This window comes from Nuphar pumila, chromosome 9 (genome assembly GCF_984573655.1).
Source record: "Nuphar pumila chromosome 9, dmNupPumi1.hap1.1, whole genome shotgun sequence".
Lineage (NCBI taxonomy): Eukaryota > Viridiplantae > Streptophyta > Magnoliopsida > Nymphaeales > Nymphaeaceae > Nuphar > Nuphar pumila.
In genome coordinates this window covers 118,024,068-118,168,246 of record NC_143257.1, presented here as the reverse complement: position 1 = coordinate 118,168,246, position 144,179 = coordinate 118,024,068, and the positions used below count along the sequence as shown (strand labels likewise).

At 38.3% G+C, this 144,179-nt stretch overlaps 4 protein-coding genes and 1 pseudogene across 7 annotated transcripts; 2 read left to right on the top strand and 3 right to left on the bottom strand.

Annotated features, from left to right (window-relative positions):
• Window positions 1-8,562: 8,562 nt before the first annotated feature.
• On the bottom strand, window positions 8,563-9,468 carry LOC149829042 (AT-hook motif nuclear-localized protein 23 pseudogene; annotated as a pseudogene).
• A 74,193-nt stretch (window positions 9,469-83,661) lies between these two features.
• On the bottom strand, window positions 83,662-89,944 carry LOC149829041 (subtilisin-like protease). 3 transcript variants are annotated; one of them, XM_090017091.1, is made up of 5 exons: window positions 89,798-89,944; window positions 89,473-89,715; window positions 89,194-89,268; window positions 88,946-89,019; window positions 83,662-83,929 (listed from the first exon to the last, which is right to left on the bottom strand). In XM_090017091.1, the coding sequence occupies exons 2-4, from the start codon at window positions 89,635-89,637 to the stop codon at window positions 88,966-88,968; spliced, it is 294 nt and encodes a 97-aa protein (XP_089873217.1). In that variant the 5' UTR covers window positions 89,638-89,715; window positions 89,798-89,944; the 3' UTR covers window positions 83,662-83,929; window positions 88,946-88,965. The 3 variants fall into 3 exon arrangements, with proteins under 3 accessions (XP_089873217.1, XP_089873218.1, XP_089873219.1); XM_090017092.1 differs by having other exon boundaries at window positions 89,473-89,650; XM_090017093.1 differs by having other exon boundaries at window positions 83,662-83,926; window positions 89,473-89,944.
• Window positions 89,945-94,428: 4,484 nt separating this feature from the next.
• On the bottom strand, window positions 94,429-105,294 carry LOC149829040 (thioredoxin reductase NTRB-like). The gene is made up of 2 exons (XM_090017874.1): window positions 104,307-105,294; window positions 94,429-94,742 (listed from the first exon to the last, which is right to left on the bottom strand). Exons 1-2 carry the CDS (start codon window positions 105,286-105,288, stop codon window positions 94,672-94,674), a joined length of 1,053 nt encoding a protein of 350 aa, XP_089874000.1. The 5' UTR covers window positions 105,289-105,294; the 3' UTR covers window positions 94,429-94,671.
• Window positions 105,295-125,245: 19,951 nt separating this feature from the next.
• LOC149829039 (pentatricopeptide repeat-containing protein At2g03880, mitochondrial-like) lies at window positions 125,246-126,665 on the top strand. Its single transcript, XM_090017088.1, is given in 2 exon segments — window positions 125,246-126,246; window positions 126,248-126,665. Coding segments are annotated over 2 exon segments (1,419 nt in total).
• Window positions 126,666-128,083: 1,418 nt separating this feature from the next.
• LOC149829038 (uncharacterized) lies at window positions 128,084-134,352 on the top strand. Of its 2 annotated transcripts, none has more exons than XM_090017087.1 (4): window positions 128,084-129,006; window positions 129,453-129,590; window positions 133,626-133,865; window positions 134,012-134,352. In XM_090017087.1, the coding sequence occupies exons 1-4, from the start codon at window positions 128,149-128,151 to the stop codon at window positions 134,123-134,125; spliced, it is 1,350 nt and encodes a 449-aa protein (XP_089873213.1). In that variant the 5' UTR covers window positions 128,084-128,148; the 3' UTR covers window positions 134,126-134,352. The 2 variants fall into 2 exon arrangements, with proteins under 2 accessions (XP_089873213.1, XP_089873212.1); XM_090017086.1 differs by having other exon boundaries at window positions 128,108-129,006; window positions 133,617-133,865.
• Window positions 134,353-144,179: the final 9,827 nt, after the last annotated feature.

Sequence of the window (144,179 nt, the reverse complement as noted above, 5' to 3'; positions counted from 1 at the left end):
AATAGGCATGAAATCTGGTGTTTTTTCCGAGATTGATGGAATTCCATTTATTCTTGGCAAATAAAAAAGTTTGGTTGCTAGTGCAAGTAGTAAAATGTCAAATAAGAAACTTGATTCATGTAATATGACATTGAGATCAACAAGTTATGTATTTTATATTTAAGAATATTTGAGCTATTGTAATATAATGTTAACTATTTATGCTTCCATTGATTTATTAGCCATAACCTAGCAGAATTATTCAACTTTACTCTTTTGAGTTGTTTTAAGTTGGCTTGTGTGCAGGACATCTATAATTGATGATGTAAAGTTTTTTCAAGCCGTCAACTTGGAGTTTGCACCAATTGTCATGTAGTGGAACTTATGTTCATTAACCTGAAATGAAGGTCAAGTGTGAGTCCGACTTTGAATCCACTGTTCAAGGTCTAATTAGGTTTGATTCATGTAGTTAGCGGATCTGACCTGCTTATCTATCAGAATTGCATGTTATCAACCTATATTGGTAATGTAATTCAAATTAGCTGATTTGCATTTGAGCCATTGTTTAATGTGTTGGTTGTGTTTTTATTCAAATATAAGAATTCATTGAGAGTTGTTGGATGCTTGGTGGATTGGTTATCCTTTGTGCTTTTGCATTTTTGGTCTTCAGTGTAAGATGTTCTTGGTCTTCATTGTGTCCTCCGGACATGCTCAAAACTTTGTGATGTGGGTTATCTTTCTATTTTCATTCAGTTGTTTTTTTATACACATCTTTATTTCCTGGCTCAATAATTCATTATATCACCATGCAGGAATCTTCAGGGCTAAGGGAATTTTTAGTGTTGCATCCTTTGCCCCCCCTATCACTTGTAAGTTTTGGTGCTTGGTTTTAAAATTACTATATATGTTTCCTGTATAATCATGGTCTTTTGGATTTTTGGATAGGATCCAACCAAGATGTGACCCATATTAACATGGGCACGTCAAGGGACAACATGGGAGATGCCTATCAGTTTTGAGAGTTATAGGATGAGGTATCATGACAATCCATAGTCCATGCATGCCCATTATGAACCTCCTACCAGATTTCACTATAAATAGGAGACCCATGGTAGTCTGATGAGAACTACAAACATGAAACCGATTCTCTCGCTCTATTTGAGGTTCTAGAGTCCTGCTCACCTCTCGACATTATGGCATGGGCTCATTGAGAACGTCGATAACCCACCTCCACTGAAGCATTGTCTGGTTCGACAATGCCCCCTTACGATAAATGCTTTTCCATGATCTATTTCAGTTAACATTGGGTTATGGACCCACCATACTTTTGTTGCACATGTTTCGGGGCTAGGTGCGCCGACGTCCATGTGGTGCTCACCAAGAGGGTCGACCTTGTTTCTGCTGCTGTGTACTGTGTATTAGCAGTGTAGAGACCCACAAGGGTCGACCCCTATTTCCTGGGGGTCGACTCTTGCTGAGACCAGGCTTTGATCCTTGAGTGTCAGAGCTGACTCTTGCCTAACAAGAGTCGATCTCAGAACTTTGTGAGTCGACTCCTGGTTCTAAAAGTGTCGACTCCTGTGTATTAAATGTTGGATTCTTCGATATTTGGCTAATTTTTCTTAATGAACAATGTTCTGTGAATCTTCTTGTTGAAAAGCCTTCATATGGTTAATTCTCTTTTTCTTAAAGGAGTCGACCCTTGAGTTGTTTTGTGTTAACTCTTTTTCTTAAAAAAGTTGACCCTTGAATTGTTTTGTGTCAACTCTTTTTCTGAAAAGAGTCAGCCCTTGAGTTTGTTTTATTTCAAGTCTTTTTCTGAAAACAATCGACCCTTGAGGTTTTTTGTGTCAACTCTTTTTCTGAAAAGAGCCGACCCTTGAGTTGTTTTGTGTCAACTATTTTTCTATAAGGTGTCAAGCCTTAGTTGTTTTGTGTGAACTCTTTTTTTGAAAAGAGTTGACCCTTGTATGTTTGTGAGTCAACTCTTTTGAACAAGAGTCGAGTCTTCAAATGTGAGAGTCGACTCCTATGTTTGGTAAATCAACTCTTATGAGCAAGAGTCAACACCGGGATTGTGTGTGTCAACTCCTGAGTTGAGAGAGTAAACTCCTTTGTTGCAATAACAACTCTTGTGACCCTAATTGCAGGTTTTTTGGTGAATTGAGTCGGGTAAAGAAAGTTTAGCATTTGATTTAGGTATGAATAATTGTGTGAATTTAGTTCTTACTATATTTTTCAAAATACCTTGTTGGTTTCTAAATATGAGTGTATTAACTGAACACAAAAGTACGTATGCTTAATGAAATGAGACGTTACTTTGGTAGTATACATAAAGCTGTTGTGGCTCATGTTGGAGCTTGAGGTTCAAAGAACCTGACTGATAACTATGGGATGTGATATTCATATTACAAGGCAAGTAAGGCATGCTATTAGCTCTGTAATGAGCTTGGGGTTATGAATAACCTCTATGAGTGTAAAGACATACATATTGAGCATGCACACCTAAATAATTGATGATTCACTTTCATAGACGAGATGATTGGATGGTTCAAGGCACCAAAGCAAACAAATGAGTTATGATCATTTGCCACCTTGGATAGGGTAGGTGATACACACATGATAGGTCCATCTATCTTCTTGATATTTTAAGTGAGCAAGTTATCTCTGTTAGTCGTTAGTCACTCGAAGGTTAGGAGGTCGGGGCTATCAATATGTCCTACGTGATACATCTCCTACTACTATAATTAGTACATGATTATTATGATTATTATCTTTTAGTGCCAAGTGAGAACCACCTCCTTGCCACGGGCTACCCACTTGGACTCATAGCATAATAAACACTCAAAGTATTTTGTTTTGTTACAATAGTTATGTGTTTCTGACATCCTCAAGGGAGCCTTCAATCAAAGAGAAACAAAGACCTTACTAGTTACACAATTTTGTATTGAAAACATGCCTAAAACATATCAGATAGATAAGTACATATGTTGCATGGTTTCAATTTCATATCTACTGATCATTTTCATAAATATCTGAAATGTGATATAATGTATGTTTTAATATTATATAATTCCTTACAATTTTGGTGTATATACCTATTAGGGAATATAGGTGAGGAACAATGTGCTGAACAGGCTAGGATGTGAGGCATGGATGTTGAACCAACACTTTTAAGTTGTTTTGTTGATATTTTGTTCAAGTGTTAAACTTTTTAACCATGGATTGTATAAACCTCTCAACTCTTTTATTTTGAAATGACAGCTGCTTTCTTAGAAATGTCCTTGTTTTATTTACATTATTCTGATTTGTTTGAAAACCGAAAGAAGTTGAGATTCAGAATCAAATCCTCGTTAGATCTGGATTCAAGCCCCATGAGAAATTTGGATCCAGACCTACGGGCTTCACACCATACCTGCAATCCGTTCAAGGCTTGCTAACTTAGGCCAAGCAAACAATTTTAGCTGTGCTTCAGTCCTCGTTTTAGAGTGATAAAGAAAATTTTAAATTTTTTCTTAATTTTTTTTTTAATCATTAGGTCATTCTCTGGTCAACTTGATTGAGCATTATGGAGGACAGGACATAACCCTAGCCTAGCACGGTGTCCCACAAGGTCCACGTTTGAAAACCTATGTAACTGTATTTTGTGATTAGAAATTCAAAGGCTGCCTTCACCATACCAATGAAAATCAGGAACTTTCAAGTTTCACAAATTCTATTGAAGGAAATCCAGAAAACTCTGGTTTTCATTGTCCTTACTCTCAGAATCTGCCTGTGGAGGTTTGTGTGTCGCTGAAGGTCTAAAAAATTCTTGGATCTTTATATTTTCCTATCTTTTGCTTTTGAATTCTGGCTTTTCAGTGGCATCCAAATGAAAACGTGATTTCTTGCTTCCAATGTTTGAAGGCCTGCCAAGGCGTCATCACTACTACTAATTCACTGTTAATGGATTCACTAAACCTACTTCTCCCATAGTATAAACAAAAGAAATGTTGGTATGAAACCTTTTTCTTTTTCTTTTTGGGCTAGGGCAAGGGATTTACTAAACCTAGTGTAATAAGTTTTTCCTTTTTTAGACCAGGTTGCTTAATGGGCCCACCCCTAGTGAGGACATGACACCCTTACGTCCCCCATCAAAGAAAATTTAGCAAACTCCTACCTAACAAAATTTAATGATATCAAGACATTTGAGACATCAAAGAAAATAAGAAGACTTTTAAGCAACTAATGTGACTCAATGAGTTGCAATTAATAAAAATCAGAGATACATATTTTTATGAGTTGCAATACTTTTTTAAATCCACATTCGATGGACCAAAGACTGCTTTTTGGAAGCCTAAACATATTCAATGTTGAACTTAACTTGCCAGTTACATTTTTCCTAATTGAAAAAAGTGTAGGATGATAAGGCAATTTAAAAGGAAGCCTAAATATATGGTCCATTAAACAATATGTTCATTTTACTGGCCCATGTATTTATAAAAGCTGATACCAAGAGTGACAATTTTAGATCACCAAGCACTAAAGCTAACATGAAATTGATTATATATAAATGGGTAGGTGCGAAATTGATACGTGCTAAATGGGGGTTTTCTGACCTTCAGGTGTTTTTTGCACTTCTGACACTATAAATGTGTTAGACATGGTTGATTTACGAGGATTCCACACCTGGATCATGTGTTTTCGGTAAAAAAAATGATATTTAGAGTCTCGATAATTTACAAAAATTTTGAACCGTTGTTTTTTTTTAACCTTATAAAAACCCACTCATGTTTGAACACTTCAAGAGCTGATCCTTATAAAATCAAGTAAATAGATCACATCTGTATGCTCAAAATTTAAAAATAAAATGAAAAAACCATGAAAAACTCATTTAGCATGTATCATTTAGCACCTATAATTAATTTGCACTTACCCATTACTATATATATATATATATATATATATATATATATATATATATATATATATATATATATATATATATATATATATATATATATAGAGAGAGAGAGAGAGAGAGAGAGAGGTGGTTTTGTACCACTGTACAGTAGTACACACTCTTAAAAAAAATTGAGATAAAATAAAAAATAGTTACAATTATTAATAAAAATCTATTTTATATGGACAAATCAAACTATCTAGTGCAGTCTTTCTCAACCTCAACCGAAAGTTCTTAAACATTATCTAATGACAATATATAAGACTGGTGCGATAATTTGAAGTTCATAACAATGTATACATTTTATTTATGACAAAATAAATCAAAATACAAAAGTACCGACTAAAATTTTAAATGGCATTGCGTTGAGGTTGGGAATCAGGGCTGGGCTAGGACTGGGCTTTTAAATAATAAAAAAATTTAACTGGGCCGGGAGACAGCAGCCCAGTCCTGCCCCCCCACCCCCACCCCCCAGCTCGGCCTTTGTATATATATATACAGGCAGGTGCTAAATAAGTTTTTTTAGGGTTTTTTTGTTCTATTTTTTAAATTTTGACTCTACGGATGTGATCAATATACTTGATTTTATAGGGATCAGCTCTTGAAGTATTTTATTCCCACACATAAGTGGGTTTTCATAAAGTTTGAAAAATCAACGGTCCAAAATCTTTGTATATTTTTTAGACTCCAAATATCATTTTTTTCAGGTGTACATTCTTCGTAAATTGATCATGCCCAATACATTTATAAGGTTGAAACTGAAAAAAAAAACAAAGGGCAAAAACCCATTTAGCACCTGCCCATCTCTTTATATATATATATATATATATATATATATATATATCTTTTTGAAATCTGTGGTGGTATAATGATTCTTCCTACGTGACAACTGCACACCAATTGAAGCAGGTGTCAAGTCCCCAAACGTTTACTGGGCTTTCTTCATCAGCAAGCTCTGCAACAATAGTTTTTAAGGGCAGAAGAAATGGCTCCTTGAAAATTGAGCAGCAAATTACCAGCTTTTTCTATGCTTTTACGTGCACAGGTAATATAAAATAAGATGCAAGAACAAGGAAAGGGATGGGAAGTAGAGACAGAAATCGGTGGAAATCTGGAAAGATCAAGATGACAGCCTGTTGTCTTTCTATCCATCATCAGTTCTCGTCATTACGTCATGATGCATTGATGCAACAGTAATTGTTACAATCATGGTGTGTATATATACATATCTACACCCACAAACTAGAAATCATATTTGCATCTACTCGATCAGACCTTACAGATGTATTCACCATAGTCTTATTTGATAAGAACCATGCCTCAGTTTTTTTGACATGAAAATAAGATTTTTTAAATCACTAAATTTTGATACATTGAAAGTTAGTTGATTTTCAAAGGTCTTAAAAAAACCATATGTATATGTATGCTATAATCACATGATCCAAAACTTGTTTTCTACTAAATAATGGGTATAAAACAATCATCAGAAAAAATTCAGGAAATTTAAAAATCTAAAGCTTCTATTAGATGAAAGTAGATACTACAGGAACACCCCTATTGATGCTTAATGAGTTTTTCTGCTCTTTCGGTGGGCTTTCCTACTCTTCCGTTGATGTTTTTTTGGCAGTTCTGACCCCATAAATGTCTTGGGCATAGTCGATTTACAAAGAATCCACATCTCGATCATGTGTTTTCGATAAAAAAAAAATGATATTTGACGCCTCAAAAATTTACAAAGCTTTTGGACCGTTGATTTTTTCGAACCTTATAAAATCTCATCCATGTGCCGGAATTGAACACTTCAAGAGTTGATCCCTATAAAATCAAGTACATAGATCATATCTGTATGGTCAGAATTTAAAAATAAAACAAAAAAACCTGAAAAACACATTTAACACATATCATTACCCACTCAACTCTCTCTCTCTCTCTCTCTCTCTCTCTCTCTCTCTCTCTCTATATATATATATATATATATATATATATATATATATATATATATATATATATATATATATATATATATATAACATTCTATGCTACCTATATAATAGAATAGGCAGACTCGAAAGCTTTATGCAGCACCATAGCTAACTTTCATCAACCATGGTTAACAAACAAAACCTCACATTCAGGAAAAACAAGAAGAAAGAAGTTTCAGTAACACAGTTCTCTTTTCCTCATAATAGCTGCTATCAACTGTTTCCTTTGTTTTGTGTTTCCCCACATCATCTATGATGATTTGATAAAGTTGGGGTTTTCTCGTCATTGGAGTTAAAGTTTCTTTTCAGAACTTCGGAGTACCCATATTCCTTTTTTCCCAAAAAAGTGCATGCTAAGGTGGGTACGCAGGTAAATTTTTGCAGTCTGATGGGGGCAAGGGTTTATTTTGGAAAATGACAAGGGAACTTTCTTCTGCCTGTGTAACGTTCGTACTGGAAATAGATGAGGACCAGAGACAATAGATCCTGCTCATCTTTTATTTCACTTGTCAGGGTACCATCACCACCACGAAAAACATGGGCCTCTACAGGACACTGAATCTGTACTTGGGTACTTTCCTCACCTCAGTCGCAACAACAACAAAGACATGAAAACATGGGATATGGTTATTTCATAAATATAAGAGGGTCTACTAGTTCAGTCCCTATTGCCATCTTATATCTATGAAAAAAGTATCAAAGAAGGTAAAAACTTACTGTTGAAACTTGAAAAATATATAGTAAGAGAGAGAGAGAGAGAGAGAGAGAGAGCTTTGTTAGAAAACTATAAAAAGAAATTACTTGGCTTCTTTTATTATTGTTCTTAATATTTTATTTCAACTTCTGCCGCCATCAGGATTCAGGTCTGATTTGTGTACTTCAAATAGGAGTATATGCAAATACTCGAAACATTTCTTTCAACTACATTGACAAGCACAGGGCCCTTTAATAGATTGAGAGGAAAAATATGCGTAAAGCTTCAAACAGGTTCTGGTCATAAAAACTTAATCGAGACCAAGTTATGTGTTGGAAGAGTAATGGCTTAAAAGACCAAGAAACAAAGGATGAATAGAAATTCAAAAACACCATACAATGTCGAAATGAAGACATCAAACAGAACGAGGCTACTCTACTTCCCACACAAAAGATTAAAAGCTCAAAAAAGAAAAAGAAGAAAAAGAGGGTTTCATTATTCACATACATCTATATAAACATCCCTATAACCTAAGACTCTTCTTAAGACATGGAATGGTCACTCCCATATACTGAAATTCACAGTGCAATAGATAACTTATTTTTCCCTTTCAAACCTCTTCCATGTAATGGGAACCATTGCTGAGACCATAGCACACTAGTACATAGACTTTCCTCATTTGGGGACAATTGTACACAACCACCACCTAAAAATACTACAATAATCAAAACAAGATCAAATAACAATCTACAACAGAAATACACGTAATTGTTAATTACCTGCCTCTTGACATCCTTTTTTCCACATTTCCTCCTCTCCATCCCTAATTCCTTCCTCATTTCATCCGCTTCCAACGTTAGAGAGAGAGAGAGAGAGAGAGAGAGAGAGAGAGAGAGAGAGAGAGAGGGTAGGTTGGTCTTCATTCACATCCATACAGATAGATCATAGTGCGACATTCTTACTCTTCAGTAAGGTGGCCTTGCAGCAGCAGCAGCGGCAGCGGTGGGCCAAGGGTAGGCCTCCGCTGGAAACTGGCAGTTCACCATGCTGGCCGGCAGGTTATAGAACGACAGCGCCGATATATCCGGGATATGTCCCGGCCCTCCAGAAACTCCGGCTATCCCCGGTGACTGAGACCCCGCGGCCTGCAGCATCTTCGACGACGATGCCCGCTCCTTGTCCTCCTCCTCGTTGATCGGCAGCCGCTCGTACGCCACGTTCATGAACGACGCGGCCATGAGGATGACGGGGCCGGCGGCCACGAGTGCGCCGGCGACTATCCCGCCGACCACCTGGCCCTGCCCCCCGGCGAGGAAGATGGTGAGCCCCGTCGATCCCGGTGGCGCCGGCGGCGGCAGGAAGGAGCCGGAGAGCGAAAGAATCTCGAAGTGGCCATGGAGCGTGACCACCGCCCCGGCCGCCACCGGCTGCCGGAGCATGACGTTTGAGACCGATCCGGCGCCGCTGAGCACGCAGACCCCGCGCTGCCGCCGGCGCGCGTACGCCGCCACCGCGTCGGCCACGTCCGCACCCGCCGCGATCTCCAGGACGTGAGACCGCAGCGCGTTGGCGCTTTCCCTGGTGATGATGATGGGCGGCTTCAGCTTGTTCTTCGTACCCGGCGGCCTCCCCCTTGGCCTCCGGCCCGTCACCTCCCCTCCTCCTCCTCCTCCGACCGTCGTGGTGGTGGTGGCCGTTTCCGGCGAGTGCTTCTCGTCGTCGTTCGCAGCTTCTTCGGCGGCGGCGGCGTCTCGGTCGCGCTTGCGGGTGCTGCCGGCGTCGAGGGACTCGGGGAGCTGGAGGTGCAAGCCGGGGCGGAGGAGGAGGTGGTGGGCGAAGGGAGAGGAGGTTCCGGGATCGATCCCCGCCATGGCGGCCACATCAAGCCGTCTCTCCCACCACTTGCTTGCCAGCTCTACTACCTCTCCGATGTCGGCCTCGCGCCGAACGAAGATTAAGGCGGGTAAGGATTAATCGAAGGGCAGAAGGCGGAATTGGATCAGAGGAGTGGTGGGGGGGAAAGACCCACAAATCGATTTCTGGTATACCACCATGGAAATCCCACACCGATTTGAGATGAACTCTCTTATCCAAACCAAAACCCTTTTAGCAGCACATGAGAGGTAGGGTAGTGAGGTGCAAGTTTTCTCCTTTTAGAGAGAGAGGGGGGGGGGGGGGGGAGTGGTGATGAATGATAAGAAGTGTTGTTTCTATCTTTTAGCTTTTAGAAAGAGAGGGGGGGATGTATGATCAGAAGCGTTTGCTGTTCATCTTTTAGAGAGAGAGAGAGAGGTGAGCGTGTGTGATAATAAGTGTTGTGTTAGACTCTTAGAAAGAGAGAGACGAAGAAAATAAAAAAAGCTTATTATTGTATTATAGCATTATACTTCTCAATATAATAATGTATGACTATAATAAAATATGAAAATTTCCTATTCTTCTATATGATTATACGAAGTGGGCAATAAATATGGTTATGATTATTTAACAATAAAATGAAACAGTGGATGGCAAATTTGCAAGGGAGCTTCATGTAAAATGAAACAGTAAAATGAACATGGTTTTATGCTTCGTTATTACAGTGCAGTGATCAAACAACAACAACTACGCCTTCATCCCAAAACAATTGGGGTCAGCGATATGAACCAAAAAAGAAATTCATTTTGGGTCTTCCACATGAATCCTTTTCCTCCAATCATTTCTATCCAACGCCATGTCCTCGGTGAGGTTCAAAGCATTCATATCCTTTCCTATCATCTCCATCCAAGTCTTCCTATGCCTACCCCGACCTCTTTTAACTAATATATTTTCCCATTTCTCCAACCTTCTAACTGGAGCATCATTAGGCCTTCGCCGAATATGTCCAAACCACCGTAAACGATTCTCTCGCATCTTATTTTCAATGGGTGCAACACCTACCTTCTTACGTATCTCTTCGTTCCGAATCTTATCTTTTATTGTATTTCCACACATCCATCTAAGCATCCGCATCTCAGCTACACTCATTTTTTAAATATGATGTCTCTTGGCAGCCCAACATTCCGTACCATATAGTAAAGCGGGTCTAATAGTCGTCCTATAAAACTTTCCCTTCAACCGCAATGGCATTCTACGATCGCACAGCACTCCAGTAGCACTTTTCCATTTCATCCACCCAACCTTTATCCTATGATTTACATCTCCATCAATTTCTCCATACTTTTGAATGATGGATCCCAAATATTTGAAATAATCATTCACCGGTATATCTTGCTCACCAAGCTTCACTACACTCCCATCACTACTTCGTTGCTTACTAAACCGACATTTCATATTACAGTGCAGTGATCAGTTAATGTAAATACAATCCAACAGCTATGCAAAATAATGTAGTGAAATCATGGAAATGTGTGGGTGTGTCTACGGGTCAGGTATGACCCGATTCTTACCTGTACTGGATCGGGTAGAGTCAGGGTTTGGTAAAAAAGAAAAGTGTTGTATGCTTTATGAAATTTCATACAAAACTCGGGTCCGACTTGAGTCCTTATTAAGATTCATATTTTTTTTATGTAAAATGTATAAAAAGTTGGTATTTTTAGCAGGTTTGCTTCATGTTTGTTTCGTGTTACCTTTATAAGATTTGAGTATGGTTTTGCCTTTGGTAGGTCTGGTTGGACCTGGCTTTATAGACCTGGTACAGTATCTCAGAGTCAGGTCCAGTCTGGCTAATTTGTTTTTCTTGTTTCATATCTTTTTGCTTTTTTTTTCCACAACTCCAAAACATGAAAATGACATAATTTTGTGATCAAATCTATGGGGAAATGGTAGAAACAAGTTTTTCCATAAGCATATTATAATTTTGCAACAAATAAAAATGAGAAGAAATAAGGGAAAGATATTGGACCCTTGTTTTGACAGCAACAAAACAAATTCTTTAGAATAATCTCCTCCTAATAATAATAATAATAACATCAATAAATTTATTGTTGTTATTATTATATTATTATATTATTTGTTATTCTCATTATTTTTATAACAATGTTATTGACAAAGTTTACATACTAGTGATTATAAAAAAAAATTGCGCACTAGCATATCTTCTGAGACGAGCTGATAGAGAAGAGCACTTTTTTTTTGTGAGAAGGGAGAAGATCACTGTTTCCAGCCATCTCCAATATTTTCAAAGGATGTGAGGATACCAAGAAAAGTAAGTATTAAGGCGGTAAATTTTATATTATTGTACATATTTCATATACTTATATATACCAATATGTCCCCTGAAACCAGATTTTCCCTCCTTATATTTTCTCGATAATGAGATTTTGTGACTATGATTTATGAGCTGCATTTTTCTTGGATGGAAAAAGCTGGGGTTAGGCAGACCCCTACCAGTTATACAACCATATAGTACAATTGAGATTCAAACTTGCAACGTCCCAAACACAAAAAGTGTGCTCTTGTCGGTATGGGTGTCAACGGGCCTGCCTGGTTTACTCGGACCGACCTGAACCAAACCCTATAGAGTCAGGGCATAGTGATTAGGGATGTCAACAGGCCTGGTTTACCGGACCCGATAAGAACTGAACCCTATAGGGTCAGGTATGGTGATAAATAAGAAGACCCGATTAAGATCCGGGTCCGGACCCGAAGGTCCAATTACATGGACCTGGGTATAGTTGTGAAATTTTATACCAGGCCCGCACTCGACCCGAGTTCCGATTAAGACCTGAAAATTTTCAATGTAAAAATGATAAAAACATATGGTTTTACAGGGTATGGTCCAGGTTTGGTTTATGTTGTCCTTATTGGGTCCGGGTATGGTTTTTCTTATAGTGGACCCGATTAGACTTAGGTCTGAACCAGATACTATATAAAAAAATCTGGTCCATTCCACTGTATCCAAACTAAACCCGACCTATTGACACCCCTAATGGTGATAAATAATAAGACTCGGGTCCAGACCTGAAGGTCAGATTAATACATAGACCCGGGTATAGTTTGTGAAATTTTACTGGACCTAGACCCGACCCAAGTTCCGATTAAGACCCACAAATTTTTAATATAAAATGCTAAAAAATATGGTTTTACTGGGTATGGTTCATGTAGTTCTTATCAGGTCTAGGTATGTTTTTTCTTATAGTGAACCTGATTAGACTTGAGTGTGGACCTAATACCATACTCAAAAATCTGGTCCAAGTCTGGTTCCACTGGGTCCGAACCAGTTGACACCTCCCTTTTGGTAAGTACCATATATGATAGGAGGCAAATTTAGCCTCACACTTACACATGAGGCACCCTCTTTCTTTTCTTTTTCTTTTTCTTTTTCTACAGAGAAATAGGGGTGGCAATTTCTGACACGATCCGCCAACCCGCTTCTTAGCCGGGTTCGGGTTTGGCTTAAATGGGTTTATGTCGTAAACGGGTCGACCCGCCTAACCCGTTTATTAAACGGGCCAGGTTCGTGTTAGGGGTATGCCAACCCGCTAACCCGTTTAACCCGTATATTATGTATTTGCTTCCCTCTCCCTCCTTCCTCTTCATCTCGGCCTCCCATCGATGGCCTCCGCCTCATCCTCTCCTAATCTCTCCTCCCTCTTTGCCTTCGTCTCTAGAAACCCTAAGTCACCATCGCCCAGGTCGCGCTATGCATCGCTCCCGACTGGGAAGCGCCTTGGGGCCTTAGGCCCTCATCGGGCCTCCGTCTGATGGAGCGGGCGCGGGATCGGCTCTGCCTCTGCAATGAATGTGTTTGTTTCCGAGCAGCAGGGTGATGAGCCGTCGTCTGTCGCCGGTGACGGTCGGAAGTGGATTCCAGTGGTTCCGCTTGCAGCGCTGCCCAAGGGGGAGAGGAGGATCATCATCCAAAACGGGGAGACAATCATGTTCTTGTGGTACAAGGATGAGATCTTCGCGATTGAGAATCGGTCGCCAGCCGAGGGTGCCTACAATGAGCAAGGATCTCCTCAATGCAAAGCTCACGCAGGTTTTTTACCCGTTTACCCGAACCCAACCCGCCAACTTGTTCGTCAACCTGTTTACCCGACCCGACCCGTTTATTAAACGGGTTAACCGTGTCGTGTCGGGTTACCCATTTAATAAATGGGTCGGGTTCGTGTTTGCCACAGCCGACCCGTTTAATAAACGGGTCGGGTTCATGTTGAGGTGTGCTGACCCGCCAACCCGACCCGATTGCCACCCCTACAGAGAAAGAGAAAGATGGGGTTAGTCAAACCCCCTACTAGTTATACAATCATACCATTTGGGGTTTGTACTTGCAACATCCCAAAACAAGGTGACGTTCACTAACTGCTCCTGCTAGACAAGAGCCCCTGTTGGTTATACATAAGGCACCTATTAGCAAAAGATACCCCATTTTTTGCACCCCATCTAGCGTGTTAATTCTGCCAAGTAAAAGCACCCAACCAATAAACCTAGGTTGAGGAGAAGGGCCATGACTTCATAATGTAAAGAAAGATGATTCAAAAAATATTAAAATGACAAGTCCACATGTTAAGATGGATCTTAGCCCACACATTGAGGTGAATCTTCATACTGAAAATATGAATCTCAATAAAGACTCCTATCCGGATTACTCTTGTATAATGCAATTAAAGAAAAATACTTTTTATCCAAAAAAAAGACCCGTAAAGATAAAGTTTGTAATCACAAGTCTGATTGTAACTGGTTCTCCTTGTATCTAGAGAAACCCAAAAATTGTGTAACTCTTGAGTTCATCAATAAGAATAAGAGAGAGATTTTTTGGGGGGCATGAATATATATATATATATATATATATATATATATATATATATAGAGAGAGAGAGAGAGAGAGAGAGAGAGAGAGAGAGACCATAGTGGACTTAGGTTATATCTTGACTGAACCATTTTAAAATTTGATTTTTTGTGTGTGCTTGTGAGTTTTTTCTAGGATCCACGATTTTACATGGTATCAGAGCCTATTGGCTCTAACGAGTTGGTATGTTTAAGCTTTGTCTTTTCCTTAGCTGACGATGATTGTGTCAAGCTCATGCTTCCTGGTTCTCAATCCAACCATTCAATAAAAATGTTCTTCTCGTTGGTACCCATGAAATTGGATCAAAACAATTATTTGTTATGGCACTTTCAAATAGAGACTGTTATGTACAATCAGAATCTCATCAAGTATGTAGATGGATCACTCCTAACGCCATGCCAATATATTATAGAAGGTAAATAACTCAAAAATAATCTTGAATCGCTACTTGAAAGTGGGCAGATCAATGAACATTGAGTTGGATCAAAGCCACTATTGTTGAAGCCATTTGAGGAAGATTATTCAAATTTTCTTTGCTCAAAATGCATGGATTGCATTAGAATAATCCTATGTGTCTCACTCAGTCCTCATAATCATCCAGTGAAAATGTAACCTTCAAAATATTAAGGAGGATAAGAGCATGTTAGAATATCTGAATCATGTCAAATTTCTTGTAGACTCTCTTTGTGTTGTTGAAGAACCAGTTTCTGATGTATATCTGATTTAGTATTCTAAATGGCTTAACTAAAGAATATGAGAGTTTCATCACCACTATTACCACATATACTCTCAACAAGCTCCCAAGTTTTAGTAAAATTTGTATTTTTACTAAATCAAGAAAAAAGGCTCCAATTATTGAATCTTAAGCCTCATCAACAAGTTGAAACATCTACGAGTGCCTTCTTTTCTCAAAGAGGTTGTGATCGAGACCATGGTGGTTGTGGCGGCCATAGAAGAGAAGTTGTCTGTTTTAACCCCTTCTTCTAAAACTATCAAAACACTAGTACTCAAGAGAATCATGGTTAGTAAAAGAACACTCAATGTGATGGTAGGGACAATTAGGTGGTGTGTCAGTTTTATAGATGCAAGAACCACATGGCATAAACGTGTTATGATATTCCGAAAGCTTTCTCAGTTATGACTTTAAACAATATATAGGACAACTCATTATACCTATGGGAGTCACTCATCACATGGCCATAGATGATCAGGGCATGGTAAACAAGTCTAAATATCATGAACATGATAGAGTTTTTGTTGGCAATGGTGCAAATCTACCTAATGCAAACACAAGTATTGTTTTCTTAAATCAGTTTACTCTGATGTTTTTACCATAAAAAAAATCTATTGTCAGTTGCTAGGTTCACTTATGATAATAATTGTACTTTTAAATTCAATACTCAGATTTTATGTTAAAAGAAAGGAATGAGACTTCTCTTAAAAAGGCCGAGTAAAGGTGAATTGTACCCATAACCAAGTCAACCATTAGGTAGGAAGGAGAATCATGGAGTTGCCGTAGGAAAAACAAATTTTGCATATGTCTCTTGCAAGTTTTCTAAAGTCATGTGGCATTGTTGTTTGAGGCATTAATTTTAGAACTTTAAATTTTCTTGAATATAATAAGTTGATATCATGTGATAAACAAAAATCATGTGGTGATGGTGATTATTTATGCTTTAGTTGTATTGTGAACAAGATTCATAAACTCCTTTTTTAAAATGCTAAATTTTTTGCTAGTTCACTTCTTAAAGTTGCGCATGATGACCTGTGGAGCCCACTGGTCATCTTTTTCGTGATAATGATATTCTTATTACTTACTTATGGTTGACACTCATTCACACTTTTATGATTTTTTTTTATCAAAAAATCAAATGCTTTATCATGTTTTGAAATTTTCAAAGCCATAGTTGAGAATCAGATTTAAAGAAAAATTAAAAATTTTCATAGTGATAGAGTTTGTGAATATGTCAATGATGTTTTTCTTGAATTTTTAAACAAACATGGGATAAAAAGATGTCTCGCTTTTTCGCGCACACCTCAACAAAATATTGTTGTTGAACATAAACATAGGCATGTTCGTGAGATAGGGATGCATATTTTGGTTCATGCATTTTTAGATGTTAAATTTTATGTTGATGCTTTTTGAACTACTATCTATTTGATTAATCAGCTCCCAAGATCAAATCTGGGTGACAAGTCCTCATATGAGTTACTATTAAAATGTGTTCCAGGGTGTGAGCATCTTAAAATCTTTGGATGCACATGTTATTTGTACTTGAAACCTTATGTTAACTCAAAATTATCACCTAGATCCAAATCATGTGTGTTTATTGGATATTGTTTACATTACAAAGGTTATATCTATTATGATCTTGCTATAAGAAAAGTTTTTATTTTTAGGCATATTATATTTTATGAATCCAATTTTTGTTTGTTGAAAAAAATAATGTTATGTGGTTGACAACGAAACTGTCTTTTTGATACAAAATCCTGAACAAATCTAAATACTTGAAACATCCTCATTTGCCACCCTACTTGTTTGTATGATAATTAGTTTCAGTCATGTTCTCCCATAAGAACTTGAACACCAAATCCAAAACCTTGAAAATATTAACTCTAACTTAAATTCATCATTTTCATCAGTAGAGTCTCTCGAATCTAGCCTGATACCTAATCCTGAACCGTTTGAACCAATCCCTGAGGATTACCATACTAGTCACTCTCATTAGGATTCAACACATGGTAACAAGGTCTCAAGATGACATGTTAAATCTGAGATTATTCCTTGCTATAAAGTATCCCATTTATATATGACTTTTGACCGAAGTTCTACAAGAAGAAAAGGAAACTCATAACCTTAGTCAACCCATTCTAGATCCAAAATGCCATAACACTATGAAAGATGAAATCAGGGATCTACACAAAAACCAAAATGGCAACACACCATTCTTGTTCCTCCCACTAATGTCCATAATCTAGTTAAATGTCAATAGATATACAAAATAAAAGATCATGTTGATGAAATCATTGTCAGATATGAAACTCGATTGGTTGCCAAATGGTACAATCAACATGAATGTGTCAAATTATTTTGAAACATTTAGCTCTATCATTAAACCTACATCCATAAAAACTATTCTTTCTATTATAATAATTTGTGGTTGCCAGATTTGTCAGCTAGATGTTAATAATGCATTCTTGTATGATTTTCTAAAAGAAGAAGTGTACATAAACCAACCTCCAGGTTTTGAAGATAGGCAATACCCTGACTACGTATGCAAACTTAGTCGAGCCCTATTTAGCTTAAAACAAACTCCGCGTGCATGGTTTGAAAGATTGAATGTATATTTAGAGAAACTAAATTTTGTAGAGTCCTGTGTTGATTCTTCTTTGTTTATTCACCATGAGCTTGGTATAAATACGTATATTTTAATATACATGGATGACATAATTGTAACATGAAGCGCTCACCAGGAGGTCAGAAACATTATTCATGCCTTCGGTTGAAAATTTTCAATTGAAGACCTAAGCCCTTTTCACTATTTCTTGGGCATTGAAGTTGTCCAGGACACATCAAAGGTTTGTTGGACATAGAGAAAATATATTACATATCTCTTGATTAAGTCAGACATGATATAATGCAAAAATATTGTCATTCATGCAATAATTAATGTTTCTCTTTCAAGATTTTTGGATAATTATTAGAAAATTCAACTCAGTATAGAAGTATTGTGAAAGCTTTACAGTATGCAACGTTTACCCACCCAGACATAGCCTTTGTCGTAAACAATGCTTGTCAATTTATGCATGAGCCCATGCAAGATCATCGGACACACGTCAAACATGTTTTAAGATATCTCAAGGGAACTCTCAACTATGGTTTACATATTAAGCAATCCAAGCAGGTTGCCTAGATGATCGAAAGTCCACCGATGGATAACTTACCTTTTTTGGACTTAATATGTTGTCTTAAAGTTTTTCCAAACAACATACTGTCACTCGATCAAGTATAGAAGGTGAATACATGCCCATTGTCGGGGCAGCCTCATAACTAATATGGCTTAAACATGCAACTCTTGAAGGATTTGGGTTTTAACTCTTCATAAGTCCCAGTACTCTGATGTGATATTTTGTGTGTTATTTATCTAGTGACCAATTTTGGGTTTCATGCCAGAAAAAACACATAGAGATTGACTATCACTTTGTTAAAGAAAAGGTTACTCACGATGATGTTGAAGTTCAGTTCATCACATCCGAAAATAAGATAACATACATTCTCACTAAGACACTACTTGGACCAAAATTTCAATATTTTTAGAAACAAGCTAAATCTCAGAGAGATTAGTTTGATGTGGTGTGTGATGAAAGATCAAATCCAGAACATGTTGAAATGAATCCTCACCAGACAAGTCCACATGTTAAGATGAATCCCAACCCACATGATTGCACTAAACAAGGACTCCTCTTGCACAAGACAATTGAAGAAAAAAATGATTCCTCTTCCAAGAAGAAGAAAACATGCAAAGAAAAAGTTTGTAATCACAAGGAGTCTAATGGTAATTGGGGCTCTTTTGTATGTGGACAAACCCCAAAAAAGTATCTCTTGAGTTCATCAATAAAAAGAGAGAAACCCTATCTCTAGGGCATGAAAGTGACCATAGTAGACATAGGTCATATATTGACCGAATCACTTTAAAATTCAGCTTTTCATGTGTGTGTGCTTGTGTGGTAGTGAGTTTTTCTTGGGTTCCACTATTTTACACCTAGGGCATCCAGAGGCAGCTAGCTAAAACAAACCTGGCTTCCAGCTGGCCGCAGAGCATGATGCAGTCGAGAAACAACCATCACCCTTAATAGATCAAGAGATGGATTCATTTATCACTTCATCAATTATGAACTAAACGAAGAAATCGAAGGCCTTCACGAAACCCTTTCAAATATGAGAACCGTGCTTCCAAGAGGAGTTCCTAGCCCATGTAGAAGGAGGGCATGCAACCTATGCTTTGCTTTGAGAAAGGATGATCAGGGTGAATAAGTCGTTGCCAAGCGCCACCACCATTTGCACAGCAAAGCTATGTTAAGCTTAGAAAGGACACAAATACCAGCCCACCCCTATCAGTTGGTGAGGCAACAATCTTTCAATTAACGAGGGATTTTGAAGGGTTAGAATCATTCCAAAGAAAGCATCAGAAGAGCTTCTTAATTCTTGTCTCAAATTTCTTCTGCATGTGAAATAAAGAGACAGCAAACACATGGGCAGACCACTAAGCACATGCTGTATAAGAGTGGTCCTTCCTGGTATCGAGAGGTACAACCCATCCCAAGATTCAGTGATCTTCTGCTCAAGAGTGGTCAGTAACTACTGCATCTCTCCTACTTAACCTTATTAAGTGAATAACTAGTCACTCATATTATTGAGTACAGGCACGACCGATCCATTATCATATCAAACTTTTCGTCTAGGAACGATATTCCTTCGAGTTCGAGGGATAAAAAAATAAAAGTATTAATCCTTGTTGAGACGATGCTCCCATCTTATTGATATTTCATTTCTACCGAGTTAAACCAATGGGTTCGAATGAATCAACCTATGGATTCTATACTATATTAATTACATAGGAATTACAAAATTCCTTTCCAGCACATTAACAATTTGAAGGCCTATGTACTCCATCGCGAATCCAGAATTGCGACACCCGAATAAATTTTCAGCAAACTGAATTTGCAAGTCAGAAGCATTTAGCATAGCAAGCTTATGATGTTTCAAAAGAACTCAACTTAGATGACAATCGGAAAGCGGCCCGACCTTGCCCGTGATTTTGTTGGGTCAGGTTTAAACCCTGCTCTGGTCGGTCCTTTTTCCAAAAACTAGTCCTAGGCTCGACCTGTTTCGGTCCGGCAAAGGGCCGCCCGGCCCATTGTCCAGCCCTAAGTTGTGCAGTGCATTCTTTATTTTAATTGTATTTACCACGAATAAAAAGCCTTCAGGACCTTTAAAACTATCAATTCAGTGTAGAATCAATTAGTATGATCATTTGCCTGATGATAATCTTTGATCCTCTGAAAGGTTATTGAATGTCAAAGGTCAATTCATTTACTTGATGGCACTCAAAGTTGCAGGAATCAATAGGCCCCTTAACTGGTTTTGTTTGAGGCCACTATACCACTAAATCATCGGGTGCATTAGAAAGAGGGCTAGCTTGAACCTCCATCCTGGTGAAGACATGCTCTAATAGAACAGTTCTCCAAAACATAAATTTGTGCCTAGTATTGAGGCTTATAGAAAGAAGGCCAAAAATCATCATACCATAATTAGAAATGAGTAAAAAGGGCCTCACCACTGTAAATACCCATTGAGAATGTAAAATTTGCATATAAACAATGAATATTAGTAAGTATAAAGCAATATTTTGAGTACTTTTATCGAAGTTTTTCTTGTGTGAGAACTAAAGCTTCCTTTTCTATCAAATTGCATCGACTCCGACCATCTTACTGATTGAGCAATTACCTTCAAATCCAAACATCTTTCACATGAATTATCTCAGCAAAATACATAATTGCATCTCCCACAAATATATACATCATTTTTGGTGAAATTGGGATAGTTTCTTCTACTTGTTCTATAATCTGTTTAATTGGCCTGCTGCTTTTCTCTAGACTCTTTCATGTTTGCTTTGGTCACAGGTGAGAAAGTCGAAGCATGAGAAAGTAGAAGCTGAATTGTTGGTCACAGGGTCAATCTTGTGATCAACTTTTACAAGATTCAAGGCAAAAAAAAAACAATCACAACTTGTACTTTTTCATATTCCACCAACTTTGAGAAAGTAGTGTTGCAAACATGCCTGAGTGTGAACTTTCTTTTTGAAATTTTTAAATGGCAAATTTTTAATCAAATCAAACTCACTGGATCTTACACCCAAAGCTATTTTATGCTAGAATGAGTTAATGTCTGTTCATGTTTCAAAAGAACAAAATAGATAACATTTGTTCAGTTTTTTTTTCTTTAAGATAGAACAAAATTTTTAAATGGCAAATTTTGGTTAGTTTCTCTATCATCTTTTAATATTTTAATGCATTACGGGGCTCATAGTACAAAAACAAATTATATTTCATGTGGTTTCAGCGTCTTTGGTGGGGTTTCACTTGTTGGGATTAAAAAAATATGCAGATGACAGAGAGAGAGAGGTAGTGGTGGTGACGTTTATGGTTCTTTGATCTGAAACATATTTTATTAGTAATGGGATAGTAGCGCATAACCTAAACCTCTCCCACTAAATGCTCCATTTGCTGTTAAAAAGTGTAATTGAAAGGATGTCCCCAAATCATTGACATCCTTCCCTTTGTTGCCTTTTCACCATCTTCATTTTGCTCATATATGGATCCTTACCTCCCTTTCATCATCATTATGACTCCCTATCTTTTATATATATATATATATATATATATATATATATATATATATATATATATATATATATAAAGTAATGCGTTCCTTAGATCTGGTTATGCTCCTTCAAAATCATAGTTTTAAGTATTTTTTTTGCACGTCTATCACAGTAGATGTGGTTTATAGGTTTTGTTTAGTAGGAACAGGCTTTTGGATTGTCGGAATCTGACCTGTATACAGGTTTTTTTGGTGATATAAAATCAATGGCTATGAAGATTTCAGTTTTTCTCGGCTCATAAAAACATGTATTTTCATAAAAAAAACATGATCCAAGAGTCGATTCTCACTAAATCGATCATGCTAAACACATCTAATGGTTCAGATCTTACTACGTAGATTCTTATATATATATATATATATATATATATATATATATAGAGAGAGAGAGAGAGAGAGAGAGAGAGAGAGAGAGAGAGAGAGAGAGAGAGAGAGAGAGAAGTGAACATATTAGGCCCCATTTCTTGTTCTGCCCTATAGGTTTTAAGTGTTTTATGATAGATCTGAACCGTTAGATGTGTTTAGCATGCTCTATTTAGTGAAAATTGACTCCTGGATTATGTAAAAATGCATTTTTATGAGCCAAAAAATTGATGCCTTCGTAGCCATTGATTTTGGATCACTGAAAGAACTTGTATATAGGCCAGATTCGAGTAATCTAAAAGCTGATTCTCATTAAAAAAAACCTATAGATCACATCTATGGTGTTAGATGTGAGAAAAATACCAAAAAAACTATAATTTTGAAGGGACAGAATGGGGCAGAACGAGAAAGTGAGCAGAGCCGATGCATTAGTCTCTCTCTCTCTCTCTCTCTCTCTCTCTCTCTCTCTCTCTCTCTCTCTATATATATATATATATATATATATATATATATATATATATATATATATATATATATATATAGTGTGTGTGTAGACAAAGATGTAAATGGTTCCGATTTGAGTGAGATGTAACCAAATACCAGATCTGACCAATTGGACACTACAACAAAGCAGTAGATTAGCGACGACCACATTCCGTCGCTAATCCGTCGCTACCCACGTTAGCGACGGATTAGCGACAACGAGGCGACGGTATGCTTACGTCGTGAATATTTCGACGCTAACTGGCGACGGAATTATTCTGTCGCCAGGTCCGTCGCTAATTGCGACGGACTAACGAGCATTATATTCCGTCGCCAATCCGCCGGTACTAAACGGCGACCACGGCTTGGCGACGAATTTACTTCCGTCGCTATGCCGTCGCTAGATTAATATGAATAGCGACGGATAGTTCCGTCGCTAATCAGTCACAAACACGAAAAAAAATTAAAAAAAAATTAATTGAAAATTAAATACCGAGAACTTTACAATTTATATTTCCTGTACAATTTATATTTCCTGTAAATAAAAAACAAGCCACACAAAAAATTTCATAAAACAAGAATATCTACAACAATTAATCGTTCCACCTTAAAATTAACAAGTTTAATTATTTACAATTCAACAATTACAATTAGGAAACATAAAAAAATAGAACTTCTTCAACACAGTTCTCTAATCATCGCCAAGATTTTGTGCGTCTTCTTGTTCATTGTCTTTATCTGTCCCTTCAGCTCCACTACGCTGATTATCGCTAGCAGCCTACACAAGAAAAGAACAGTCAGTATTGATAAACAAAATATAATGAAATAAATTACACACTATATGTGATTCTATCATGTGCTCATGTGTGATCTAAGGCAATAAAAAAACTCTATATGTGATTCTATCATGCTCATATGTGCTCTAAGGCAGACAAAAAGTTATATATATATGTGATTCTATCATGCTCATATGTGTGCTAAGGCAGTCAAAAAATTGAATATGTGATTATAGCATGTTCATATGTGTTCTAAGGCATCTAGAAAAACTCTATATGTGATTCTACCATGCTCAGATGTGCTTTAAGGCAGGCAAAAAACTATATATGTGATTCGATCATGCTCGTATGTGTGCTAAGGCAGTCAAAAAATTGAATATGTGATTATAGCATGCTCATATGTGCTCTAAGGCAGGCAAAGCAAAAAAATTTATATGTGATTCTATCATAAATGATATATGTTCTAAGGTAGTCAAAAAACTGAATATGTGATTATAAGATTATGTGTTCTTAGGCAGTCAAAAAACTGAATATGTGATTATAGCATGCTCATATGTGCTCTAAGGCAGGCAAAAAAATTTTATATGTGATTATAGCATGCTCATATGTGCTCTAAGGCAGGCAAAAAAACTCTATATGTGATTATAGCATGCTCATATGTGTGCTAAGGCAATCAAAAAACTGAATATGTGATTATAATATGCTCATATGTGTTCTTAGGCAGTCAAAAAACTGAATATGTGATTATAGCATGCTCATATGTGTTCTAATGCAGTCAAAAAAACTTTATATGTGATTCTATTATGCTCATATGTGTTCTTAGGCAGGCAAAAAAACTTTATATGTGATTATAGCATGCTCATATGTGCTCTATGGCAATAAAAAAACTCTATATGTTATTATAGCATGCTCATATGTGCTCTAAGGCAATAAAAAAACTCTATATGTGATTATAACATGCTCATATGTGTTCTTAGGCAGGCAAAAAGTTATATATGTGATTCGATTATGCTCATATGTGTTCTAAGGCAGACAAAAAACTGAATATGTGATTATACCTGAGAGGGACCTGGAATCGAAGATGCCCTTTCCTGAACAGCGGCCTTGATCTCATTTCGGAGAAAGGGGGCGACGGTGTATTGGAAGTAGTTATTCAGTGATTCATTAACGATCTGGCGTACATCATCACCGGAAAGAATAGTCGGCTGCTTGGAGCTTATGTCGGTGCAAGAAGTCGGTGAGCCGTAACTGGAAGAACCAATAACTGGTGAAGTGTTCATATTACTCCCAAACCCGAACACGCGACCTTTTTTGGGTTCACCTGCTGCAGTCACCCATGCTGTAGGATCAAATGATGGATGCTGAGTAGCGTCATCGCCATATCGCTCTACCATCTGTTGCTCATATGCCTCCTACAAAATAATGTTTAAAGTATTCATTAATAATTAATGATAACATTATGATAACTTGCATATATATTGCAATGATTATTAATAGAATTAATACATACCGTTGTCGTTCTCGCCTTCTCTGATACAAAGACTCCCGTGGTCTTCCGTTTATGTGTTTCAACAAACACATCCTTATATGGTACACTGCCTCCTTTTTCTGCTTCCTGCGAAGTTAAATAACAAAAGATTTAGTACACAAGTTTGCAACAATACTTATAAAATTAATATTATATATTAATGAGTTACCATTTTCTTCAGGTGGCTCCCAAATGTCCTAGATCCACCTGTGTGTAGATGGGCTTCGGGCATCTTCGATCGATTTTGTGCAGCCTTCGCAGAGCGATTTCTAAATGCATCTCCCGCCCACTTATCGCACATTTCATCCCAGTAATCTCTCCTGATAGTAATAGGACCATGGCCCTTCCACAGTAATGGATCATCTACTACGCCAGATGCTTTTTTTGCTGCAGTCTTCATATTGTGCAGCATGTCTGCAAATCGATTGGCAGCCACCTTCTGTCACACCTTCCTTGCATCATTTTCTTCCACCGTAGTTGCGAAGCAATTCGAAGCCTACAAATATTTTCAGAAAGTTAGTAGACATTACTTAAATAAATTAAATATGAAACACATTAACTATGAGGAACAACTGTATACCATGAATGAGGACCACAATCTGTCTAACACCTCCTTTGGGTACTCTTTCCATTGAGCAACTGGTCCTGGTAGATGTTGAAGAAGTGAATTCCTAATCTCCCGTACTACTTCTTGTGGCTCAAACCTCGTGCTGCACATGAATTGTTACACAGTAAATATCAATATAAAATATTTAAAAGATATGCAATAATTGAAAACAAAATACTTACGGTCGATTATCGATATACACTATTCGAATGAGTCTTCTTGTGCCAGTCTGAGAAGACCCTGTTTCCTGTGTTGGCTCTTGACTTGTGTGATCAACTGGTGTAGGTGGGTCGTGTACAGGCGCAACATCATCTGTAAAAAAATACATTAGAAATTCTCAGAATGCGCATTTGAACTAATCAAGCATCCAATTAGTTATATGATATACCTATCACAGGAGCCCGTGAAAATGAAGGCTGAGCCTGGCTAATACTGGATGAGCGACCACTATAACCTCCACGAACCATATTCTAACAAATAACATATGTCATACAATACATTCAAATAATTTACATCAAGTATTACAATGTATTCAAGTCATTCACATCAAGCATTGCAATGCATTCAAATCATTCACATCAAGTATTACAATGCATTCAAATAATTCAAATCATTCACATCAAGTATTGCAATAATTCAAATCATTCGTTGCATAAATTATAATACATTCAAATAATTGAAATCATTCACATCAAGTATTACAATGCATTTGAATCATTCGTATCAAGTATTACAATACATTCAAATAAAATTTTTAATCATTCACACCAAGTATTGCAATACAACTCACATCAAATACTGCAATGCATTTAAATAGAGGTTTGTAGTATAAGATTTTGCTCACTAGCTTGAGAATTCTTTCTCGTCACTAGTTTGACTTTCTTCTTCTTCTTCTTCTTCTTCTTCTTCATTGTTTGCCCATCCACTTGGTACATCATTTGGATCACATTCCTCTATGAATGTTTCATCGGCCAATGGAGATATGACATGCATATCATGCGCAACATCGTGACCATAAGCGAAGTCATAGACATCATCTGATTGATAGTAATCGTTGTCTTCAGCTAACTCATCTTCCTGTAACTGATCATACTCAGGGTATAGTTTGGATTTCACCTTGCAAACTGCCCACCATTCATTTCTATCTGACTTTTTTATACTCGGATATGAAGTATAATAAACTTGTTGAGCTTGCGAGGCTAATATGAATGGTTCATATGTTCCAAACCTGGATTTATGATTCACCTCCACAATGCCTGAAGCTTTGTCGAGTCTTGTTGTAGTTGGATCAAACCAATGACACTTGAATATCGTAACCCTGTTATTCATGCCTAAGTAAGTCAACTCCATTATTTCCTCTATAACACCGTAGTAATCATGTTCATTTTCACCGTAGCTGCTACCCTTGACACACACGTCACTATTTATCGTTGATTTGTTTATACCGTAGTCTTTTGTATGGAATCGATAACCATTTACGATATACCCGTTGTAGCATTGCACAACTTTGGTAGGACCATTTTCTAAATCACATATTCCTTGATCTTTAACATCACCATGGCGAACCTACGCACAGACATAAACAATGATTGTGATCACGATCAATTAAGTAACTTAGTGTTGTTCTTACATCACTAGAACTCATAGCAGAACCCAGTTCTGTTCCTGCGGCATCAAATATCAAATTCGTATATGGATTATCGTGCACCACATTCACATGTGCATCAAAATCGTTTCTAAATTCTTCTCCATGAAACGTCCAGTTCTGATAATCACTCACAAAACCCTTCCTGTATAGGTGATGTCTAACGCCATGAGGTTCTACAAATCGATTATTCTTACAAATCTTGCAGGGACACCTAATCCGACCTGTGGGATCTACTGTACTGACACTTGCCGTTGCAAATTCAATAAAACTGTCAACACCATCCATATATTCATGCGATAACTCATTGTCCACTATCCTACGGTACATCCATTCACGGTTTGCAGTCATTTTGTCGTATGATGTTACGAATAGTATCCTAACCAGTTAAAAGAGAACCATCAGAATGCTATGATGAAGAAAATATCAAATTTATCATGCAATATATGATGTCATACAATCACAAGAATTATGATGCATGCATTGATAACTTAATATTTTCATGTGCAAACTATTCATGACACGATACGTTCATTTGAAGCATGCTTTCAGTATACAATTTCACATGGAAGACATAATCAAATTGAAAGTAACTACATGTAAGCATGGATACAATCACATCAAACATTGCAATACATCGAAATAATTCATATCAAACAAATGTCAAACATGTACCTGCAGCAAACACACTTCAATATCCCACTAACTAATACCATGCCTAGCATGGACTCCGTACTCCAAAAATAAGAACACTTCCTTATTCATACATTAAAATCATGCTCAGCATGATCTCCGAACTCCAACAAAGCAGTCCTAGATATCAACAACTAAGTGAGTGTGTGAACAATAAAGTGTTACATTCAATAAATTAAATAACATGTGATGCGCTTGCATCACTTACTCACCACGGGTATTTACCCGATTTGCATTGTTTTTGTCACTTACTTACCACGGGTGGCGGGGGACATGCGAGTTCCGTTGAGAAATCTGCAAAAAACACTGTGTTAAAATGAATATTGAAGCTAATTAGGGAAACACAAACACTTATGCAATGCAAAAAACAACTAAACTGATGATGATATATCTAATGATGAAATGCGATGAAATAAAGTGTGCAAGTAATGTACCGCAATGAATATTGAAGCTAATTAGGGAAACACAAACACTTATGCAAAGGAAGCAAAAAGACTAAACAGAACTTTTACAAGAATGAAAAACTAAAAGATTAACAAAAATTAGCAGAACAAGAAATGCAAACAAGGAATTATCTAAACATGAAATGCAATGATGAAAAGCAAACACAGAAAAATGAAACAAGAAAATAACGAGAAAAACACAATTGGAAATTGAAATACAGGAAAACAGAAAAATGAACTTGTAAAAAAATTCAGGAAAATAAAATTTGAATGAAATAGACATAAAAAAATCAGATAAAAGCATGAAACATAAAACTGGACAAACAGAATTTTGAATGAAAGAAAAGAATAGAAGGGTGTTTGCAAATCAGATTGGGCCTGACAGTTATATGTATATATATACATATCAATAGAAATGACCTGCAGCAAACACACTCCGACAATTTCCCCAACTTCCACCAAACACCACAATTACCAAGAAGATATACTTCAAATATTCAGATTCCAGTTCGCACAAACAATCAACAAGACGCGGTTCAATATACAATCAGAAGATGAGAAGCACACAGTTGGATAATGGTGAAGATTCAGCTGGGTTATGCACTGAGTAACTGACCCAGAAAATGTTCACAGCAAGGCAAACAGAGATGAAGTGCTGCTAGCTGATGCAGCTCAGCTGGGCATCCACACAAGCCCACCAGGTTGGTTTAAGCTGCGATGAGCGGCAGCATGCCAAAGACAGGATGGGTTGTGCTGCTAACAAACTCAGCAGATCGGAGGCAAACACAACCGACGTTGGACTGCGAACACAAGCGAACGGCCAATAGGGGAAAACGCTAACAGCGTTTTCTCTGCTGTCCCACGGATTTTCAAAAGACACTCACAGCACTATCACAACTCAGAACATTCTATATCCAACGACTCAAACAAATTTTATCCAAACGCCTCACAACGGTGGACGGTTGGCGAGCGGTGGACGGCTGGCGAGCGGTGGATGGGGAGCGGCGGCTGGCGAGTGGCGGCGGCCGGGCGGTGGCGAGAGCCGACGGGCGGCGGGAGGGAGAGGGCGGCGGGCGGGAGCAAGACAGCGAAACAGGAAAAAGAGAAAGAGGGATGGGATTAGGGATTTACGCGACATTTAGCGACAGCTTAGCGACGGAATTATTCTGTCGCTAAGCCGTCGTAAATCAAAATACCAAAAAAGCGACGGAATATAGTCTGTCGCTAATCCGTCGCTAATTAGCGACGGATTAGCGACGACAGAGTTCCCTCTCTAAATCCATCGCTAAAATGGTGTTCTTGTAATAAGAATTAGCGACAAAAAAATGCAGTCGCTACTTAGCGATGGATTAGCGATAAAAGTTGTTTCCTCGCTAATCCGTCGTGAATTAGCGACAGATTTTTTCTCTAGCTAATCTGTCGCTAATTCGCGACGGAAAAAATCCGTCGCTAATTAACAATTTTCTTGTAGTGGGATATTGGCTAAAGATTCATATGTTGAAAAGCTCATACCAAATCTGGTTTGTTTACATACCAGATTTAAATATCCAGAAAATTCAGATTTTTTTGTTGAATTTTGTAGTAAAAAATCAAAACTGTATATGCATCTGATTATAATAGAATATGGTTTGGATTACCTAATCTGAATAAGCAAAATCTCGGTCAGATAGCAGATAAAATCTGATTCATTGATGTCCCTATTTCTGGATCTTTACTTTCTTCTTTCTTCTTTCTTCTTTCTTCTTTCATTATCACTAAGAACCTCTCTCTCCCATAAAGGGAAGGCCTTCTATTTTTTATTGAGGTAGGAACAATAAAAAACATCAAATCATCCTAATATGAGGCTTACATGGAATGCCTCGCCTGACTCATGGTTCATAGGCCTCATCCTATATAAAACTACTTGTTGAACAAGTTAAAAACATTTCTATTTTTGCATCTAATCATTTGATTGATGTTTCTTAGTGTTTGAAAATCAAAGTACGATTTAACTTGTCTTTTAAATTGAACTAAGGTTTGAAGGGGAAGTAGGAAATTAAAAGATGAAATGGTATTTTTTTCAATAATATCCTCACCATGGTAGACATAGCAATCTTATAATTTATAATAATATCCAACTTTTATTTTATATTTGCAACCACATATTCTGATAAAAGAGAGAATGTTTTAACTTAATGTTAGGGTTTATGTTCTTTAGTCAACTTAATTGATTAATTTGATGATGTAGTTGAACCAATCTATACTATAATATAGCATAAACATTGTACATCCATTTGGCTGAATAGAAATTTATTTCAACATTTTAGAGACTATAACTCAGGATATACTTTGATGGTTATATAATAATCATTCATTAAATTATTTCAGTTAAGTCCTTCACACTAATCAAAAGCTTGCAATATACCAATTTTATCATGTACATGTTTCTTTTTTTTAGGAAAAAAAATTATTAAGTAATCATGTGCATGTTTTTTAAATACAAAATTAATATACTTGATGAGATAATTTAACAATTAATATAATTTCTTGATTTTTTTTTGTAAATCTAACCTTATATGTGATTACATTGTTTGTTTAGTAGAAAACATGCTTTGGATCATGTAATTATGCCATGTAGATTGGTTTTCTAAGTGCTTAAAAAATCATCTCAAGCATGTTTGCAATGCACTGTGATTCATGGATTTTCTCTAGATTTGTGATTGTAAATCACAGCCACAACACAGGTTAGTGAAACATGAGAAAAGTAAAGTGGTGATTGTGATTGCTAGTTGTGATTGTTTTTGCCTTGAATCTTATGAAAGTTCGGCATAAGATTGACCTTGTGACTAATAATCACAGCTTTTGCCAACCGGCTTGTTTGGTAGGATTAGCTAGCACGTCACCTTGTATTGGGAAGTTGCAAGTTCAAATCCCACCGGTATCGTTGTATAACTGGTAAGGGTCTGCCAAACTCTAGCTTGCCTTTCAAAAAATAAAATAAAATAAAATAATCACAGCTTCTCCTTTCCCAACTGTGATTGTTTATCCCCACGTGATCAAAGAATATTCCTGGAAAAAATATGTTTTCACATTGAAATGACACTATTCAAGATGCAATCTCTAACAAATAAACCATACTGAATGCACCTATAATGTCAGATTTACTAGGCGAAGCTTGCACCTATAACTTTGTACTGGATAATATGATACAGTAGACAGTAGAAGATACACACGGTACACTAGATTTTTACACCAGAAAATCTGCAAAAAAGATGGTGCTGAGAAGACTATTGCATTGAAAGTTGCAACCATATCCCATGGAAAACCGAGAATGGTACTTGGAGTTGGAAAACTGTGACCAAATGCAATATCCTATATCATGAGTTTCATCCTCATTGTAAGAAAGGTACAAGTATTTGGAGTCAAAGGCTCTGTTTGGCAGCCGGTGTTGTGAGGGAGATGAGAAGGTATTTGTCAATTACATCCTCACAAGGATTTAGTTGAAATTGTGAGATGAGCGGCCAAATCCCCTCACATGCTCCCCACTGAATCTCCATTTCCCCTCCCCATCTCTTTCACAAATCTGGCTCTCAAAATAGAGCTTTCTTGTCAAAATTCTTTTTCTATAGTTTTAGTTAAGGAGATTTGTTTTCTTGTCAAACAGACACTATTTCTGCAAACATGTGCTAGAGCTAAAATTGTTTATTGAGTTGTCCTCAGTTGATTATTAGACTCTAAGGTATCATATTGTCACATTGTCATGTTATTAAAAATAACACCTTGAGATGTGCACACATAATCAATTATAGAGAGCAACACAAAATAAACTAATTACATTATTAAAAGTCCAAATCATGAATATAAAATTTCCCCCAAGTTTATATTGTACTAATTACATAACTTTGTTTTTTTTAGAGTAAAGAATAAAGAATTTAATTAAAACAAATTTAAGTACAAGGCTGAGGATGAGATATCCTCAAAGTTGATGCACTACAAGAATAATGTCAATTAGCGACGGAAATTTACGACGGCAATAATCCGTCGCAATTTTGCAACGGATTAGTGAGAGAAAATTAGTCGTCCCTAAAATTGAAATTAGTTGCGGGATTTGCGACGGAACAATTCCGTCGCAAAATCCATCGCTAATTAGTGACGAATTTAATTTCGTCATAAACTATATCACAACTTAGCGACAGATTTTTTTCGTCACTAATTAGCATCGGTGTTGGCGATAGAATTATTCTGTCGTGAATCCGTCGCTAATTTTCGATGTAAAATGCTCATCTAGGACACGAAATTAACTCTGCTCTCTCTCTCGCGTTGCTCGCCCCAGCCACCTCCCGCTCTTCGGTGACCGCCCCGACCACCTTTCGCTCAATGGCGATCGCCCTGGCCATCTCTGCACCCGCTCTTCTGCCGACCGCCCCCGCGCTGCTCTCTGACGACTGCCCCAGCCATCTCCACCCCCGCGCTGCTCTCCAGCGACCGCCCCGACTATCTCTGCCCCCGCTCTTTCGCCAACCGCCCCCGCGCTGCTCGCCATCTTCGCCCCCGCTCTCCGGCGACCCACCGACAACTCCGTTCGAAAACCACACCGGCCACCTCCCGTTCTCCTCCCTCGGTGGTTCCCCCTCTGTCGCCCGTTTCCCTTGGGTGAGCCCTCTCTCCCCCTCGTCGTATTCTGGCCACCCAATGCCCTCAGTCTGAACTGGATGAGCGTAAATGGTTTTGCCTTGATCCCTTCAGAGTTGTTTGTTGGTTCATTTTTCATCTTTTTTGATATATTTTTCTTATTGGGTTTCCATCTTTTCAGGTTTTCTTGTGCTTGGAGATCGTGAATGTGTGGATTTGGTTGTGATTTGCTTTGATCAGTTACGGGTTCTGATCGGTGTTAATTTCATTTTTCTTTGCGTATGTTTTTTTGTTCGTTCTTATTTCTGGCTTAGATCTGTTGCAGATAATGGTTTTAATCTAATTTTCCCTGTATTTTGCTTGTTTTGCCATTTTGTTTTTTTTTTTTGGATGAATCTGTTGTTTCTCCTCTCTAGCATTCCTGGCTTCTTTGCTTAATTTTCTTATTTATTCATAATTTGCCTAGATCTGTTGAAATTTAGGGTTTTAATCCATTTTTGTGTGCATTTTGCTTGTTTTGTCCTTTGTTTTGGGCCCAATGCATATTGTTCTTAGTAGTTCCTCTTATCTGTAATCTTTTCCATGCTTTTTTGGTAGTCACTCTCAATGATGAACAATTGTTTCTTGTTGTGGTTGGATTTGAAAAGATCTGATGCACTGTAATTGGCAAACGTAGGTTAGAGTTCACAAATTCCACTTTACAGAGTTTGGATTATCTAACGAATCCGTGAAGTGGTCACTTTCTGTCCCTTTGTGACTGTTAATCTCTAATCAAAATCATCTAGTCTTCTCAGCGTTTTGCTTTTTATTTAAGAGCATGTTTTTTACATGTTTGCTTTCGTTGAGTTGTTAGAGACAATTAATCTGATGGCACCTTTTTTATTATGAATTTTTCTATCGTTGGTAGTTAGACTTCTATTAGTTGTACCACACTGACAAAGGCAATATAGGTTCTTTTTGTGCATTTCTCACACAATTATGACTTTTCTTCAAAAATGATTCAAATATGTTTAGTATCACATCAAAGGTAGGGATCATGTATAACATGTTTAAACATAAAACCCTTGGCGTGAGTATGCTTATGTGAGTTATGAATGAAGCAAGAAATAGTGTGGCACTTTGAAGCACTCAATGTTCTTTTTGAGGGCTTGATCGAGTTGGTCAAGTTGACCAATCATGTTTATTTGACAATTGACATAATTGACTTTTTATATTGTATTGTTTTGTATATTTGTGTTTTGCAGGTACGTTGCTGAACTAATTGCGTGATGCTTAGTGCTAAGCATTACATGTGGCTAAAAAATGCAATGCAAAAAGAAATAAAAAAAAAATGCAAAGGCAAAAGCAATACAAATCGGGTAAATACCCGTGGTGAGTAAGTAATGCAAGCGCATCACAGGTTATTTAATTTCTTAGATGCAACACTTTTATGTTCACATACTCACTTAGTTGTGGATATCTAGGACTGCTTTGATGGAGTTCAGAAATCATGCTGAGCATGATTTTAATGTATGAAAATAGAAGTGTTCTTATTTTTGAAGTTTAGATTTCATACTAGTCATGGTAGTAGTTAGCGGGATATTGGAGTGTGTTTGCTGCAAGTACATGTTTGACATTGTTTTGATATGAATGATTTGAATATATTGCAATGTTTGATATGATTGTATTCATGCTTGCATGAAGTTACTTTCAATTTGATTATGACTTTTATGTGAAATTGTATCATGAAAACATGTTTCAAATCAATGTATCATGTTATAATGAGTTTGCACATGAAAATGAATGATAAGTTATCAATACTTCAAACATGCTTCAAATGAATGGTTTTGCACATGAAAATATTGAGTTATCAATGCATGCATCATAGTTCGTGTGATTGTATGATTATATATATATATGTGTGTGTGTGTGTGTGTGTGTGTGCGATATATTAAATCATTACATCTACCACGAATGCATGATAAATTTGATATTTTCTTCATCATAGCATTCTGATGATTCTCTTTTAACTGGTTAAGATAATATCTGTAACATCATACGAAAAAATAACTGCAAACCATGAATAGATGTACCGTAGGATAGTTGACAATGAGGTATCACTTGAATATATGGATGTATTGATAGCTTTATTGAATTTACAACGGCAAGTGTCAGTACAGTGGATCTCACATGTCAGATTAGGTACCCCTGCAAGATTTGTAAGAACAATCGATTTATAGAACCTCATGGCATTAGACATCACCTATACGGGAAGGGTTTTAGGAGTGATTATCAAAATTGGACGTTTCATGGTGAAGAATTTAAGAACAATTTTGACGCACGGGTGGATGTGGTGCACGATAATTCATATGTGAATTTGATATTTGATGTCGCAGGACCAGAACTGGGTTCTGCTATGGGTCCTAGTGATGTACCAATTGGGGTAGAGGAAGAAGCATCAAACGATGCAGCTAGTAGATTTTATAATTTACTTAGAGATGCTGATGAGCCACTTTGGAATGGTTGCGAGAGTCACACTATCTTGTCTGAAGTTCTTCAACTACTAAATCTGAAGTCCGAGTTTAATTTGAGTCAATCATGTTTTGACCGTCTATACTCTATTGTGAAGAGTATGTTGCCCAAAGATGAAAAATTGCCACAAAATTTTTATCGTGCGAAGGTTATGGTCAACGCTCTAGGTATGAGGTATTAAAAGATAGATGTTTGTCCAAATCACTGCATGTTGTATTTCAAAGATCAGAAAAATAGCAGATCATGCCCGTCATGTGGGCATCCTCGGTTCAAGCCAAAGACAAGAGGCAATAGTAGCACGAGGTCAAAAGAAGTGTCATACAAGTCGCTCTGCTACTTTCCTTTCACTCTTAGATTTCAACGATTGTATATGTCTTTGAGGATAACTAAACACATGAGATAGCATGCAAATAAAGTTCGACATGATGAAGACAAAATCATGCATCCTGTTGACACGGAAGCTTGGAAGCACTTTGATCATACTCATCAGACCTTCGCAATGGAAGTAAGAAATGTTAGGCTCAATTTATGTACAGATGGATTTATTCTATTTGGGGGTAGATCAACTCCATACTCATGTTGGCCAGTATTTGTAACCCCATACAACCTTCCTCCAAGCTTGTGTATGAAGCGTCAAAATATTTTCTTGTCTCTATTTATCCCTAGTCCGACCTATCTGGGCCAAAATCTTGATGTATATTTAAGGTCATTGATTGATGAACTGAAAGTGTTGTGAGATAACGGTGTTCTCACATACGATGCCCACAAAAAACAAAACTTCAATATGAAGGTTGTTGTTCTATGGACAATTAGTGACTTCCCTGCATATGGTATGTTATCTGGTTGGAGCACACATGGGAGGTTGGCATGTCCATACTGCATGGAGGATACAAAATCTTTTAGATTGGCGCATGGAAGGAAGTCGTACTGGTTTGATTGTCAACGTCAATTTCTACCCAACGACCATTCATTCCGACGACAAAGGAATGTGTTTCGAGCAGGCACAACTGAAATGAAAGGTTCACCCACAAGGTTGTCTGGCATAGAGATTTTAAGAAGATTCAATACTGTTCATATGGACTGACAGATGCCCGTAGCCTGACACCCTTCCTTGGATTTGAGAAGGATCACAATTGGACAAAGAAATCTATATTTTGGGACTACCATATTGGCCTACCTTATTGATACGACATAATTTGGATGTGATGCATGTGAAAAAAAATATGTTTGATAATGTGTTCAATATGGTAATGAATGTGAAAGGGAAAACGAAGGATAATCCAAAGGCCCGTATGGATTTAAAAGTAATATGTAAAAGACCAGAATTGGAACTCAAATAGTACAATGGCAAAGTACTGAAACCAAAGGCAAGGTACGTGCTTGGACCAGATCAAGTAAAGCAGGTATATCAATGGTTGAGACAGTTGAGATTTTCAGATGGATACGTCTCTAACATTGTTCAGGCTATGAAGATAGACGAGGGACAATTATATGGGTTGAAGAGCCATGATTGTCATGTCATTATGCAACGGTTGATACCCCTAGCATTCCATGATATGTTAGACAAACCTATATGGGGGGTATTGTTCGAGTTGAGTAGATTTTTTAGAACATTGTGTGCATCGAAAGTCATAGTATCTGAGGTAAAAAATCTCAAAGATTCTGTCGTCACTACTATTTGTCAGCTAGAGAAGATATTTTTGCCAGCATTTTTCGATGTTATGGAACATGTCATCATACATTTGCCACATGAACTAAGGGGTGGTGGTCCTGTGCAATATCGGTGGATGTACCCATTTGAAAGGTATATATTTTTTTATATTTTTCTCTTCAATGCTATTGAAAAATTTATTGTAATCCGAGATGTATATTATTGACAGATACATGTTTGACCTAAAAAAAAAAGGTTCGGAATAAAGCAAGAGTAGAGGGCTCTATTTGTGAGGCATACACTTTAGAAGAGATTTTAAATTTCTCATCTATATACTTTGAACCTCATATTTCAACATGTTACACATGCCCACCTCGTAATGATGATGGAGAACAATTTACTGTAGCTGACAAACTGTCGATATTTCAACCACTTGGGCATACCTTTGGTAGTTGTCAGTCAAGACTCTTGGAAGATCGAGAGCAAGACACAACACAAATCTATATCCTTTTTAATTGTTCAGCAATTGACCCATACATTGAGTAAGTATACTTAATATGTAACACTAAGTTTTATACATGCGTACATAGTTCGGTAATATAAGTATTTGTTAAGTGCAGACGATTTGATCTGGAGTTGCGAAGAGAACTTCCACATCTCACTAATGCAGAAGTACAGAAAGAACGTGAAAATAAGTTTGTGACATGATTGAAAAAGTTGGTAAGGATGATGACATACATTCTTTTTATGTAAACAATAATAAGTTACTTAATTGATCGTGATCACATTCATTGTTTATACTTGTAGGTTCGCCATGGTGATGTTAAAGATCAAGGAATATATGATTTACAAAATGGTCTGACTAAAGTTGTGCAATGTTACAACGGTTACATTGTAAATGGTTATCGATTCCATACAAAAGACTATGGTGTAAACAAGTCAACGATGAATAGTAGCATATGCGTCAAGGGTAGCAGCTACAGTGAAAATGAACATGACTACTACAGTGTTATAGAAGAAATAATGGAGTTGACTTACTTAGGCATAAATAATAGGATAACTTTATTCAAGTGTCATTGGTTTGATCTCGTAGCAACAAGAGTCGACAAAGCCTCAGGCATTGTGGAGGTGAATCATAAATCAAGGTTTGGAACATATAAATCATTCATATTAGCCTCACAAGCTCAACAAGTTTACTATACTTTATATCTGAATATAAGGAGGTCAGATAGAAATGAATGATGGGCAGTTTGCAAGGTGAAGTCTAAACTATACCCCGAGTATGATCAGTTACAGGAAGACAATTTAACTGAAAAGAGTGATTACTATCAATTAGATGATATGTATGACTTCTCTTATGGTTATGATGTCATGCATGGTATGCATGTCATATCTCTATTGGTCGATGGCACTTGCATGGAAGAATGTGATCCAAATGTTATACCAAGTGGATGGGTACCCAATGAAGAAGAAGAAGAAGATGACGAAGAGGAGGAGGAGGAAGAAAAAGAATATGAAAGTCAAACAAGTGATGAGGAAGAATTCTCGAGCTAGTGAAATACATCTTGTAATACATACCTCTATTTGATGTGAATGATTTGAATGTATTGCAATGACTTGAATGATTTGAATGTATTGCAATGTTTGAATGTATTGCATGAAGTTAATTTTGATTTGATTATGTATCTTCGATAGGTATAGAGTTATGATTTGAATGTATTGAAATGTATTGCAATGACTTGAATGATTTGAATGTATTGTAATGTTTGAATGTATTACATAAAGTTAATTTCGAATTTGATTATGTATCTTCGATAGGTATAGAGTTATGATTTGAATGTATTGTAATGACTTGAATGATTTGAATGTATTGCAATGTCTGAATGTCTTGCATGAAGTTATTTTCAATTTAATTATGTATCCATGATGATATAGAGTTGTGTAACTGATCAAATTATATTACAAGTTAATGATAAGTTATTCATGATTAGCAAGTGATGTCATATCTTATGTTTTAATGTATTGCAATATTTGATGTGAATGATTTGAATGTATTGCAATGACTCCAATGATTTGAAGGTATTGCAATGTTTGAATGTATTGTATGAAGTTATTTTTTATTTGATTATATATCTTTGATAGATATAGAATTATGATTTGAATGTATTGAAATGTATTGCAATGACTTGAATGATTTGAATATATTGCAATGTTTGAATTTCTTGCATGAAGTTATTTTCGATTTGATTATGTATCCATGATAATATATAGTTGTGTAACTGATCAAATTGTATTGCAAGTTAAGGATAAATTATCCATGATTAGCAAGTGATGTCATGTCTTATGTTTTAATATATTACAATATTTGATGTGAATGATTTGAATGTATTGAAATGTATTACAATGATTTGAATGATTTGAAGGTATTGCATGACGTTTTTTATTTGTTAGAATATGATTCATGGAGGTTACAATGGTCGAGCACCCAGTGGTAGCCAGTCTCAGCCTTCATCTTTACGGGCTACTTCGATAGGTATATCATTTAACTAATTGTATACTTGATTAGTTTAAATGTGCATTGTATGAATTTCTAACTCATTTTTCTATAGATGATGCTTTGCCTGCACATGACCCACCTACACCAGTTATTCATACAAGTCACGAGACAATGCTGAATGCAGGGTCTTCTCAGTCTGACACACGATGACTCATTCAAATAGTGTATATCAATAATCGATCGTAAGTATTTCATTTTCACTTATCCTATACTTAACTTATAAATATTGTATATTGATAGTTAATGTGTACCGATTCATATGCAGTGCGAGGTTCGAGCCACAAGAGGTAATATGAGAGATTAGGCATTCACTAGTTCAACATCTACCAAGACCGATCGCTCAATGAAAAGAGTACCCGAAGGAGGTGTTGGACAGATTGTGGTCCTCATTCATGGTATACAATCGTTTCTCATAGTTAATGTGTTTCATATTTAATTTTTTTATTATAGTCATGTTTACTAACTTTCTGAAATTATTTATAGGCTTTGAATCGCTTCGCGACTACGATGGAGGAGCAGGACAGGATGAAGGTGTGGCAGATGGTGACTGTCAGTCGATTTGCAGATATGCTGCACAATATGAAGACTGCAACAAGAAAAGCATCTGGCGGGATAAATGATCCACTGCAGTGGAAGGGCCATGACCCTCCTACTATCAGGTTAGGTGTTTGGGATGCAATGTGTGACAAGTGAGCGGGGCACGAATTTTGAAACCGCTCAGCGAAGGCTGCACAGAACCAAGTGAAGATGCCTGATGCCCATCTACACACAGGTGGATCTAAGACTTTTGAGAGCTACCTGAAGAAAATGGTAACTCATCAATATATATATTGTAAATTTTATAAGTATTGTTGCATACCTGTTAAATAATTTTTTATCATTTAACTTCGCAGGAAGCAGAAAAAAGAGGCATTGTGTCATATAAGGATGTGTTTGTTGAAACACATAAATATAAGACCACAGAAGAGTTCGTATCAGAGAAGGCGAGAACGACAACAGTATGTATTTATTGTATTAATAAATATTATAATATACAAGTTATCATAAACATTGTAATTCTTAATTATTAATTCACATTGTAATCATTATTTTGTAGGAGTCATACGAGCAACAGATGGTAGTGCGATATGGCGATCACTCCACTCAACATCCGCCTTTTGATCCTGCAGCATGGGTGACTGCAAAAAGGTGAACCCAAAAATGGTCGTGTGTTCGGGTTTAAGAGTAATATAAACACCTCACCAGTCATTGCCTCCTCTAGTCACGGCTCTCAGACTTCTCCCGTCAGTATCAGCTCCAAGCATCTGACTGACCCACCTAATTCTTGGGATGGTGTCCGTCAGCTTGTTAAGCACACAATGTGTGACTATTTACATGAAACAATTTTCGACGTTGTCCGTAATGAGTTGTGCAGCTTTTTTCGGGACAGGGGAACTTCGTCTGTAGGTGCCTCTCAGGTATGAAAGTTTCATGCGATTTGTTTCATGTTGTTAGATTTCAAGCTAGTATATGCATGATTAGAACACATATTTGCATGATTTAATCATTATGAATTTTTTATGTCAGCCTTAGAACGCATCTGAATTCTGTTAATATCCTTCACTTTATTGCTAGCTAGATTATGTGTAATTCATTCATGTTACTTTGATTGCCTTAACTTAGGTGTATTGCATATAATTTATTTAATTATATTTTTTTTATCAATATTAACCTTTCTTTTCTCTTGTAGGATGCTGGAGATAATCAATGTAGAGAAGCTAAAGGGGCAAATCGAGACAATGAAGAAGATGACGCACAGAACCTTGGCGATGATTAGATTCATGTGTTGAATTTGTTGTGCCTTCTTCTTGTTTCAAAAGAAACTCTTTGTAAATGTTCACTTGTAAATAATTAGAACTTGGCGAGGATTATAGTGGATCGATAAATTGTTTTAGTTGCTTTGTATATGTATTTTTATGTGTACTTTTTTTTTTATACACAGGAAATATAAATTATATCACGAGAATTTTTTTCTCGATATTTATGTTTTAAACAAATTTTTTTATTTTTTTTATTGTTTGCGACAGATTAGTGACAGATATTATCCGTAGCTATTTAGTATCAACGTCTAATTTAGCGATGGATTAGGGACGATTATTTATCTATCGCAAAAGTGAATCGGCCAATGTTTTGCGATGGATTTTAATATGTTGCTAATTCTGTCGCTACAATAGCGACAGATTAAAATCCGTCGCCAAATCAAATCTCCGCACATTAACGACGACCTTGCGACGAATCATGGCATTCGCTAATTCATCATAAATTAACGATGAAACTTGCAAGAGATAGTTTTCGTCGCTAATTAACGACTAAAATTTTGCGATGAAAGTTATCTATCGCTAAATTGTTTAGTAACGAATTAGCGACAGATTAACCACGGATTAAGGTCATCGCTAATCCACAGATTTCTTGTAGTGATGAGATGAGATACGAATTTACAAAGCTAATAGATATACGAATTACATAACTTTGTTATTAGATTGTGATGCAGGGGTAGAGAGATACATAATGGAGTCCATGTCATTAGATCATTTGAGATAAATTTTATTTTAGTTTGGACATTTTTTATTTGGGTTATTATAATAAATATTAGATCTTAGTAATGGATTCATATATCTTTTTAGTAGTGTAGTAGAATTAAGATTTGCTTCATTAATCTGTGTTTATCAAGTATGGTAACTTGAGTCTATTAGGATTAAAATTCTTCTCCTATAAATATAGGGAAGATCTAAGTCTATAATACATTACAATTGAGAGTTATTTTCAGTATTTTATTATTTTAATTTTCAGTTAAATTTCTTGCAATTTGCTTACTTTCTAATATTTTTCTCATATTTTTTTGTTTTTTCTTGATTCTATGAGTAGCAACAGCATAACATAATTTTTCTCGTAAATCAGACCCTCTCAAGTTTATTACAAGGTTGTATCCAAGCTAAAGTTTAGAGAAATCGTGAAAACACACCTGAGGAGTTTAGAATCTGATGCAGAAAGGAATAAACTATATGATGAGTTAAAACAAAGATCGGACTCAATGCAACATAACATAGCATTTATGAGGAATATGCTTCCCCAAAAAATTATCGAATTAATTCGAAAACCGGCAGCAAAGTCGATATCACCACCACCGGCAAAGCCATCATCGAAAGGAGGGGCAACCCTCTCATTACTTCACATCAACTGAAAAACCATACCACTGCCATCGACGTTGCTGGCAGGCGAGTTAGGGACTGCTCGTTGACTAGAACATGACCAACAAATTTCTGTCGACCTCCCCTACTGGGCAGCACCCTTGGTCGGTCACTAGCCACCAATCTCTCTGGGTCATGCCCACCAACATTGTCTGCTCCTTCCTCTTGTTCCCTGGAGTCGTTCTCCTCCACCAGCCACCATCTGCTGATTGGACCTGATCGACCAACATCCCTTCTGCTGGCGATTGCAGGCCAACAGGGATCCTCCACATTGGCGGCAAGAACAATGAACGGTGAACTGCAGTTCACCGTCCCTCCCATCAACAAGCCCAACCAAGTTGGTGTCAGCAAGGAAGGGCAAGCCACCCCCTCTTCCTTCCTTTTTTTTTGGTAGGGAAGGGCCAACCCACTGATGGATTGCCATCCGGTGGCCACCTGCCTGGCATAGCAGGCCAGCGGGTAGGGATGGCAGTGGGGCGGGGCGGGGCGGGGGACAAGGTTTCCACCCCCGCCCCGCCTCTAAAATGTAACCTTCATCCCCCGTCCACCCCTGTGACGGGGGAGACTTTGGACCTCCACCCCCGCCCCGTCTCAACATTCTAATCCCCGTCCCCGCCCCGTCCCCGTCTCGTCCCCGTCCCCGCCCCGCCCCCCGTCCCCGTCCTCGTCCCCGTCTCGTCCCCGCCCCGCCCTTGTGAGCAATAGTCACACCTACCCTCGTCTGACTTCTTCTCAAAAGGGCTCAATGAAACAGTTGCAATAGGGCAAAGAGGGCGAACGCGCAGAGCGTTTAAATCATCAAAGCAGGAAAGGAAAAAAAAAAAGAGGGAGGAGATGGCACCACAGAGGAGGCTCACGGCAGTGGCAGAGATGGAAGGAGGGAGAGATGGTGTCGGCCAACGGTGGTCGGTGTCGGCAAACGGTGGTCGGCGACGGCCCGGCTCCAACGATAATGCAGATGAGATGGGGTGGTCGGTGTCGGCAAACGGTGGTCGGCGACGGCCCGGCTCCAATGATAATGCAGATGAGATGGGGAAGGGGAAGAGGCGACGGCCCGGCTCGACGGCTCCAGGGTTAGGGAGTTAGGGTTAGTAAACATTAAGCGAAAAATATAAAGGGCCGGGACGGGGATGGGGCGGGGCTGGGACGGGGATGGGGCAGGGGCGGGGCTGGGACGGGGATGGGGCAGGGGCGGGGCGGGGATGGGGCGGGGCGGGGCCGGGACGGGGATGGGGCGGGGCGGGGCGGGGGTGGGGCGGGGCAGGGGGACGTGCCAGTCCATCCCCGCCTCCATCCCCGCACGGGGATGAATTTTAACCTTCATCCCCGCCTCCATCCCCGTTTTCTGCCCTCCATCCCCGGTCCAAACGGGGCGGGGCCCCGCTTTCCCCCGGTCCACTGCCATCCCTACCAGCGGGAGCCACCCTTGCTAGCGTCGACCCCTCCCTACCGTTTGATAGCTTAGGCAATGGGGGAGGTTAGGGTAAAGCTTATCCATCCATCTTGCTCCTCTCTGTCAGTCCCTTGCCTCCCTTTTGATCCCCAACATCTAGTCGACGAACCACTGTCGATCATCCATGACTGAAGGCAACCCACCCCAGCACTGGGTGCCCCCTTTTCTTCTTGTCCTCCTTACTCGACCGACAGATATCCCACCGGCCAGTGGCAGCTGGGCGGTTTAGAGATTTACACTGGTTTAGACCATATACCTGGTTAGAGGATGTGCACTTCGGCTCGGTCATTTAGACTCCAGTTTGTTCTTCAGTTGACTGGATTCTTTCAAGTTTTTTGGTCTAGAACATGTTTTAAACCAACATTTGGAGCGTGAAATGACAGAGCCAGAGATCCAAAGCCTCTATTCACGGACTTCTTCACATGGAATCAAGCTTACACCGGAACCATTTGATCCATTTGACCCATATCAATATAAGAATCCAAAAAACTATAGTTGGTTTGAAAAGAATGTTCTTGGTCTTATCATTTGGGACCACATCCAGGAACAACAATATATCCAGTTCCATATTGTGGGCCATAACTCACAAGGTGGAGCAAAGTTATGATAGATCAAGACTTGAGAGCAAGTCTTCTCCAATCCGAGGAGAATGATGTAGGAGCGGAGCGATGTATATATATTCGACTTCACTTTCTTGGATCATTTGATATCTAAATTATTTTAGTTTGAATATTTTATTATTTTGGTCATTGCAATAGATGTTAGATGTTAATAATTGATTTATATATCGTTTTAGTAGTTTAGCAAAAATTAGGATTTAATTACTTTCCTAATCGGTGTTTATCAAGTATGATAGTTTGAGCCGACTAGGATTAGACTTTTTTTCTTATAAATATATAGAATATCTAGGATTACACTACAGTACAGTTGAGAGTTATTTTCAGTATTTTTATTATTTTAATTTTCAATTAAATTTTCTGTAATTTTTCTTGCTTTCTAGTTATTTTTCGTATTTTCTTATATTTTCTGGATTTTCCTTAGTAAAAATAGTGTAACTTATAGATTTTCTAGTAAATCAGGCCTTCCCGGTTTAGATCAGATTGTTAAGTGTAAAATAACTTGTATGGGCTCAAGAATAAAAAAGATATTGAAATGTTTAATTCAAGAAGATGCTTTAATAATCGTGCAGACCAAAACAATCATTGTTCTCATTTCTTGATAGCCAATTATTTTAAGTGATGGGAAGCACGCTTGGTCTTTACTCTGCAATAAAGTGTAAATAAGTGGAGCTAAATAAACTAGTCCATGAGAGTTAGAGTCCACAATAATTTCATAACAAAGGCTAAATGACCATTAATTAAATCATCATGATGTTCTATCATTATCATAAAAGAAATGAAAAAACCCGGTCGTTGATGTCCTCCTGTTTAAGGGAGAGGGTTCAGAGTTCAGAGTAGGGATGGCAGTGGACCGGGGGAAAGCGGGGCCCCGCCCCGTTTGGACCGGGGATGAAGGGTATGAAACGGGGATGGAGGCGGGGACGAAGGTTAAAATCCATCCCCGTCCAAGGATGGAGGCGGGGATGGACGTGCACTTTTCCCCGCCCCGCCCCGTCCCCGCCACGATCCCCGCCTCAACCCCGCCCTGAACACTTTTCCCCGCAATATCCCCGCCCCGCCCCGCCTCATCCCCGTTTGAACCGGGGATGGAGGACATGAAACGGGGATGAAGGCGGGGATGGAGGATAAAATTCATCCCCGCCTGGGATGGAGGCGGGGGTGGAGGATAAAATCTTGAGGCGGGGCGGGGGTGGAGACCTTGTCCCCCACCCCACTGCCATCCCTAGTTCAGAGGGCTTAGACATCTTGAGTTTTTTTTTTTTTCCTTCCATGAAGGACCGAAAGCCACCCTCAGGATCAGAGACATAGTCGTGCTGGCTAAGCCTGCTGTGCTGACCGTCACTATCTCGATAGGTGTAAACCCAAGGCGCACCCCCCTGCCTCTAGGGAGTCACACAGCTTCGGCTGGGCAAGGGTTTATCCTTCAAGGGGCTGACACTCATGGGAATGGAACTTTGACCACCCACCTAGTGGCCGAGGCCCTCTCCACCACACCAAAACCCTTGGGGTTTAGACATCTCGAGGTTGAACCACTAAAGAGTGTAGTCATGACTTCACTAGGAGTGTGATTGTGGGGACAATTTAGCTTATGGGGTTTGCCACCTAAAGTGGGCCTCATGTGACTCGATCTTGAGTGAATTCTTCGAAAAAAAATAAGAAATGAAAAATACTTCAAAATGGATTTGCATAATGAAATTTTGGCTAATATACCTATAACAAACCCTAGTCGGTAGGGATAAGAAGGCACTAACTTGCAATGTCACTTTTTCTTAGTTTTCACTCACATTTGACTTATCTAAAAATGTCCAGTTCTCTTGCTTATATTCATTCATGTCTTGATTTAACAATTTAAAGAACTTCATGCATCACTTTGGTTTAATAATTTTAAAAAGAGCAGGAGAATCTTCTAATAATTAGTTATGGTTGTTCAACAATGTCATGTTTTATGTTTCTTAGAATTTTTTTATGATGCTTTCAGATTCCCAAACTCCTGGTCATCTTTGAGTAGAAAGAAACTAATAATGTTTTTGCATGATGGCTTGCTACGATATTATCCCAGTGACGTTTTTTTTTTTCTTAATCTTTACTTGAGAGCACGACAACCATGGGGGTAGGCTGAAACTTCAAATGCTTAACACTGTTCAAAATTTGAACTTTTCAATCCTACTCATGGCAAAGCATGCAACAGGCAGATTTTTTTTTTTTTTTTAACTCTATTGTATTGTTGCATGTCTTAAATTTATTGCATTCAAATGAAGATGATCATTTCAATAGTTCTTTTGACTTTTTGCCTAATCTCAACTATTTTTGTTATATACATTATTTTCAATATGCATTACATCCAAATTATAGCATAACAAATTATGTTTCATTATGACAACTCAAAAAAAGATACTTTTTTTCTTTTATTGATATGGTAAGTCCTTAACTTCGCATCCTAACTCGTTTTCAATGAAACTAGTCATGTTCTCCAATTGCAGACATGGTAAAAGCATTTGGCATTTCACTATTGTCATCGAAAGAGTGTTTGTTACCCTAAAATCTGGGGATAATAGGCGAAAATCTACTATGTAAAGATCGAGTCTGAACACAGTTGGGTCTTGGTAAAACCCCCTCTATAGCTTTCCTCTCTCCTGGGGTACATGATACATCCAATTGCTTCAATTAATATGAAGGATACCCTCATGTCATAGGTTTCCATCCTCGGCAATCTCATGACAACTGAAGATTTTTTGTTATGTTGGTTGGGAGACTAGGGATGCAAATGGATCAGATCCGAACAGTTAAATACATAAGGAGATGGATCCGATACAGCCAAAAAAATTGTGAAATCTTCATCCTGGATGTGACCCGTTTGCACCGAGAAGAAATACTTCAATTTATGCTTGTGTGGTAGTTCCCTTATCTACTATTTCTAATGAAAAATTGCATAATAATAATAGCGTCCGGCAGATCAGCGAGGTGGCATGCCATGTGGTAAACGGAGTTCTGTGTCAAGCGGAGTTCTATGTCAAGCTGAAGGCCCAATATCGAATCCTTCTGCCACATGGGGCGGCTGTGGTTTTGGTAGGGGTCCCCCTAATCCCAGCTAGCCTTTAAAAATAATAATAATAATAGTATGGTGTAGGGGTGGCAATCGGGTCAGGTTGGTGGGTTGGCGGGTGGGTCAGCATACCTCAACACGAACCCGACCCATTTATTAACCGGGTAACCTGACACAACCCGGTTAACCCGTTTAATAAACGGGTTGGGTCGGGTAAATGGGTTGGTGGGTTAGCGGGCGGGTTGGCGGGTCGGGTAAATGGGTTGGCGGGTTAGCGGGCGGGTTGGCGGGTCGGGTAAATGGGTTGGCGGGTCGGGTTCGGTTTAACGGGTTGACCCGCCCGCCTAACCCGTTTATTAAATGGGTCAGACGGGTTGGCGGGTTGGCATACCCCTAACACGAACCTGACCCGTTTAATAAACGGGTTAGGCAGGTCGACCCGTTTATGACACGAACCCGTTTAAGCCAAACCCCAACCCGCCTAAGAGGCGGGTCGTGTCAGGTTTTGCCACCCCTAGTATGGTGTCTTTTTGTGCATGTCCACTTGACATAGACTTTCGGAGCTCGCTGGCTAGGGAGGCAGAGCCGCCGGAAGTATTATTTCTATGACATTGAAGCATAATTTTCACACAGGCTCATTGAAACATGATTTATTACATAAAAGAGAAAAAAAGAGATAAAGTTGTATAGATAGATCACAACATATTTCTCATATTTGAAACCATAAAGAAGGAATTTTGAGGGTTTAGACCCAAGGGGTTTGGCGTAGTGGGATGGAGCCTAGACCGTTTGACGGGCAGTCTAGGTTCAAATAGGTGAGCTTGGCGACTCTCTGGGGTTGAGGGGGTAAGCCCTCGGAGTTTTCTGCTGACAGGACAGTGACCAAAAGTTAGGCAGCAGTCTGAGCCAACGTGGCTAGGTCTCTAGGTCTGGAGCGGTTCCTCCCAGAAAAAAAAAATTGAGGCTATTATAACATTTAATTTGTATTTTTAAATTTTATCAAGGTTTTTTTAAAAAAAAAAACTACAGTCGAGTCTATTTTTTAATTCCCAAGAGATTCTTTTTGGAGAATATCCGTAGGACAACTCTTGAAAGCCAGGTGGACAGTAGAAAATTAGGTGATCCAAATGGGTCATGGCGGGACATGCTGACATGGACACTGCCAGGTGAGGATATTATTTATTTTTTTCAATAATATTAATATTTTTATTGATTTTTTTAATAAAATACATTATTAAATATCAAACAAAAGAATCATTTTTCATTGACTTAAAAATTAAAAAAATGTATGTGCTTGTGCCTTACTAGGGGTGGGCATCGGGCTGGCCCGAGCCGGTTTAGAGCTCGGCCTGCCGGGCTTTAAGTGCGACCTGACTTGTTTACTAACGGGTTGAGTTTTGACCCAATTTTTAACGGGCTCAGGTTTGAAGAGCAGCCCATGGCTTGGCCCATTGGGCCAATATGAAGCAGGCCGGATCCAGCCAGGCCCAAATCCATTTGTAAATAGTAATAATTAACAATTTCTCATGCACTCAATTAATTATTTTTTTAATTTTCATAAAATTAATTAACTAATTAAGTAAAATAGCAATAGTTGTCAAGTTACTATGCAATAGTTAATTTTTTTAATTCTTATATTGTTAAAAAAATAATAAATAACTCAGGCCAATCACACCAGCCCAGTAGCCCACAGGCCGGCCCAAGTCCGGTCCATATATATAACGAACTGGGTTTCGGCCTGGGCCTAAAACCTTGGCCCATGGCGGGCCAGGTCGGCTTGGCCCACCAGGCCGCTCAGCCTGTATGTAGTCCACCCCTTAGCCCTAGTTTTGCAAAAAAAAAAAAAATTGAACTTGCGCATCAAACCCATGTCAATGTTAGGTCATATCCATGTCTTTGTGACTTAGATTTAGACCTGACCCTAACCATTGGTGTCTCCCATGGACTACTTAGTCTCAACCAAGTGAGATTGCAATCCCACGATCCCATAAACACATTGGTTTAGTAAGGCAAGAAACAGGTTGCTATGTGTTGAGTATTGAACCAACAAAATAATAACCAGGTTAATTTAACAGACAATTACAAGATTTAGTTAAGACCCCAGACTTAGATGTATAGTAAACCCGATTAATTAGTGGGTGATGCTCATTCCATGTCTAGTCCAAATCTTTCAAGCCTATGTCAATTGAGTCAGGCTTAGATATACCTAAACCAAACCCAAACCCGGCCAAAATGCAGCCCATATCCTTGTTGGATAAAAAAATGATGCATGACCATCGACTTGTACAGTTTTAATCCATAAATGGGCCGGATATCATACCAGAACCGAGATACATTTTAGTAAATCCTTGACAAAAACAATTTGGCATCATTAAAATTGACACAAATAATTGATCTAAAAGCAATGCTTTCGGTACATTCCAAAAATAACCAACATAAATAGCCTAAAAAAGGAGTTTAGACGAGCCAAGATTAGGGGTGGCAATCGTGTCGGGTTGGCGGGTCGACCCGACGGGTTGGCGGGTCAGCATACCTCAACCCGAACCTGACCCGTTTATTAAACGGGTCGGATGTGGCAAACACGAACCCGACCCGTTTAATAAACGGGTAACCCGACACGACCCGCCAACCCATTTAATAAATGGGTTGGGTCGGGTAAACGGGTTCTCAGGTTCGCGGGTCGGGTTGGCAGGTCGACGGGTTGGCGGGTTGACGGGTTGGCGGGTTGGCGGGTTGGCGGGTTGACCCACCCGCCTAACCCGTTTATTAAACAGGTCAGCCGGGTTGGTGGGTTGACATACCCCCAACCCGAACCCGACCTGTTTAATAAACGGGTTACGCGGGTCGACCCGTTTATTAAACGGGTTGGCTTAAGCCCAACCCGAACTCGCCTAAGAGGCGGGTTGGCGGGTCGGGTCAGGTTTTGCCACCCCTAGCCAAGATGCAGTGTTGTGTGTTCGGGGCCGAACATCCTGGGGGCACTTTATAGGGGAAGTCACTACGTGGCTCCCTCTAATTGGGCAGAACACCTATGAGTGAAAGTGATCTGCCACGAGTCCGATCGTATCCTGGCAGCATTCCACCAGCAAAAAGGAGATGTGGTTGTACGATGGGGCAGACAACAACGATGCACAACGAACCAAGCCGGCTCGATTAAGCTAGTCCTGGAGCTCGTCCATGTCTTAAATGAGTCGAGCTTTTACATGACTTTGAAATTCGGATGAGCAAACGAGCTGGCCTAGATTGGCCAGGAGATTGTCTATGCCTTAAATGAGCTGAGCTTGTACATGGCTCTTAAGCTCAGACGAGCAAAAGAGCTAGATCGGCCTACTGAGCTCAATAAGGCTTTGTAGCCATTTACAGGCATTTTGAACCTGCCCCTTTACCCCCTTTATGAAGACTCTAGGGTTTTAAGTTTCTCCTCCGCCTCTCTCTGATGCCCCTTTGCCTTGCCTCGACGGACCTCCCCTCACCTCGCCCTGACAGCCGACGCCCCTCCTGACAGTCGCCCACTAGACAACATTCATCGTCTGGCCAGCAACACCACTAACATCAGCGACCTCCTTGTTGGTGCACAGTACATGAAGGTCCTCTCTCTCTGCCCTGAAACATCTCTCTCTGCCTTGAAACATTGTCGTTCGACTTTTTACGGTTTCTCTGTCATGGATGGCGATGTGGGACCCGAAAAAATTAAGCTAATTTTTGTTTTTTGAAATAGAGCACACAACAGAACATCAAAAATATTTTAACTATTTAAAAAAAAAAACTTTAGAAAAGAATTTATCAAGCATCAAAAGGAAGAGAAGAGTCACGGTCTCTTGACAAAATTTACATTAAAACAAAAAATTTGAACAGAGCACTCTCAGGAAGAGAAGAGTCCACGATCCAACTCCAGGTATACTTCAGTTCACTACATATGTCACCGCTACACCCGCCTACTTGTGGGTACTTGAAAAAGAGAAATTATGCAAAAGTGAGACAAACCACACGTCTCAGCAGAAAACATGACCACCCACTTTGCGGCAGAGAACATAAGTATGTTACCAAGTCAAACTAGACTCCAGCAAAGTTAAAGGCTCAACACGAGTCTCAAACCCTGACACCCTGCAGGATTTAACTCAAAATGACCTCTAACTCGAGAGGTACCCAACAAGCACAAACTATGATGCATGCATATTGTTTTCTTCTTTTCTATTTAAGTTCATATTTTGCATTCTATCATTGCACACAACAATTAATTTAGGTTTCAATAGAATAATTACCTCCATGAGGGTACCACCCTCTCGAGCCGCTATAGGCTCGCCGATATACGTGGGGTGCATATTCAACCAAGAGTGATTTACATATTTTATTTTAAACCCCACAATGACTCAGTTTTGCTAGCACCAAGGTATAGAATCTTTCGTCAAAGAGTTTTTTCTCTTAGAAAAAGGTCGTAGTGCACTATAGCTAACATACATAGTTGGACCTCCACTACAAGAAGTTCTCTTCCCCTTAAGCCATCATGGAGAGGGAGTGGGCCCTACAATAGTAACCTGCCACCACCTGTTGAAAAGGAATCTGTCGACGACTCAGCATAATCCTACGGGATTGGTGCAAGCTCGCTCTCAAGGCAAGTAAAAAGTCACTCAAGGTGACAAGTTACCTCATCTTTCAAGGCGTAACCAAGATCTATGTAACTTGTTCATGTTAAATTAAAAATTCATTATTAAATTTTTAGTTATTAATATACCCTTCAGGAACTCAGGACCTTTCCCAATAAGTCATATCGAAAACTCTAATGTAAGAGAAAAATAAATAAATTATTGATCGAAACTAATGCAATCACCTCATTGCACTCTCAACAAGACCTTATTGCACGTGACAATAGACTCTAATTTGAGAAAATATATTTTCTGAGGTCCAACTTGCGAGAAAAAATAGAAAAACTTTGTAAACCTCAAGTTTACGAAGCCCAAGACTTTATATGTGACCTACTAGGGGCCACGTATACGAAGCTTTAACAAAAACCATTGTGCACCTCGCAATAACTACTTACCTTAACTAGGTTTGCTTCATAATATATATATATATATATATATATATATATATATATATATATATATATATATATATATATATATATATATATATATATATATATATATATATATATATATATATATATCAAATTGATGACATTGGTTTATTTCTTATCTATGAATAGGGCAAAAAAATTTTATTTTTCTAAGGCATTACATGATTAAATACATACACATCAAATGGACAGATTGTTCTTTATATCCACAAGGCTGAATATATAAATCTAATTGCAGAAATTTGCAGTCATAACAAGCACATACATGTATTCAACTACAACAGAAAATTTTATTTTCAAACGCGTACTAGGCTGCAATAGGGTTGAATGCATACTTGTATATATTTTTCATTCAGCAGGGCTAACTACTTATACATTTTTATGACAGGATTTCCAAGCAAGCATGACATATTTCAATTAGAAAACAAAAATTTATTTGTGTCCTAAAACAAAAAGATTTTTCACATTCATAATTAGGACTGTAATACTCGTGGGTTTTAAGAAAAAATATTTTGGATCCAACCCGGATTCGGGTAACAGACCCCCCCCCCCTCGTGGTCTACTTAAACCCCCCACAAGGGGGTTTCTTTTAACGAAAACGAGAACCCCCTTACCTAGGGGTGGCAATCGGGTTGGGTTGGCGGGTCAGCATACCTCAACACGAACATGATCTGTTTATTAAACGGGTCGGATGTGGCAAACACGAACACGACCCATTTATTAAATGGGTAACCCGACATGACACGGTTAACCTGTTTAATAAACGGGTCGGGTCGACACGACCCGATTACACGACACGATGACCCGTTTATTAAACGGGTTGCGCCCTGCTTCGATAAAAAAGGAGACAAAACAACGGGTTCGATTCTCATGGGTATTGCTCCTACATGCAAGCCAATGGAGTGTACAACATGCTGAGTTTGCGCCACAGGTCTCCGTGCAGTGCAGTTTCTTTCGGGTCATAAATACAAAAAAAGTCGGTCACTGATTCTACCTACCACCTGGTATGGTGGAAGCAGAACTCACTATTCTACCCCTATCTGGAACATAGATAGACCGTTGGATTATTCAATATATGGGGGCAGGATTAGGGTGTGAGTTTGACAATAGAGTTGATCCTGCAAACCCTTCTTCTTCCTTCACTCTTCTTCCGCTTCATCTTCTTCCTCCAATGAGAGGCCGACGTCCATCATCTTTACCACCTACACTAGGGCCAACTATGCCTTCGACATCTTCACCATCCCCATTTTGCTCCCTGACTTCTCCCCAAATCCCAACCAAGAGTTTCAGGCTACCGACGGCAGATCTGTCAACTACAACGGCTTCTTCTACGATGACTCCCTCCTCTACGTCTCTGAGCGCAATGGGTCTCCCGAAATCTACCTCTCCAGGGAGTCCATTGATGCCTCCCTGAAGGGCCGAAGGTCCGCCATGAAGGCGGTTCTTGGCGGGTTTCCGGTCATACCCACGCCGGAAAATGGCCAGGTTTCGATGAAGGACCAACCTTGTGTCGTCGGAGATCGCCTGATCTACATTTTGACGGAAACTCTCGAAACGAGATGGTTGACCCCAGACTCGGTTGACGGGTTATATATATATATATATATATATATATATATATATATATATATATATATATATATATATATATATATATATATAAATGGGTTGCGGGTTGACGGGTTCGTGTAAACGGGTTGACCGGCCTGCCTAACACATTTATTAAATAGGTCAAACGGGTTGGCGGGTTGGCATACCTCTAACACGAATACAACCCGTTTAATAAATGGGTTAGGCGGGTCGACCCGTTTACGACACGAACCCGTTTAAGTCAAACCCTAACCCGGCTAAGAAGCGGGTTGGCGGGTAGGGTTAGATTTTGCCACCTTTACCCTTACCTCTCCCCGACCCTTCCCTACTCACCCCAAGTCCACCCGACACTGGACCTCTTGTCGGTGCACGACCCCCCTTCATCTTCTTCTTCCTTTCACCAGAGCGCACGAAGCCACTGCCCCCCCCCCCCCCCTCAGGTATGAATCTCCCTCTCTCGTCCTTCCCCATTTTGCTATAAAGGTAACCCTCACCACCACCTTCTCTCCTTCCTCCCTCGAGTTGGGCTTGCCCGCTCCCCCTTCTTCTCTGATTTCGTCTGGCCACCCGCCTGTCCACCTCTCTCCTCCTTTCTGTGTAAGCACAATGGCCGAACGACCACTATCACCACCCTCTTCCCTGTGAGAATGCAGTGGCTGGACCAGCCCAGGTCTAGCCAATAGACCACCTGCTTACCCACCTTCTCCCCTCTTCTCTGTTTTTAAAAGGGCACTCATCTGCCACCACCTTCCTCCAGCTTCTTTGTTGCCGACAGCACCATCGGCTTCGCTTGAGCTGGTGACTCCTTGTCCTTCCTCAGTTTTGCTTTTGCAGAACCCCCTACCAAACACCTCCTTGCCCTTCTTCTTTTCTTTTGTTGAACCCAAGTGGCCAGAGGCCACCCCTGCCACCTCCCTGCAACGCCACACCCTCCTGCCTTCTCCCTCTTTGGTTTCCTATCAAACTGAGGAGGCAGTCTGTTCCACTGATGCTGCCCTCCTCGGCCTGCCTGTCACCCTGTCGGACGGAGCAGAGGACCATCATCGCTCCCTCTCTGTGTGTGTGTTTTCAGACAAGCATCACATTGTCGCTCCCTTGTAGCCCCCTCGCCCTCCTTTGTTGAAGGACCAAGCAGAGCTCAGTCCTGTCGCAAGATTGGGACCAGGACAGGCTCGGCCTGACCACTGAGCCCACCCCCTCCTGTTGGTCGCGTAGCCAACCGAGCGAAGCTCGACTAGAACCGAGATCAGCTCGGTCTCCTCTTTCAGACCGAGCCATCTCAGTTAGCAAACTAAGCCTGGCTCAGTTGAGCTTTACCCCCCCCCCCCCCCCCCCCCGCCTCTTGTAGCGAGCCTGCCTCGATCTGGTCGGCTTAAACTGGGTTTGGGTTTGACCCCTACGATACAATCATCATCACGATAAGGTTTTAATATTATCCTTTATGCAGCGCACGTAATCTTTTTAGCGCTCTACGTCGGCACAACAGACATGGCACGCTTACCAAGGCACAAGACCTTAAAAAACTATGCTCGAAATCGTCAGTGAGTCCAACCATCTTCAAGGTAGGAGAAAGTTGCATACGAGGACAAATGACAAAATATTTTTAACATATATGTATATATGTATATATGTATATATGTATATATATACATATATATGCTTTTAACTCAAGGACAGAGTTTTGTGTATTCTTGTCCATTTAAAATTATGTTATTTGCTTTGTCAGTGTGCTATTATGTGCATAGGTTATTGCTTACGCAATTTATTTAGCCAATGTATAGTTTCGTACATTATGCATTGCTTACGCAATTTATTTAGTCGATGCACGGTTTTATACATCGTGCATTGCTTACGTAATTTATTTAGTTGATGTACAGTTTCATACATTGTGCATTGCTTACGCAATTTATTTAACCGATGTACGGTTTTGTACATCATGCATTGCTTATGTAATTTATTTAGCTCGATGTGTGGTTTCGCACATCGGGCCTTGCTTCATGTCATTTACTTTGCCGCTGTGCTACAATGTACAAAGGCTTATGCTTTATTGCATATGTATTTTATATACATATATGTATGACTTTATAAGGTACGTGTACTCCTGCCTACTTCAGATTATGCGTATATTTAAAAACGCAGATTTGTGCATCCTCGCCAAATCTCTATTTTTAAAAGGTTTTCACATGCGAGATTTCAAAGCTGGTAATATTCGTTGTCTCGAAAAGCAAAAACAAGTATTTGGCGTTTGCATATTCGCAACCGAGTCTTTCCCTCAAACCTGCATAACGAAAAGGCTTCGACTATGTAGCCCTAAATGATACGTACATTTAGTTCTTTATTTTGGTATCTGAAATGACTCGAATATTCTTTGATCTAAATCACGGAACATTGAAATTTTTAAATAATGTTGGGGTTTCTTTCTAAGAAACTGATATCCCTCTCATCATAGTAGTACTATCAGACATGTATGGCATGTTAGTACAGAGATGATTAGATGAGAGGTTTATGGTGATCTCGTAGCATAAAAATACACAATGATTAAAGAAAAATCACATAAATGGTGATGATCGCCTTCACACGTAAGATGCTCGATTTGGTTTGAAAGACCAGAGCATGTAGAATGGGTCATCAATTAAAATAGAACCTGACATATTTATTTGTCTCTTTGGTTCCGTCAAGAGAGAGGATGGGATGTTACAAAAACTTCAATGAACAGGTTGTTAACAACTACGCTCCTCAAGTAGCAATGACTCGGTGTCTCCGATCATCGGAGTTAGAGAACTGGGCTACCAAAAATTATCATATTAAAAAGACTTAAGACTTAAAAATTATCAAGAATTTGGGCCAAAACCAAATTTTTCTAGTTGTGATAATCTTGACCATAGGATTTCTAGATGAGATGAATTAAAGAGACTTACAGACCATGCATGCTAACAATGTGGGTCATTATGTCAAAGTACAATCACACATTTGACCCTTCTTATTGAATTTGGTTTCACCCATTAGATGCTTCTTTGCATTTAGAGTTCATTTAGATCCAGAACGCTTTTAACGATCCTTGAATTCAGAACCTTGCTCCCACTACAAGAAAAATGCCAAATAGTGATGGACTTTTGTGATGGATTTTTTTCATCGCAAATTTACGACGGATTAGCAAGAGAAAACCATCCGTCGCTAAGTTCGTAAATATTTATGAAATTAGCAACGAAAAAATTTCCGTTGCCAACTCCATCACTACTTAGCGACAGATTAGCGATGAAAATTTTATGTCGCAAAACCCATCGCACTTAGCGACGGAATACCTCCGTCGCTAGTTTACGACAGAAATATTCCGTCGCTAAATGTCGCTATAAAATCTCGTTGATTAGCGATGGAAAATTTTCGTCGCTAACTGTCGCTAACTGTCGATGTAAAACGCTCTAGGGCACGAAATTGATTTTTTTTTTGACTCACCCACGCCGCTCTCTCTCTCTCTCTCTCTCTCTCTCTCACCTGTGCTGCTTTCCGTCCTCTCTCCGGCTACCACCCCACCCTCTCTTCGGCTACCGGCGACCGCCCCCCTCACGCTCTCCGGCTATCGCCCTGTCCCTCTCTCCGGCTACCGGCGACCGCCCCCCTCACGCTCTCCGGCTACCGCCCTATCCCTCTCTCTAGCTACCGCCCCCTCCCTCTCTCTGGCTACCGGCGACCGCCCCTCTTTCGGTCTCTGGTGACAGCCCCCCCCCCCCCCCCCTCTTTGGATGCTCGCTATCCGGCGATGGCCCCAGTCACCTCCCGCTCTCCCTCTTTCACCTCCCGCTCTACAGCGACGGGCCCCAAACACTACGACATCGGGATTTCAGGTAAACGATCTTCCGATTTCACGATTTCTAGATGTTGATATTGTTCTTGAAAATTTTTGTGTTTCGTTTGTTTGTTCTGATGCAGAAATCGTGCTTTTAGTTTCTCTTGCTTCTCTAGCTGAATCTTTCAGTCGCGTTCTTGTTCTTGTTTTTGTTTTTTCTTCTTCTTTTTTATTTAGAAAGCTTCGTCGAACGAGTAAGCTTCTGATTCTGGTTCTGGAAGTTTCAGACTACTTAGTTCGTTTAATTAGAGAAATCGAGAGTTCTAGTTTCCAATTTTCTAGAATTTTTTACTAGAGCAATTGTGTTTTTTATTTTCTTTGTGGTTGTGGTTCTTACGTTTATTTTTGTCTAAGAAATTGAATAAATCCTTTCAATTTCGTGAACATATATAACAAGGTTGTTTCTTGTTCTTGAGTCTGAAAATTTTTCCAGGCTGTCGCCCTAAGTTTTCTTCTTCTTGCTTTTGTAGTAGTATCTGGAAATTCATAGCACCAATCGATTTTTTAGGGAATACGAGATTTTTGTTTTCTACCAATATTTATCTCAGATTTATAGATTATTGTTAATTCTGTTGCGGAGGACATGATTTTGAGATCCTCTTTCTTTTATTCGATATTTTGACATTTCATTATGGATGTAAATGATATATTGGCATTTCTGTATAGATATGAACTGTTTTGGTTAAATATGCTTTATTGGAAAATATTCAGAGTATACATTTTGATAATCTTTTTTGTTTTAGGTTTTAGCATTGCTTCAGTATTATTTTCTCCCAGAATTCTTTGATGTTGTTCTTAATACTTGTATATTGGAGTTAGATGCAATTTTCTAGATGTTCTTGGACCTGGTCGTTTTAGTTATTTTTCTGTTCATTGTCTTATGAGTGAAATATGCCACATTTCTTTTCTACTGTCACTATTTGATGAAATCATTTTCTGTTTGATTATTGGAAATCTGGTGAATATTGATTTGATTAAGCTACATTTTTTGTCTGAATGAATCTGAATATTAAATGAATTTTATTATGATTTACTGAATTTCAATATTTGAATGAAATTGAATTTCATTGCAATGCTTTTACTGTTTGTTACTGATTTTATTTATGTTTTTTACTATTTTTTGTTGAATAGTAACTGAAGTTTCATTACATTTTTTTTACTGTGTTAACTAAGTTCCATTGCATATTTTTACTATTTATTTTACTGATTTTTACTTGTGTTTTACTAAGTGTTTTACTGATTTTTTATGTTTGGATTGAATATTAGTGTTAGTGTTAGTTTATTACTTCGTTAGTTGTTTAGTTAAATAGATTAGTTAGTTGTTAATATAGCAATTAGTTAATTGTTAAGTGAAATAATTAGCATTGTTGTAGAAAAAAAAAACATGATTTATATATATATTCGCCTCCCTGTTAATTTTTTCGCCACATCCTCCTTGTATTGTTTTGTATATATATTCTTTGCAGGTACGTTGCTGAGCAAATTGCGCGATGCTTATTGCTAAGCATCGCATGCTGTAAAATCTTCAATGCAAAAAGAAATAAGAAAAAAATTGAAAGGCAAAAGTAATTCAAATCTGGTAAATACCTGTGGTGAGTAAGTGATGCAAGCGCATCACATGTTATTTAATTTTTTGGATGCAACACTTTTCTGTTCACACACTCACTTAGTTATTGATATCTAGTACTGTTTTGATAGAGTTTATAGAGATCATGCTGAGCATGATTTTAATGTATGTGAATAGAAGTGTTCTTATTTTTGGAATACGGATTCCATGCTAGGCATGTTAGTAGTTAACGGGATATTGGAGTGTATTTTCTACAGGTGCATGTTTGACTTTTTTTATATGAATGATTTGGATTTATTGCAATGTTTGATGTGATTGTATCCATGCTTGCATGTAGTTACTTTCAATTTGATTATGACTTCTATGTGAAATTGTATAATGAAAGCATGCTTAATTGATTAGCATTCTGATGATTCTCTTTTAATTGGTTAGAATACTATTCGTAACATCATACGACAAAATGACAGCAAACCGTGAATGGATGTACCGTAGGATAGTTAACAATGAGGTATCGCATGAATATATGGATGGTGTTGAAAGTTTTATTGAATTTGCAATGGCAAGTGTCAGTACAGTGGATCCCACAGGTTGGATTAGGTGTCCCTGCAAGATTTGTAAGAACAATCGATTTGTAGAACCTCATGGCGTTAGACATCACCTATACAGGAAGGGTTTTGTGAGTTATTATCGGAAGTGGACCTTTCATGGTGAAGAATTTAGGAATAATTTTGATGCATGAGTGGATGTGGTACACGATAATCCATATAGGGATTTGATATTTGATGCCGCATGAATAAAACTGGGTTCTGCTATGGGTCCTAATGATGTAACAATTGGGGTAGAGAAAGAAGAACCAAATGATGCAGCTAGTAGATTTTATGATTTACTTAGAGATGCTAATGAGCCACTTTGGAATAGTTGTGAGAGTCACACTATCTTATTTGTAGTTCTTCAACTTCTGAATTTGAAGTTCGAGTATAATTTGAGTCAATCATGTTTTGACTGTTTATGCATGATAGTGAAGAGTATATTGCCCAAAAATGAGAAATTGTCACAAAATTTCTATCGTGCGAAGGTTATGGTCAACGCTTTAGGTATGGGGTATCAAAAGATAGATGCTTGTCCAAATCACTGCATGTTGTATTTCAAGGATCTGAAAAATAGCATATCATGCCCGTCATGTGGGCATCCTCGGTTCAAGCCAAAGACAAGAGGTAATGGTAGCACGAGATCAAAAGAAGTTTCATACAAGTCGCTTTGCTACTTTCCTATCACTCATAAATTGCAACGATTGTATATGTCTTCAAGGACAGCTAAACACATGAGATGGCATGCAAATAAAGTTCGACATGATGAAGACAAGATCACGCATCCTGTTGATGCGAAAGCTTGAAAGCACTTTGATCATACTCATGAGAACTTCGCAATGGAAGTGAGAAATGTTAGACTCGGTCTATGTAGAGATGGATTTAATCTATTTGGGGGTAGATCAACTCCATACTCATGTTGGCCAGTATTTGTAACTCCATATAACCTTCTACCAAGCTTGTGTATGAAGCGTGAGAATCTTTTCTTGTCTCTATTGATCCCTGGTCCGACCTCACATGGCCAAAATCTTGATGTATATTTAAGACCATTGATTGATGAACTAAAAGTACTATGGGATGACGGTCTTATCATGTACGATGCCCACAAAAAATAAAATTTCAATATGAAGGTCACTGTTCTATGGACAATCAGTGACTTCCCTGCATATGGTATATTATCTGGTTAAAGCACACATGAAAGGTTGGCATGTCCGTACTGCATGGAGGACACAAAATCATTTAGATTGACGTATGGAAGGAAGTCGTGCTGGTTTGAGTGTCATCGTCAATTTCTATCCAGCGACCATCCATTTTGAAGACAAAAGAATGTGTTTCGAGCATACACAACTGAAATGAAAGGTCCACCGACAAGATTGTCTGGCATAGAGATTTTAAGAAGATTGCGATACTTTCCAGATGTATTAACAGATGCCCGTAGTCCGACGCCCTTCCTTGGATTTGGGAAGGATCATAATTGGACAAAGAAATCTATATTTTGGGAACTACCATATTGGCCGACCTTATTGATACGACATAATTTAGATGTGATGCATGTGGAGAAAAATGTGTTTGATAATGTGTTCAATACAGTAATGAATGTTAAAGGAAAAACGAAGGATAATCCGAAGACCCGTATGGATTTAAAAGTAATATATAAAAGACCAGAATTGAAACTCAAAGAGTATAATGGCAAAGTACTGAAACCAAACGCAAGATAAGTGCTTTGACCTGATCAAATAAAGCAGGTATGTCAATGGTTGAGACAATTGAGATTTTCATATGGATACGACTCTAACATTGCTCGGGCTGTGAAGATCGATGATGGACAGTTATATGGGTTGAAGAGCCATGATTGTCATATCTTTATGCAACGATTAATACCCCTAGCATTCCATGATATGTTAGACAAACCTATATGGGGGGTATTATCTGAGTTGAGTAGATTTTTTAGAACATTGTGCGTATCGAAAGTCGTAGTATCTGAGGTAAAAAATCTCAAGGATTCTGTCGTCACTACTATTTGTCAGCTAAAGAAGATATTTCTGCCAAAATTTTTTGATGTTATGGAACATTTGATCATACATTTGCCATATGAACTAAGGGTTGGTGATTCTGTGCAATATCGGTAGATCTACCCATTTGAAAGGTATATTTTTTCTTATATTTTTCTCTTCAATAACAGATATTTCAAATTTGAGATATATATTTTTTACAGATGCATGTTTGACCTCAAAACAAAGGTTCAGAATAAAGCAAGAGTAGAAGGCGCTATTTGTGAGGCGTATACTTTAGAAGAGATTTCAAATTTCTCATCTATGTACTTTGAACCTCATATTCCAACATGTTACACATGCCCACCTCGTAACGATGATGGAGAACAATTTACTGTAGCTGATAAACTGTTGATATTTCAACCACTTGGGTATGCATTTGGTAGTTGTCGATCAAGACTCTTGGCAGATCGAGAGCAGGACGCAGCATAAATCTATATTCTTTTTAATTGCTCAGCGATCGACCCCATACATCGAGTAAGTACATGTAGACGCAACACAAATCTAAATCTTTTTATATTCTAGACGTGCATACATGGTTCGGTAATATAAGTATTTGTTAAGTGCAGACGATTTGATCTGGAGTTGCAAAGAGAAGTTTCACATCTCACTGATGCAGAAGTGCAAAAAGAACGTGAAACTAAGTTTGTGGAGTGGTTGAAAGAGTTGGTAAGGACGATGACATAAATTGTCTACGTGTAAACAACACTAAGTTACTTAATTGGTTGTGATCACAATCACTGTTTATGTTTGTAGGTTTGTCGTGGTGATGTTAAAGATCAAGAAATATGTGATTTACAAAATGGTCCGACCAAAGTTGTGCAATGTGACAACGGGTACATCGTAAATAGTTACTGATTTCATACAAAAGACTATGGTATAAACAAATCAACGATGAATAGTGGCATGTGTGTCAAGGGCAGCAGCTACGGTGAAAATGAACATGATTACTATGATGTTATAGAGGAAATAATGGAGTTGACTTACTTAGGCATAAATAATATGGTAACTTTATTCAAGTGTCATTGGTTTGATCCAACTGCAACAAGAGTTGACAAAGCCTCAGGCATTGTGGAGGTGAATCATAAATCAAGGTTTGGAACATATGAACCATTTATATTAGCCTCGCAAGCTCAACAAGTTTATTATACTTCATATCCGAGTACAAAAAAGTCAGATAAAAGTGAATGGTGGGCAGTTTGCAAGGTGAAGTCCAAACTATACCCTGAGTATGATCAGTTACAGGAAGACAAGTTAACTGAATATAGTGATTACTATCAATCAGATGATATCTATGACTTCTCTTATGGTCACGATGTCGCGCATGATATGCATGTCATATCTCCATTGATCGATACTCCATCCATGGAAGAATGTGATCCAAATGATATACCAAGTGGATGGGCAAACAATGAAAAAGAAGAAGAAGAAGATGAAGATGAAGAAGAGGAGGAAGAAGAAGAATATGAAAGTCAAACAAGTGATGAGGAAGAATTCTTGAGCTAGTGAGCAAAATCTTGTAATACAAACCTCTATTGAATGTATTCCAATGTTTGAATGTTATACAAAATCATTTTGTATTCTTTGATTATGTATCTTCGATACGTATCGAGTTATGATTTGAATGTATTGTAACGTATTTGAATGATTTGAATGTATTGCAATACTTGATGTGAATGATTTCAAATTATTTGAATGTATTGAAATGTATTGCAATGATGTGAATGATTAGAAGGTATTCTAATGTTTGAATGTATTGCATTACATTTTTTATTCTTTGATTATGTATCTTCGATATGTATATAGTTATGATTTAAATGTATTGTAACGTGTTTGAATGATTTCAATGTATTGCAATACTTGATGTGAATGATTTCAAATTATTTGAATGTATTGCATGACATTTTTTATTTGTTAGAATATGGTTCGTGGAGGTTACAGTGGTCGTTCATCCAGTGGTAGCCAGTCACAGCCTTCATCTTCATGGGGTGCTTTGATAGGTATATCTTTTAACTAATTGTATACTTGATTAGTTTAAATGCGTATTCTGAGAATTTCTAACGCATTTTTCTACAGATGATGTTTCGCCTATACATGACCCACCTACACCAGTTGTTCATACAAGTCACGAGCCAACGCAGGATGCAAGGTCTTCTCAGTCTGACGCAAGAAGACTCATTCAAATAGTGTATATCGATAATCGACCATAAGTATTTCATTATCACTTATTACTTATCTTATAAATATTGTATATTGATAGTTAATGTGTACCAATTCATGTGCAGCACGCGCTTCGAGCCACAACAAGTAATACGAGATATTAAGAATTCACTACTTCAATATCTACCAGGAGCAGTCGCTCAATGAAAAGAGTACCCGAAGGGGGTGTTGGACAGATTGTGGTCCTCATTCATGGTATACAATCGTTTCTTATAGTTAATGTGTTTCATATTTAATTTTTTGTTATAATCATGTCTACTAACTTTCTGAAAATATTTGTAGGCTTCGAATCGCTTCGCGACTACGGTGGAGGAACAGGATGCAAGAAAGGTTTGGCAGAAGGTGGCTGTCAATCGATTTGCAAACATGCTGCACAATATGAAGACTGCAGCAAGAAAAACATCTGGCGAGATAAATGTTCCACTGCAATGGAAGGGCCATGGACCTCCTACTATTAGGTCAGATGTTTAGGATGCAATGTGCAACAAGTGGGCGGGGCATGAATTTTGAAACCACTCAGCGAAGGCTGCACAAAACCGAGCAAAAATGCCTGATACCTATCTACACACAGGTGGATCTAGGATTTTTGGGAGCCACCTGAAGAAAATGATAACTCATCAATATATATATTGTCAATTTTATAAGTATTGTTGCAAACCTGTTAAATAATTCTTTTATCATTTAACTTCATATGAAGTAGAAAAAGGAGGCATTATGACATACAAGGTTGTGTTTGTTAAAACACATAAACGTAAGACCACGGGAGAGTTTGTATCAGAGAAGGCGAGAACGACAATGGTATGTATTTATTGTATTAATAATCATTATAATATACAAGTTATCATGAATATTATAATTCTTAATTATTATGTCATACTGTAATTATTACTTTGTAGGAGTCATATGAGCAACAGATGGTAGAGCGATATGGCGATGACTCCACTCAGCATCCACCTTTTGATCCTGCAGCATGGGTGACTGCAATAGGTGAACCCAAAAAGGGTTGTGTGTTCGGGTTTGGGAGTAATATGAACATCTCACCAGTCATTGCTTTCTCCAGTCATGGCTCACAGAGTTCTCCCATTAGCATCAGTTTCAAGCATCCGACTGACCCGCCTAATTCTTGGGATGGTGTACGCCAGCTCGTTAAGGACACAATGCGTGACTACTTACATGAAGCAATTTCCGACGTTGTCCGTAATAAGTTAAGCAGTTTTTTTCAGAACAGGGGAACTTCGTCTGCAGGTGAATCTCAGGTATGAAAGTTTTATGTTATATATTGTATGTCGTTAGATTTCATGTCACTTTGATTGTCTTAACTTAGGTGCATTGCATATAATTTATTTCAATATATTTTGTTTATCAATACTAACTTTTCCTTTCTTGTGTAGGTTGTTGGCGCTAATCAGCGTAGTGGAGCTGAAGGCACAGATCAAGACAATGAAGAAGAGGACGCACAGAATCTTGGCGATGATTAGATTCATGTGTTGCATTTGGTGTACCTTCTTTTTGTTTAAAAAATTTAAATGTTCAAATATAAATAATTATAACTTGTAAATTTTGTAGTGGATCGATTAATTGTTTTAGTTTCCTTTTATATGTGTTTTGACAGAAAATATAAATTGTACAGGAAATACAAATTATATTACGAGAAATTTTTTCTCGATATTTATGTTTTAAACATTTTTTTTATTTTTTTTCCTTTTTTGCGACGGATTAGCAACGGAAATATCTGTCGCTATTTGGTACCGGCATGCAATTTAGCGACGGATTTTAATTAGTCACTATTTACTAGCTGGTCATTGTTTTTGCGACGGATCTTAATTCGTCGCTGGGTTCATCGCTATATTAGTGACGACATTAGCGACGGATAGTAAGCCATCGCAAAACCAAAATCTTCGTATAGTAACGTCGACTTTGTGACGGAACTTGTCGTTCGCTAATTCATCGCAAATTAGTGACGAAACTGGCAACAAATAGTTTTAGTCGCTAATTAGCGACTATAATTTTTGCGATGAAAGCCATCCGTCGTTACTCTGACGCTAATCCGTCGCTAAACATGTTAGCGACGGATTAGCAACGGAGTATGGTCGTCGCTAATTCACTGATTTCTTGTAGTGTCCATACCAACTCCATCTAGTTTGCTCTACAAATTAGGGCGCAAACAGATCCAATTCGGGTTCATCTAGTTTGCTCTACAAATTAGGGCGCAAACAGATCCAATTCGGGTCCATCTAGTTTGTTCTACAAATTAGGGTGCAAACAGATCCGATTCGGGCTGGATCTTGTCAGATCTGGATTTGAATCTAAATCTGAAATGCAATCAGGATCTGGATCCAAATCAGATCCAAGGAGGTTAGATTGAAATCTGAGTCTGAAATACTTGTGGTAATAATGGACCCAAAAAATAGAACAAAACAAACTATTTACATGTAAAAAACAATGCATTCATGTTAGATTTTGATTCAAATCAATTCCATATCCAACTTAAAATGTTGATCCAAGTATGACCCGAATATGATCAAACAGATCCAAATCCACATACAGATTTTACTTAAAAGATCCATATCCAAAAAACATGTTGGACTCGGGTCAGATATCCAAACATAACATATCCGATTTCAGCCCTATTCCCAATTATGGATGCTAAATAGGCCACATTTAATTTTAGTGTATTCAATTACTAAATCATACATGATACAAATATATATAACTAGTTTAAACTCAAATTGAAGTATCCTTACCAAATCCTCACAATAGTATAGTAATGTCATTTCCACCAAGCCCATGATCCAGCAAATAAATGGCAGATAAAATTATGAATGGATTTAACCACTTCTATTATGTTGATACTAATCAATGCTTTGAAACCATGGTGCTTATCTCATCTAAAAATGATGATATTATCCAAGTGTTGATTTATAGTAAATCAATCATGCTAAACACATCTGTACCGCCAGCATTTTGAAAAAAACACTAAAAAAATTTCATTGGAGGATTCAGAGGATTTTCATTGGGGAGGCTCTCTCTCTCTCTCTCTCTCTCTCTCTCTCTCTCTCTCTCTCTCTATATATATATATATATATATATATATATATATATATATATATATATATATATATATATATATATATATATATATATATATGCAAGCTGGGATTAGGCAGACCCCAACTAGTTACACAACATACCAATGGGTTTTGAACTTTTAACGTTCCAACACATGGTGACATGCGCTAACAGCTCCTACCAAACAAGCAGACCCTATAAATATGATTTATAAGCATTATTTAATAGAAATTTTGTATCATGTGATTATGTCACACATATAAGTTTTTTAAGTCCTTTAAAAATCAATGGCTCACAATGTATCAAAATTTCATGACTTCAAAACTCCTATTTTTATGTCAAAAATATTATTTGAAGCATAATTCCTATGAAATAAACTATGTTGAGTGTTTGAAAAGATACAACTTACAACTATAATTTCTAGTATGTGAGAGTAGGTGTTGTCGAAGCACCTTAGCATTACTCATATAATTTCTTGGGAACTAATGGGAATTTGTTCTTGGATATCAATGAGCTTTCGGTTTACCTGACATATTGCTAGCTAGCATCAAATCTTAAGAGATTGTGACTATACATTTGGTTTGAGTGTGCACACTGATGCAGAGCATCTAGAGACAGAAGCGGATTTGGATTTTAATCCAAATATCCAAACCCATTCCGGACATCGCTACCCAAGGCGATCCACACGCTCGCAGGACATCCGTGGTCCTAGTGGATCTCCCAGTTAGTCGATGCTCATCGTGATCCTTTTATTGATTTGATTCCATTACGGAATCATATTTTTGGATATTGTTTCATCAATAGTTATTTCATGTAAATTTTTTTATTTTTTTTAAGAGCCGGATTCTACGGATCCGGATAGTTCTGGTACCCTGTAGGATCTTTTTGTGGTACTAGAGGGTGTATGGGGTCCAAGGGTAGTTTTTATTTTTTTTGCAAATTCGCTTCTCTCGTGGTGTTGGTACAGGATCCAATTCACAGCCTATTTGGATCCGGATCTTGATCCGTCTTCATGAGGGGGGTCCTAGGTGGCACCACTTTAGTGTGGTCCATCTTGGACCTCATTTGAATTCATGTTGACCAGCCCAAAGTCAAAAATGGATTGTTGGTGAAGTTATTAGCATTTGACAAAATTTAGGCTTGCACACTCGTTTTAGGTGCAAAGCTTGGGAAGGCCCAAGGTCTCTTTATTGTGGCTCTTCCCAAGCAACCTAAGCCTTTAACTAGGGAGGTCAACCAAGGGGTTAGGGGTCTTCTTCATTTTCGAAATTGGTAGTGTGGCTGGTTCTAGAGTGAGAAAAATCAAGTTTTTTGTGTGGTTGGTGCTTAAGAAAAGCTTTTGAGTGTGAATGTTTGGTGGAAGGTTGCTTGGAGAAGGTGAAACCTTGTATCACCTTGTGAGTGTGGAAGTGGAACTCATGGGTGGTTTCATTTATTGAGGCTGATCTAAACTTTCATTCGTGCTTCATTTGTGGCGTCGGTTGCTTCCCAACGACGGCCATTCCAACTACAAACCGGATAATAGCGGGTTCTTCATTTTGTTTGTTTACTTTGATCATATGAAACTTGTGTTGATCATTTCATCTTGCTGAAAGTGTGACTAGTCCATTGACTCTTTTAAATGCATGATTAGATCATTTTTATGTTAAAAATCGGATTGCTCAATCAAGTTAATTCCCGAAATATTCAGTGTGATTTGGAACTCATTATTATAACAAATTTCATAAAATCGCTGTCTCGGTTCGTCAGAGACACCTTCAAAGAAATGGTCGTATCGGTCTTAATACTGATATGATTTGGACGTTCTTTAGCTTTCCGGAAAGCTAAGAAGATTGTCTCCAACTTTGTAGTTGACACTATTTTATGATTCGGTAGTTTGAGGCCCTAAAAATTGCTGTCAAAGTCTCAGACTGATAGTGACCCACTGTGATTAATTTGGTTCAGAACACTTCTAGTAGTGTTCGGTATTTTGTTGTTATCTGAAGATTCGCTCCATGAAAATTAAAAAAAATTTATTCTGTGAAAAGCTCAAACCGAATCCTACAACTTTGATGTTTGGAAATTTTATTGAATCATTGTATTTATATTCCAAAAATATCAATTTCTGCTGTCATTGAATACTTGAAGTTTAATTCCTGTAATAATATTTTTATATCATTTTGGATATTCAAAAATTCGTAGAGGATTGTAGAGACATCAAAAAATTACGTTATTTATTGTTCTGGAAAGGTATGTAACTAAACTTCGTTTTGTCAGTTATGAGTTTTTGGAAACTCCAACGTTTACTGGTCCAAAAATCCCATCGAACAGATTGTTGTCGAAATCGCCAGTCTGTGTTATACTTGAATAGCAGTCCTGGTTCTGAGTCCGTGGAACGGACGTTCCTACTCCGAATCTGATGTTTCTGGATCCGTTGGAAAGCTGTGCAAATTGTGCACAACTTTCATTTGGACCGCCTTTGTCGAAACAGAGTGCATAGGTCATAAAAATATATTTTCCAGAGTTTTGTTCGGACTCTACATCGTATAAGCTTCCGCGTGCGTTTGGATCCTGGATCGTGGATCGATGTGTACTGAGACCACACTGTAGCATTGCATCATTTTGGTATCAGAGCGAGGGTTGTTGGATTTTTCAATCCGACACGATTCTCGGTGTTGTGGGGAGTTCAAAAAAAAAAAAGGTACCAATAACCATGGCGGGTCGAATGGGCGGTCGAGGTCAAAATAATTTTAATAGGAGAAACGATGATCGTGACCACCGATATGAGGTGCGAGATCTGCAAAGACAATTGGTCGAGGCTAATCGTCGAGTTGAAGATTTAACTCATCAAATGGCCGAGAATGTTAGATTTAACGATCGGCGTGAAGAAAGAAGTTTGCACAGTTCTCGAGAAAATCGAAAAACCCAATCGTATGATTCTGATGATGACTTCGAGTCACACCAACGAAGTCCAGAGAGAAGAGATAACCTACAACCTAGGAGTTCTCATTGGGATTCAAGCTTACGTTTTGATATCCCATAATTCAAGGGAACTGGAACTCCCGAAGAATTCCTGGATTGGATTAGTGAAGTTCGCAAAATCCTTGAGTTTAAGGAGGTACCCGAAGATCGTCGTGTGGAATTAATATCCCTCAAATTAAAAGATCGAGTTGCAGCTTGGTGGCGTCAGCTCAAGCAGACACGCAGACATCAGGGTCGAACCCCGATTGAGCGATGGGAGCAAATGGAGCAGAAGCTTTGTGCTCAGTTCTTGTCGTTAAACTATCATCGCGAGCTATATCAGAAATACCAAAGTCTAAAACAAGAAACCAGATCGGTGGATCAATACACCGAAGAATTTCATGATCTCGTGTCACAGAACGACATCCGTGAGAGTGAAGAACAATTAGTTTCGAAGAACTTCCAATTACAAGATATGTTGAATTTCGTAGAGTGCTGGACTGTGTCTGAAGCACATCAAAAGGCACGTCAATGGGAGAGGTCCACTCAGAGAAAGACCTTGGTTAAGCCTAGTCTTGTGACTAGACCCATAGTGTGGGCTCCTACGGTCCCCAGTGCGAAAGTTGTCCCACCCTACTGTCACCCCAATGCTTCAAACTCACCTAGGGTTGCGAGCCAGAATGGCCCGATAGGAAACCAGACTAGAACCTCTAGTTTGAGCACTCCCATCAAGTGCTATACTTATGGAAAATCTGGTCATAAGTCCATTGAATGTCGTGGCAAAGCCCTATTGGTTGAAGGAATTCATGAGGAAGAAGATGTCCAATTCAATCATGAGTTCAATCCCATTTATGATCCGGAAGTTGAATCATTTGAAGAGGAACCAGAAGAAGAGTTTGTGGATGAGGATGTATTGCTACCTGATCGAGGTGAAGCACTCATTACGAGGCGAGTTTGTTTAGCCCCGAGACAATAAAAGAGTGATCGATAGCTAAGAACTCACATCTTTGAGTCTGCCTGTACCACCAATGGGAAAGTGTGTCGGTTTATCATAGATTCAGGTTGTTGTGAGAACGTTATTTCTGTAGAAGTCAGGACTAAGCTAGGTTTGAGTTGCAAGACTCATCTCCATCTGTATCAGATGTCCTGGCTCCAAAAGAGCGTTGATGTTTGTGTCGACCGGCAATGCTTGGTCAAATTTTTGATTAAAAACATCCATTTTGATCAAGTATGGTGTGATGTGCTCCCCATGGATGCTAGTCATATCATACTCGAAAAACCATGGCAGTATGATCGTTCTGTTATTCATAATGGTCGATCTAATTCATATTCGTTCACCTTCGAAGGGCGAAAGATTCATTTGAAGTCATCCAAGGATCTACCACCTTTATCTTCATCTTCATCATCTGCTTCATCTTCTCGTACTCCAGTTTCCACTCAAATTTCCCACCCCACTTCATCCAAACCTGCTCCTTCAAAAGTTAAACTTTCAAGTGCTTTTATTGCTAGGCACGAGCTCCAAGAGGCTTTGAGTCAATCTAGCATGTGCTACTTCTTGTTCTCTATTGATTCTGATTCATCGCATGGTGAGTCAAAGTCTGACACCATGGATCCTAAAGTCACGCCCCTTTTAGAGAAATTTCATGAAGTCTTTTCCGATGAGTTATCGGACGGATTACCCCCTCTGCGGGAAGTCCAGCATCATATCGATTTACACCCTGGCACAGTATTGCCACATGCCCCATATTATCGCATGAGTCCTACGGAGTATGAAGAGCTTCGTAGACAGGTTGAAGAATTGCTGACTAAGGGTCACATTCGTGAAAGTCTTAGTCCATGTGTGGTTTCTGCTCTTCTTGTTCCCAAGAAGAATGGAACGTGGCAGATGTGCATTGATAGTCGAGCTATCAATAAGATAACCATCAAGTATAGGTTTCCCATTCCGAGATTGGATGATCTGTTGGACCAATTAATTGGTTCAAAGATATTTTCTAAGTTAGATTTGCGTAGCGGATATCATCAAATACGAGTTAAGCCTGAAGATGAATGGAAAACCGCGTTCAAGACTCGTGATGGTCTCTATGAATGGCTCGTAATGCCATTTGTTCTATCCAATTCTCCATCTACCTTCATGAGAATCATGAATCAAATTTTTTGACCTTACATCGGCAAAGTTTTGGTCGTTTATTTCGATGATATTCTCATATATAGTCGAATTGAACCTGAACATCTAGAACACTTACGTTTAGTGTTCGATATCCTCAGAAAGGAATAATTTTATGCATTTATCGATAAGTGTGTCTTTTGGGCTACTGAAGTTTTATTCCTTGGTTACGTGGTCTCGACGATAGGTATATCTGTTGACCCTTCAAAAGTCGAGTCGATTCGAGATTGGCCTGTGCCAAACTCCATTACTGTCGTGCGTAGCTTTCATGGGTTAGCTTCCTTCTATAGGAGGTTCATTCTGCATTTTAGCAGCATTGTTGCTCCGTTGACCGACTGTATCAAAGGCAAGACCTTTCAATGGAATCCAAAAGCTCAACAATCATTTGAGCGTTTGAAATCCTATCTTTGTTCGACGTCAGTGTTAGTTTTGCCTAATTTCGATCTTGCTTTCGAGTTGTCATGTGACGCATCTGGTATAGGTATAGGTGTTGTGTTGAGTCAAGAAGGTAAACATGTGACTTATTTTAGTAAGAAACTGAATGAAGCCAAATTGAAGTATAGTACCTATGATAAGGAATTCTATGCTATCGTCAGAGCATTAATGCACTGGAGGCATTATTTGGTGCATCAAGAATTTATTCTCCATACTGACCATGAGACTCTCAAATACATCAATGGTCAGCATAAGTTGAAGGCCCGTAGAGCCAAATGGGTCGAATATCTGCAAGAATTTACATTCGTGCTGAAGCATAAGGCAGGAAAGGATAATGTTGTCGTTGATGCCTTAAGTAGGAAAACCATTCTTCTGTTTACCGTGAAATCATCTGTTTGGGGTTTTAAGGAATTCGCGTCATTATATGAGTCAGCTAGTTATTTCTCAAAAATTATTAATGAAGTGAATAGTCAACCTCATGACAATTTCTCATTGGTTGATGGATTTTTATTTAAAGGTAATTTACTTTGTATCCCAGACTCTTCCCTGAGGCAACGTTTGATTTCTGAGATACATAATGAAGGACATTTTGGTTGAGACAAGACAATGCATTTAGTGTCTTCAACATATTTCTGACCCCACATGCGAAAGAAAGTGAATAGATTCGTGGAAAAATGTCATACATGTCATATCGCGAAAAGAAATATCACTAATGCTGGGTTATATTTGCCGTTGCCTATTCCTGAGAAACCTTGGCAAGATATAACCATGGATTTTGTGTTAGGGTTACCTAAGACCTCTCATGGTCTTGATTCTGTCTTTGTGGTCGTCGATCGATACACAAAAATGGCTCGATTCATTTCGTGTAGAAAAACCATAGATGCATCTCATATTGCGGATTTGTTTTTCAAAGAAATCTATAAATTGCATGGTATTCCGAAAACTATCACTTCTGATAGAGATGTTAAATTTGTAGGTCATTTTTGGCGTCAATTATGGAAAAAGTTAAGAACCAATCTACAATTTAGCACTGTACATCATCCTCAGACCGACGGTCAAACTGAAGTTGTTAATCGAACTTTAGGAAATTTGTTGCGAGCTTTAATTAATGCTAAACCTATGTCATGGACTCAAATAATTGCACAAGCTGAATTTGCTTTTAATAAGTCTGTAAATCGTTCTACTGGATTTAGCCCTTTTACTGTTTTGTATGGTTTTAATTCATGTTCTCCTGTTGACTTAGCTCCTATTCCTGTTGTTGGTCTTGTTTTAAATTCTGTTCAAGATCGTGTTTCTTTGTTGCAAGATATTCATGAACAGGTATATTTCAATCTTCAAGACAACATCAGTAAGTATAAAGCAAGCTATGATAAGAAGCATCGACAGGTATTGTTTGAACTTGGACATCTGGTATGGGTTACTCTTACTAAAGAACGTTTACCTCCTGAGTTACATGGTAAGTTGGCGCCTAAGCGCATTGGTCCTTGTGCAGTTACTGACATCATTAATTCTAATGCTTACAGGGTTCAGTTGCCACCTCAATTCAAAACTTTGAATGTGTTCAACGTCAAACACTTGGAGTGGTACCATAGTGATGCTGAAGACGAAGAGTCGACTTCGAGGATGAAGCCTTTTCAATCTGGGGGGATGATGCAGAGCATCTAGAGACAGAAGCAGATTTGGATCCTAATCCAAATATCCAGACCCGTTCTAGACATCGCTACCCAAGGCGATCCACACACTTGCAGGACATTTGTGGTCCTAGTGGATCTCCCAGTTAGTCGATGCTCATCGTGATCCTTTTATTGCTTTGATTTCATTACAGAATTATATTTTTGGATATTGTTTCATCAATAGTTATTTCATGTAATTTTTTTATTTTTTTTTAGGAGCCGGATTCTACGAATCTGGATAGTTCTGGTACCCTGTAGGATCTTTTTATGGTACTAGAGGGTGTATGGGGTCCAAGGGTACTTTTTATTTTTTTTGCAAATTCGCTTCTCTCTTGAAGTTGGTGGGTCTTCTTTATTTTCGAAATTGGTAGTGTGGCTGGTTCTAGAGTGAGAAAAATCAAGTTTTTTGTGTGGTTGGTGCTTGAGAAAAGCTTTTGAGTGTGGATGTTTGGTGGAAGGTTGCTTGGAGAAGAAGGTGAAACCATGTATCACCTTGTGAGTGTGGAAGTGAAACTCGTGGGTGGTTTCATTCATTGAGGCTGATCTAAACTTCCGTTCGTGGTTCATTTGTGGTATCGGTTGCTTCCCAACGATGGCCATTCTAACTACAAACCGGATAATAGCGGGTTCTTCATTTTGTTTGTTTACTTTGATCATATGAAACTTGTGTTGATCGTTTCATCTTGCTGAAAGTGTGACTAGTTCATTGACTCTTTTAAATGCATGATTAGATCATTTTTATGTTAAAAATCGAATTGCTCAATCAAGTTAATTCCCGGAATATTCAATGTGATTTGGAACTCGTTATTATAACAAATTTCGTAAAATCGTTGTCTCGGTTCGTCAGAGACACCTTCAAAGAAATGGTCGTATCGGTCTCAATACTAATCCGATTTGAACGTTCTTTAGCTTTCAAGAAAGATAAGAAAATTGTCTCCAACTTTGTAGTTGAGATTATTTCATGATTCAGTAGTTTAAGGCCCTGAAAATTGCTGTCAAAGTCTCGAACTGACAGTGACCCACTGTGATTAATTTAGTTCAGAACACTCCTAGTAGTGTTCGGTATTTTGCCGTTATTTGAAGATTCGCTTCATGAAAATTAGAAATTTTTTATTCTGTGAAAAGCTCAGACCGAATCCTACAACTTTGATGTTTGAAGATTTTATTGAATCATTGTATTTATATTTCAAAAATATCAATTTCTGCTGTCATCGAAGACTTGAAGTTTAATTCCTGCAATAATATTTTTATATCATTTCGGATATTCAAAAATTCATAGAGGATTGTAGAGACATCAAAAAATTGCGTTATTTAGTGTTCTGGAAATGTCTGAAACTAAACTTCGTTTCGTCAGTTGTGAGTTTTTGGAAACTTCAACGTTTACTGGTCCAAAAATCTCATCGAACAGACTGTTGTCAAAATCGTCAGTCTGTGTTATACTTGAATAGCATTCCTGGTTCTGAGTCCGTGGAACAGACGTTCCTACTCCGAATATGGTGTTTCGGGATCCATTGGAAAGCTGTGCAAATCGTGCACAACTTTTATTTGGACCGACTCTGTCGAAACAGAGTGCACAGGTCCCAAAAATCTATTTTTCAGAGTTCTGTTCGGACTCTACATCGTATAAGCTTCCGCGTGCGTTTGGATCCTGGATCGTGGATCGGTGTGTACCGAGTCCACACCGTAGCATTGCATCACACACTCAATGAGACGAAAGGGTCAGCACCTTCTCCCCAGACCCGTTGCCACTCTGGCGACCCGGGTGGGTGTATTATCTTTTTTCCGGGCTTGAAATATTAAAATTCCAAACCAAATCAGGTTGTTTACCCGATCAAAATAGTTGGGTGGTCCAATTTTGGAAACAATCTAGATCCTTTCAAGTACACCTTTTCTTCATAAAAAAAAATTATTAAGCAGAAAAAGTTGAATGCACTGATAAGAAAAACAGTGATAACACTGATAAAACGCGACGCTCCATAAACCTTTTAAAGAAAAGAATTTAAAGTTGATCAATTCTCTTACTCACAAGAGCAACAATCTATGTCACAGGGACACGCCATTTTGGTGGCATGTCCCCCATGACACGCTTGAACATGCGGACACTAACACTAATATGTACGGCCAATAATTTAATATTATTTTAATATTATTTTAATATTATTTTAATATTTAAATATTATTTCAATAAAATTTACATTTTTGTAATATTAAAAAATCAAATTTTAATTTTTTATTGATTAAAAATTTTAAAACTTTCATGCCCTGGTGTCCTATTGTTAAAAAAAAAAAGCAAACTTTCATGTCGAATCCGCATCACACATCCTTGTGTCCACGTGCCTTTGCGACTTAGCGAACAATTAATCAATTACTTAGAGATTTACTTTTTGTTTGGTATCAATTTTGATTTGAAGTCATATGAATCAAAATCACAAGAGGTCTAATGAGAAAGCAATTTTCATTTGCAAAGGCAAATCAGAATCGGTTTTTCAGGGTTCATTTTCAGATGTTTGGTTTTCTATACCAATGAGATTTATTTTCTCACAAAAATTCTCATTTGCATGAGAATCTGAATCTCATGAGAGATCACCAAACATGCCTAATTCTCTACTTTCTCCCAAGTCTAGGTTGCTTCTACAAGCTTGATAGGTGGCAAAAGACTTCAGACCCAGAAAATGAGCTTGAATATGGTAAGGCCGGGACTAACCTAAAAGGGTTAAAGTTGCTAAAATAGTTTGTATATACAAATGACTTTCATTTTTAACCCAACAGAATATGACATGTGCATAGACTTTCCCGGCGATGCAAAAACTAACGGTTGTAAATGCATTCATTTTTTCTTACTCAAAATAATATATTTTTTCATTAAAAAAATACATGATGCAAAGGGTTAAACCACATGCTAAATAGGTTTTTCGGGCTTTTTCATTTTATTTTTAAATTCTGCCCATACAGATGTGAGCTATGTACTTGATTTTATAGGGATCAGCTCTTGAAGCCTTTGATTCCAACACATGAGTAAGTTTTTATAAAGTTTGAAAAATCAACTGTCTAAAATCTTTGTAAATTTTTTAGGCTCCAAACATCATTTTTTTCATAGAAAACACATAATCCAGGTATTGATTCTTATGCCCAACACATTTATAGGGCCCAAACTGCATAAAAAGCACCAGAGAAGCCGAAAAACTCATTTAACACCAAATGGATTTAGCACGGACCCATTACTATATATATATACATGAGTCACTAGAATGAGAACTGAAAATATGAGAACTAATGTGTTAACCACAATTTTCATGAATTTTTTATTCTTTTCTCTTGAATCTAACTGTGCAATGCAATCTACATGCTTGGTTTTATAAGAACACACTCTTGAATCATCCGATTTTGATGCATAAATAAGATTTGTTTAAGGCTTTAAAATCAATGGCTCATATTCTTCATAAATATTCAAGCATTCAAAAATCATATTTTTTCATGAAAAATACACAATCCAATGGTTGATTCCTAGCAAATTCATCATGCCAAGCACATCCACATGGTTGGATTTGCAAAAAGAGTGTTTAAAATGCCCATATTTTTGGTTCTTATATTTTGGTTCTCATATTCTAGTGATTTGATATATATATATATGATCACTAGAATATGTTAACTAAAAATATGTGAACCTAGAAGCGAAAGAGACGTGTGGGAGGAAACTATCGATGGCCACCATGCAGGGGTGGATGCCCAATGAGTATTGTCAGCAATTGGGAAGAGTGTGAACTAGGCATTTTTGACACATTTTTTGCAAATCCAACCTAGCAAATGCATTCGATATGGTGCATTTGCTAGGAATCGACTGTTAGATCATGTATTTTTTATAAAAATATGTGGATTTTTTATGCTTCAAATTGATTTTCAAGCCTTAAAAGATCTTACTTATGCATCATAATCGAATGATCTAAGAGTTTATTTCTATAAAATCAAGCATCTAGATTACATCTTTGGTGAAATTTAAGAAAAAAGTGATAAAAAAAATCATAAAAAATCTCTATTCATACTCCAATTCACATATTTTCAGTTAACATATTCTAGTGGCTATATATATATATATATATATATATATATATATATGTGTGTGTGTGTGTGTGTGTGTGTAAGTTTTCATCCAAACCGACCTATGGATGGATTAAGCATGATCAAAATAGTGGAACCAGCTTTTGGATCATGTTTTTTAAATGAAAAAACATGATTTTATGACCTGAGAAAGTATCCTACATTGTAAGCCATAAATTTTTTAAACCTTATAAAATCCTACCTACATGTCATAATCAAACATTCAAAAACCGATCCATTGGCACTAAGTGAAACATGTAGATCATGTCTGTCAGATTAGTTTTATGAAAATTAACAGAAAAAAAAGGATGTTTGTGGGTCATGGCCAATTGACAAATATGTTAATTAAAAATATGTGAACATGATTGTGAATTAGGCATTTTCAATGCTTTTTTTCAGCAAATGTATTCAGCACCATCAATTTGTTAGTAATCAACTGTTGGGTCGTGTATTTTCAATGAAAAAAATATGATTTTTAAATGCTTGAATATTTACAAAAATTCTGAGTTGTTCATTTTCAAGCCTTAAAATATCTTACTTGGGCTTCATGATAGGATAATTCAAGAGCAAGTTCCTATAAAACCAAGTATGTATATCACATTCATACATACAAAATTTAAGAAAAAAACTCATGAAAATCTCAGTTGATATTGCAGTTCATAGATTTTCAGTTAACATATTTCAGTGATATATATATATATATATAGAGAGAGAGAGAGAGAGAGAAAGAGAGAGAGAGAGAGAGATTGGTGTGGGTCTAGATAATCGGCTAGTTTAATCATAAATGCATTAAAAACATGAGGCCAGCCCATCACGGTTGCAGGGTTTCTGACTTCCCAAGTTCTGACAAACGTAGCGGTTTTTTCATGGGTGAATGCTGTGCAACCAATGTTGTCAGTATCGGCATGTATCGGACCATGGGTATCGATAGAAAATCGATTAACCTGAATCAGCTATTTTTTAATAAATATAAAAAACACTTAAAATTAAATTTTTGATATTTTAAATATTGTATTAATATTATTTTAATGGTTTTTATTGATACAAAATTCTTTTTATTAGTTTGTAACTGATTCAGATTCACTTGACAACTATTCAGGTGAATCGGCCAAACGTTTCAAGACCCAACATCCCTAGATAAAACACGCAAGCCAATTTTGATACTCTTCCATGTATTTTTCTAGTCTAGTTTAAACCTTTGGGATGCAGTTCTAGGACACCAAAGACCTCCACTCAGATTATCCATTACGAGTCTGTATTCTCTTTTTTTACTATATAATTAGTTTGGAAAATATTTAACATGGAATTGGAATCGAGATGGAGATTCTTTTCAATTATTTGATATTTGATGACAAATCAATTCTAACACTGTATACTAAATGTTAGAGAGCTGCCTCAAATTTTTGTTAAGGAAAGAAACAAGCAGCTCATCTAAATGAGATTAGCAGACCTATTACATTTAAAATCTTCAAGCCCAAACTAAATCAGAAACTTGTTGGTGCACCCAACTACAATTGCGTCCAGCAGGCATTTAGTATCTTGATGTTCCAACGAATGTTGTCAGTATCGGTCCTGAATCGTTTGGTCAATGATTCAGGTGAATCTGCCGATACCGATTCTCAAGTGAATTGTTCTGAATCAGCTAAAAAATAATTAAACAATATTTTGTGTCAATCAGAACGTGACACTTGTTAAAACCATTAAAATAATATTCAAAATTAATTTTAAGCATTTTTTACATTTATTAAAAAATAACCAATTCAGGTTAGTATCGGTATCAATTTTCTGCCCATACAGGCCGATACTGACAACATTAGTTCCAACTACTCGAACAGAAGCATCTTTTCATGGCTTCCTCAATTGTTTTGCCATGGTAACACAATAATTATTTCAAAGCAACAGGAACCTCATCAACAAACGCTTAGGTCAAATGGCTTTATGATAGAATCACAACCACTGTTTATGCATGTGTGTGTGTGTGTGTCGCTGTGTCCCTTTGTTTCCTTATATTGTATTTCTTTTTTTGTTTTTTTTTCTCCCCTTTGTTTCCTTATATTGTATTTCTTTTTTTGTTTTTTTTCTCGGATGGAAGTAGTATGGAACCATCTATGAAAACAGCCACAAGTAAACAAAGCCATGAGAAACACGAGTGCAAAGCACAAGCATCGCCAAGTGTGGCCCCCTTTTGTTCTAATGAGAATAAAAAAACAATCAACCTCTCTTAACAATGTGTTTAACTTATTGGGAGGTCAAAACTATAGAAAAATTGAGCCATATACCCTTAATTTGAGTAGATTCCAAGAATAAATTTTTAAAAGTTTCAGGACAGATGACCATTGACAGGTCCCATAACTCCAGTCATTGCAATTCTAATAGCTCCAAAATTTTGGATAAGGTTTCTGCATTTCCAAACTACACATTGTGCTATTTATACTTTCAGGAAGCATTCATCAGCAATTCATCATAAACGACATTATGGACATTAATCAAACACATCTCTCTTGTTGAGGGCTGCCATGACCAAAACCAGTTTTCTACATTATACCTCACTATCTACATCCTGCAACAATTGTCTTCCAATTTCTTCTAACAGTCCGTTCACCTCATCTTATTGGAAGTTAGGTTATATCTTGTCACATATCATTCAGGTAACTAAATGCTCCCCAGATACTCCACAGTTGATATTTTGTCTTCTTTTAAAAGAAAGGACAGTGTGGACTACCACTAGAGCAGATTGAATAGCCATTTTCAGTGTAGCAACTAACAATTTCTTTAATGCATCCCCACCTATACAATATCCCCATGCCACGCCCATGAGCTCCATATGGCTTTTTAAATGACTTTTGAGCAGTTCTTTTTTTTAAAGAAAATCAACAGTTGTGGAGGTACTTGCTTCGAAATAAGTATCACTCGAGATAAAACCTTAATAAGAATATCATATTCAATTTTAACTAAGTTTTATTAACATTGCCCAACTATAAACAATTTCATCTGATTTCAGTGGCAACATTTTTCTAATTGTCAAGCTACAGCTTCTTAGCTTCATGTCTCTCTATTCAATAAAAGTTTTTAGAGTAATCATTAAAAGCAGAGTGACAACTTTTGACAATTTCAAGGTTACAAGTAAATATAGGGTAAAACTGATTGGATGAGAGCAACGTGACAAGCATAAAGACAACTTCTATCTCAGTTCTTGTAGATGACTTCAATTTTTTTGTTTCTTTTAATAATAATAATAATCACCTCAAACATCTATGTTCCTAGCTTGTTAGTAAATGAAAAGTACTTGAAACAAGACAAATAAAATAAATTTCCTTAACAAACAATATAAAGGATGAACCAATAAGGAGAAGGAAAAAATGACATAAATCGGAATAACATAGTGAGTAAAAGGATAAAAGTTACACATATACTAAATGTACACTATACACTAACATTGGCACTAGCAGGTTGGCACAGACCCCCTCACTTTGGATAGCATACAAAAGCATGGATATCGTCTTTCGTTTGTGCTTTTTTTATGCGATATTTTGAATTGGTTACTCATCTCTCCGTAAATGTGAGTGTAGGATAGAAGAGCTATGGAAATGAAAAGCCTTCTAAGTTCTAAGGAAGGAGAGTGCAAGAAGAGGAAGCTTCCATCTTGTTCATTTCATCCTTTAGACATTAATCTAGCTTTACATCCCTTGATGATTCTATTTGATTTGGTCTTTGTTTTATATACCCACTTGCAACTAAATGGCTTTGTTTACTTGGAGTAGAACAAGGTCTCCATCTACCATCCTCTCCAAAACAAAAGGGTCCTCTTCTACTAGTTGCCATACTAGTTTTGTGGGTTCTTCTACATACAACTATGGATCAAAATAAGAATGAACAAGAGCAATCCTTTGCAAAAGAAAGCTATATAAGAAAAAAAAACATGCTGACAGAGCTATCAATCTAGAATTATGACATACTTTAGATTACTGTAGAACACCATATGCCAAGTGTTCAAGATTGGGATTTATATTATAGCATCATTTGTAATCTCTTGAGCATGTTTTTCATAATGAAACCAAAAATTTGCACTTCTCCATTAAAATCATCAACTTGCTTAGGGGAATGGGTATGTAAACCCAACCCATGATTATCATTGTGCTGAATTAAACAATAAAATGTTCGATGTTCACAAACAATAATATGTCTAGATATTCTAACTTTCTTAACATTAAAATCATAAAAAAAAATCCCTTTAAGGCTAGCAAAAGCTTGAATCTTTTTAGAAATTTTGAGTGGATATAGGTGCAAAAACAACAAAACATATCAAACAACCATGAACATCTGTGTGAAGAATATCCACATATATCATGTATGATAATCAATAAAAGTTACAAGATAACGAGATCCTTCTTGTGATACAAATAAGAAGACCCTCCTTTTGTCAGAAATAAAATAGTATTAAATGACACAATTGTATATAATGAAAAGGTTGGGCATTATGACATTGTGCAAGTCTACAACTAATGGCAACTTCAGCACCATCTTGTTGAGGAAGATCATATACTTTGCAATATGTCCAATTCCAGACAAGCATTCAAAGCAAAATTGAGCCTGCTGTAGCAGTTGAACAAGTTGGTGCGGTATGAGCAGATGACGTCCAAAAAAATCAAAGAAATAGAGATCACCAATTTCATTGCCCAATCTTATTCCTCTTCATGTTACCATCAACAATGAACCTCCAATTCGGGTTAGACGTAAAAGTATTGGAACCAACTTTTGTATCAGTCCATATAAACTCATGTATGATTATAATTAAGGTGTTTACGGGATTACAATCAGTTAGTGTACACCATTCACTATGAAAAGTCATAAAAAACCCTATTAACCAAGAAGACAGAAAAATAAAGTTAACATAGCAATCAAACTAGATGAAGAACAACATGAGAGGGCAGATGTGGCAAAGACTTCAACATAGCAATCAAACTAAAAGAGGAAAAACACGAGGTAGATGTCATGTGGCAACAAACTCCAATTTTAATTGACCCCAGGCTAACAAACAAGTAACTCCACTTGAGACACTAGAGAAAGTAGTAATTGAACAAGCAGTATCCAAAGATGCTAAGGAAGGAGAATTAATTACCTGCTCACCACTTTTCCACCACCTTCAGAGGTTCCACTGATAGAAGCATCACCTATCCAGTTTTTTCCTTTATTCAAACAATTATGTGCCCAATTCTTTGCAATAAAGGCATCCTTTTAATGCCATGCAAATCTATGCTCATAACATTATTAGTGGCAACTTCTATTATTCTGTCTGAACTCAAAAGATTTTATTCTTCTATCATAAGCTCTATCAAGACTTAACATATGAAGTTAATGTAAAATAATGAAGACTGGCAGTGCTCACAATGTCAGAATCACTCTTAATGTACAATTGTGTGCGAACTGACATATTTGACCTATGTTACCGCGACATGGCACTTTAGCCGCCGTGTACCCGTGTCGACAAGCATCGACACGGGTGTGGGTACCAGGTGCACCCGAACCTCAGGAAAAAAACCTCTCCTGAAACCCTCGACTCTCTCTCTCTCTCTCTCTCTCTCTCTCTCTCTCTCTCTCTCTCTCTCTCTCTCTTTGTTCCCGATCGTGGATCCTCTCGAACTCCGCCGGAAGGAAGGAAGGAAGGGAAGCCCCGCTCCGCCATGCCGGCGTCACGCCTCGCCACACTGCATCGAAAAACCCCAGCTGTTGCGGACGACGCGAGCATCCTCCCAGCCATTTTCCGCTTTCCTGACGGCTAGCCCTCGCCAAAAAAAAAAACCTAGTTTTTCACTCGAGTGAACCACCTCCTCCTCCCCCTCTTTTGAACTAAAATGACTAATTTTCACGCAACGAAAACTGACGGCCGGATTTCTCGCTCGAACAACAAAGAGGGATCCCCGCCATCCAGATCTCTCTCTCTCTCTCTCTCTCTCTCTCTCTCTCTCTCTCTCTCTCTCTCTCTCTCTCTCTCTCTCTCTCATGCGACGTTTGGCGGGTGGGACTGAGTACGTGTCCTGTTACTTATAAGATGGGAAAGCCTACAAATTGCCCCCACTAACTTTAGAAAATTACTGAAGTGGCAGCAACTTTTTTTCTATGGAGCCCTACCTCGTATGGAGAGAGAGAGAGAGAGTTACCTACTACCTACCTCGTATGGAGTCCTCCTTTTTTGTATCTAGATCGATAGAGAGAGGCAGTGGGAATGGGGTTAAATAACCCCTTCCCTTTTATAATTTTTCAAACACACACACATTTTTAAAACACCCTTTCATTTAAAAAAAATCATTTTACCCCTTCCTTTTTATTTTACCCCTTCTTCCTCTTTTACATTTAAAATGCTATTATTATTTTTTATTTAAAAATATTATTATATATAGCCGTGTCCCCATATCCACATTTTTCGAACTTGTTGTGTCGTACACTCTGTACCTATACCCAGGTGACATTATTTGACATTTTTATACTAAGATATTGAAGTGCTCCCACCATGCCAGTTGCAGACATGATAATGTGGAGACAGAGATGAATATGTGTGTGTGTAGGTGTGCATGCACAAAATGTGTTGTGAGGTTGGGGAGGGGGGAAGAAGTGGAAATTAGACATTGAAGAATGAATAGGACTGAGTGCACCTGAATGTTTCTTTATTTTTTAATGAACTGCATGCTATCATAAGCTAGAGGTACACATAGACAAACTAGGAGTGTGTAGTCGCAGGAATCAATATGACGTGACCTAAACAAATTCTGATAGTTGCAGAGTGTTTCAAGTCAGCAGAAAGATCATGCTACTAAGCGTAGTCTAAAATTTTCCCAATAAGCTAAATGTCAAAATGAAAGAGAAGTGGATTGCAGAAAATTGATGGTACAGGTAGAAATATGGAAAGGGGCAGGGCACAAATTTCACGAGAAGCATGGAAACAAAAGCAAAACTCAATTTTTTTCATGCAAGCAGGGAAAATTTGTCAGAATGGGGCCAAATTCTCTTGCATCATGGATGGCACCAAAGAAGTGATGGAACCACGCTTGTACATTGAAATGATACTAAATTCAGGAGAACAGATTTGTAGATATGAAAATTTCTTAGGTCAGATGATTGATATTTTGAAGATTGGGCACCATAAGATATTCTTGGTGCTTTGTGGAACTCTTTGTAAGAGGTGGGTCATGGTGGAGATGATCAGTAAAAGCCTTTGCTGTTGTAGCTTGAAAAAAATAACCATAATTTTAAAGATAAATGTTCTTTGTTAGAAATTACTCATGCAGGAGGCATCAAGCTTTGCAAATCATGTATGTCTCAATGAGGTTCTCTGTTGTTTGTGACATCTTAAGATTCAGAACAACCTAACAACGGAACCAACGCAGCTCCCTTCCCCATTATTCTTGCACTTTCCTTCCTTAGAACTTAGAAGCCTTCTCATTTCCATAGCTCGTCTATCCTAAACTCACATTTATAGAGAGATGAGAAACCAATTCAAAATATCGCATACAAAAAAGCACAAACACAAGGTGATATCCATGCTTTTGTATATCGTCCAAAGTGATGGGTTTGTGCCAACCAGCTAGTACCAATGTTAGTGTATAGTGTATATTTAGTGTAACTTGTTATTCTTTTACTCACTATGTTATTAAGATTTATGTCATTTTTTTCTTCTCCTTATTGGTACATCTTTTATATTGTTTGTTAAGAAACTGTATGTTATTTGTCTTGTTTCAAGTCCTTTTCATTTACTAGCAAGCTAGGAAAATAGATGTTTGAGGTGATTATTATTATTAAAAGAAACAAAAAGAAAATTAAGTCATCTACAAGAGTGGAGATAGAAGTTTTGACTTGAATGTTTGTCATGTTGCTCTCATCCAATCAATTTTACCTTATATTTACATGTTATGGTTGTTAACCTTGAAATTGCCAAAAGTTGTCACTCATCTTTTAAGGATTTCTCTATAAACTTCTATTGAATAGAGAGAGATGAAACTAAGAAGCTACAATTTGTCAATTAGAAAAATATGGACACTGAAATCAAAGGGAAATTTTGTTTATGGTTGGGTGATGTTAATAAAACATAGTTAGTGAAAACTGAATATGATATTCTTATTAAGGTTTTATCTCGAGTGATACCTATTTCAAAACGAGTACCTTCACAACTGTTGACTTTCTTTTCAAAAAAAGAAGTAAATGCACAAAAGTCATTCAGAAAGTCATATGGAGCTCATAGGCCTGGCATGGGATAGTGTACGGATGGGGATGCATTAAAGAAATTGTTAGCTGCTAGACTAGCAATGGGTGTTCAAGCTGCTTTAGTGGTAGTCCATGATGTCCTTTCTTTCAAAAGAAGACAAAATACCAACTTTGGAGTATTAGAGAAGGTTTAGGCAAATATAAATCTTGGGTGCATTTAGTTACCTAAATGATATCTGAAACAAGATATAGCTTTAACTTTCAATATAGATGAGGTGATTGGACTGTTAGAAGAAATTGGAAGACAGTCGTTATAGGATGCAGATAGAGAGGTGTAATGTAAAAAACTTGATTTAGTCATGGCAGCCCTCAACAAGAGGGATGTTTTTGCTTTGTCTTGCTGTCAATAACAGGTTACTCACTCAAGATCATCCGGAACATTTTTTAATAAACTTTCCTAACAGATGATAACCATGATATATCTATAAGTATGAAGATTGAATCACCATACATTCTTTGAACAGAAAAGTTGCTGCTAATATTTGGAAAAAGGTTGTGTCCTGCAATGGGATCGTCAGATCTCCTTGGTCTTCTATAAAGAAGGAACAGAGCCATCATTTTACATTCAGCCAGTATCTTTGAATGACAACTTGTTGGTAGATGATTTTCTATAAATGCATTTGGAAATCTTGGATTATTACGAATATGGTTTATCATGATGCGCTAAACTACCTGGTTCAAGAGTGTGGTTCCTGAAGTTATGTTCATCTCTTTGGAGGGGAATTTCAAGCAGATCAATCGGGATGTAAAAGATAAACTTCACCCTGTTGGTTTTGGGATTACTGGAGGTCCAATCATCAGCATCTGGAAACCACTCAAAATATACCAGAGCAAATTTAGATGGATACCCTAATTCACAAAGAATGGACAAAATTTGCTTTTTCAGAAAGGAGCTTGAGTGGTAATATTCTTATGGCCAGACTGTATACATGGACAACAGAGGGTAGATTCTCAGAGGTCGATGAACCCGGTAATGTTTTCTGGTTCTTCCAGTGACTTAATGCAGTAGAGTTCCTGGTTCACCATTTTGGCCTCAATTTTCATTTTTATTTGCCCTCCCATGTGTTATTTTCTTATCCTAATTGCATAACGTGTTTCATGATTCTAAAAGAATAGGGACCTTGTTCATTGGAAGGATCAACCTCCTGCACAGGAGGTTCCTTTTAATGATTGAACTCAATGTTGCAAATTTGCAATCATTTTGATAATTAATGAATTCGCGGCTAACCCACCAGCCTGATAACTTGGAACAGGAAAAACAAGGAAATAAAAAACAAAAAAGGATCTTAAACACACAAAAGTTCAATATCAAGAGGTATAACAAGAGACACCCACTAGAAAAATAAGACTCACATTTCTAGGCCGAAAACAAGCTAATCCTTCAGATTCTCCGTTTTTATCCCTTTCCCTTTCATCAATCCGGTTTCCTGATTGCCATCCAACCAAGAACAGTCAAATCTAACACCCCAAAATCCGAAACCAGAAAAAATCTTCTTGCCATCCAACCAAGAACAGTCAATTCTGCTAACACCCCCACAATCCGAAACCGGAGAAAATATTCTAACCAGCAAAAAAATTACATGATTCTTTTGAGAAATTACCTGAGGATCCGGAATGGGTTTTCTCTTCTCTACATATCGATGAGGATCAGAAGCGGAAGCAAGAGCAACACGAGCCTATAATCCATTTAACCAAGAAGATGTATATATATATATATATATATATATATATATATATATATATATATATATATATATATATATATATATATATATATATATATATATATATATATATATATATATATATATATATATATATATATATAGAGAGAGAGAGAGAGAGAGAGAGAGAGAGAGAGAGAGAGATTTTCGCTTTACCTCTTGATCTTTCTTGAGATCTCTCTCAGGCTTCACCCAAAAGAAGTAGGCAAGCGTGAAAGCAACGGCCCAGGAGGCGAGGTTGCTGCCTCCTTTCAGTCCCCCCATTGAGTTGCCGATGAAAGAGCGTACATTCCCAAGACTCCTCCTCCAATCGCTCCCCATCTTTCCCTTCCTTCTATTACACAACAAAGATTGGTTGTACCATCAATTTTTGGGAAGGATTGTGATGGGGAGTTTCTACTGATTCATACAAAGAATGAAGAATTGAGAAAACTGCGAGGTAGGAGACTGGGAAAACGATGGGTGGTAGTGGAAAAAATACCAAAATCTTTAGGAGGAAAGGAGGAAGAAAGAATAACCCCCACGGAAGATTCAAATCTTCGGCTGATGGGAGGACACTGCGGCTACAGCAATGGCGGTGCGGAGAGTTCCCCCAATTATGCCCAGCGGAGACTTCCCAAGAGTAGCTGCAAGCCTGCAACGTGTCTACAGAACGGTCACAACACAAATATCGTTCTTCTCAAAATATCGTCGAGGAATAATCTCACGATATTTTAAAAATATCTAGTATTTCTTGAAAACCCTCCGCCATTTATCGGTATTTATTAATTTTAAATTATTTATAAAATGTATTGTATAATATAAATAAATATATATATATAGTATTTCTTGAAAAAACTCCGCCATTTATCGGTATTTATTAATTGTAAATTATTTATAAAATATATTGTATAATATAAATAAATGCATATATATAATTAGGGGTGTAACCGGGTTAGGTCAGGTTGTGGACCCATATGGGTTAAAGAGTTTGGGTATGTATCAGGTTGGGTTTGGGTATATGAGTGAGGTTAATGAGTTTGGGTCTTAACGGGTTCGGGTTTCAACTCGAGTCTTGACATAATCGCTATTCTCTACCTAATTTTATGTCAATAAAAAAATGTTTAAATTGCTAGAATCAATGATTCATTAAGAAGATTAGATTATATGTTAAGAAATGAAAAGTTTTATCTTAAATAATGCCAAAATCTAAATACAAAAAGAATATTTTCGTACCAATCAATCATTTCAGGTTGAGATAAAAAGACATCAATGATATATCAATGTATAGGTTCGCTTGGGTCAGTTCACATATAAAACAGGTTTAGATCGGTTTGGGTATAAAGCTGGGTCGGGGTTAGGGTTGATTCAAGAATAAAACAAATTTGGGTACATAATTGAGTCAGGTTGGCTTTTACAATATAGAGAACCATTTGGGTCAGGTATAAAAAGTGGCTCGAGTATAAATGGGATTGGGCATTCATTTGCAATACCCAAAAGTTGACCCATTTTCATTAGAGTCTGTATTTTGAACTCAACCCAAACTCGTGGGTCCACTAAAATAGGATCGAGTTGGGTATAATCGGTTTGAGACATAGGATTGGGCTGGGTAAAACTGACCCAGTTGCACCCCTATGCATAATATAAAAACTGAAAAAAAAAATGCATGTTAGTACATTAATATTGCGATAAAACTGTGACACTTTGAAAATAGACGATATTTTGTACATAATTGGTGTCACCCCACTGGTGAATAGCTACAGAGGAAAATATCAGCGAGAAAATTATCAAATATATATAAACTACAAAACATATTTTATCAAATGTGCATAAAATGTTGATCAATTACATAATGTAAGAACTTTTTTTAAGGGAGCCAAAACTCAATGGTTCAGTGCAATTCAACAAAATGTTGTTGTTAAAGATCGGTTTGGGACAATGTTATCAGTATCTGTGTGTATCGGCATGGTATCGGCAGAAAATCGGCATCCTATCGGCAGAAAATCGGCAAGCCTGAATCGGCTATTTTTAATAATTATAAAAAATATCAAAAATAAATCTTTTTATTATTTTGAAATTGTTTTAATGATTTTAACGTGTCACATAATAACTGACATGTAATATATTTTTTATTTTTTTGGACCGATACAGAACCGTTCACTTGAGTATCGGCATCGGCTGATACAGTTGAATCCATGGCCAAACGCTTAAGGGCGGTTTGAGAGCCTTGAATGAGAGGTGTGTTGTGGTTTCTCCCAGTGCTCTCATGCTCTCTACTGTTTGGGAGCAGTGGTGTTGTCAAAACCCTAAACTGGGAATAGAGTTGGTAGCCCCAACAACACATACGTCTTTGGCAACTCCAACATCAATACCACGTTTTCGCAAAACCATGTTTTGGCAACACGCTGAAATAGTGTTTCCATTTCATTGCAATAATATGAACGTGAGAGGCAGCCTCTTATTCTTTTTAGATGGCTTATATTTGATCAAAAATTAGTAATAGAAAATAGGATCTTTTTTCTTGAACCAATTTTACCAAAGTATGTTTTACAATAGCACGCAATGATAAACCAACGGGGGGGGGGGGGGGAGGGGGCTCTGCTTGTCTGTCTGCAGGAGCTGATAGTGCACGTCACCTTGTGTATGGATGTTGCAAGTTCTAATCCCAATGGTATATGGTTGTATAACTGGTAGGGGTCTGCCTAACCCCCAACTTTCTCTGTCAAAAAAATAGGGATGGCAGTGAACCGGGGTGGGGGACAAGGTCTCCGCCCCGTCTCAAAATTCCGCCCTCCATCTCTGCATGAGTTTTTATTTCAACCTCCATCCCTGCCTTCATTTTCGGTCCAAACGGAGCGAGGCGGGGCAGAGACCCGTTTTTCCTCAGTCCACTGTCATCCCTAAAGAGTATTTTAGCATTAGACTAATGGGGATCGGGGACTGGCGAGGGTGAGGCAAGGCAGAGCAGGGGAAAGTGTAAGTCCATCCCCGCACGGGTTTTGATTTTAACCTTCATCCCCGCCTCCATCACTGTTTCATGTCCACTTTCTCCGGTCCAATCGGGGTGAGGCAGGGCGGGGCTCCTTTTTCCCTCAGTTCACTGCCATCCCTATGAAAAAATAACTCCTTTTTCCCTCAGTTCACTGCCATCCCTATGAAAAAATAACATGCAATGATAAACACATCTACAGGTTCGTATTAATAATTAAAGAAAAATCTGAAACTACGATTTTTTTTTCTTTTTTTAGCAGTTAAAGATAGTTAGGAGGATAGCTGGTCAAAGTACAAATTACTCAAGCAAAAACATAAAAAAATATTCCAATGTGACTTTGAATCCAATTAACATGTAAATGAACTGTGGTGAGGAGTTAATTGAGGGTCTACACAACACCGATTAGTAAAAGAAAAGGAGTCTCAAAATTGTACTATTTTCCAATCGGCACATTCTTGGACCACTAATATAAACCCCCTATACCACCAATGAAATACTTTGCTTTTCTTCTCTCTTTTTTTTGTGTTTTTTGTTTTTTGATAGACAAGCTGGGTTTAGGCAGACCCCTACCAGTTAATTAAACCAGTTAAAATACAAATTAGATAAAGCTGTAAACTGTTCAGGTACCAATCAGGAGGTTTATCTTTCCAAAACTGAAGACTCAACACAGCTAATCTAGCTATCTATACACACCCAATGACCAAACTTTAATATTTTAGTAACTTGGATTCTTTAGAAATAAAAGAGAGTATGAAGCAATGTTGTCATATCGTATCACCAGAAAATTGATACGATACTGACCTGAATCGGTTATTTTTTAATACATGTAAAAAATAACCTAAAATTATTTTAATGGTTTTAACACTAGCCACGTTCTGATTGACACATAATATTTTTTAATTATCTTTTGGCCGATTCAGAACGATACACTTGAGTATCGGTATCAGCCGAACGAAACAGGTCCGATTCCCATACTGACAACATTGGCCTGAAGAAGCATGTCCTGGTCATCCACGACCCTCCAATTGGCTGTTGGGAATAGGGACAACATCGCGGCTGAAAGATTCTATGACCAAGTTGCTAGCATGATCAATTGGTCCATTCTCTAAAAGTAATTTGATGATACTCAGAGAGCCAACCTACGAGAAGATAAAATCCTGAAGAGTTCCTTACTGTAAAACCTATTTGCAGCACCCAAAGGATAAGATATGCAATGCTGAAAACGTTCATTTTTTAGCCAATCAAGAGATCTCCATCTTTCTGCAAAACTCCAATTGTCAGTAAGCGTATGCATACAATATTGGGCAATAAGTAAAATGTGTCCACTGATAGAATTGAGACAAAGATAAATGGTCTAAGTAGAAAAGCATAAACCTTCAAATACAGTATGATTGCAGATTTGCCAAATACGCCAGACAATTATTTGGAAAGCTACCATCCGGCATTGAAAGATGGTAACAGTGGAAGTTGCTCTTACTCCAACAAATGAGTTCCTCATCAATTTGCAAACAAGGCACTCTCCATCTACCAAAGAGGAAAGCAGCTTTTTCCCAAACCTGTGCACTAACAGCGCATGTGAAGAATAAATGAGAATACAGAGGAAATCCATTGGATAAGCACATGCACCTTTATTTGAACAGTACAACCTACAGACCTCAATTCATCCAAAAGTCACAATAAAAGATCTTCTCCAGCTCTTAAATCTCTATTTTAAGATGTAATCAATAGGTGTTCAAAGGTGGTTCTCCAGCCCTGTCATCAAATCCGTTACTGAACTTAGGCCCTCAACCCTTTTATGACCTATTTAGGAGGACACTTTGGAAAATTAAAATCCAGGGATTGTTTCCATCCTTCAAGATGCTTCTCGTATGGCACATCATACATTAGGAACAAGGTTTAACATTTGTTTTATGCTCTTAGTCAATATGTAATATCTCAATTACAGAATTTCCAAGTATCATATTTGAATAATGATTTTGGAAGCATATAATTTGAAGGGTGAATTTGGGTGTGCGATTATCGGGCCACCAATTCAGGCTTCTATAACGAAAATGTGTAATTGGAGTCTTGGGAATTCAATTCCTGAAATCAAATTTCAAACAATTCCATGAATCCAAACAGGCCTTGCCATTGCCAGCCACTTTCAAGACAATTTCAAATCTTTTGTTGTTTCTATGTAAATAGAAAACTAGATCAAATGTATTTAAAACAACAATAAAAATAAATATCCAAAAGACATTGTACAATAACTTAAAACACTGCCACGAACATCATCGTCTGTGAAACTGAAGATGGACCCATAAATGAATGAAGAGAACAAGATGCTACATGGTAGCTCTTACTTTCACTTCTAGATGTCTTTTAGGTTTCTCAAGAGAGGCTAGTCAATCATACTTTCCCTCTTGAGCTCCTAACTCTTGCAAGTAGTGTTCGGCTTCCAAGGCTGCCATGCAACCTATGCAACAGAACAGCAATTAGTAACTTGAAAAGAAAAAGAATAGGGAAAAAAAGCTCAACTCAATCAATTATATGGAGAAAGCAAAATCAGAAAACTTAAGCATTACAACTTGATTATTTCTGCAGAAAACTCCTTTCTGATATATGATCATTTTTCTTTATAGACAAATAAGCAAAGGTTGGGTTCAAAGTGAAGGGAGATCATCCACATTGTCATGATCAGTAAATAACATGGAAATTAGTCCCAAGATCTACACACTAAAACATGAAATAAAGCAGGACAGTTCTTTATCTATGGTTGGATAAGATCCCAAACCAAACTTGTGTGATGGTTGAACTAGGTTCATATAAGAGCATACTCTCCCTTCAATGAGCTTCATCAGCTGAACTTGAGGCCAAACTGAGCCTAGCTTATTTTTGTATATGTGCCAGACTCAAGTGTATGTGGGCTCGCAGCGGTTTGGCTCATCTAGACTTGTTAAATGAGTACGCTGGTATATACTTCTAATTCCATTCAAGCTTGCATGGAAAAGAAAAAAATTAATAGCATTGTCAAAAGCTGTAACACTTGCGTTGCATTTAAGAGATCATGCCATCAAATCCTGAAGCCTCCACTTTTTTAACATGCACACACACACAGAAGGGGAGGAACATAGAGAGAAGCTGAAAGAGCTACTGATTTCATGATCAGGAGGTCCAGCAACCTTGCAAAAGCATGCTAAAGAGATTATATTGTCTTCTTAGAAATGATAAAAATACTTGCACGTCAAACTCTTTTCCCAAGTTTGGCATTACAAAGAATCCTCCATTATGCTTTTGGATGATATACCCAACTTCATTATAATGCTGTTCTAACATCAAATGTAACTATACATACTTGTTCTACAACTATGCTCATACTATGCCATTAGAGCATGACAGAACTAAATAGGATACTTTGTGATCTTAAATTATCTACTACAAATGCAATTGGAGCCACATATCCAAGGGTTGGTAAACTTGTAGCAATGAAAGTTAAAAACATTTCTGATGCACCATGTTGAAGATAAGACTTGCACTCAAGCATGAGACTTGAAGAAGTACCTCACGTCTACAAGTCTTGGAAGGGTTGCCTTGGCTGATACTATAAGGCTTTCATTATGGGCTACTTGGTAGACTCAGCCAACTCAGTCCAAGCTAGTTAAAGACAACTCATCTACTATGCCTATCCCATGATAACGACAGGGATGCTCCCCTGGTAAAAGATAATCGCAGTGCCAAATACTAGAGTTTACTTGGGTAAGAATGAATAGGAAATTATGCATGTTTTTCACGATTATTAGCCAAATAAGCATACAAATATACAATTGATGTGAACATTGGCATCAAATTTAAGTGAGAGAGAGAGATCATAGTACAAAAATCAGCAAATATTTTCAGGACACCAGCAAAACAACCGAAGTACCAAACAATCTTCACTCCAGCATCACTTTTTAAAAAGCGAATCATGCTATAAAATGTGTAGTTATATCATGTATTAGTTAGAACTGTAACCACAACTCAGATTGACTCATCATAAATAAAAGATAATTGTACCAATATGTATGATAATAGTAAAAATGCTATCATAAAATCATCTTAATAGCAGAACTGAGTTGAACCACAGCTAGTCCTTCAGATTTCATATCATTGGCCAATCAGGATTTCCAATTGCTTTAATCATAGCCATCACTGGCTTAAACTATAAGATCAGAAGAAAAGATAAAATAACAATAAATGGAGGAATCTCTATCAATGTCTCATCCTAAATGCCAAATCCCTGGTCAATTTTCCAGATTTCACACCAGCACCTACATCAATGCCTCTCAAAAAATTGTCCTAAACCTGCAAAAATATCTGCAAAACGTTCTGTCTAATTACTATTATATTTATGATTTTAATTTCCAAGTGGAATGACAGCCAGCAGCAACATTGATCCCAAATGTGGTAATGTTCTCAATCTCTTCGGCATATGGAGCCCATTTGGATTTGAGGGATTCACTTAGACTAAATCACTGAAAGTGTACTGTTTAAAATCTCATACCAACAGTTCACAAGTTAACAGCATTATAATGAAAGATTTGTAAAACCTGTACATTTTTTATATTTTAAATAAATAAAAAGATTAGCTTTATTCCCAAGTTAGAAATGTATTTCTAACTTTTAGATGTCAATTATGGGCATTTTACATGCTCAAATTATTCTTTCTGATCAATAGGGGTAAAATAGTCATTTTAAGAATTATGTTAGACAAAATAGTGTTAGAATATTTAAATTATCATGAAAACTATTTATTTCGGTGAGTCACAAACTCATCTAGGTGTTTTCGAGGTGCTTCAAACTTAACTAGACGCATTTTGGTGGTTTTCAAAAGAAATTCTAATGAAGGGTATTTTGGTTATAAAGTAATTTATAGAAAATATTTTTAATCAATAAATTATGATTTCAGAAAGTACCAAAACTATGAACTATTGAGAATTAATATAGCTATTTTGGTATTAATAAGATAAGAAAGATAAATTTTTAAAAAATTTATGGATCTTTAAAATGGACCTGAACTCTATGCGGGTTGGACCCAAATGGATTGACCCGAGCATAAAGTTTTAGGGATTTTAAAACAACTAAACAAATGTTATAATTAATTCTAACTATTTTTTTTTTAACAAATAAGTTTAAATATAACATTTATATGTTATTTTAGTTTGAGTTTTTATTTTAGGATTGATTTTTGGTTTTGGGGCCATTTGGATCCAAATAGGAACCCATATGGTTTGGCACGTAAAGAGGGTTGTGTAGGGCCCACTAGGGCACCCAACCACCCTCATGTGTTCTTTCCCCATTTTCCCCACAGTCGCCTCTCTGTTTCCATTTTTTTTTTCAAACCCTATACTCGCCTTCCCCTCCCCCATCCTCTTCTCTCATCTCCCTCCACCAACGAAACCTCTGTCGAGCCGGAGGCCAGCAAGGGTTGCCGCCCTAGTCTTCCACGAGAATGGGGGTTCACCAGAGACCAGCCCACCACCGACATCTTCTTGATGGTGTTTAGGTCCTACTTGAGGGCTTTGCTGCACGTGGACACCGTCAGGGCCTTCCGAAGGATGCCGGATTTTGGGATCGAGCCAATGGTGGCCGATCTCGACGAGCTGCTCTTCAGCCACTGCAAGAACGATCTGGTGAGTCTTCTTCCTCCCCACTCTATTTGATGGATCTCTCTTTCTCCCTCTCCCCTATTTTTTTTTCTTTCTTTCTTTTCTTTCTGATTTTAATCTTCTTCCCCTTTGGGCTTCCCAGGCTACACTTGGAACACCATGATTTTGCTCTTCCAGTGTAAGGACGGCATGGACATCTACCCTTGGAACACCATGATTAAGGCTCTTACTCACACCCTTTATGCCATGGACTCCATCTCTTTATACAATGGAAACCAGTCCATTGGCTTTCGACCAGAAAACTATTCCTTCTCATTCGATCTCAAGGCTTGCGCTCACCTCTCGGCCACCAAGGGCGCTACGGCAATCCATGCTCAGGCATTTAGGATGGGTTTGTATTGGGAAGTTCACGTCTGGGCCGGTTTGATCCAAGCCTATGCCGCCTGTGGGTGTCTATTCAACGGAATGCCTCTAAGAGATGTGATATCGTGGAGCACCATCGTTACAGCGTATATGAAGTTCGAGGATGTGAACACTTCACGAAACTATTCAAGCGAATGCCCGACAAGGATGTGATCACCTAAACAACGCTCATTGCTGGTTATGCGCAGGTGAACCAACCTAACGAGGACATCTTGCTCTTTAGGCAAATGCAACTTGTGGATGTAGAACCGAATGAGATTACCATGTTGTTGGTTCTTTCTTCATGTGCTCGTTTGGACGCTCTCAAAATGGGTGAATGAATTCACGGTTACATCGATAGGCAAAAGTTGTACAAGATTGTTCTGCTTACTAATGTCTTGATCAATATGTTCGTTAAGTCTGATGGGATTGATAAGGCGCTAGAAGTTTTTTAATGGTATGATCAACAAAAGTGTTATAACCTAGACTACTATGATTGTGGGCTTGCTTTACATAGGTTAGGTAAGGAAGCTTTGAAAATGTTTTCTAGGATGTAAAGAGTTAAAGTTAAGCCGAATGATAGTAACTTTTATTGCTATCCTCTCATGTAGCCATATGGGATTTGTTGAAGTTGGTCAATGCCTTTTTGAGAAGATGAGATCGGAATACAGTATTGCACACCAAGTATTCGGTATATTGCCTACGCGGCAAATTTGTTGCAGTTTGCACAAGACTTTTTGGGTTTTTTCGAGTTTCTCTACTTCTCTTCATTATATCGCAAGGGTAGGATCCCTAAACTAAATTTGTAGAATGTAAACTCTTGTTGTTTCAGTACTATATTGAATGAGAATCATTGCGTAGTACAAATTTAGTAACTCAAGTTAGAATTGCTTAATTAGATGGTTTTGCATGAATTAAATTAGTAAATTTGTTTATTTTGTCATTAGCATGATTAGTGTAGTGTATTAACATTGTTAAGCATGCTGCATAATGCTGAAGTTCGAGTATGCCTTGAGAATTTCGCACGCGATGTGTTCGGCAAAATGTCTATTTGAGATCGAATCTCAGTTCTTGAATGTAGTTTGTGAATAAGGGTTCAAAAAGAGTTTTAAAAGGCTAGATATGAATGTTTGAAACTTGGTTTCGAAATAAGTTTTATACAGGTTATAGATAGACTTTTAACTTCGTAGTTTGCAACATAAACATGCACTTGAGAGTGCGTGAAAGTGCATAGTTAACCCTGTTAACATGCACAACGCTAATGCGGTCTTCGCATATGCAAGTGCATAGTTTATGTTCGCAATTAGAATGTACTTAGATTAAATCAATAGTTTAGTTGTAATAGTAGAATATGCTTAGAGGTAAATATATTGCATTGTGCCAATTAATTTGCAAGGACGAAGATGAGAAAATAAATGATACTTAATGCTAAGTATCGTTTGCGGCTAAAAAAGTCATGCGCATTGAAATTAACGCAACTTGTAAATCAGGTATTTACCTATGGAAGGTATGTAGTGCACATACATCGCATAATGGATTTACTCTTATGGATTTACTCTTATTATATGCAACACTTTCTTGCTCACACACGCCACTTAGTTGTAGATATCTAAGACTATTGTGATTATAGTTCGGAGATCATGCTAAGCATAATTTGAATGTATAGAAATAGAAGTGCTTGTATGTCACACCGTTATATGCTCACACACACACTTAGTTGTGGATATCTAAGACTATTGTAACTGTAGTTTCGAGATCATGTTGAGTATGATTTGAATGTATGGGAATAGAAGTGATTTTATTTTTATAGTTCGGAGATCATGCCTGTCATGATTTTAGATAGCAGAATATGGAGTGTGTTTGCTGCAAGTACATGTTTGAGCATGCATTGTGTGAAATGTATGTTGCATAAATTAATGTGTTTGATATGATTATATTGAATGCTAGTGTGAAATAATAAATGAATAAAACATGTCATGCATGTAAAGTATGTATCATGTATGTGAACACGAATACGTGTTAATGCATATCTTGTTTGTATGCTAATTATGATGTGACATGCATTATGTATGAAAAATTGAATCAGCTGTGACATGTTTCATATATAACAACACAGGTGGAAGAATCATGCATAAGGCATGTTGTAATTGAATCATATATGAAAGCATGTTAAAAATGAATCATGCATGAAAGCATATTAGAATAAATCCTGATATGACAGGACCATGCATGAAAGTACTTATGATTATGTCTTGTACATGCATGAAGGCATGTAAGTTTAAGTCATGCACATGACATAAATTATTTTAGTCATGCGAAATAGCATGAACTGTTGATATCATGCATAAGGGCATGAGAGGGTTATCCTGTGAGATAATGACACTTGAATGTGACCTATAACTTAATAATAAAGATAACTCTGAACTATGGGTTTAATTGAGACGCTGATGAAGTCGGGCTCTTTGAGAAGACTGGGTTTGTCCTGATCTCTTGTCCTCTGGGGAGAGGGAATGGCGGTACAAGTCTCGTGGGATATTTTGAGTTTTTGAGGGCTGAAGGCGCCTCTTGTCTCAGTCCTACGAAGGTTAGGGGACAGGTCTACCAATGAGTCATAAGTGGTAATAGTACCATAGCTCTGCAGAGTTAGGGATACATGCTCGATTTTTTGTCGGCGATTTTGGTTTGGCGTAGGCCAAAACCTGAGACCGTGGTCCGTTCTTCCAACCGCTACATTGCATGGTTGAATCACTCGGGAAAGAACTAATTAAGCCATAAAATGATAAATAAAATACATAGAATAATAAATACTCTTATGGTTGTTTCTAGATGTCTATACCTTCTATTGTACCAGATGGGTCTGAATAAACAAGAGAAATAATGAATTAGATTTTTAGAATTACTGCTATCATATGCATAAACATATAGATCTGAACATATAGAGACTACTAAGGTTTGCATATGTCATTGCATATAAATTTCACATGTGAATGGAAAAAATATATTTATTTTGGTCATGTGATTACCTGTTGATACAAGCCACGAGCTTGTTTGTTGCACGTGAGGAGTTTATGTGTGTGAGACACACAAGAAATGTCGAATAAGGATCTATTTCATATATATATATATATATGCAAATGTGCATAAATATTCTGCGAATGAACATTGAAATTAATAATTTAGATAATGCATATCATAGTCATGAGTTGGACATGAGTATGCTCTTTTTAGAAGATAAAAAAAGTGAAAGTTTACATTTACATAGACTGTTGTGTTTTTATTTCAAATTAAAGCATGCTATGAATTGTGAATTCTTATTCATTTATGCGAACACCTGTCATAAATACGAAGGAATTCAATGTTTAATATCAAAAGGAATATGAGTTTGAGTTTTATGGATACAACATACGCAACTATGAATGTTATGGAATAAATGATGATAAATGTGATTGAATGTTATGTGCATGTTTTGATATGGATTCTCTTGACCCTCATTTTTTTTAATAATGAAAATCACACTTTGATTGTACCATTACAAACTTGATTTGCATTCTCCAAGTTTAGTTTTGGGTTTCCTACGGGCAAGTGGTTAATGCCCTACAACATTACAGATAACCTCGTGGATGACTGAAGCGAAGTGCGGGTTGCTGCGCAGCTGAAGGCTCCACTCTTACCTATTATGATCCTTGGAGGACCCAGACAATTTTTAGTGATTATAAACTTGTAACAATTTAACTCTTTTATCTGGATCTTTACGTTTTAAGAATTGTAAAATTTTAGAATAAGAATATTTTTGAATTCTGTTCTTTCACTTATGCAATGGTTATGCTTATGGTTTGAAAATTTTAAGTTTTTACATAACTCCTCAATTGTCTTAAACATTAAATAAATTTCATCTTTCGCATTTTTCCACGTGTGAGAATTCTTAAAGTAATAACTTTAATCGAATTGTGTATGGATGATTCTGTACTGGATCTGATACTGGGAGATTAATATACACTATCACTTGTGCTCAGGTGGGCTGTCTAGTATTTGGAAAGGTTGGAATGTGGTCATACATGAACTTGTTGGCATATTACTTTCGGAAATCATACGAAACTTTATAATGAATAAAAAAGTTTTAAAATTTTCCTCAAAATTTTGGGTTTGAAAAAGTTTTAAAAAGGTTAGACTTTTTAGGGACATTACAAAATTGCAGAAAGAATTCCTCAAAGAATGGAAATTAAATACAAATAATGATTTATGATTCTCAGCAATCTTGGTGCAATCTAATTATTAGAAGTTTACAGTATCGCTGAATTGTGAATCCATAAAGGTTGAAAACATTCAAGGGGAAAGGAAGGGAAACAGCTAGCACAAACAATAGGACGGGAGAATGAAAAATGAAGGGATAAAGGAATTGCAGAAGGGTAAATAGAGCTGAATTTTACCTCTCCCCCTTTCTTGCTCTCCCCAATGATAACATGACATGACTGATAACTGAAAGTTCACAAACATGGCTAATAATATGAAATCACAAACTGAGCAGCTCGTGACGCAGCTTGGTTCGGCTAGTCACAAACACAAACTCATTCATGATTGGTTCATATAGCTGGCGAGCATAGCCATAAGCAGCTCATTTAGCTTAAATGAGTTGAGCCCGAACACAGGGTGACAGGGTGTTCGGCTCAGCTCAGCTCGAGAGAGCTCATAGACATAAAAATATATTTTTTATGTACAATATATATTTTAAGTGTAACATATAAAAGAAAGAATGCACAAAATATATATACAAAGAAAAAGATGCATAAAAAATATATACATAAAATATTAACTATTGAGCGTAATTTTTAAAACATATATATTTTAAGTGTAATATATAACAAATATATATATATATATATCATGTATAAATAACATGGAATGTTTTACACGAGCCATCTTATGTTTGGCTCGTCTAATTTAGGGAGCTCGGCTCGGCTAAACACGAACACAAGCAGAGTCACAAGCTAAATCCACTGGTAAACGAGCTGAGACCGAACATGCCCTGTTCGGTTCATTTGGCTCGTTTACCAGCCCTATCAGCATGAGAGGACTAGGCAATCCAAGCGACCAACTAGTCAAGCTGGTTACACCTAGTTTCGTTGGAACTAGCCAACCAAACTAGGGTTCACTAGTCAAGGTAGTACTCAGCTATGTTTCTATCAATGTCCATTTTTACTACCAACTGGTATGCTAGTCGCATTGAATTTTTTCATAAGAATTCCTCTATCTACCATTATATTCATGTGACATAGGCTTCTACTAGTCAACCCCCTATTTGCTGTTGAAATCAGAGGCAAGATTTGATTGTATATGGTTTAATATCTTTTATGGAAGCTTTGAGATAGCCATATTTAGTATCTGTTGACATTGTCTGGAGGTGCTTCTCATCAAGTAGGTTTTCAGTGAAGTCCTGATCTTTTTGGAACCCTCAACTCTAGCATCAGCTGAATATGAAGCTAAAGGGTTTTCAGTTGGCTAGTGATGCGCTTTAATTTCCTGTAAGTACTCATCTCCAACATGAATTTCCTTCTAGTACTAGTCTCTAATATGATAAAATGAAACGCTTGCTACCGTCAAAAAAGAATACCACACAAAACAATAGCAATCAGCCATAAAGATTCAAAACTCAACAATCTGAGAAAATCAAAACATCATATGAATGCCAATTCTTCTCATTATATTGTGGAACAGCCTTGCACATATATAAGCTAGTGTCAACAGTTTCCTTTAAAATGATCCATCACCCACATCTAACCATTTAGAAAAATGGATCCCAACTTTTGATAGCTGCAAAAATTTCCATCACAAACTCAACAATATGCCAAAACCGAACAAAATCATCACCCCAAATAACCCTAATTCACAGACAATTCAAAACACAAAATACCCAATTAAAATCAACAACACTTCAAAGATATCCAATGAACACATAAAGAAGGAAAAAATTAGGGTTTGTGGTTAGAACAAGTCACCTGTGCCTGCGGCGGTGATTGCCTGCCTGTACTTCTTATCCTGAACGTCGCCGGCCGCAAAGACCCCCGGAACGCTCGTCTTCGTCGTGCCGGGCTTCGTCACGACGTACCCGTCCTCATCCAGCTCCAGCTGCTTCTCCAGGAATGCCGTCGCCGGCTCGTGTCCGATCGCGAAAAACAACCCAGAAACCTTCAGATCAGTGATTTCGCCGGTGACGACGTTCTTGAACTTCAATCCCCCCAGGAGCCGGCCGTCAGCGTCGCCGTAGGCCTCGACGGCGACCGAATTCCAGAGAACCTCCACCTTAGGGTTTCCGAGGGTCCGGTTCTGCATGATTTTCGACGCCCGGAAGGCGTCCCTCCGGTGGACGACGTAGACCCTGGAGCCGTACTTGGTGAGGAAGTTCGACTCCTCCATCGCCGAGTCGCCGCCGCCGATGACCGCCAGCGGCTTGTTGCGGAAGATCGGCGCAGCGCCGTCGCAGACGGCGCACGCCGAGATGCCGCGGTTCCAGTACTCCTCGGCGCCAGGGAAGCGGAGGCGCTTGGCGACGGCGCCAGTGGCGACGATGACGGAGTCGGCCTCGACGACGGTCGTCTCGGAGAAGACGCGGAGGGGGCGGCAGGAGAAGTCGACCCGGTCGACCGTCTCGGTGAAGACTCGGGTGCCGAACCGGAGGCTCTGCTCCCGGCACCGGTCCATGAGCTCGTGGCCGAGGATGCCCTGCGGGAAGCCGGGAAAATTCTCGACGTCGGTGGTGGTGGTGAGCTGGCCGCCGGGGGCGATGCCGTTGGCCATCCACCCCTCGAAGAGGATCGGGCGGAGCTCCGCCCGGGCGGCGTAGATTGCCGCCGTGTGGGCGGCGGGGCCGCTGCCGATGATGCACACGCGGGTGCGGAGGCGCTCGACATTGTCCATCTTCGCGGAGGAGGAGCTCAAGGGTTTGACTTTGCGGAGGAGGAAGGGGAGCCGCCCACGCATCCCGAAATACGCGGAGGCCCAGCTACAGGATAGTGGGGATGAAAGGAACGTGCCCGCCGGAAAACCGCCGGCGGTTTCGACCGGATTTTTTTTGTTTACTCGAGGGCGGTCACATTTCTCAAAATGACGAAACGGCCCCTATAAAAGAAACTGACGAAAATGCCCTTTCAAGAAGGATGGGTTTTCTTAAAATGACGGAAATGTCCTTTGCTGGGTCTTGCGTTTAGTTGGCTTAGGGTTGGGATTTGGGAAAGAGGAATTGCTTGCATTGCTTTTTAATTTATGTTTTTTTTTTTAAGGCAATCTGGGGTTAGGAAGACCTCTACCAGTTATGCAACTATACCATTGGGATTTGAACCTGCAACGTCCCAACACAAGGTGACGTGCACTAGCTTATCCTGCCAAACAAGGGAGCTCCCGTTGTTACTTGTATTACGGTTTGTTTGTTTTTTTTGCTCTTGTTTTGCTTTTCTTAACAATGCCAAGGTTGAGTGTGTAAGATGAGAGGATGACAAAAAAATGGCATAGGGCTCTCAATGGATTGAGTTTGTACCAGGTATCCCACATGACCCAAACCCGAATTTTTGGGTGTGAGCATAAAAAGTATTTGGGTTGGCTCTAAGTCGGGTTTGGGTTATGATTTTTGCCGGATACCTGACCCTGCTTTTTTTGCAATGCGTGGGACCAGATCCGAGCATTTTATATGTATTTTAATTTATACTCCTGAGATTATATAGATCCGGGTTTGGGGTTTTAATTCAGTTCTTTTCACATTAATATACTGGTAGGGGTAGCCTGATCTCAGTTGGATTATAAAAAATAAAAGTCTAAGCCAGTTCGTAGGGGTGTCAACAGGTCCGGTTTGATTCAGACCCAGGTAGTTTTTCGGGTATGGTATCGAGTGCAGGGTCCACTATAAGAAAAATTATATCTGGACCCAATAAAAACTATATGAATTAGACCCAGATCATACGGTAAAACCATATTTTTTTGAAAGATGATCGCACTGTACCACAAAAATTACACGTTTTCTGAAATGCCTTGAACCTTTTCAAATATGTCTGCTTTCTAAAATAGTAAATGTTATTATTTTTATGATCATTTTAGCATTTATCATTTTTTTGTGTGAATTTCCTTCATATGTGAATTTCTTCTATTTTCATTAGAAATGCCTTAGCCGAACATATTTTATGTAAATTTAATAAATTATTTATGTGAGGTAATTGAACTATTTATGAGGTTTCTCAATTCGAATTTAAAAGAAATTTCATAATTTTTTATGTGTATTTCTGATTTTTTATGTGAAGTAACTCAAGTATTTGTTATATTTGTTATATTTTTTTGTTCGAGTTTAAAAAAAAAATCAAATATATTTTATGTGAATTTAAATAAAGTTTTTGTGAAGTAACTCAGGTGTTTGTGATATTTATTATATTTCTCAATTCGAGTTTAAAAAAAATCACAGTTTTTTTATGCGAAGCAACTCAGGTATTTGCAATGTTTGAAGGTTCAAGTTGAAAAGAAAGTTTGCTCGCACTTATTTTATACGAATTTCATAATTTTTTTATACAAGGCAACTCAAGTATTTGCAAGGTTTGTAGAAAAGAGTTTGTAGGCCATTCTTTATGTCAAAAGAAAATGGCTTGGATTTTTTTCTTAAGTTACCTCATATAACAAATATAATAACATTTCATTAAAAAATCTATAAAATTTTTTAACTCGAACCGACAAAATTCGCAAATACTTGAGTTACCTCGTATAAACAATTTATAAAATTCGCATAAAATAAATGTAAGAGAACTTTCTTTTAAACTCAAACCTCCGGACCTCATAAATAATTGAGTTAACTCTTATAAAAACTTTATTAAATTCGTATAAAATATGTGTGAGCGAACTTATTTTTAAACTCGAACCTTCAAATCTCATACATATTTGCAAAGTGGAGTTGTAAACAAGGCCTGTTGACCCCCTTACCAGTGCATTCTCAAGCTCCAGCCACAACCATGACTAAAGAATCAAATCGATCATTCACTTATGCAAATAATGAGATCCATATGGGGTTGTACTTATTGTCTTAAGAAAATCCTATATGCATAGACTTGGTCCTGTATGAGATAAAGGTCACTTATGTATAGTTTGGACTAGGCCCTAACCTATGAGAAACTATGAGCTGCGTCACTTATGCATATTTCAACCTAGTCTGTTCGTCAAACATTCTAGGCCCCATCAGGTGCGTGCTTAATCTGAACCTACAGATTGATGTATTATTTATAGCTTATTTAGTAAAATATGCTTACAATTAAGTATTTTTATTTTTATTTTTATTTTTATTTTTATTTTTATTTTTATTTTTTCTATAGGCAAGCTAGGGTTGGGCAGACCGCCACCAGGTATACAAGATACCACCAGTCATTCATTTTAAATGTTTAGATGTGTTTTTAGTCCAAAAAAATCAAACTCATATTTTTTACTAAAACTTAATAAGATAAAAATCAATTTTCTTGTTGAATTGATTTGATCAAAAGTGTGGTTTTAGTAAATAAGCAATGATAAATACACCTATAAGCTTAGATTAAGCAAAGCAAACCTGTAGCCATGTGTTTTTAAAAGTGCTAATGACTTTTAGGACTTGAAAATGCTAATAATCAAGGCACTGAAGTATTAAGTACAAACCACCTTTTCATAACTTAGATTTTTTTTTTTTTAAATTGGACCTTATGGATATGAACTACATGGTTCGTTTATCCGAAAACGAGCTATGAATCGTGTGATTTTGAGATGTAATCACGGTTTTTAAAAGCTTCAAAATCAACGGCCTACAATGCACTAAAATTTTTATGTTTTTAAAAAATTATATTTTTAAATCAAAATAGTGCGATAGAAGGTTTGATCCTTAACAAATAAACCATGCTGAGCACATTTATGTGGTCAGATTAAGTCAATAAATCATAAACCTATGATTTTCAGCTCAATAGTTACTTGCATTATAGCACGAAATATTAACCAATGTGTGTGTGTGCACGTGCGTGCATATGTGTGTGTGACTGTGGTATACTGTCTAGTGACTTATTTGTACATGTTTCACTATATAGCAAAGATGGCAACTATATATACATCATAATGATTAGAAATTACTACTTTTTTCACATTATTTTTGGGTTTTTGGCAGATCAGACCTTATAAATATGATCTATAAGGTTTGTTTAGTAGAAAATGGGTTTTGGATTGTGTGCTCACGATGTATAAGCATGTTTTGTGACAACCTGAAGAATCAATGGCCCACAATGTTAGATATTTTCATGGCTCAAAAAGACATGTTTTTACAAGAAAAAACATGACCCAATATGTGTTCCCTAGAAAACATGCCACATTGAGTGCATGTGCATCCATTTAGGGACGGACCCAGAAACTTTTATTACGGGCGACGGGAGCGGGGGCAAATATAAATCAATTTTTTTTTTAGAGGGAACAGAAATTTTTTGAGGGACCCAATTTTTTTTTTTTACCTATGTTAGGAGCAGCCAGATAAAGGCTCCAATATAAGTTTTAAGCTGGGGTTAGTCAGACCCCTACCAGTTATACAACTATACCATTGGGTTTTGAACCTGCAATGTCCCAACACAAGGAAACGTGAGTGAGAGAGTGAGTATATGGTAGTTTTGTACCATGATAAGATATGGTGGTACACATTTAGATCAAGCCATATATCTAACCATATAGATGTATTTAACAAGGTTTGTTTACTATGTTAGAAGGTTTTATCATGTACAAGACCCAATTTTTTAGATGATAAAAAATCAATGACTCACGGTTTGTAAAAATAAGGGTGATTTAGAAATAGTATGAAACACCTTATTTGAGTTAACTTTTAACACATGAAAATAGTAAATAGAACATGCTAAACATGATCTAAAGGTTAGATTTTGTTTTTGGAGCTTAGATCTGTGTAAATCAAGTGTGTTTCACCATAAGTTTCAGTGTGTACATATACATGTAGAGAGAGAGAGAGAGGGGGTGCTTCTATGGTGGTTCTGCAGTACTTATGGTGATAGACATTTGATTTTCATAAATCTAATCTTTAAAAGCTTAATCTAACCTTTGGGTCATTTTAGCATGTTCTTTTTACAATGGTCATATTTTAAAGTTTACTAAAATATGATGTTTTATATTATTTCTAAACTATCTTTATTTTCATGAATTGTGAGCTGTTGACCTTTAGCCCTTGAAAATTAAATCTTGTGGTGTATCCAAATAAACCATATGTTAAACACATGTATGGTTAGATCTATCATTTGGTGGTTAGATTAATACAAACAAGAGTGCACCGTGTAGTATCACCACCATATATTTTTCATATATACATGTTGTCAACAGGGTTGAACGGGGCTTGATTGAGGTTAAAGACTCCGTTGCCTTCGCCACAGAGAAGTGTCACCAGTCCTTGCTCAATCGGAGATTTGTGGTTAGGACTGACCACAAGGCTCTCAAATACTTGCTAGAGCAACGCTTTACGACCCTCTTCCTACCTTTCGTTTCTCGTTATGGTCAGCAAAGAAAGAATAGAGTGCTTAGCTCAGCGAGTACAAAACATATCTTCAAGCTTTACCTTATTAATTTAGATTGTTTAGAGCTGCACTTAGGGTTGGCAGTGGACTCGGGGGTGGGGGGGTGGGGGGGGGGGACAAGGTCGCCACCCCCGCCTCCATCCCCGGTCCAAACGGGGGCGAGGAGGGGCGGGGTCCCATTTCCCCTTAGTCTATAGTCATTCCTTAAAGGATGGGACGGGGCGGGGCGGGGAAAAGCGTAAGTCCATCCCCGCACAGAATTATATTTTAACCTTCATCCCCGCCTCCATCCCCGTTTCATGCCCTTCATCCCCGGTCCAAACGGGGTGAGGCAGGGTGGAGCCCCGTTGTCCCCCGGTCCACTGCCATCCCTAGCTGCACTCCAGCTCACTCAAGAATGGAATGGCAATGGCCGTTGACAAGCTTGCTCTGATATTAGACGCAATGAGAATTGCGAAACAAAAAGGTTGTGCCTGACACTTGAAAATCATTGAGATTCTAGCCCATGAGAAGTACCTCAGCTGAATCTCAAATTAGAAACGACTTAATGAGTTGGAAGAACTGGACCAGTGTTGGATCCAACTCCAATAATTAAGCTTAACTGACTCCAACTCATATCCAGTTTCTACAATATCTAGGGCCCTTCTTGTTTTCCAATTGGGTGAAAAAATCTGGGAAGAGTCAGTTTTTTTTTTTTTTTTGAAATTATAACCCGAAGAAACCGCATCTGACATAATGACTTGATCGCACTGGCTGGCATACCTACGATCGTCGTGCCAACAGCGTAAAACTTTGAGGCTAGGACCTTAGCCCCCGGGGCCTATGCTACATGTTGGCTTGTGCAAAGAGATGACACCTATGAGAATCGAACCTTGACTGCCCGTCTAGCAACAAAGGCCTTACCACACTAGGCCAACCCCCCTTGGGGCAAATGTCAGGATTGAAACTTGAAAAACAAAAACTCTTGTTTGTTTGACTTTTATGCCCAAAAAGTGGTAGACTAATGAATTGGACCTCTAAGTTTCTAGGCTGGTACACATTGTGCACCTCACTAACACTAAAAAATAATTAAAAAAATTAATCCAAATTAAGATAATCGGCCTTTCTTTTCTGAAAACAAAGTCTAGGAAAATATATATATAAATAATGTAAAGGAGAAAGTCGGTTCATGGCTTTGTTTTTCAATGTATGTGGTCCGTTTAGTCATGTGATGAACCAAAAGGCTTTGACCTTACAACTCTTTCCTCCTCTTTTCATATGATTCTCACCTTTGTTTAAAATTTCCAACCCCCTTTTCCACTCTACTTTCCTATTCATCTTCATTTTTGAGGTCAAGCTGGCACAGTCACGTATGGTGTGCATTAATGGAGTTAACAACTCCAAATCCTTTCATTAGTTATGTACCTATATTTCTCAACCTTTTGCCAAAAAAATATGGGAAATGGATATTTTTTTTACGATGAACCGAAGCGAGAAAAAACCCGAGTGGGGCACCACAACCAACCTGCCTTAAGTGGCCCACCTTTGAAAGCTATCGACACACCCGTGCTCCAGTCGGGTTTGATCTGGTGCCTTCATCTCAGCACCTTCACAACCAACCCCCACTGTCCAAAAAAAAAATATGGGCAATGTTGATTTCTTTTTTTTGAAAAAAAATTGCATAATGGAGATGCTTTTGGGCAAGGACACATTGTATGAATCATAGCAAACATAGCAATCCACAACTTCCAACCATAACCGGACCTGAACCCAGAGACAAAATAGATTGGGTCGGGTTAGGGTCTAACTTTTAGACTCCATTCAGAGTTAGGTCTAATAAGACACGACCCAAACCCTGACCTTGTTACACCCGTGACCCAGACCTAGATTCACATTTAAAAAGCATAAAGGAATGCAAGAAACAACAATGAAAAGTGAACATATAGGAGACACAAAAGTGTAGCTAAATCTTTTTTTTTTTTGCTTAAAATGAATTTTAAAGTTTTTATAAAAAAATATTATAGATTCTACAATGAAAACATCCATTTAAAAAAAAAGAATTCTTTTAACATTAAAAAGATATTTCCTATATCAAGGAAGTTCATTTTATATCAAGAGAAGAAAGTTCCTCATGAAGCTTCAAAAGCATGTAATTTTACAATTCCAAAGCCAACTTCATCGGAAGCATACTTCGAAAGTTTCGAGAAGCTTCTAATAACTATGGTATTGCCAATGTCTTCAGCCATTTACCTCCCATATATATCAAGAATGACCATCATTTGACAACATGCTGCAGCTGCCAAAAAGATAAAAAAAAAAGACAAAAATAAATTAATTAAAAACTTATCTATCAATATATAGGATGGGAGTTAATTTCTATATTAAAATATAGTTTTTACTTGGTGGATCAAAAACATTAATGACTTGATTATTGATGATGTACGGTCACAATCTCATAGGATTTCATATTGTATGGACCTACAAAGTTGGTAGTGGGATTGGGGGATAAGATTGGATTGCGCACCCACCAAGGACCCAGTAGGATACGGACCTTGTCCGTTCTGATTGATGTTTGGTCGTTGTCAATCCTTTTTTTTTTTCAAAGGAAAGCTGGGTTTAGGCAGATCCCTACCAGTTATACAACGATACCATTGGGATTTGAACTTGCAACGTCCCAATCCAAGGTGACATGCACTAGCTGACAAGGGGAGCCCCCCCCGGCTAATCTTGCCATCGCCTAGCAAGACAACGCAAAGTGGTTGAACTGTGCATGCTTACACACACTGTTTTAACCACTATACCTTTGGTTGGGTTGCCCGCCAATCACAACCACAAACCTAATTTTCTCTAAAATATGCAAAGAAAAATCTGATGGTATTTTGAAAAATCTAGTATTGAGAAGACATCGATGTATACAAGACAAAAACAGGAATGAAAATATACTATATTTTCAAAATAGATGATATTTTGAATTTATCGCATTTTTTAAAACATTACATCAAAAAGCTTCTTTTTTCTTTTTTCTTTTTCAGGGAAGAAATGAAATCCAATCCATATGTATCTTTTCTACCCTTTGTTATTTTCTTCATGCCGTAAAGATGGCTATGGTACCATAATTTGTCCTCTGTAGAGAGAGAGACGTTTGGTGTCATGAATCCACATATTCAATATGTATATATATTATTATTCTTATTATTTTTGGCTAGGCCAAGGAAAACTCCAGGGGGTGTTTGCTTGTCATGGAATAAGGGGTGCTGTGGCACCTTTTTCGTGGATTCCACTGCTATGAAAACAGAATCGGACACCCTCTTATTGGAACCATTTCTCTGAAAAAGCGGGGTCCATCGTGTAAAAGGGCACACCCATTGATGCAAATCCGTGATACCATGTTTGTTTTGGCATTTTGGGCTCGGCAGAAATGCACGCCCGTGGAAGTATTTCTGTGAAAAACCCAAATTTTCTGTGACACGCAAACACCCTCTAACTGGGCATTGTCAGGCCTTCCGTCAAGAAAATATTTGACATCCCCCCCCCCTCAGAGACTACACCCAGCTTCGACCTTGAGGTAAGGGGCACACCCAGTAGGTGTCCAACCAACCAAGAAGCTGGAGGGGTTAGGATCAGGTGATATTGAAAATCAGTGTTAAAAACTTTTTTTCTTGAAAGGCAAGCTGGGTTAGGCAGACCCTCCACCAGTTTATTTACCGTACCACTGAGTTTTGAACCTGCAACGTCCCACCACAAGTAGGCGTGCACTATCAGCTCCTACCAACCAGGCGGAGAAACAACAAAATCCATGAAAATTACGGAGATTATGAGATGGGCAACTGTTTAAACATCATGAAAACTTTCGAGCAGAAGGTCTCTCTCTCTCTCTCTCTCTCTCAAACAATAAAACAAAAACCAATATTTTATTCACATCTCTTCATGTTCTTAACTGTACATATTTCATATTTCATAGATGGACAACTTCAAGAATATATAAGACAAAATAATACACATCGAAATTCCCTCACACAGAAACACATACCACTTCCATGGACTTCCGCAAAACCTCTCTTAGATTGCCATGAATCTCACCAATTCTATTGTGCCAATCTCGCCGGCTCGTTGGACTCGACTTTTAACGACGACCTCTTGATGAACTCCAAGCAATCGGCAATGGCTTCCGCGTAGAACGCGTTCGATTCCCACCTTCTTAGACACCTTTGCCTGGCATGAAGCTCTTCTGTTGGTTTCTTCTTCAGTGACCCCATAGCTCGTTCCCACACGGACTTCATCTTCTTCAAAATTCTCAAGAAATCCATGAATTTTACGTGCACCAGGTGCACCGTAAGCCGGCCGGGGTTTAATCGGAAACCCTTTAACCGGGGCCTTCTCCTGTGAATCCTTATCATACCCATATGTTCAAAATGAAGTTGGTGATCTTAGACTTTTGTAGGTCGCGCTTTCTAGAAGAGAAGGTGCTAAGAAAGAGAGGTAGAAGGAAGACTTGTGTGTTTGGGTTGCTCTCTCCTTCAAGGCAGGGGTGGAGGCAATATAGAGTTGAGTTTTGAGGGCTTGACAACGCCCTTTGTTCCCTAGCATGGCCACTATTTATAAGCTGAAAATAATATAAAATAAAATAATATAATATAATATAATAATAATAACAAAGTTTGAAGAAGGTGACGTGTGAGGTTCATTATTCATTAAACAAACACACGCTGATATGTCATGTTCTTTTCGCAAGTTCCAAGATGGTGACCTTGAATCGTTTCGAAAATGACTCAAGTGAATCGGTATTTCCAATTGTGGTGTCCGGGTCATTTGTCAAATGAGATTTTTTTCTCATTTGACAATCCTATCCGTTGAGAGAGGTGCCACGATTGTTCCACGTGGCACTCTTAATTCCCACCTCTCTCAACGGAGAGGATTGTCAAATGAGAAAAAATCTCATTTGACAAATGACCTGATCCGGACCCCAATGGGTATTGTGAGCTGAATCGAACTGAATCAGCCAACTTTTAATTAACCACAAAATGACACGTGTCACAAAAATATCAAAATAATATTTTAAATTATTAAAAAAATATTTTTAATCATTTTTTAAACTTTTATAAAAAATAAGCCGAATCAGCACTGTACCGTATCAATTTCTAGCCAATACGATACTCGGCTGATTCGCACCGATGCTGCAACATTATTGATGGAGATTGCATCAGATGATCTGCCAAATCACGGTAGAAAAATGCTCTAACATCTCCACCGTCAGTTCTCGAGATCAAAGGTCACCAACATAGTTGACAATAATGACATCATTAGCACCTTTTTGATAGACCAAACAACTTGCACAGCGGGCAGCGAAATGTTGTCAGTATCGGCCTATACATATCGTATCGGCAAAAATCAATGCATACTAACATGAATCGGCTATTTTTTAATAAATGTAACAAATGCTTAAAATTAAATATTTAATATTAGTTTAATGGTTTAAACACATGTCACGTTATGATTGACACAAAATATTTTTTAATTATTTTTTAGCCTGATTCACACCGATTCATTTGAGAATCGGTATGGGCCGATTCTCCTGAATCGTTGGCGAAACGATTCAGGACCGATACTGACAACATTGGTTAGGTCATTTCCCTACTATGATTTGGCAGACCAGTTGATTTGCTCTCCTATGTGATGAACGTGTGCCAAATACGGCCTTTTTGCCAAAAAATGCGATATTTTACAGGACGCTAAAAAGGCAAATATCAGCAGAAATTGTTTTGTGAAAATCTCTATTTTTCCTTGGTAAAAAATAATTATTTTCAAATTTTTTTTTGGCAATATTTTGTGATAAAACTGCAAGAAAAAAAGAAAGAATTTCAATTTCTCGTGACAAAATTGTTGGCTTTATTTTCCTGTTCTCTCTCTCTCTCTCTCTCCTTTTAGTTTACTGTTTCTTTTGGTGTTTTTGGTTAATTAAAGACATGGCCAGTTATTCAGGAAGCAGCATAATAGTGGCTTCAATGCTTTGTGGGACCCATCTCTCAATGCGGGCCCTCATTTATTAATTGTTGGTGATGGACCCAATAATGGCTCCATCTCACATGGACACGGCAAAAAAGGACTCCTGTACGAGTAGTTCAGGTATGGTTTGGCACCAGATTGAGATGGATATGTCCAGATGACAATGACTGTAAGAAACTAAGCATGAAATGGACCCGACCCGGTTGGATTATGGCTAAAGGTTTGCACTAGGTGATTTTATATGAATCGGATAGAATCTTAAACGGGAAACCAACCAGTATGTTACGGTCCAATTTCAATCTGGAAGGCCTCACTTGGTTCCTGGACCTGATTCTGCCGAAACTGATGAGCCAGATCAGAACCTGATCCAGATGTGAAAGTGGATTCGGGCCCATTTCCACCTCCGCCATGGATCGCATAGATAGATAACCATGTCCTGGTAACCGCTTTGGTGTCGGTGACCCCACCCGGGGTTTACTTCACATGGGACAGGCCCATTAAGTGACCCAGTTCTCTGTGAGGGTTCCTCGTTATAAAAAAAAAAAGATGGTGTTTGCAATGCTGCTAATAAACTGTCTAACTGCTGGAAACTATGCCACAGGGACACGCCATTTTGGTTGTATGTCCCTGGTGACATAACCAGACACATGACGACACGCCGACAGGGGCAGTGACATGTAGGGCCATTATTCTAATATTTTAATAACTTTTAATACATTAAAATATTATATGAAAATTGCATTTTTAAACATTAAAACATTCAGAAATATTTTTTGTTGATTAAAAAATTTTAAAAAAAAGTTCAGTCTTCCCGTGTCTCATTTTCTTAAAAAAAAAACAAATTAAACTTGTGAGTCAAACCCGTGTCACGTGTCAACGTATTCAAGAATCATTGTGACAGACTGGATTAAAGATTATGCAATTTATTTGCATATTGTGATAAAAATGCTTAAAGATCATTTTTCCTATTTTCCAACTATGAATGACTACTCATGGTTGGTTTTGGCACATTATAAAATTCAATTTTATGGGCTATCAATTTTCAATATACCTTTCTACTAAATTGTTAAACTTTTATCATGAATCACGGAGAAACCACCCTCAGGATCAGAGACCTAGTCGTGCTGGTTAAGTTTGTGGTACTAAGGGTGGCTTTCTTTCGCGGCGTAAATCTGTGGTGCACCCCTTGCCCGCAAAGAGCCGTCCCGCAAGCTGAGAAAGGGCTTATCCATTGCCATCATTAATGCAAGGGGTTTGATACTTGTGAGAACCCTGGCCACTCTTATAGTGGCCAAGGCCCCCTCCACTGTGCCAAACCCCTTGGGGAGTAGGGTCTCCCAACTTAGGTTTAGGGATGCGACTCGGATTGGATCAATTGGATTTAGCATAATCAGACCCAAATCACATTCTGATTCAGAATCAGATGGGGATCGGCTAAAACTATATCCAGATCTAACTAGCTTAAAATATGATATTTACATGTATAATTGTATTCAAATCGGATTTGGATTTTACTCGGGGTGCAAAACTTGATACCAAGTCCAGATCCAATCATTAATCGATCTGACTTTGTCTACCTAACCCAACTAAATGGATTTAGATTCAGTAGGATACCAACCTGAATCCAAACCGTTTACATCCTTCTGGGCTGCCAACATCTTCTGTTTCTTGGGCTGTGGTTAGGCACGCTAATGTTTTTCACAGTATAATGTCCAATTCAACAGTTTAAAAGAAGAAACAGGGATCATATTTGTTTAATTTAAGTGTGCAATCACATTGCACCTGATCCCAATTCCTATAAATGGGAGTCCTTAATTATGATCATGTGGATTGGGTGAGTGGTTTTTTTCTTTTACGAGATAGGAAAATTGAACTATTTTACTCGCTCATTGGTGTAACAACCACGTCTCTCTTACACACCAGGGAATACTGTCTCAGTATTACAATAAAAGACACACTCTTATGGATTTAGCCGATGATGTTTTACAAGTTGCCCCGATCAGACTAGCAGAGCTTTTCAGGGTGAGTGTTCTAAGTTATCAGCAGAGAGAGAGAGAGAGAGAGAGCCGAACTATAACCATCAACATTACGATACGAAAAACAGGTTCAACCAACATTGAACCTACCGGATAACCAAACACGGGCCCAAGACATGCCAAGGAGCTCCAAAAATAAGGAAAAAAAGAAAAGAAGAGATGAAAGGAGAGAAGGAAAAAAGAAACAAGAAACAAATACAGTTAGTCGACGAGCATCACCCTGGATCATGAATGGTCCCTGGAGGCAGATGGTGTTGCAGATCAGGGATGCTGATGCGGAGAATGGCATATACGTCCGCCAAAATAAGGTTCACCATTTTGTTGAACATTGCCGGAATATGCCGAAAAATAGCGTTGTTGCGAGTCATCCATACGGCCCACCATGACGAGAGAAGCCAAGTTCGCCAAATAATTTGCCATTTGTTGCAATAACGAACTCGCTGAGGACCCCACAGCAAATCGTTGGCGAACGATTCCTGGCGCACGCTGACCCCCGGCTTATTCCAAGTCACCTTAAAGATGTTTTGAAAAACAGAGCACTCCCAAAAAAGGTGAAACGCAGATTCTTCAGCCGCCTCGCACAACACACATTTACTCGGCAGATGAAATCCGATGGATTTGAGGAAGTTGTCAGTCTGCACCCGATCGTGTAAGATTAGCCAAGCCAGGAAACATGATCTCGGAGTGGGGCCCTTGCCCCAGATCAGGCTCGTCGGGAACCGGTCCACCCCCGACGGAAGGAGAGCGAGATAGCCTTCTTTTGAGCGGAAAGATCCGTTCGGAGCAAAGTTGCGTCCAAAGAACTGAGTGAGAGAGAGAGAGAGAGGGAGAGAGAGAGAGAGAGAGAGAGATGTTCATCACTCCAATGTTCAAAACATCATAGACCAAATTCATGGTTAAGCCGGGGAAAGCTTGGAACCAAATGAGGCCTATAGCCATATTGGTAAGTATGGTGCATTTTCACTTATGAAGGTGGTACAAGTTTAACTTAAGCACTATAGCGAATCTAGATGACTTGGAAATGCCAACCATCTTATTGATGTAGGTTCATGTCTATTTTCAACCCTCACGTATTTTTTCTCTTGTGCAGACCAAGGGACAAAACCCTACTGGTTTTTCTTCTATTTGTCTTATCATGTAAGAGCTATGTATGAGTTAGGCAAACCCCTCATCAACTAAAATTAAGAGTATCTCATAAGATAAAGGAGTTTTTTTTTTTTTAATTCATTGGTTATGATTTAATGAATGGAATATACAATGGGCTGATTAGGGCTGCACAACCAGCCGAGCTAGCTCGAGCTCAGCTCGGGCTCGACTTGTTTAAACCCAACTCGGGCTCGTTTGAGTAATTAAATGAGCTGAGCTTGATCAGGCATTTGAGCTTGATTAAGCTCACTTAGCCCAATTGAGCTTGGCTAATAGAGGCATATGGGGACTACTTTTAGGATACGTAGTATTTTTATTAAGTAATAATCATAAAACTAGACTTTAGCCAAGTGGGTAACATGTTTGCTTTGCATGTGCAATAAATCTTTTTCATTAAATGTAAGTTAGTGTGGCTTGAGCCGATCCAAGCCTGAGCTTGAACTCGAGCCGAGTTTGTACACAGCCTTTCAATCTCCTCTAGATTCGAGCTAAGCTTTTTGAGCATGAGCCCGGCTCGTGTACACCCCTAGGGCTGAGACAGTGACTAGAAAAAAACCGTATGCACCAACAAAATCTTGGGACAATCCATTTTTTCATTTATTAGACCAAAAAACTATACCCAAGGACCTGGTTAAGAACATGCAGTAGCCATCCTGGTGCCATAAAACTTTGTGGGCACCCTCATCAACCCTTAGAGTGCCTTGGAGAGAGAAAGAGACCTAAACGTGGATCCCACACAAACCAATCCAAAGGAGGAAGATGCCCAAAAGATAAGGATTCACATACCGAATAGAAGTCCAAATGAAAACATCTTGGATAGGAAACTTTCATGTAAATCTCAAAACTACGTACTACCTACCAAATTATGTAACAAAATCTCCTAAGATTAAGGAGAAAGATTTCAATGATGGCTATGTCAGGATCATCTGCTCCTAAGCTGGTCTGAGATGATTCACAACCAAGTCACTAGAGTTGCAATGTCCCACGAGTTATGAACCACTTTTAAATGCATGTACTCCATGTTTTCTCGGTCTCGGGTCTAACAGTTGTGATTTCAGATTCAATCTATCAAGAAAGGGATTGATTTCATACAAATATATTTTCATAAAATTAAAACCTTGGCCCATCAGTTAGCTATGACATCCAAACCAGTCCGATAATTTGATCATGTACATCCTTGCTAGTCTTTCGTCAAACCATAAACACTTCAGAGCCGATCTTTGTTCATGACCTGTTGAGTATGCTTCTCATTCATGAAGTGCAAGTCCGTGAACCTGAATCAAATGAAGCTATTGTTCCTACTGCCAATGTGACTTATTGGCAAAATAACAAAGATCAAAATCAAAATAATCACGGGAATCAAAATGGCGGAAACAATGGAAATAATAATCAAAATAAGTATCGTGCTGCTGTCAGACCCTCAATAAAGCGGCATAAAAATGGAGCTGAGGCACAACTGCAGTAGGTCGCGTGGTAATGCTTTCGGGCACCTGCGCGGGTGAGCTGGGAGGGCGCAATACGTGGGTGCAACCGAAAGTGGTTGACGACATGTGGCGATGAGGCATCTGGGTTCGCCAAGGGGTGCGACCAAAAGCGGTTGAAGGCTCAACACCATAGCTATGAGGGAGTGCGGTAACTGAAAGAGTACCGACCCGAAGAGGTGCAAGGATGGCGTCAGTTGGTGCTTGGGAGTAACGACCCTTGAACACTATAAATATGTAAGGTTTGGGCATTGCAGAAGGAGGAAGGAAGGAAGCCAGACTTGGAAAATTGTATTCTATGTGAGAGTAATACAAGAGTGGGTGTTTCCCGTTATTCTCTGGTGTCCCTTACCTTCGACTTGTCTCAAAGAGAGTCTTCTGCTACCCAGAGGTTGAACGAGGTCACAGTGATCCTCGTGCCAGCACAAGGCGAATTTGAAGAGTAAAATTTGACCTTGTGACAACATTTATAATGGTTTATCAAACTGGTTTAATCGAAACCATCAACAACAACAAGGAAACCAATCTTCTCCCTTAACTTGACAAGCTTGCAGCAAGAATGGCCACGACGCCTTCAATGTGTGTCCTACAAATTCTAGAAGGATCCCACTATTGTCGGGGTTTATCATGCATCCCCATCTCAGGTGATTGACGACGAGGAGTGGTACCAAGACTCAGGCGCTACGCATCATGTTACCACCAATCTCAATAACCTATCCCTTCAATTAGAATATCAAGGTAGTGATTCTATTCAAGTGAGCAATGATACAAGTTTAAATATTCAATACATTGGTAGCTCTCTTGTTTCTGCCAAAAATTCAAACTTTATTATGCATGATGTCCTTCACGTCCCAAACATTACAAAAAATCTTCTTTCTGTAAATCGGTTCACTAAAGACAATGATGTCTACTTTGATTTTTACCCCTCCTTTCGCTATGTGAAGGATCGCAGAACAGGGATGCTAGTGGCTCAGGGACCAAGTAGGAACAAATTTTACAAGCTAAGATTTATGTAGACATGGCCAGAAAATAAAGTAGTGTATGTTGGGGAGCGCACCACCATTGATCAATAGTATAAACACATGTATCATCCATTCATGAATATAGTACTTTGTGTCATTAAGAAATATGGACTTTCATTTTTTATTTTGTCTAGAAGAACTACTTGTGAAGCTTGTCAACAAGGCAAAAGTCATGCCTTGCCTTTATATTCTTCGTCACAGAGTCTGGTCCTCTTGATTTAATATTTTCAGATGTCTGAGGCCCTGCTCCAATTATTTCTACACGATTTTTTGTTATTACGTCCAATTTGTCTATGCTTACACTCGTTTCACATGGATTTATGTGTTATATAAGAAATCAGATATGTTGGATATATTTCACACATTTAAAACCCTTGTTGTGAATCGATTTGGTTGAACCATTAAGTCACTTTAAAGTGACTCGAGGGGGAGGGGGGATATCGATACGGTGCCTCGTACCTTCAGACTTGTGGAATTGAACATCGAGTCTCTTGTCCACACATATACGAGTATAATGGCTTTGCTGAACGCAAGCACATGCACATTGTTAAAATGGGTCTCATCCTTTTTGCTCAATCTAGTGTTCCTATGCAGTATTAGGACTATGCATGCATTTCAGTCACTTATCTGATTAACCGATTTTCATCAATTGTCTAACATAAAGTCCCCCTACTCCCTGTTATTGAATGTTGAACAAGATTATACATTTTTAAAGGTTTTTTGGTGTGCTTGCTACCTTGCTAGCATCATTATAACCAACACAAACTTGATTTTCTGAGTACCCATTGTATTTTTTTGTTATAAAAGTCACCACAAGGGGTATGCTAGTGTAGTGGTAAGACTTTAGTTGTTCAAAATGTAGTCTTTGATGAGACAATTTTTTCTTTCAAAGAGGTTTTACCCATGACCCATCCCTAGCCTTTACATGCCTCTTCACCATTAACTCCTCCCACCATCATTCTTCCTTCACTGTTTTTTACTCCTCAGCAGCTAGGCCTTTTATTTCCCTCTCCCTCCTTAATGTTTGTCTCTTTAGACGTCTCTTCCCCAAACTTGGAAGTTGTCTCACCTCTATCACCAACCCCCTCCCATCCTCTTCACTACAGCTTACACCTATAACTGATATGGGACCCTTACATGCTCGACCCTCTTCCCCTCCCCCTCCTTGCTCTCTAAAACCCAAAGTTCTTATTGCCACCCAGTACCCTATTCTTCTTGTTTAACTCATCAAGCTTCACCAAAATCAAGAGCTCACCTGTTTTTCTCAAGCCCATAAAGACCCTCGTTGGCGCAATGTGATGCATAATGGGTTTAATGCCTTATTCCAAAATGGTACTGGGTTTTTGATGCCTTCATCTTTATTCCAGAATATAGTTGGTTGCGAGTGAATTTTTATAGTAAAGTAGGGCCTATGGGTCGCTTAAATGGTACAAAGCATGCTTAGTTGTCAAAGGATACACTCGCAAGAGGCAATGGTTGATCATTTTGAAACATTTAGTCTGGTGATCAAACCCACCAGCATTCACTCTGTTCTTGTGATTGCTGTCCAATTTGGTTAGGATATTAACCAACTTGATATGATTAATGCATTTCATTATAGGGTGTCTTAATGAAGAAGTTTATATGACCCAACCACCAGGTTTTGCAGATCTATGATACCTGCATCACAAGTGTAAGCTTCACACAACTCTTTAGGGTCTTAAGCAAGTTTTGTGTACTTAGTTTCGTAGTTTGAGCCTCTTTCTGTAACGTCTCAAAATTTTTAACTTAAAAATATAGAATTTTAACCCTAATTTTTTTTTGAAATAGCACAGTGAAAATAGTTTGGATTTTAAAAGTCGGACAATTCCAGCGGGTTACAAAAATGAATTACGAATTTGAAATAGAGATCTATCTTACAAACTAGAGGAAATAAATGTCATTCCATGAGTCTTATATAGTTTTAAATATTACATATCCCCAAATGTTTCATAAAATATCTCATTAAAATGAGACACCCAACAACTAGTTCCAAGATCAACAACTTAGTTAGGGAAGGTTAGATCATGGTCTCGCCGCACACCGCATTATTGTTCATCACTTGTGCCCTATGAAACAAGGTCAAAACTCTTGCGAGCCGATAACTGAACTTACGCAATATATATCATGATAAGTAATCAAAACATCTGTCATAACATGCATGAGGGTTGTCATATCATCATGTAACTTTGACATCATATCATGGAGTATCAAGTAAACAATATGAGTAAAATTATCATAGTTTCAATTAAGCAATATTAATATGAATAACATGATCATAATCTCAATTATGCAATAATAATATGAATAACATAATCATAATCTCAAATATGCAATAACATGATCATAGCTTGAAATTTTAAATATGTAAAGAATCACAACTAATTGTGTTAGTAAGTTAGCAGGGTTAATATTATTATGTATCGATAGTCTTTACCACATCTAGGTACGCAGAGGCATTTGTCATCGTGCCATAAGAGCATACTATGGTGTTCATTATGCAAAATTATATTTTTTTCATAGCATTTTAGTGTTCGAATAAACCAACCCAAGCCCACGATATTTAAAAGACCGAAAGATATTCGACACAAGGGTAAACCCAGATTGCAATCTCTATCGCTACAACAACTGAGGCCTGCCATTTTTTCGGTGACCCTGACTTCCCTAACTCCGATTGACGGAGGTCTAAGAACACCTTTGCTCCTTATTTTTTAAGTCGGTATGATATGTAGCTAAAATCTACATGCGACATTTGTCACTCGAGGTTGTACTGTTCCACCCTCTCTCAGGTGAACCAAGTTGTGAATGGGTGACATGGGCTGCTCTATCTTCATTATGGGTAGTTAATAGTCATGCTCCCATTTTATGAGGTAGTTAGGCTCAATAGCCTCCATACTCCCCTCAGGGTAGTATGACATGACAAGGTCTTGACCAACCCAAACCATGTGCTCTCAAGTGAGCACCTTGCTCATAAAGACAATAACCAAGATCTTAAATGTGTGATTGTTTGTATATGTAGTGAGACTTTCTCTCACAATGTGGGGTCGCAACTCACCCAAGCTTTCATTAGAGCACTAATGCATTTCATTGTTAGTTCATACCACACATAAGTCAAATGGTGTTCAGCATGCCTCAATGCATAATGTAATAACATAATAATTCAGATGCAAATAAATATACTCCTTTCAAGTACTATGCATATCATTTTGCGAGGACACCATAACCAATTTTTAGAGGCAATTATCTTATATGAAAAACATGAACATCATGATCACATGTTTTTATGCATTATATGCTAGTTATGCATTTATAAGTATTTATGTCATATCATTTTTCTTTTTCGCATAATCATATCATTTCATAGGCAATTTAGCACAATACAACAAGAGTTATCATATGGCACTCGACCCATGCATAGACATTATGACTCAATGTATTGATGTCAAACATAAGTATAAGTATTCTATGTCAAAGTGCACTCATCACATTCATGAGCATAGATAAACATGATTCCCGTGAGTGTTTATGATACGGTGAATTTCATAAGCATGACATTGTAATGTCGGTCATGCATCTGTCACATGCATCAAACTGTGCATTCCTTTCATATTGCATTTTACTCAAATTGAGTATTGACGAGTGAAAGCATTTGTGCAAAGTCATCTTGCACTAGTTGGAATGATACACGTATTTGATTTTTGAACAACATGTTCATGTTTTCTTCTGTTCTTAGAGGTTGTCAAGACTTGAGAACTCTGCAGCAGTTGCACTGCCGTATAATAGAGAGTGGGTTGGAATCGGATGTCTTTGTTCGAAGTGCTTTGATCTACACATATGCTAAATGGGGTAGCTTGAGTGATGCATTTGGTGTTTTCAAGGAAATGGTTACAGGGGATTTGGTTGTATGGAATTCAATCATTGGAGCCGTTGCTCAGAATGGCGATGACGATGGCGATGGTGATGAAGATGTTGATCTCTTTAAGCAGATGAAACGAGGCGGTTTCATGTCGAATCAGGCAACTTTAACCAGTATTTTTAGAGCTTGTACTAGCTTAGTGCTGTTAGAGGTAGGCAGACAGGTGCATGCGCATGTTGTCAAGTCTGAAAAGGATCCAATTGTGAGCAATGCACTTCTGGACATGTATTGCAAGTGTGGGAGTCTTGAAGAAGCAAACACTTCATTTCCTAGGATGGCCATCAAGGACGTGATTTCTTTGTGTACAATGATTGTTGGTATGGCTCAAAATGGCTTCAGCAAGGAAGCTCTCCATCTTTTTGAGCTGATGCTGAAATCAGGGATGAAACCCAACTATATTACCATTGTTGGGGTTCTGTTTGCCTGCGGTCATGCTGGTCTGGTTGATGAGGGATGGCATTACTATAGATCGATGAGCAGACTTTATGGGATAGAACCTGGAATAGAGCATTATGGTTGCATGGTAGATCTTCTTGGACGTACTGGGAAGCTTGATGAAGCAATCAAGTTCATTCATGAAACATCATGTGAAGCAGATGCTGTTATCTGGAGAGAGCTTCTTGGATCATGCAGAGTACATGGAAATGTCAAGCTTGCAGCTTATGTTGCAAACCGCATTCTTGAACTGCAAGCTGATGATGAAGGAACCTACATACTCTTGTCAAATATATATGCTGCTTCTTTCAAATGGGATGCTGTTTCTCGAGTTAGGAAATCCATGAGAGACAGGGGTGAGAAAAGAGCCTGGATGCAGTTGGATTGAGGTTGACAAAAAGTTGCATGCATTTACTTTAGGTGATAAGTCACATCCTCAGATGGAAGCTATCAGCAATGAGATCAATAGGTTGATTCAGAGAATAAGCAGCATCGGTTACCTTCCTGACACAAATTTCGTGCTGCATGATATTGAACATGAACAGAAAGAAGATTCACTCCGCTATCACAGTGAGAAATTAGCGGTTGCTTTTGGGATGATTAGCACTATTAAAGAGAAACCCATTAGGATCATGAAGAACCTTAGGATCTGTTGGGATTGTCACAATTTTGTTAAACTTGTCACAAAGATTGAAAACAAGATTATTGTAGTAAGAGATGTCATTCGTTTCCATCATTTCAAAGATGGGGCCTGCTCCTGCGGGGATTATTGGTAACAATGTGAACTAGGACACATTTTCCTGAATTTTCTTTTCAGCAACATACTGTGGGGATTGTCAAAATCTTGAAGACCCTTAAGGTCTCTAGAATCATTGTATTATGTAATTTTCATTTTGGTGTGCTAAGTTCAGTGCAGAAATGGTGACGTGCAAATCACTAGAATCCTGGTTTTTTTAGCCATATGACCTATTCACGAATCCGTCAAGGAGACTTTGGAACCAGATTTGTGAGGCCATGCACCAAGTTGTCAAACATTACAATTTATAAACTTTCTGTTTGTCCAATGTTGGCAAGCTTGAAATTGATTGAACATCATCTTGAGGTTTCGACTGAATTAGCCAGAAAACACATAATGCTTACCGCCAAAGAGATCGTGTGGAGAGCAATTACACTTACAGCTGTTTGGTGTCCTTGATCCAAATTTAACCAGCTTGACGACCTATCAAAAGTATGGGTTCCTTGCTCTGGTTCTTATGAGCAAAACTTGATGGAGCATCTCTTGGTAGATCGGGTGGCTACAGGTTTGGATGGCCTAATATCTTGGGCTTACAGTTCTTTAAAGATGCATTTTGTACAAATAACAATCTGCAGCATGGAGAGAACACTTGTGCTTCATTTCTTTCACTTTGTGTTTTATTTTTCAGATTGTATTTAGCTCTTGTTATGGTGAAGAAAGCTCATTATATAGCTCAATTTAATACTATAACATCTCCATCTTAGCTGAAGAAAAATGGTTTGCAGAGAAATATGTAGATGTAGGAACTTGTAAGTGTTGTACATATTCATGAATTGTAGTTTTCCGGCTGCCTTATATTGGAAACATTAAGATCTATATAATGTCACAGTGTTATTTTATGACGTGTCCGCACCAGTTGTCCTTTTAAAATAGTTTTTATGTATTTTGAAGTAGAATCAGATTCAGACTCCAAATTTTATCTCTTTTTAAAAAAAAAAAATCTTTCGATTCGATTCTTTGATTTTTTAAACCGATTCACCTAGTGAACCGATTTTAACAACCTTGCCATTTCAAGCGAAGCCTGGGAAGCTTAGAAGTGGGGGGGTGGGTATCGGGTCGTGCTTAATTGTTGTGGGGTCCGCACTCTACAGTGATCATCGTCATCTTCTCAATGTCATGAGAATCTCCGAACCCAACAAAGCAATAGCCGATCAGGTGACATGCCAAATCACCCCCATTTGGTGTTTTGACATTTTGATCGTCGATTCAAGAGATCAACCGCTATCAGCATCTATGTGGGCCCCACTTGATTGCACAATCAACGGCGACTGATGAAGGGAACGGATGGTGGACGGTAACGATGCCGAAGCACCAAAAACGGGTGATACGACATATCACTTTAATCCGTCTTCTACCCTGTCGTCTCACTCTTGCTCTTCGTGCTAAGCTGTAGAGAGAACGCTTGAGAGTGAGAAGGTTGAGTTCCAGAAGTCTCTCTCGCTCACTTTCTCTACTGTACTTCCATGGCTTCCCTTCCCCTCTTCACCTTCCTTCTTCTCTTCTCCTTCCTCCTTGCAAAACCACCACCATCATCATCATTATCATCATCGTCGTCGTCGTTGGCGATCATCTCTCGGTTCCAGGAGTACCTGCGCATCAACACCTCGCAGCCCACCCCCAACTACGCCGAAGCCGCGGCGTTCATCCTCTCTCAGGCAGAGTCCATCGGCCTCGAAGCCCAGACCCTCGAGTTCGCTCCGGGGAAGCCCCTCCTCCTCCTCCGGTGGCCGGGCTCCGCCCCCCGCCTCCCCACCATCCTCCTTAACTCTCACACCGACGTCGTCCCCTCCGAGCCCCACAAGTGGCTCCACCACCCCTTCTCCGCCGCCATCGATTCCGCAGGAAACATCTTCGCCCGCGGCTCCCAGGACATGAAGTGCGTCGGGATGCAGTACCTCGAGGCTGTCCGCCGCCTCCGGGCCGCCGGATTCGTCCCCCACCGCTCCGTCTACCTCTCCTTCGTCCCCGACGAGGAAATCGGCGGCCACGACGGTGTGGAGCGGTTCGTCGAGTCGGAGGTGTTCAAGGGGCTCAATGTGGGGATCGTTCTGGACGAGGGTTTGACATCGGAGACGGAGGAATTTAGGGTTTTCTACGGAGAGAAGTGCCCGTGGTGGCTCGCGATCAAGGCGGTCGGGCCACCCGGCCACGGATCAAAACTCTACGACGGCAGCGCCATGGAGAACCTGCAGAAGAGCTTGGAGAGTATCTCCAGGTTCAGGGAGTCGCAGTTTCAGCTCGTGAAGGCGGGCCTGCGGGCTGCGGGCGAGGTCGTTTCGGTTAATCCTGTGTTCCTCAAGGCCGGAACTCCGACACCCACCGTATGAATTCTGCTCTCTGTTTCTGATTCTGATTCTTCTTTGCATCTTCTTCCTGTTGTCATACGATTTTGAGTATCATGGGTGGTCTCCATAGAATGAATTTTGGGATAATCTGCTTCGTTGGTGTTAAGAATTTTCATTGCCACAATGTTATGTTTTACTCGTTTATTCAATATGATTGAAACTGAATTCGGTGGTGCTTCTTTCATTTATCAAATTGCTAGTGGTTTTTTATTGTTAGATTTTACTCGTTGATTCAATATGATTGAAATTTGAAACTGAAATCGGTGGTGCATTTTCCATTTATCAAATCGTTGGTGGTCTTTTATTCCCTCATTGGATATCCATAACGTAGTCATACGTTTTCTTCGCTGATCATTTTTTTATGGGGAGTGCTTTCATCTATAGGAAGTTGAATAGGATGCTGGTTTTTTTGCTTGCGTTAGGGGTTTGTGATGAATCTTCAACCATCTGAAGCTGAGGCGGGTTTGGATATCCGGGTCCCACCTACTGCCAATCTGGAAGATCTTGAAAGACGAATTGCAGAGGAATGGGCTCCTTCCTCAAGGAATATGACCTTTGAGGTACGAAGACAGCATGCTTGTATCTGTGAGGATAGTGTTGCAATTGTTTGCAAGAATGTGTATTTGCTATAGTGTTCTAATCATTTATTGGTCAGTGTAATTCTTGAGCTTCTCTTTGTACAATATGAATATCTTGTGGAATAAAACTTTTATGTTCTTTCTGCTTTATTGTGGAGTGCTACGATTTAAGGCATCTGGCAGACAATTAATGATATATATAGTAAATGAAGCACTTCTATTCACGAATTTCTATGTACAACACTGTTGTGAGTAACTGTAACCACCTTTAATAAGCTCTCTATTTCCTCGTCATCACTCATTAAGTAACTTGATGCTCTATTCAGTTGTCTCCAGAGTATAAAATAAATGGGATGAGTAATTCTCCACCATCATCCCTACGGAATAAGGAAGACTGGAATATGTCCCAAGTTGGCGACCATAACAAACTTATGATTCTCCAGAGTTTTGACATCAAACTGATCAAAAACAGAATTCAACAAAGATATTCAGAAACTCTATAGTGCAATGACCCAAACGGTGATGCCATGCAATTAGGGGTGTCAATGGGCCAGGTTTGACCCGGACCTGACCCGTACCAAACCCTATAGGGTCAGGGTTTAGTGATAAATAAGAAGGCTCAATTAGAATCCAGGTCAGACCCAAAGGGTCCGATTAATATATGGAGCTGGGTATGGTTTGTGAAATTTCATACCAGACCCAGGCCCGACTTGAGTTCCGATTATGATCCGCAAATTTTCAATGTAAAAAAATTAAAAAATATTATTTTACCGGGTATGGTCCGGTTCTGGTTCATGTAATCCTTATAGGATCCAGGTATGGTTTCTCTTATGGTGGGTCCGATTAGACCCGAGTCCGGACCTGGTACCATCATCTCAAACCAGGTTTGGGTCTGGTTCCACCTGGGTTCGAACCAAACCCGACTCATTGACACCCTTATATGCAATGACATCTTTAATAACTACATTTAACATATATTGATTTCTTCTCATCAAAATTGGATCCAAAAGTAATGTTCTCCATGATGCTTCCTCTTAATGGACATGGCTTTTGTGCACTAGTCTTTCAAGAAAATGAGGTTGCAATAAAAATAACTACTATACCTTGTCTTATATAAAATAACTAATTAATAGAAATTAAGTTACTATAGAATTTTAGAACAGGAAAAACACTGTTCAAATACCATAGGTCCATGAGAAGAAGATAGACAAATGGAACCTTTGTGAGTAAATAAGGTGGGAGGACCCATCTCTTATAATTACTATATATCTACCTTTATATGGACACAAGGAAAAATACCTAAATTTTCTGAAAACTGGTTGTTTTTCCTACTGTTCACTGCATAAGTGAGATTATTAGAGATGATAAGCAGTAAATGATATTGTTGTTGCAATCTTCACTAGGGATAGCCTCTTCGATGCTGAAATTAGGGTTGAGGAGATCATGTTGATCAACCTTGTTACTGGACAAGATGTCATTAGTTCCATATTTGATTCATTGGATCCTGCTTGTAATGGTCACTTACAAGATTTACTTGTACGTCAATTCCATGTTCTTCAGCCACGACATTGTTCAAATTTCCTTCACTAATATTGCTGCCGTAATCACTAGTATTTGGAGTTTCTTCATATGACATGAAATTCACATTATTGCCATAAGAACCAAGATTGTCACCTCGATGAGCATTAAAAAAAAATAACATTGGAGTAGTGATCAGGCAACAGGCACCACTAAATCTCTTTACTATGTTTTTGACCATGAAATCTGTTACTTCTACTAGGTATAGTTTAAATTTTAAAGCAATCCATAAATTAAAAGTAGCACACAAACCAACAAACTGAGACATCTTAATCATTTACATGAATGTGCATCCGAACATAATGAGAAGAGTATTTCCTTACTGACATTTTTAATAGACCCAGTTTTACCTTGGTTAGACTGCATATGATTAAAAAATGTGAAAATGATGACAATAGCCTACAGATAACTTATATCTTTTCAGAAGTAATAGTTTTCAATGAATTTTTCATTAGGACCTGCCTTAGCTTTCAGTCGAGGGCATACACTCATTCTGCTAGAGAGAAATATGCAATCGTGCTACACAAAAGGTAGAGCATTTCACCCTTCTATCTTTGTGCATGACAGGTCACACAGGAATTCATTTTGTTACTTACTGGAAACTAGGGCTGCAAATTGATTGGATCCAGGATGCGGGTTTTGAATTTTTTCAGCTGTTCTGAGCCTATCTGGATCTGACTCTCCCATGTATGTAGATGATCCAAATCTGATAGGTTAAAATTGTATGCTTTTGTTGATCCAGGGTCATGATATCTTTTTTGTAAACCTAGCAGCAGCATCTGTTTGTAGACTGTCCCACTCTGCATGTAGGTCATGTGGAAAGGAGGTGCGTGTTAAATTGTATGTATATACATAGATAGGTATGTATATATATTCTGTACATACATATATATATGTATATGTATATGTATATATATAGTGTAACTAAGTATTAGGTTAGTTTTATTTTAGTTAGATTTTTTGGTTCTATTTGAAGTAGTCAACTTAATGTTGACTAGTCAAACAGAGATGGTGGAGCAGGTCCAACTGCTCTATTTAGAGCCGTTGGAGCTCCAACGTCTCTAGGGTGTTCCATGTTGTGTATAAAAAGGGGTGAAACCCCTCATTTGTTGCAATGCATTCCTTGCATTTCTTTCATTAATAAGATAATATTTTTTTCTCTTTTGTGAGAATACCCCTTTGTGGGTTTTGTGTGTGAACTCCATTGTGAGTTTTTCTCTAGTTGATTGTCCACGTATTTATTTGATGGATTTTGGTGGTGATATTTGAACATCACCATTTCATTACATGGTATCAAAGCTTATTGATTAAGCTGCATTTTTTATTGGTGCCTCGGGAAGCATGCCACTCAAAGCTTGGAGGTCTTGAAGCTCATTTGTGTCTCTTATTTAAGTGCTTGTGAGATTGTAATTGTGTTTTTTCAAGTGATAGACTGGTGATATTTGGCAGTGGAGTCCTCGTGTTCTTCACCTTGCCTAATCTTTATTTTTTTCTTCTCTTTCTATCTCTTTTAGCCCTTGTAAAAATGGATGACAATGAGTATGCCACCATAAAACTCAATGATTTCAATTATGTAGCATGAACTTCAATCATGAAATACCTCATATGGGAAAAGGGTTATGAGGACTAGTGGATGAAACCGTTCTAAAACCCAAGCTAGTCCTTACCAAAGTAGAAGGTGAAAGAGAAGTACCTCTTACGGAGGTTGAAAATGTTAAGTTGTACATATAGATTTGTATATATGGTATTGTATATATATATGGGGACAGACAAACTGATTTGACTGTCCCCAACGGCTAGAACTTCTAGCTGTTGGGAGCATGGTTCACACTTGCAATACTCTCTCTCTCTCTCTCTCTCCCCCCCCCCCCTCCCCCCTTTTTTTCAACTCTTAACTCCTCGATTTGAAGACTAAGAGTCAAGGATCTGCAAGCAAGGTTGCGTACGCCTCTCACAACTGGTATGGAAGTGAAGCGGTGGGAGGGGAGGCAGGGAGCGGCGGAGGAGCAGTTGGCCGGCACGTGGCGGTGGATCCACCGGCACTTGGGGTTAGCATAGCCGACGAATCAAGCGGAGGAGGAAGACTTGGGGATGAAGGAGGGGGTTCTGGAGGTTGATGAGGGGCAATTTGCGCATCACAGCACGCCTCAGTACCTTGAGCGTGCGCCTCGCCTCTGAGGCGTACGCTTCAGGTACTGAGGCGTACGCCTCTCACAACACTGTCTGCAAGTTAAACTGACGTGCTTTAGACTAAATAAATTCTAGTGGTCAAGTTGATATTATGTTCTGGAATACTTCTGTGTGCTGCTAACTTTCTGCGGTTGTTGGATTGATAGTTGCATAAAATGTAAACTAGCAACTCAGTCTTGGAAAAAAGATGATCTAAACTTTAAACTTAGGTGTATGATAGTGCTAATAACATTTTCTTAGCTCGGGCAGTTCAAGCAGAAAACTCCAGTTCATGACAAGTTTGGGAATCCCGCAATTACTAAAACCGACAGTTCCAACCCATGGTGGATGCTACTGGATAGAGCTGTGAAGAAGGCTGATGGAAAACTCAGCAAACCTGAGATACTTCCAGCATCAACAGACGCTCGTTATTTTCGCGAGACGGGAATACCAGCTATTGGTTTCTCTCCCATGGCAAACACTCCAATACTGCTGCATGACCACAATGAGGTATGACTATGTTCACATTATAGTCTTCGGCTTTGGATAATGCATCTCTGGTTTATCTTAATGCATATTTGCATGTGGATACATTCTAGCTTCAGTCCGCCAGATATTGTAGTTCTGACGCCAACTCATCTTTGATGCAATTGCAGTTCCTTAACCAGGAGGTGTATCTGAAAGGGATTAAAGTCTATGAGGCCATTATTGAAGCATATGCATCTTATGAAGAGCCCACCAGGGACGAAGAATCCATGGCAGAGCTGTAGCTGTGAGAGGTCTGCAGATTTTACACCTTTCTGTCCATATGCCAGTTGGAATTGATAATCTGAATGGTATGTATTTATGCTGAACTTTTTTTTCAATGAATTATCTTATCTGTACTTTAAGAATAAGATTCTAAAGTTTTACTGTTCCCTCTATCTGTATGAACCGGCATAAATCTGCTCTCTGGTTCTATATTTCTTTGCGAAAAAGAAAAATATCAACATTAATAATAGATGGGTGATGGGGGTACTGCAGTGATGGTGTGGTATTGAGATGATCAAGATATTGCCTAAAAACTAGCTTTCTCAATGGTTTCATTTTTTTGTTATTTACCAAGGAGAAACCCCAGTTCAAGTGGTGGGACCAAGGAGAGATTGAGGCTCTGCAGTATAGCTTACCCCCAAGCAGTTGAGGCCCTGTTTGGAATCTAGCAGTCAAAGATAGCTGCAGAAGAAACTATGAAATCCACTTCTATGGATTTGCTACTTCCCACCTGCCTGTTTGGGAGCACCATCATAATACCGCCTAGTACTTTGCTAATCCACTTTTGAAGTTGTTTGGATGATGTGTGGATATCATAGTTGCCTCTTCAGCTACCCTGTTTCCAAACAGACAGAAATGAAGCAAATATGATTCGTGTTATGATAGTGTGCTTGCTGTCTTTGGTGTGAAAAAAAAAACTGCAGCTCCCAACTACCCATTGACGAAGATATCATGGATACGTTGAACTGTTGGGTTCTGTTGATAGATTTTGGGATTTTAAAAGAATTCTGGGCCTATGCCATATGTGCTGAGTCTTACCTGTAGCTCTGTAAATACAAAAATTATAGTGGTACGAAAGTTGTAGCAGTGATGAAATTCCTTACAATAAAGCAACCTCAAACATGACCAACCCGAAATAAAGTGCTCCTCAAATAAGAGAAACACTGCCAAATTTATTCTTTCATAATCAAATGAGAGATTCAACAAACTGTTCCATCAAATTACATGACATGTTCAAGATGAAACCAAGGAGGTGTCTTGAACCATCGTGTTGATTCATCAAAGCAGCAGCAGCATGAACGTCCAACCAAAGCACCTCTGATGGGAACACCTTGTACAACAGAAATATGTTGTACCAATTGGCAGGTTTGACATAGGAGTCCCCTCTGCAAGCTCCATTGACAATTTGCCGTCTCCTTCTTCCTAACTGTATCGGCAAAAATCAATGCATACTAACCTGAATCGGCTATTTTTTAATAAATGTAACAAATGCTTAAAATTAAATATTTAATATTAGTTTAATGGTTTAAATACATGTCATGTTATGATTGACACAAAATACAACAACTATGCCTTCTACAACAACAACTATGCCTTCATCCCAAAACAATTGGGGTCGGTGATATGAACCAACAAAGAAAATCATTCTGGGCATTCCACGTGAATCCTTCTCCTCCAATCATTTCTATCCAATGCCATGTCCTCGGTGAGGTTCAAAGCATTCATATCCTTTTCTATCATCTTTATCCAAGTCTTCCTAGGCCTACCCCGACCTCTTTTAATTAATATATTTTCTCATTTCTCCATCCTTCTAACTGGAGCATCATTAGGCCTTCGCCGAATATGTCCAAACCACTGTAAACGATTCTCTCTCATCTTATTTTTAATGGGTGCAACGCCTACCTTCTTACGTATCTCCTCATTCTGAATCTTATCTTTTATTGTATTTCCACACATCCATATCAGCATACGCATCTCAGCTACACTCATTTTTTGAATATGATGTCTCTTGGCAGCCCAACATTCTGTACCATATAGTAAAGCGGGCCTAATAGTCGTCCTATAAAACTTTCCCTTCAACCGCAATAGCATTCTACGATCGCACAACACTCCAGTTGCACTTTTTCATTTCATCCACCCAACCTTTATCCTATGATTTACATCTCCATCATTTTCTCCATACTTTTGAATGATAGATCCCAAATATTTGAAACAATATTCATCTACCGGTATTTCTTCCTCACCAAGCTTCACTACACTCCCATCACTACTTTGTTGCTTACTAAACCAACATTCCTTATATTCTGTCTTACTCTTACTCAACTTAAAACATCTTGCTTCCAATGTCTGTCTCCATAATTCTAACTTAGCATTAACCCCAGCTCTAGACTCATCAATCAAAACAATATTATCAACAAACAACATACACCATGACACATTTTCTTGAATTGATCTTGTAAGCTCATCCATCACTATAGCAAATAGGAAAGGGCTTAAAGCAGATCCTTGATGTAACCCAACCGTTATAGGAAAATTGGTTGTCACCCCTCTACATGTGCAGACATTGGTTACTACTCCTTCATACATATTCTTAATTATACTAATGTACTTGAGAAAAACACCTTTCTTCATCATTGTCCACTAGAGAATGTCCCTAGGTACTCTATCGTATGCCTTCTCCAAATCAATAAAAACCATATGCAAATTTTTGTTCCTCTCTCTATTTCTCTCAATAAGTTATCTAAGAAGATGTATAGCTTTCATAGTTGATCTTCCGAGCATAAAACCAAATTAATTCTCCAATATCATGACAACCTTCGTCAACCTAGATTCAATCACCCTCTCTCAAAGTTTCATAGTATGACTCATGAGTTTTATACCACGATAGTTTGTGCAATCTTGTATATCACCCTTATTCTTATATAGATGCACCAAAGTATTCTTCTTTCACTCATTAGGTATCTTATTTGTCCTCTAAATCTTGTTAAAAAGATTTGCCAACCATTCTAAATCTTTCTCTCTCAAGCATTTTCAAGCTTCGATAGGTATACCATCTGGGCCAACTGTCCTTCTTGATTTCATTTTCTTCAAAGCCTTTGCAATTTCTTTCTTTTGAATCTTGCGCATGAAGTCACGATTCATCTCATGAAAAAGAATGGACAAGTCTCCAAGATCCTGAGCATGACTTCCATTAAATAGTTTATCAAAATAATCTTTTCATCTCTCATTAATCTCTTCTTTGACTAAAACCCTTTGTGTTTCATCTTTGATACATCTAACCATACCCAGATCTCTCGATTTTCTATCTCTTATCTTTGCAAGTATATAAATATCCTTCTCGCCCTTTTTGATATCCAACTTGTCATAAACCTCCTTATATACCTTATCCCTCGCGTTTCGAACTACTTTTTTAGCTTCCTTCTTTGCTATCATATACTTCTCTAAATTCTCATTATCACGACTCTTTTTTTTTTAATTATTTTTTAGCCTGATTCACACTGATTCTCTTGAATCGTTGGCGAAACGATTCAGGACCGATACCGATACTGACAACATTGGTTAGATCATTTCCCTAATATGATTTGGCAGACCAGTTGATTTGCTCTCCTATGTGATGAACGTGTGCCAAATATGGCCTTTTTGCCAAAAAATGTGATATTTTACAGTCCGCTAAAAAGGCAAATATCAGCAGAAATTGTTTTGTGAAAATCTCTATTTTTCCTTTGTAAAAATTAATTGTTTTTAAATTATTATTTTTTTGGCAATATTTTGTGATAAAATTGCAAGAAAAAAAGAAAGAAATTCAATTTCTCGTGACAAAATTGTTGGCTTTATTTTCCTGCTCTCTCTCTCTCTCTCTCTCTCTCTCTCTCTCTCTCTCTCTCTCTCTCTGGCCTGTTGTTGCAGTTCAAAGTTTACTGTTTCTTTTGGTGTTTTTGGTTAATTAAAGACATGGCCAGTTATTCAGGAAGAAGCATAATAGTGGCTTCAATGCTTTGTGGGACCCATCTCTCAATGCGGACCCTCATTTATTAATTGTTGGTGATGGACCCAATAATGGCTCCATCTCACATGGACACGGCAAAAAAGGACTCATGTACGAGTAGTTCAGGTATGGTTTGGCAGCAGATTGAGATGGATATGTCCAGATGGCAATGACTGTAAGAAACTAAGGATAAAATGGACCCGACCCGGTTGGATTATGGCTAAAGGTTTGCACTAGGTGGTTTTATATGAATCGGATAGAATCTTAAACGGAAAACCAACCAGTATGTTACAGTCCAATTTCAATCTGGAAGGCCTCACTTGGTTCCTGGACCTGATTCTGCCGAAACTGATGAGCCAGATCAGAACCTGATCCAGATGTGAAACTGGATTCGGGCCCATTTCCACCTCCGCCATGGATCGCATAGATAGATAACCATGTCCTCATAACCGCTTTGGTGTCGGTGACCCCACCCGGGGTTTACTTCACATGGGACAGGCCCATTAAGTGACCCAGTTCTCTGTGAGGGTTCCCCGTTATAAAAAAAAAAAAAGATGGTGTTGCAATGCTGCTAATAAACTGTCTAACTGCTGGAAACTATGCCACAGGAACACACCATTTTGGTTGCATGTCCCCGGTGATCTTCCGACAAACCCTAAACACTTGAGCGGAGCTGATCTTTGTTGATAACCTATTGAGTTATGCTTCTTATGAAATGCAAAATGAAAAAATAACAAAGATCAAAATCAATATAATAATGAGAATCAAAACGGTGGAAACAATAGAAATGACAATCAAAATAAGTATCATGATCGTGGTGGCAACGACAATGGTTGATCAAATAGGTTTAATAAAACCAACAGCAACAATAAGGAAACTAATCCTCCCCCTTAACTTGACGCTTTCAATGTCGGCCCTGTTGGACATTATTGGTTCTGGGTCCAACCAGTGGCGGAGCCAGAAGTTTTTCGTTGGGTGGGCAGACTTAGGGTCTCGGGGACAATGCTATGGTCTTGAAGGATGATCCATTTATTCGGACCAATGGCGGAGACAGAAATTTTTTGCCCACCCATCGTCAGAAGAAATTTTGGTTGTGCATGGTAGATCTGACATGCTCTTCTAGAAGCGGCCTCCCTGGCCGGAGAATTAGCCGATGGCCATCAAGTTGATGGTACCATCTGATTTCATCATTCTGAGGGCTTTCATGGCATCGGCCTGCCCTTGGCTAGGCTATAACAACACACTTTCAATCTCTCTTTTCCTCCGTTCAGTGAAGCAAGCATAGTGTTTTGCATGGCACCCATAACCACATTTAAGTTCCAGTCATCCATATCACCATTCCTGTCATTCGGATCTCATCGATGCAAGTTGTTTTCATCAAATTGGACCATGTGTATGTGATCTACATGATCCATTTATTGAAGATCGGCATTTGAATAGACAGAATCCGACTTATGTGGAAGACTTTTTGCTGATTCAAAAATCAATAACCATTAATAAAAAAAACATGATTTTTTCTGTTAAAGAACACTGTCAAAATAAATTGAAAATCATGTTTTTTTTTGTTAAAGAACACTATTAAAAGATTGATTTCTATTAAATCAACCATGCTAAACCCATCGATAGGGCCATATTGATCAAAACGACTTAGTACCAATGAGATCCCAGAGGGAGTTATGACCACAGAGGATGATATAGGGATGAGTGAAGCCGGGTTCCCCATAAACGTAGGTTACACGGTTTCACAAAGAACAAATGACAAAAGAAGAAGCTAGAGGAAAAACACACAGATCTTCGTTGAATATTCACAAAGAGAGAACTCCAACTCTCACGAACTAATAACATCTCTTCTCTTCTGCGCTTTTTACACAATTCAATAAGGTGAAAAAAATTAAGGGAAAAGATTAATTAGCACTACCTTCGTCAGAAGAAAACACACACAGACGCATATTCTTTCTTTAACATAGTAAAAAAAAAAGTCTGGTTTCTAATTCTGGGGTGGGTGACCGCCCACCCATGCCCACCCCTGGCTCCGCCAGTGGGTCCAACCCATAAGTGTGACCCTGTTTGACACCCATTAGTGGGTCACGTTAGTGGCCTTGTAATGGGGATAGTGGGTGGGAGTTACGTGAATGTGGAGAGACCACATTCACGTAACTGCCTAGGTTAGGGGTTGTGAGGATGACGAGACATTCATAGCATTTACCCTGTCAAATTCAGTTCCGCATTCGGATACAGCGGAACAGGGTCCTGCTCACCGTCGACCTAAGGCCTGGGCTCATTATGGGTGTCTACCGGCTGAAGAGAACGCCAAATTTTCTACACGCACTCTATGGCGAATTCAGGTACGCTTCCTATCAATGTTTGTTTTACAGGATTCACCAACATTGGGTTATGGGCCCACGATGCACGCATTCAGCTGTGCGTGGTCGTGTAAAGCCGGCTGGATCGACCGTCGATCGCCGACGACCTTGTCGGCGCTGCTGCGCCAGACGTGCCCTTTCTTCCTCTGCCTCTTCAGCCATCAGACGACAAAGCCTCGCATCGTCGTCGTGGGGCGACGTCATTCGTCGGTGGGTTGACGTCGGTCGCCGGCAAGCGGCGACGGTCGCCGTTTGGCGATGTGGGTCGTCGTGGAACCGAAAAGGGCGGAAACCCTTTCGGTTTTCCTGTTAAAATGAAAACAAAAAACGGGTTTCTGTTTCATTTTAACAATGGACCAGATCGCGTCCGACGTGGAGATCCGATGACAGACCCGATCCAAATCCATTTTGGATGGATCTGATCTGCCGTTGATTCTGGGATCTGACCCGAACCCATAATGGTTTTGGGTCTGGGTCAGATCCGAAAAGAATTGGGTCTCTCTCTCGGATCGGGTTAGACCCGGGTCCATTTAAGATCGGGTCTGACCCAGATCCATTATAAGTCGGGTCAGTTTTGGACCAGATCTAACCCGGGTCTATTTCGGAACGGATCCAACCCGGGTCTGTTTCAGACCGGGTCCAACCCGGGTTCTGTTCGAACCGGGTCCGACCTATATCAAGTATGGGTTGGGTCAGACCCGAATCCCATTTGAATCGGGTCGGATCCATGTTAAGCAGGATTCAGACACTATTAAGACTGAATCGGATCAGGAACCTGATCTGGCTCCTTATGGAATCGGTTCGAAGCCGTTTTTGACTGGTTCTTTCCAGTTTTTCACTGGTTCCGAGATTCTAAGACCCTGTTTTCATAAATATATGAAGATACAGGGATTTTGGCATACAGTTATAAGGTTTTATGAACTTTTGTTCATATTAAGTATTGGTTCATAAGGTTTAGAATCGGTTTAGACCCTTTGATGACCGGATCAGGGCAGTTTCAGACCGGTTCAGAGTATTTTTTTAGACCGATTCCTACTTGAGGACCCTGGGTTTTACCCATATGAGTATGTTTTTGTTATTTTTAATGCTTTATAAAGTATTTATTTTAAATAATGCATGACTTATGCATGTTAATTCATATATTTTACGTTGGTTAAGTTATGCATGATGTTTTTAAGCATGAATTATAACTAAATTTATGACAATTAGTTTATGTATATTAATTGAAGCATGAACTTATAATATGTCATGAATATACATGCATTAAAATGTGTGCATGGGCGTGTTCTATAATACGAATAGGTTTTTCGGTAAAAGATCTTGATTGACCGATTCTTGTAATCACCAAAGTGATCTGAGTCGTATTAATTAAGGATTCTTTGGACCGTATTAAGATTCATAATTATGATTGTGTGTGAATTTATAAAACATCGATTTTACCCAAAGGTAGGTCGTTGTGTTTCAAATTTACACAGGGTGTAATAGTAGATGTGTATTCCAGCCCATGAAGCATCTTTGTACCCAAAGGTACAGTGCCGAATTGCCTCTGGTTACATGATCTGCTAGTTTCACCATCTGAAGTCAATTCCTTGAGAATTGAAGAGACGGAGCAACTATGAGTATTATCGTTTTCACCAAAGTGGAACGATAATGACTCAACTATGATTGTCTCAGAAAAGGTGAAAATAAAGGGTCTCACTTTTACCTTTTCAACACGAGTCTCGTCTGAGCAATAATAGTAATGTCTTTCTGTTTTCGTTCCTTGTTTTATCAGGTTCTTTCCTTATCGATGGTTCTAGTAATATCCTCATTTTAGACGGATCAAATTTTTTTAATTGAAAAGAAATCGTATTATTCACTTTATGCTATATGGATTTAGATCTGGCTCTTAGAATTGACGAACCTCCCGCTCTTACAGAGCAGAGTACAGCCGATCAGAAAGCTACTTCTGAGAAGTGGGAGTGCTCGAACAAACTTAGCCTATTGCTTTTGCAATCTCAAGTGGCTAAGAATATTCGAGGCGCCATTCCTCATTGTAGGACTATGAAGGAATTTCTGAGAGGCATTGAGGCTCAGTTCGTCACTTCTAATAAGGCAAGGGTTAGTACGCTCATGTCCAAATTAATGTCTATGAAATATATTGGTGACAGTCACATTCGATAGAACATTTTGGAAATGAGGAATACTACGACTCAACTGAATGACATGAAGTTCGCTATCTCTGACTCCTTCTTAGTCCATCTGATCTTAACCTCGTTACCTACTGAGTATGGATCCTTTAAAATCTCTTACAACACACATAATGATGAGTGGTCTTTTAATGACCTCTTGGCCAAGTGTGTTGAGGAAGATGAGAGATTGAAAGGTGAGAGGGTGCCAAGTGCACATATGGCCTCTCATAAGGATAAACAGAGGTCGAGGCCAAAGAAAAGCTCATTCAAAAGGAAGAATCAGAAAAGAGTCATTGAGGAGAGTTCAAACTCTCAGACAAAAGCTAAATCCAAGTTAGGAGGCCCTTCTATAAAGTGTTTCTTCTGCAAAAAGAAGGGGCATAAGAAGGTGGACTGTTTGAAGTACAAGAAGTGACTAAAAAATAAAAGTAATAAGTCATTAATTTCTCATGAGTGCAATCTAATTCATGTTCCATTACATAGTTGGTGGATTGATTCTGGTGCCACGATGCACATTGTCAACTCTTTGCAGGCATTTCTGAACAAAAGGGAACCAACGGAGCATGAAAGAAGCATCTTCTCAAGAAATAAGATGTGTTCGCATGTCAAGAGCGTTGGGACCTGCATAATTGTGTTGGAGTCAGGATTTATATTGGATTTGGTCGATGCATTTTACGTGTCATCTTATAGTCGAAACCTAATTTCAATTTCAAAACTTGATAAGTTTGACTTTGTATTTAAATTTGAAAAATCTGAACTTATTATTATAAAAAATTCAATGAATATAGGTTCTGCATATATGTATGATGGTTTGTATCGATTAAGAACCAAATTCCAAATTCGGGAATCTCACTCTATTGAAAACACAATGATTGACAATAAACGTGGCCTAAAGGATGATCAATCCTATTTGCTTTGGCATCGGAGGTTAGGACATATCTCGAAAGAGAGAGTCCAAAGACTCATGAAAAAGGGAATCCTTGGATCCCTTGATTTTACGAATATAGAGTCATGTGTTGACTGCATAAAGACTAAGCAGTCTAACACATATAAGAAAGATGTCAAACACAGCAATGGAAAATTAGAAATAGTGCATACGATTGTTTGTGACCCTTTTTCATTGTGTTATACGGGTGAAAAATATTTTGTCACCTTTATAGACGATTACTCACGGTATATGTATCTCTACTTATTATCTGAAAAATCAGAGGTCTTTTAGGTTTTTAAGGACTTCAAGAAAGAAGTAGAGAAACAAACATGTGAAGTTATTAAGGTTGTCAGGTCTGATAGAGGTGGCGAATATTATGGTCGTTTCACTGAAATAGAACAAAAGAAAGATCCATTAGCGCGGTTTCTAAAAGAGGAAGTCATTGTATCTCAGTATACCATGTCTGGTAGTGATTACCAGAATGGTGTAGCTGAAAGAAGAAACCGTACACTTAAAGAAATGGTTCGAGTGATATTGAATCACTCAAACCTTCCTTTGACCTTGTGGGGTGAAGCTCTTAGGACAACAACGCATATTCTGAATAAGGTTCCTACGAAGGCTGTTCAAAAGACTCCTTACGAGTTTTGGATAAGTAGAAAACCTTCTTTATCATATATGCACATATGGGGATGTCCAGCAGAAGCTAAATTGTATAACCCACATATAAAAGCTTTTGATACTAGGACAACTAGTGGTTTCTTCATTGGTTATCCCGAAAGATCAAAAGGTTTTAAGTTTTATTGTTCATCTCATACACCACAGACAGTGGAAACAGATAAAGCAAGA

Bases quoted from the DNA above. Each gene is read 5' to 3' on its own strand.
- LOC149829038 (XM_090017086.1), top strand. From the start codon at position 128,149: ATGGCTTCCCTTCCCCTCTTCACCTTCCTTCTTCTCTTCTCCTTCCTC. The intron at 129,591-133,616 runs GTACGAAGACAG...ACATTTTCTTAG, and splicing joins CAAGGAATATGACCTTTGAG to CTCGGGCAGTTCAAGCAGAA. The intron at 133,866-134,011 runs GTATGACTATGT...ATGCAATTGCAG, and splicing joins TGCTGCATGACCACAATGAG to TTCCTTAACCAGGAGGTGTA.
- LOC149829041 (XM_090017093.1), bottom strand. From the start codon at position 89,637: ATGGGGAGCGATTGGAGGAGGAGTCTTGGGAATGTACGCTCTTTCATC. The intron at 89,269-89,472 runs GTAAAGCGAAAA...AATGGATTATAG, and splicing joins ATCTCAAGAAAGATCAAGAG to GCTCGTGTTGCTCTTGCTTC. The intron at 89,020-89,193 runs GTAATTTCTCAA...GATGGCAATCAG, and splicing joins AACCCATTCCGGATCCTCAG to GAAACCGGATTGATGAAAGG.
- LOC149829040 (XM_090017874.1), bottom strand. From the start codon at position 105,288: ATGCGTGGGCGGCTCCCCTTCCTCCTCCGCAAAGTCAAACCCTTGAGC. The intron at 94,743-104,306 runs GTGACTTGTTCT...TCTGTTGCATAG, and splicing joins AATCACCGCCGCAGGCACAG to GTTGCATGGCAGCCTTGGAA.